Source organism: Haemorhous mexicanus, chromosome 16 (genome assembly GCF_027477595.1).
Source record: "Haemorhous mexicanus isolate bHaeMex1 chromosome 16, bHaeMex1.pri, whole genome shotgun sequence".
Lineage (NCBI taxonomy): Eukaryota > Metazoa > Chordata > Aves > Passeriformes > Fringillidae > Haemorhous > Haemorhous mexicanus.
The window spans coordinates 13,283,321-13,423,682 of NC_082356.1; the positions used below are offsets into that span (position 1 = coordinate 13,283,321).

The 140,362-nt window shown below is 51.3% G+C and overlaps 6 protein-coding genes, 1 long non-coding RNA gene and 1 pseudogene across 7 annotated transcripts; 5 read left to right on the plus strand and 3 right to left on the minus strand.

The window, feature by feature from the left end:
• Positions 1-11,010: 11,010 nt before the first annotated feature.
• Positions 11,011-11,325, plus strand: LOC132334848 (olfactory receptor 14I1-like; the record flags this gene model as incomplete). The annotated part of the gene is made up of 1 exon (XM_059861032.1): positions 11,011-11,325. A coding segment is annotated over one exon (315 nt), but the record flags the coding sequence as incomplete, so codon positions are not given.
• Positions 11,326-11,328: 3 nt separating this feature from the next.
• Positions 11,329-12,157, plus strand: LOC132334966 (olfactory receptor 14J1-like; the record flags this gene model as incomplete). The annotated part of the gene is made up of 2 exons (XM_059861086.1): positions 11,329-11,790; positions 12,056-12,157. Coding segments are annotated over 2 exons (564 nt in total), but the record flags the coding sequence as incomplete, so codon positions are not given.
• Positions 12,158-34,202: 22,045 nt separating this feature from the next.
• LOC132334967 (olfactory receptor 14A16-like) lies at positions 34,203-36,615 on the minus strand. Its single transcript, XM_059861087.1, has 2 exons — positions 35,698-36,615; positions 34,203-34,259 (listed from the first exon to the last, which is right to left on the minus strand). Exons 1-2 carry the CDS (start codon positions 36,613-36,615, stop codon positions 34,203-34,205), a joined length of 975 nt encoding a protein of 324 aa, XP_059717070.1.
• A 10,434-nt stretch (positions 36,616-47,049) lies between these two features.
• LOC132334968 (zinc finger protein 883-like) lies at positions 47,050-89,851 on the minus strand. The gene is given in 4 exon segments (XM_059861088.1): positions 47,050-47,596; positions 84,997-86,128; positions 86,285-86,350; positions 88,691-89,851. Coding segments are annotated over 4 exon segments (1,863 nt in total). The 5' UTR covers positions 88,809-89,851.
• LOC132334518 (serine/threonine-protein kinase pim-2-like) lies at positions 72,476-76,824 on the plus strand (annotated as a pseudogene).
• On the minus strand, positions 78,763-80,910 carry LOC132334903 (uncharacterized). Its single transcript, XR_009488550.1, has 2 exons — positions 80,301-80,910; positions 78,763-79,986 (listed from the first exon to the last, which is right to left on the minus strand). It is a non-coding gene; the product is annotated as an uncharacterized LOC132334903 (long non-coding RNA).
• A 2,268-nt stretch (positions 89,852-92,119) lies between the features above and the next one.
• Positions 92,120-99,034, plus strand: LOC132334739 (zinc finger protein 239-like). Its single transcript, XM_059860844.1, has 3 exons — positions 92,120-92,236; positions 96,307-96,372; positions 96,528-99,034. The coding sequence occupies exons 2-3, from the start codon at positions 96,351-96,353 to the stop codon at positions 97,616-97,618; spliced, it is 1,113 nt and encodes a 370-aa protein (XP_059716827.1). The 5' UTR covers positions 92,120-92,236; positions 96,307-96,350; the 3' UTR covers positions 97,619-99,034.
• A 34,988-nt stretch (positions 99,035-134,022) lies between these two features.
• Positions 134,023-140,014, plus strand: LOC132334969 (TOG array regulator of axonemal microtubules protein 2-like). Its single transcript, XM_059861090.1, has 6 exons — positions 134,023-134,133; positions 135,082-135,232; positions 136,307-136,468; positions 137,169-137,301; positions 138,940-139,045; positions 139,775-140,014. The coding sequence occupies exons 1-6, from the start codon at positions 134,071-134,073 to the stop codon at positions 140,012-140,014; spliced, it is 855 nt and encodes a 284-aa protein (XP_059717073.1). The 5' UTR covers positions 134,023-134,070.
• The last annotated feature ends 348 nt before the right edge of the window (positions 140,015-140,362 follow it).

Below are 140,362 nucleotides of genomic sequence, written 5' to 3' on the forward strand. Positions count from 1 at the left end.
GCTCTCTCCTTTGCTGCTTTTAAAACCATCTCCTTTTCTGTGGAATCCATCAATGTGTCCAACAACACCTGCAAATCATTCCAGTCTGGGTTCTGTGTTCTAATTATCATTTTTACCACTCGCGCCATCCTTTCTGGATCCTCCCGATAGCTTCCTGCAGACTGCTTCCAAATAACCAGATCTCCGGGGGAAAAGGGCACCTTTATCAGTACCCTATCCCCTTGGGGTCCCACTGCTTCCCTCAAGGGAGCTATTAACTTAGGTTCCCCAAGATTTCTCCGCCCTTGCCTTGTCCAATTCGCAAGAGGAGTTCTTTGCACATTTCCAGAAGGGCCGGGAGAGGGAGTATGAGGCTGTATTTTTATCATTCTGCGTTCTTTCTTACTTTCCCCCGGTTTTTCCTCCTCACTATCATCACTACTACTATCTTTAGGTAGCGGCGGGTATGAAGAAAGGGAAACCAGAGCAGGGGCTGAGGGAACACCCGGAGCCACGAACGGGGATAAATCCTCCTCTGGTCGGGAGGTTAAAGCCAAACACTGAGTACATTTAGATTTTTCTTTGCACCCTCCGCATTCCGCATTCTTTAAGTCCAAAACCATTATTCCACATTCCTTCTGCCACTCCTTTTTCTCCCTTAGGAGATAGAATAAATCCAAGTACAGCACCTCATCCCATTTCTCATTTTGCTTTAAAAACTGCATTAAAGGAGTGATCACCTCATAATCCACAGACCCATTCAACGGCCACTCCGGCCTTACCCTTTCATATTCCGGCCACCAATGATTACAATAATCAATCATCTTTTCCTTCTCCAAATCCTGATAAAATCCTTCACTCCTCCACCGCTTCAATAAGCAACCTAGCGGAGTATTTCCCGGTATGTTAATGTTAGACTGGACCATAGTTTTAAACGCTTTAAATGACATCTTACTTCAATAAACTTACAACAATCAGCCACAACCACCAATACACACCAGCACTAAGCACAACCAGCAAAATTATAAATATCAATAGCTCGATTATTCCAACCATAAACAGCAAAAGCAAACAGCATAAACAACACTAAGCACCACCAACAAAACTATAAATATCAATAGCTCAATTATTCCAAACATAAACAGCAAAAATAAACAGCAAAAATAAACAGCAAAAACAACAGCGTGATTATTATTAGATACCAAACCAACCAAAACCAATCTTGCCGCTTCTCGTCACCGCGAGTGGCAAGTGCCGGACCTGCGCAGCTTTCGCCGCGTCTGACAGCCGGCGCCTAGGCTTCCCAACCAGACGTCTTAGCCCAATCCTGCGAGGATTACAACCTCGTCTTATGGACAGGCACCCCAATACCAATATCAGAAATAAAGCACCTTCGGGCTTACCTCCTCACAGTCGTCCGACAGGCGCAGGGGTCGGGCACGAACCGATGACTCCCCGAGAATCCCTCGGTGCCGGCGTGGAGTGGATCAGGACGTGAACCGCCCCAGCCACCTTCGGAGTCCTGCCGCGGTCGCCAGAAAACTGTTGCCCGATCCGAGTAGAAAGACACAAAACAACAAAGTTGTTTTATGCGGTGCTTTATTGAGGGCCCTGGGGACCTGAGGACTACCGTCCAAAGTCAGAGCCCCAATTTGCCACAGAATTTACAGGGTTTATATATCTTTCTTAACATGATTGCTTCATTTACTCCATGTGCATTGCTAAGCATTTTTAATCAACGTCATGATACACCCAACATCTCCCTGCACACTTTTAGAGATAGCATACAGAGATTTATTAGGTACACCATGACATCCGTTCCTCAGCCAAAAGGTGCATTCCATAGATAAGGTTTAGTACATTTTCTAGATAATACATCCTCCGATCTACCTGGCACTAAAGCACTAAAGTTCACTTGAAGTTTACCGGGCCTATGAGGCCTTAGCATAACTACTGCTACTTATGCTAACTTTATATTGTTTCACTAATCTAGGCATCTGTTAACTAGAATATAATTTTCAATCATTTCTGCAACACACCCAGCTCTTTGGGTCTGCTCCACCAGTTTTCAAAGGGTTCAGATCCACTCTAAATGCTAAAGATACCATACAGTGGTTGGTGTTGTTGATAGGCCTGTTCTATTTAGCATTCAGAGATAAAGGAAGATTACCCTGGATAACCACACTGACACCTACCCCAGAGACAAGGGATGCTGCTGCCCCAGAGCCTGCCCCTGCCCCAGAGCCCATCTCAGAAATGAACCACCCAGGTTAAGTGGGGGTTTCTAGTGAAAGAGATGGGCCAGATGCTGAAGTACATTTCCCCAGCTGGTGAAAAACCCTGCCCCTGCCACAAAGGGGGGGGAGTCTGATGGTGCAGCAGTGGAACCCACAGATGTTATAACAGTCCAGGTTCCAGCTGAACTGCAAAGGCAATCACAGCCAGCAGCAGTTGCCCCGGTGGAAACAGGGAGATCTAAGATGAAGCCAGAGCAGCCAGATGAGCATAAGAAAGGAGGGCCCTCACAACCCGCAGGAGAGACAAGAGTTGAGATCATCACTGAGTCCATGACGTACGAAAGTCTCTGCAATCTGCACAAAGAGATTGTACAATGGGGATGTGAGGCTTGTCTAATCTGGCTACTTTGGGTCTGAGACCTTATTGGTACAGGTGTGCAACTGGATGGTGGTGAGGCAAGGAATTTGGAACCCTTGACCCAGGACTCAGCAAAAAACCAGATTTTTGTAAGGGGGCCAAGGTCCCCTTCCCTCTGGTAGCAGCTTTTAATGAGTGCCAGAGAGAAGTTTGTCCACAGGGAGATAATGCGGGAGTACCACCATAGAATGTGCTGGAAGACCCTCTGAGAGGGGAGGAAGGGATCCAACAGCTGAGAGAAGTGGCAGTATGGGAGGTACTCTTTGGGAGGGATGGACAGAATGATAATGACTCCGACAAGGTCAGGTGCACAGGGCAAATGCTGTGGAGTCTGGCAAATCTGGGGCCATCTCAATACATCACATTCATTGAAACAATTAATGCCAATACCAACCTAGAAACAGTGGGCTCTGTTGCCAACAAGCTTAGAAATTAGGAGAGTATGATCAATGGCCTGATGCAGGCTCATGTCTCTGCCATGGTTCAAGAACTCAGAGTGGAGATGAAGGAGGAGATGAGGAGGAACAGTTCCCACATTGCACCATGTGAGTCACAGGCCCCAGAGTCAGAGCCCAACGTTCCCCAGCCAGAGAGAGAGGGTACCCCGCACGGGCTGACCTGTGGTTCTTTCTGTGTGACCATGGGGAAGACATGGGAAGGTGGGATGGGAAACCTACTTCTGTCCTGGCAGCACGGGTGTGTGAACTCAAGGAGGGAAACACTAATCAAGGGAACTCCAGTAAAGTGAAGGTAGCTTCAGCCTCCCATGACCGAGCTGCTCAGTATGATCTGTCAGATCCCCTTGAAGGTACCTCTGCCATCTATGCCTTCATAAGCAGACACCTGTCTTTTCAAACCAAGAAAAGGGGAAAGGTTCAAAGCCTCAGTTATAATGCCAATAAAGTTTGAAGACACAAATATATTAGGAACTGGGGATATTCTGTTAGTTCCAGATGCACGGTGAAATTTATTAGGATGGGATTTACAGGTGCAGTTTGACATTGTAGAGCTCCCAGAGAAAGAAAAAATGGTAGTTAAGCTTCTCCACTTAAGGGAAGAAAATAAGGAGAAAATTCATGAGATTATGTGGCCAAAACTAAAAAACTGGGGTAAATTAAACATCAAACCTTTAGTAATAAAGATAGTTAATGAAAACCATCCAGTTTGGGTACGACAATATCCAGTCTCTCTGGAGGGGAGACAAGGACTACGGCCAGTGATCCAGGACCTACTTGAGGACAGGACCTTAGAACCATGTATGTCCCCCCATAATACACCCATATTACCAGGAAAGAAGTCAGATGGGACTTGCAGGCTTGTCCAAGAGTTGAGAGAAGTGAACAAAGAACAGTGAATCCATACCCAGTTGTGCCTAATCCCTATATGCTACTGAGAAACATCCCAGTGGTTCAGTGAGATAGACCTAAAAGATGCTTTTTGGATGTGCCCACTGGCAGAGAAAAGTGGGATATATTTGCCCTTGGATGGGAGAACCCTGATTCCAGGAGGAAGCAACAGCTTCGGTGGACTGGATTACCCCAAGGGTTTTCCGAATCCCCAAATTTCTTTGGTCAAGCCCTAGGAGAAGGACTACAACTCTTCTCCATGAAATCTGAGATAAAGCTCATCCAATATGTAAATAATTTGCTTCTCTCAGGACAGGAAGAAAAAGAAGTTTGGGAATCCACCATAGTGTTGCTAAATTTTCTGTGGGACCAAGGACTTTGGGCATCTAAAAAGAAACTCCAATTTGTAGAATGCGAAGTAAAATACCTAGGAGATGTGATTGGTCAAGGGAGCTGGTGGCTGAACCTGAACCCTGAGAGAATTATGGGCATAGTCTCACTCCCACGGCCAAAAACTAAGAGGGAAGTCAGAAGGCTTTAAGGCCTGTTGGGATATTGTAGGCTATGGATTGAAGGATACACACAGGACATCAAGCTCCTCTATGAAAAGTTAGTTGAAGAAGAGATTACATTGGAAAAAGGTGATGAACAAAAGTTTGAAGTTTTAAAGCAAAGATTAGTCAGTGCACCAGCACTGAGTCTTCCTGCCTTAGACAAAGCTTTTTATCTGTTTGTATATGTAGAAAGAGGGGTAGCATATGGAGTGCTAAGACTGAGGAGGATCCAGGAAACCAGTGGCCTATTTATCAAAATTCCTAGGCCCTGTCAGCCAGGGGTGGCCAACCTGCATTCAGACAGTGGCAGCAACTGCCGTACTTGTAGAGGAAAGCAAAAAATTAACCTTGGGGGAAAATTGAAAGTATACACCTCTCACTCAGTTAGAAATAGCCTAAGCCAAAAGGCTGAGAAATGGCTCAGTGATTCCCAAGTGCAAAACTATAAAGCCATCTTAATAAATAGTGATTTAGAGCTAATCGTGAGTAACCAACTCAACCCTGCCCAGTTCTTGTATGGAGAACCAGGTGAGGAACTAATATAAAATTGCCTAGAGGTTATAAACTATCAAACTGAAGTAAGAGAGGATCTAACAGATCAACCACTCCAAGGTGGGAAACAATTGTACATCAATAGATCTTCACAAGTAATAAAGGGGCACAGGGTATGGGGTATGCTCTAGTGCATGAAGGGTTGGTAGCCACAGAAAAGAGAAAGTTACCTTCCAACTGGTCAGCCATAGCGTGTGAGCTATATGCCCTAAAGTGAGTGCTGGAAATATTAGCACAGAAAAAGGGAACCATATATACAGACTGAAAATACACTTTTGGAGGAATGCATACCTTTGGAAAAATTTGGGAAGGGAGGGGGCTATTAAATTCAAAGGGAAAGGGACTGATTTACAAAAAACCTTTTAAGAGGTATTAAAAATGTTACAACTGCCAGAAATAGCAGTCGTGTATGTTAAAGGACATCAAAAAGGGGTGGCTCAAGAAGCACAAAGGGACAATTTAGGAGATTTAGATGCTAAGAATGCAACTGAATCAAAGGCAGAAAAATTAATGATAGCATTAAGCCTCATGAGAGAAATGCAAGAAGTCCCCGTATTCAGTGGGACAGAAGAGGAAGAACTGCTTAAAATAGGAGCCAGGAAAGGTAACGAAGGGAAGTGGAGATTGGCAGATGGGAGGCAAGTGTTGAATAAGAAAATGCTAGAAGGCGTACATGGAACAGCACATTGGGGTACACAAGTGCTAAGTGATCAATTTCTAAGGGATTGGGGCTGCATAGGAACTTTCGGAATAGCTAAACAAGTAACAGAATGGCATGTGATATGTCAACAGGTGATTAAGGAAATCATGAGGAAAACATTCAGAGGAGGGTAAGAACTAGCCTTAAGGTCCTTTCAAAACATCCAAGTCAACTTTACCAAGCTTCTCCAGGTACAATGGTGGAAGATTTTGCTAGTGATAGTAGATCATGTGACTCCTTGGGTAGAAAGCCAATGCCAATGTTGTGAGTAAAACACTTCTAGAATCAATCATTCCCTGATATGGGATAGCAAACAGGATTGATTCAGACCGGGGAACTCATTCACATCTAAGATATTGCAGAAAGTTGTTTAGGCCCTGGGAGTAAACACTCCATGGCATCCACAAAGTTCCAGTCATGTTGTAAGGATGATTCAATCTATTAAAAGAGCTCTCGTTCAGCTGATGATTGAAACTCCAATGTCATGGATAAAATGTCTCCCTTTGGCCTTATTAAGAAGTAGGAACCAACCCCAGTCAGATCTGGGGATGTCACCCTATGAAATGATGTTTGGGTTGCCCTTTCTGACCTCACCCCAGAGGGTTGCCACCTCTGAGGAAGGGGAAGCCAATGCCAAGAAATAAGTTATGTCTATAGCACAAACCTTAGAAGGGCTAAGACATAAAGGGGCAATTCCGCCGACAGCCACCCTGGATTTCAGAATCCATAATAATAATCCTGGGAGTGGGTGATGATTAAATCATGGAGAGATCAGCCTCTAACTCCTCAGTGGGAAGGTCCCTTTCAGGTACTGCTCACCACAGAATCGGCCGCACGAGCGGCAGAGCGGGGATGGACTCATGCCAACAGAGCCAAAGGCCCAGTAGAAGAACCCAAAGAGTGGACTATAACATCCAGGCCAGGTGAAACGAGATTGACTCTCAAGGAGAGACTGAAAGACAACCAGAGAAACAGCAGGAAGCCCAAAAAGTAGAGTCAAGCTTCCACCAACCAACTCGAGAACTGTCTTCTGTTTTAATGGGTGAGAATTACCAGCACTTGTTGAGGGGAAGTACACGTGGGACTGTAAAAGGCAATGGGACAGCTTCTTCAAGAAAATAGGACAAAGGAAGGTGGACAAGACCAGGTTGGCCCCTTTGTTTGCTACCAAGAAGGCTCCATAGCCCTGCTGTGGGTAGCAACCCCGTAGGCATGGTAAGGTAGGGACAAAAGGCCAGACCAGACCTCTGACATTCCTCAGCTGTCTTTTAATTCAACAGGGACTGGAGGGCAGGACCGAGTTGGGCTCTGTACTCACCCCTAAGATACACTGACTATGGGTAGCAGCCACATAGGCACGGTAGAGGGGAGTCAAAGCCATACTGGACCTCTGTGATGCCCTTTTGTCCATTCCAAATAAGTGTGTCTAAGGAAAGCCTGAGATTTTTTTCTCCTGTTCCCACTGTCCTTGCCCACATCAACAAATGCTGGTATGACTCATTCAAGAGAGAGAGACTAAGTTTTTACCTAATTTTTCAAGAAAAAAAATATTGAAAAAGAAAAGGGGGGTTTGTTTTAGGTGAGTAATCCTATGGTTGACTCTCACAATTAAGGGGTGAATATTAAATTTATGTTTAGAGAAGTTTTGTAGATGTAGAGTTATCCCTTCCCTCCCCCTTGCATTGTTCTCACGGGATGGCCTCAGTAGTCTGGGAATTTGGGAGGGTTGGCTTGTTACTAAGGCATCACCTGACCTCCAATCAAGGTGTAAGAAAGGGATCTCCACCAGTGGACACCGAAGAAGAAGTCGATTGACAAGCCTTTGGGAGGGGCTTGAGGTATAAAAGACAGAACATCCATTTTGTTTTCCATTCAGCACGGGGAGAATGAATGCTTTGGTCCCGGTGCTGTGTTCTTTTCTTTTTTCAGTCTTCTGTTGTATTTTGATAAGATCTTAATAAACCATTTAAATTTTTGAAAGTAAAAATTGTTTCTCACATGGGGCAAGGCTGTCTACACTGGGTCAGCTCTCAAGGTAAAACTTCTCTGACCTGGCCAGACCTCCTTCTGAGCAGCCCTGGATCAATATCAATCACAGAATACTGCATGCAATCACCTCTTGTATAATAAGAACAGCAATACAAGACACCCTTTAAGATAGGAATACGTTTCCTAGAAGCTCTTTGAACTATTTCTCCATAACTGTAAAAGGAAACCTTTCTGATGAACTGCACTAGAGCAGTGGGAAATCAAGGCAGAGCCATGGTTTGTCAGGACTTGCTTGATCCTTATGAGCCCTGTGGTGCATTTGGAGCTGAGACCTTGAACCTCAGGGCCTGAGAGAAGATTGCAAAAACCTTTCTAGGAATCAAAGTCAGAAGAAAACTGCAAGGTGTCTCAAAGCATGAATGGGTCCCACTGAGGTCCATCCCCAAAAAAGGCTCCTCATGGACTCCTTGGAGTACAAAATTGGAGGCCAGGATTCCACAAAAAACCTCTCAAAAATTCAGAATGGAAAAGAAACTCCAAAGTACTTTAAAACCCTTGAGTATCTCAAAGCATTAATGAGCCCCACTGAGTGTCAATACAAAGCTCTCAAGGGACTAATTAAAGCAGATAATTGGAGGCTATGACTGAACAATCTTTCATATAGAGTCTGTATCAAAAGGGAAACACCAAGTACCTTAAAAAACTGAAGTACCCTAAGTATTATTGAGCCCCACTGAGTGTTGTTACAGACAAAGCCTCTCCAGGGACTAATTACAGCAGATAATTGGAGGCCGTGATTGCACAAACCTCTCAGAGACTCCAAGGCAAAAGCCAAACCCAAAGTCCTTTGAAAACCCTGCAGTCCCTGGGAGCATTCAGGAGCCCCCAGGGCCATTGCTGAGCAAGGCTCCCCAGGGACTCCTTCCAGCAGATCCTTGAGGCCACTGGGATGTGGGCTAGGGGGGGATGCTGAGGGCAGGACAAGGGGTGACAGTGCCCAGCCTGGCTGTGCCAGGAGGCCCCAGTGCCTCAGGACAAGGTGTCTCCTCCCAGTCTTTGGTGGCACAGACCCTGCGGTGCACCAAGGGCACCAAGGCTTGGCTTCTCTTTGTCCCCACCTGTCATCAGTGCCTCCAGTTCTCTGCTCTGCCTGGGGCCTGGGGACACTTTCTCAGTGGTGTCCCTCAGTGGGACCCATTAAAAGTCCAAGAAACTTTGGAGTGTGATTCTGACTTGGAGTTGAGAGGTTTCTTCAGCTCCCTCTCAAGGGCTGATGTTAAGGGCCTGAGCACAAAGCCCCAGAGGGTCATTAAAGTCCTTGTGCTGTGTCTGTGCTGCTGAGCTGAGCTGGGCTGGGCTCCTGGCCCAGAGGCAGCTCCTGGTAACCAAGAAGAGCTTCAAAAGCACATTTCTCTTGATGAGCAGCTTTTCTGCCAGGCCAGCAGGGCTGGGGCTCTGCCTGCAGCCACCCCGGGCACAGCACAGAGGCACAGAGAGCTTCAATCAGTCAGGGCTGGGAAGGTGCTGAGAAGTGCCTGGGGCACAATCACTGCCAGCCCTTGGCACAGGAAGCTCTGGCTGCAGGACAATGCAGCTGCAGCTCCTGGAGCCATCTCCTAAAGCTGCAACATCCCAATGCCTACAGACTCTGTGAGTACAAGTCTGGGTATTTCTGGTGCAGGGGAGGTGAAATGCTCATGAAGCTCTGGCATGCTGAGGGGTTCTGGTCAGTCATAGAATATTACTAAGAGAAGGATTTTGGTAAAAAAGAGGAAATTTTGTAAGGCTTTATATTCAGTGGCATAATATTAAGGAATTGCAGGGAGAAGGGATAAATATTAAAGGTTCATTAGGAAGTAATAATGATGAATTTTGACAACAGCCTGAGAGATCTGAACTGTTACTTTTAGGGATCCATAGGTTCACAGGAGATCCCTAATGTGTTTTCAGACACTCTGCCCTTGGACAGCACCAGCATCACTTTTGCTGGAGCCATCGTCCTCAGTCTGAGCTGTCCTTTCTCCAAGCTGCAAACAGAACCTGCCCCCATCCAGTGCCCTGCAAACAGACAGGGTTCTGTAGGGCCAAGGAGAGTGCACAGAGATTTGGGGTCTGTGAGTGCTGGCACAGAGAGATCAGGCACAGGGAAACACCTGCAGGAGGTAAATCTTCAGGAAGCAGAGAGAAGATCAGGCAATGGGAGAAAACAAAAACCCAGAGATGCTATAGCAGGGAGAGTTTAGAGATCTCCACAGGAGCCCCTGCAGTGCAGCCCCTCCCTCTGAACAAGCCCCCTCCCTCTTGTGCCCCCAGCCAAGCCTCTGCCCTCAGGGCTGGGGCTCCAAGGTGTGCAGCCCCTCCTGTGCAGGCAGAGCTGCAGCAGAGCCGTGGGGCAGCTCTGCAGCCCCGGGCCCAGTTCCCTCTGCAGAGCACAGGGCTGGGAGCAGCTGCCCGGCCCTGGGGGCTCTGGCAGGGGGCACAGCTGGCTCAGGGTGACGCTGTCCCCAGTGCCCGGCTCTGGGCAATGCTGTCAGTGCAGCCAGGGAAGGAGCTGCATCTCCCTCAATCCAATGCCATCATAAGGGCACTTGGAAGTGTCCCTGAGATTTCAGTCCAAGCTTGAAGATTCAATCCACGGTGAAAACCTGTCCTAGAGCATCTCTGTGTTATAAGATACATGGGGAAAGGCAGAGGAGTTGTGACACTGAAAATGCTGCTGGTTTGGTGAAATGATCAAAGCGAGTCCTTGGCTACAAATGTGGAGCTGGGCTGTGGTGGATTCTTCTGCTCTCAGTCGTACCTGGTGACATTTTAGATGAAGCATGGGTAGGTCATTAACCTCCACCTGAGAAAGGATAAAACATAGAAAAACTCTTAAGAGGTCAGAATGACAGACCATCTCCTCCACTCCCCACTCATCACTTTGCCTCACTGAACTTGCTCTGTTCTCCCTGAATGCAGCAGAAATGCTGAGGGTTTCTAATATCCAAGAACACCAGCAAAGATATGCGGGACCTCTAAAAAATGCCAGAACACTTGAACAACAAAGCATGTCCATCTGTGTTACACAGGAGGGGGTAATGGAAATGGCTTTGATTTTGGTACAGCTATCTCCGCTAACACTTCACTGTACTTTTCTCCAAGAACAGGTCCCCATATGCAGCCCCAGCAAATGTCCAACAGCAGCTCCACCAGCCACTTCCTCCTGCTGGCATTGGCAGACACGCGGCAGCTGCAGCTCCTGCACTTCTGCCTCTTGCTGGCCATCTCCCTGGCTGCCCTCCTGGGCAACGGCCTCATCATCAGCGCCGTAGCCTGCGGCCACCACCTGCACACGCCCATGTTCTTCTTCCTGCTCAACCTGGCCCTCAGTGACCTGGGCTCCATCTGCACCACTGTCCCCAAAGCCATGCACAATTCCCTCTGGGACACCAGGACCATCTCCTACGCAGGATGTGCTGCACAGCTGGGTTTTTTTGCCTTTTTCATCTCAGCAGAGTTTTATTTGCTGACCATCATGTGCTACGACCGCTACGTGTCCATCTGCAAACCCCTGCACTACGGGACCCTCCTGGGCAGCAGAGCTTGTGTCCACATGGCAGCAGCTGCCTGGGCCAGTGCCTTTCTCATTGCTCTGCTGCACACAGCCAATACATTTTCCCTGCCACTGTGCCATGGCAATGCCCTGGGCCAATTCTTCTGTGAAATCCCTCAGATCCTCAAGCTCTCCTGCTTACATATCAACCTCAGGGAACTGGGGGTCATTGCAGTCAGTACCTGTTTGGTACTTGGCTGTTTTGTGTTCATTGTTTTCTCCTATGTGCAGATCTTCAGGGCTGTGCTGAGGATCCCCTCTGAGCAGGGACAGCACAAAGCCTTTTCCACCTGCCTCCCTCACTTGGCTGTTGTTTCCCTGTTTGTCAGCACTGCAGCCTTTGCTCATCTGAAGCCCCCCTCCATGTCCTCCCCATCCCTGGATCTGGCCCTGTCAGTTCTGTACTCAGTGGTGCCTCCAGCCCTGAACCCCCTCATCTACAGCCTGAGGAACCAGGAGCTCAAGGCTGCAGTGTGGAGACTGATGACTGGATGCTTTCAGAAACATTAAACTGCTGGCCAATTTCTGCCAATCACTTGTAATAAAACTCATCTTTGATACTTTCTTTTAGTTTGCTTGTGAGGTCTTTTTCTGTTTGTTTTAGTTTTTTAGAACTGTCCACAAAAAAATGTCATGGTTTCTGTCATTACTCATTTGTTTCTCTCCACCTTTCCTCTGGTCACAGACTGTGTCAATGAGGGGCTGCACCCTCAGTGGCTTTAATGGAACTAAAGGATCTTCCAGCAAAGTTTTCTGCAGAGATGCCTTTTTGTTGTCTTCTCTGTAGCTGCAGCAGCAATGTCTGTGTGCAGAGCTGGGGGCAGATCAGTGCTGGCACAGCAGCTGTGCCCAGCAGCTGCAGCACTTGGTGTTGCCAGTGCTGCTCCCGTGGCCTTGCCCCGCTGCCCTGGTGGCCCTGGTGTTGCTGTAGGGCCTGAGTGCTCTCAGGGCTGGGCACAGTCCTGGGGTGGCAGTACCAGGGCTGCAGCAGGGACAGGCCATGGGCACTGCTGGGGCAGCGCTGACGCCTCAGGCCAGGCCCTGGGGGCTCCAGGCTCCTTGCCCAGGCTCTCTCAAGAACACGGCCAGGCCAATGCTCAGCACAGAAAACCCCCGTGAGCAGCCCCAGGGTGGCCGTGGGCAGGCTGGGGGCAAACAGCATGGCTGGGGCTCTGCAAGGGCCCTGGGGGAGACGGGAAGGAGCAGCAGAGCAGGGGCTGATCCATCCCCAGTGCGCTGGACAGGCCAGGGCAGCGTCCCAGAGCGTCCTCATGGAGCTGCCAACAACATCCCCCCTCTGCAGCCCTGGCCTCTCCCCCAGCTCACACAGGTGCCCCATCCTTGCAGGCACAGACACGGCAGCACTGGCTCAGGAGCCCCTGTTTGCATTGCACAGAGCAGGGGGAGCACCCCCATGCTGTTGGTGTGGGGACATGAACCTGAGGGAGCACAAATGCCATCAGCCCCTGGGGCCAGGAAGGGCTGGGAATGGCAGGGAAATGACTCAGCTTTGTCCTGGCCTCTGCAGTCATCCAGAAAGTTTGTTCCCATCAGCTGGGAGTTTCCTGTCCCACTGCAGACGCTGTTGCTCAGAGCCAGGGCTGCCTGGCAGCCATCCCCAAACTGCCCTGAGCATTTCCTTCGCTTCACCTTTGCTTTCTTTACTATTCCCAGGCACAAATTTCTTCCTCTTGCCCACCTCTGTTCCCTCCCCTGCAAACAGCCCATCCCTGTTTGCCCTTTCCTCTCTGGTCCCACTCCCCATTGCAGTTCCTGCCTTGGCACCATGGGAACATCCCTTGGACAGCAGGATCATCCTACAAGTGCTGCAGGAATTGTCTGCAGGCTCCTGCAGTGGCTCCTGCTGCTCCCTTGCCAGAGGCACCACAGGCCAGGGGGGCACATCTGGGCTGCTGTGTCTGGCTCTGGGGCTCCCTGTTCTGGGCAATGAGGAGGAGCTGCAGAGGCTCTGCAGGACTGACAGGATGGGCTTTGGGGCTGGGAGGAGAAGCTGAGGGACCTGGGCTGCTGGAGCTTCTGGAGAGGAGGCGCAGGGCTCATCCTGCAATGCTCCAAGGGTGGTTTCAGAGAATCCCAGAATCAGCAAGGTTGGAAAAGACCTTGGAGATCATCAAGTCCAACCTGTGTCCTGCCACCACCTTGTCTCTCCTGAGCCTCCTCTTCTCCAGGATAAACAACAGCTGCTCCCTCAGTCACTCCTCACAGGACTTGTATTCCAGACCCCTCCCAAGCCTTGCTGCCTTTCTCTGGACACACTCCAGCCCCTCCATGTCCTTCCTAATCTGGGGGGCCCAGAACTGAATACAGCACTTGAGGTGCTGCCCAACAAGTGCTGAGCACAGGGGAAAACCTCTCCTTGTTGGATTTGGTTCCTGGACCCAGCCTGCCCAGGTCCCTGTGCATATCTCACCTACCCGCTAGCAGATCAACACTCCCAGCCAACCTGGTGCCACCACGGTTCCATGAGGCCCTAGAGTGTCACAATGGTCTCCAGAATTCCATGAGTTCTCCCAGTGTTAGAATGTCCCTTTTGGTTCCATGGGGCGCCTTGGGGTCATAAAGTCCTTGGGTCCTTGGGGCCTGCAGTGTCATAATGGTGCTGTGGTCCCCCAAGGCCCTGCAGTGTCACAGTGGATCCTTGGCTCCATGAGTTCTGGCGGTGCAGCAATGCTCTCCTTGGTTCCACAGTGTCACAATGGCCTCTTGGTCCCAAGGGCCACCACGGTGTCAAACATGTTCCCTTCCTTCCAGGAGTCCCTGAGGAGCAGCATTGGCACCTTTGTTCCATGGGGCCCTGCAGTGTCACAATGGCCCCATCATGACATCAGGTCCTGCTCTGTCACAATGCTCTGCATGGTTCCACAAGGCCCTGCAGGGTCACAGTGGCCTTTTGGCTCCATGAGCCCTCACAGTGCCACAATGAATTCCTTGCTGCTACCGGGTCACAATGGAGCTCTTGTGACACAAGATCCTGCAGTGTCCCCAGGGACCCTTGGTTCCATGGGGCACCACAGTGTCAAAATTGTTCCCTCAGTTCCCAGAGTCCTTGCAATGGAGCAATGGCCCCTTGATTCCATTGTCCCCAGGCTCTCCCAAGGGTCCCCTTCGTTCCACAGTGGCACAATGGTCCCTTGGTTCAACAGGGCCACACAGTGTCACAGTGGCCTCTGTGGTTGCACCAGGTCCCAGACTGTCACAATGGACTCCTTGCTTCCCTTCAGCCCCACAGTGTCACCATGGCCCCTTGGCTCTGTGCTGCCATGTCATACACAGTGTCACCATGGTCCTCTTAGTGCCACCAGGCCCCGCAGTGTCACCAATGCCCCTTGCTTCCCCAGGGCCCTGCAGTGTCACAATCATCAGAGAATCAACCAGGCTGGAAAAGACCTTGGAGAGCATCAAGTCCATCCTGGGACCCAACCCCACCTTGTCACCCAGACCACGGCACTGAGGGCCACATCCAGTCTTTCCTTAAACACTTCCAGAGATAGTGATTCACCCCCCTCCCTGGGCAGCCCATTCCAATGTCCAATCACTCTTTGTGTGAAGAATATTTCCTAATGTCCAGCCTAAATATCCTCTGGTTCTGAAGGCTTTGTCCTCTTGTCCTGTCACTGCTCCTTGGGAAGAGAGCCTGACGCCCACCTCGCTGCACCCTCCTGTCAGGAAAATGTAGGGAGTGATGAGGTCTACCCTGAGCTTCCTCTTCTCCAGGATAAACAACCCCAGCTCCCTCAGCTGCTCCTCACATGACTTGTGTTCCAGACCCCTTCCCAGCCTTGTTGCCCTTCTCTGGACATGCTCCAGACCCTCAATGTCCTTCCTAGATTGGGGGCCCAGAACTGGACACAGCACTCCAGGTGCTGCCCAACCAGTGCTGAGCACAGGGGAAGAATCACTGCCCTGCTCCTGCTGGCCACACCATTCCTGAGCCATAGGAGTGCCAGGGGTTGGAGGAAGGACATGGTCAGGAGGGGATAGGAACAAAGTGTTACTGATTGTCAGCCATGAAGTGTCTTGATTTTCATATCTGTTCAGGCTGCATTAGAAGGTCATGGTGGTTAAAATCAATTGGACATTGCTGATATCAATCTATAAACAGGAAAAGAAAACAGGACATAGCAGTTCTCTCTGTTTTTTTATTCAAAATAGCATATTCACTGTGAATACACCTCTGAAATCTGGTCAATTAACCACAGAAGAATTGAAAACTTTAATTATTTTTGGGGCTTTTCCTGTACGGGTGTATTGTAAATCAAAGTCAACTCTGAGGAAGGGGAGAGACAATGATGCATTTGACTCTGTGGATATCAGAAGGCTAATTAATTATTTCTTATATTCTACTAAATACATTTCATTTAAACTGAATCTGCTAAGCACTCACTCTGTACACACTTGCTTACTCTCACCTGAATTTTGTGACTGTCAGCTGACAATCTCAACACACACACACAGAGCTGTCCCTAAAAGGCCAAGGAAATAAAACATTTTCACTTTGGATAAAGAATCTCTATATTGCATTTGGCGAAACACAGGCCCAGAAAGTGAAAAGAATTAGATTTCCTTTTCCTCCAAGGTTCAGAGAATGAGAATCTCAGAAATCTTTGGGAAGAACTGTGCCTTGCTTTTCTCTGTGAAGAGAAATGTGGCAACAGCAGTTTTTTGAATGAATGTTTTTTAGCTTTTCTCACTAAATTCCTGATCTGCAGGGCTCAAAGAAGAGGCCTCTAGATTCATAAAATTCATCAGCAACATCTGAGTGGCTGAGGATTCAGACCCATCAGAGCAGCAAAGAACAGAAATGGGCACAGCTTTGGGGCTGCCCTAGCTCTGGGATGGGCCCTGGGCCTGGAGCAGGAGCAGCTCTGGAGGGCCCCAAGGCAGGGGCTCTTGTGCTGCCCTGGGCAGATGGGATGGCAGCAGGGGCTGCAGAGCTCTCAGCACCTCAGCCAGAGGGGAGCAGGGCACCCAGGGAGCCTCCTTGTGCCTTGGCCAAGCCCCTTCCCCCATGGCTGGGGCTGAGTCCTGGGGGAGCTGCAGCTGCTGCTGTGCCCTGGCCAGGGGCTGAGGCCGTGGGGCAGTGCCCAGAGCAGCCTGGCCTGAGCAGAGCTGTGGGGCCAGAGCCGGCTGGGCTGGGCTGGGGAGAGGCCCTTGGTGCTGCCCAGAGCTCAGGGCAGCTGGGAGAGCTTGCAGGGAGCTGGGCTGGACTCAGAGAGCCTGGTACAGACACCATCAGTGTCCATCTCAGCCTGGCTGAGCGTGCAGGGGCAGGACTCAGGCCAGGCCTTGTGGGGCAGGGCCAGCGCCTTTGCCAGGCATTGAAAACAGGCAAGTGGGCCAGAGAGGAGGCTGCTCTGTGCCCTTGGGGGCATGGACAGAGCAGGAGGGGGCCCAGGACATTTGTCAGAGCCAACCTCTGTCCCCAGCCCTTGGCAGCCCTGGCTGCTGAGCCCAGCTTTGCCCTGGGCTGAGTTTGGCTGTGGCCCAGCTCCATCCTCCTGCGGGGCTCAGGGCCTGTTCCCAGCCATGGCCAGCCCTGGCTGCCTCTGTGTTGGCCCAGAGTCCAGCAGAGCCCGGGGCAGGGCTGTCTGTGCAGGCCCACAGGTGCCACAGGCTCTGCAGGAGCTGGCAGGGGCTGCCCAGCAGGGAGGCCATGGGGCACAGAGCCCCAAGGCTGCTGTGGGCACCACGGCACAGGGGCCCTTCCCAGCCGCAATGCTCCTGGCCTGGGCTGGGCCTGCACAGGGGCTGGGCCACCATGGCTGGGACAGCACAGGGCCACAAAGGGGCCACGGAGCTGCTGCCAGGGCTGACAGCAAGGCCAGGCACACACAGGCAATTGCTGAGCATGGCCTGTGCTGGCCAGGGCTGACTGTGCCAAAGGCAGAGCTCAGCTGCCCTTGGGGGCTGCAGGAACAGTCCAGAGCCCAAAGAGCCTCCATGGCTGTGCTGGAGACCAAGGCTGCAGGAGGGAAATGCAGGGCTGCTGCGGGATGGGGAGGGCATTGAATTCCAGCACACACCTCAGCTCTCTGATGATCCCAGCACCATGCTGGGCCCTGTTTGAGACAGGAGCAGAGCAGATGTTGATGGGACAGGAGCCCTGTGGGGCTCTCAGGGACCCGCAGCTTGCAAGGTGCTCTGCTCTCCCTCAGGTGCTCTGGGAGAGATCCAATCCCAGCTGGGCACCTCAGGGCACAAGTGGCACTGCCTGTTCATGGGCACACAGCTGATGTCTGCCTGGAAAGGGACACAGGTTTTAATACATGTTAATTTCATAATATACCAGGAAATCTTTATTATCTGGGTCATTTGAGTACTTTTAAGAAATGGCAAAACTTTCCCACATGGAACAAGAATTTTCTTGGAGGTGTACTGATGGCAGGAGAAATACTGGTCATTCTTTCTACTGGTGTCACCTATGTTCAGTGTATTACTTCCTCTCCCTTTTCCTTCAGGTGTTTGAAGCTATCCTGTTTAAATGGCGATGGTAAAGTAGATCTTTTCATTTAGATCAGCCAGACTGGTGTACCTCTACTGATCTCTGATTTCCTTATCCAGGAGCTCTTTGGTCATTCAAGTGCCTCTCAACTGACTGGTTTCATACTTTGAGCTACAGGGAGTTACCCAATATTTCTGAAGTTCAAATAAATATAAAATAAACATCATCTTAATTGCGTTTATATCTATAACAGAATTACCTCATGTCTTTGTCTAAAACTGTTCCTGTATAAAATTCCCTTAGGGATGGGGGACATGTCAGATGCTCCAGGGACATCCCAGAGAGCTGAAGGAAGAGCTGTATGGTTATTAAACTGTTCAAATGTTCAACTTGTGTTTGTTTGCCAGAAATCTTTCTGTGCCTCTGAGTGTCACCAGTCCCTGAGCCCAAAGAACACAAACCTGATGAGCTGTGGTTCCCCCTGCAGGGGCCCTTGGACCTTGGCTCTGCACAGGAGAGCTCTTCATCCACTTTCCATCTTTTTCCTCACTCAGGGCATGGAGGTAGCTCAGATTTGCACAAGGCTGCTCTGAGTGCAAGGGCTTGGATGGGGGAAATGGTGGGGTGGGGGTAGGGACAGAGTCTGATTGATTGACAGCCATAAAGGGTCTTGATTTTCATAACTGTTCAAACTGCATGAGGAGGTACTTGGATTTAATGGCAGTTGGCAATTGCGCATAGCAATTTATTAACAGGGAAAGAAAAACATAAGCAGTACATTAAAAATGTTTTCTTACTGTCTTTTTAAATAGAACATATTCTGTTTGAATACACTTCTGAAATCTGTCTAACCACAGAGGATTTGAAAATTGAAATCAAATTAAAATCCCCAGAGGCTTTGCTTGTAAAGGTGTTCTGAATGTTAATGAGCCCTGGGACACTGAATTCCTGCACTGAAGAGCTGAAGGCTGAACAAGCCTCTGCAGCAGTGAAATTCAGCAGCAGCCTCCAAGTTGCTGAGGATGTCAGCAGCCCCCACTGAGGCCATCCCTGCCCAGAGCCCGTGGGGGAATGGGCAGCCAAGGAGAGCGTCCCTGGGGCTGGGGCAGCACAACTCAGAGGCACCAGGGGCTCCAGCTGGGAAATGGAGTGTGGAATGGGGCTGGGAAAGCCCTGCCTGGGCTGTGCCAAGCAGGACAGACAAGCCCTGACTGCCATCCCCCAAACAACTCTCTCAAGGAGACATTTAAAAGGAATTACAATTGTTTGTGTACTCTGAGTTGGATGCATTGGAGAAATACTGACAGGAGATTCTCAAGAAGTCAAAACAATAAAAGAAACTTTACTCACAACTTAGGAAAATCAGAAAAACTTTGTCAAAAGGTTTAATAAAACATTCAATCAACAAAAAGCACTTCTCAAATCATTGACTTGACTCATTCAACTTCACAAACTCTAAGCCTGTTCAATGTAATGTTAATCAAAATTTACAAGAAGAGGGAATAAGAAGAAGACACAGAAAGAAAGACAAAAAAGATATAGAGAGGCACACACACACAGCTACCAACTCCTGAATTCCAGAAGTGTTCAGACAGAAATTCCAAGAGGATGCCGGGTCAAGATGTGTGCTTGCCTTGTGGTCAGCCTTAAACACCCCTTGGTCTTCCTGGGCCCTTCCCCCAGGTGGGACTTGGGCTCATTTGGTCCCGCAGGAGCTGGGCTGGGGGCTCCAGAGGTGGCTGTGGAGCATTGCCTGTGCTGTGCCAGGGACTGGCAGACACTGCTGGGCTGGGATGGGGGCTCTGGAGGGGGAATTGGGGTTCCAGGGCAGGGCAGTGCTGGGCTTAAAGGGCAAGGAAAGGCTGGACCTTCCCCTTCGTCCCTGGCACACTTGAAATGTTTCAAGCCAAGAATCTCCTCCAGTCTGTCACAGTAGGCAATGTTGGTGGTGAAATCCCAATTCCAGCCATGGGCACCTAGACGAGAAGGACAATTCTTTTCCATATGAAGAAAAGCACAGAGCCGCAGTGTTTGGAAGGCAGGTGAGAGCCTCACTAGCTCAAGGCCAGCCAGACTTGTCAGTAATGGCAGATTTTGTCTGGGTGCTGTCTTTGGATTTAGGGAAATCTGAAGGTGGAACCTCAATCTCAGCCATGGGTAACTGGAGAAGGACAGTTCTTTTATATAGAAAGGAAAGCATGGAGCCTTCCCCAGGGTTTTAGGGACAGATGAGAGCTGACCCTTGTGAAACTTGTCCAGGCAATTTTCCTATGGGAACAATCCCTGGACATAAGGAAATTTGGCAATGAAATCCCAATTCTGTCCATGGATACCTGGAGGAGGAGGAGGAGGAGGAGAGATCTTTTCCTTAGGAAGGAAAGCCAAGAGCTCCATCGTTTGAATAGCAGATGAGAAGAGATCCTCCACATGCCAAGGCCAGCTGTCAGGCAGCCCCTGGGAGGCCAAACCAGCCAGACCTGTTCCATGATCCCTTGGTTCCATGGGGCTCTGAAGTGTCACAATGGCACCTTGGTTCCATGGGCCCCTGCTGTGTCATAATGGTGTCCATGGTTCCACAGGCCCCAAATGTAAAGTGACTCCTCTATTCCATGAGGCCTGGAATGTCACAATGGTCCTTTGGACCCTGGGGGTTTGCGGTGTCACAATGATCTCCTTTGGCTCCACAGTGTCACAATGGAGCAATGATGACATCAGGCCCTGCAATGTCACAATGGAGCTTTGGTTCCTTGCAGCCCTGCAGTGTCACAAAGGCCTCTTGGTTTCACGAGGCCCCACAGCATCACAATGGTCCTCTTGGTTCTGTGGGGACTTCCACGGTCACAATGGTGTCACTGGTGCCATGAGGCCTCACAGTGTCACAAGGCTTTGCTTTTTCCATGGAGTCTCACAGTGTCACAATAGTCCCCATGATTCCAAGAGTCCCCTCAGTGTCACAAAGGTCCCTTGGTTCCATGAAGCTGTGAAGTCTCTTAATGGTGTCTCCATGGTTCCGTGAGGCCTTGGAATGTCACAATGGCCTCTTGGTCCCATGACACCCCAAAATGTCATAATGGAGCCACAGTTCCATGAGGCCCCACAGTGTCACAATGGTCCCTTGGTCTCACAGGGCCCCACAGTGTCACAATGGTCCCTTGGTTCCATGGCCCTGTGCTGCTGCATTCCCCCCTCCCCTTCTCAGCCCGCCCTGCCAGCTGAGAAATGCTCCTTGGGCCTCGGCCTTGGCCAGCAGCCCCTGGGCTCAGCTCCTCTGCAGCTCATCACAAACACTGTCTGCTCCAGGCACTGCTGCTGCCCAACCAGCTCCTGCTTTCTGTAGGAGCAGCCCTGGGAACTGGTTTTGTTCCCTCCGTGGCACAACATCCCTGTTCTCACAGTGCCAAAGAAAGCTGCTGATGCCAAGTGTGGCCAGGATGAGCCATTGCTGGGACTGAAGCCCCTCTGGTGGGGCCCTGCAAACAGCGCTCCAAAAGGAGCCCTTGGAGCTCTCCTGGGCCAGCAACTCCCTCTGAGTGGGGCCTCTCCCAGCCGGGAACTCTCCCGTTTGCTGCACTCGGGGATCCTGAACAATGACAGAGCCTGGGCTGATCCCCCCACTCCTCCAGGCTCAACCCTTGGCCTGCTGGGGAGATGCCAAAGGATCCACAGGGAGCATTTCCTGCCCTCAGGGGAATTTCTCCCAGGTGCCTTGCACTGACTCTTTGTGTCTGTGTGCACACAGGAGTGCCTGTGCTGGGGAAATGTGGCAGAAATGCTGCTCTCTGAGGGGTTTGAGTGCCTTGCATAGCTGAGTCAGTCAAGCCTGTAAGAAATGTTCAGTCATGAGGTATGAGCTAACTTAAATGCTTCTGAGAATTGTTCTTTTGCTAAGTTGTTAAGCTTAATATAAGTAAAAAGCTAACTTGAATATTAATAACCATTATTCCTCTCTTAAATTGCTAAGTCATATGTTTTAAGTTAGGATAAATTCTGTTAAGTGCTGTTCTTTTGGTTAATTGTGAAGTGGAAGGTATCAGTTAGGGTTAAGGAATAAGTCCTGTTAAGTTTGAGGGCTGTTAAGCTTTTGGACCGTATCCTTTAATCCTTGCCCTCACTGTCCTTTTCTCACACACACACAGAGGGGCAGTTCTTGGTTTATGTCTGGTTAGATTGCCTGGATTTTGTGAGGTTTTGTTGTTGCTTTGTTTCCCTGCTGTGCCTGAAGTGTCCCATCAAGAGCAGAGTGACTCTTGCCAAGGAACTCTCTGGTGCTGTCGCTTAATGTTACATCTGGTTTTTGCTGATCCCTTGCTGGGGATTTTTGCTGGCCCTGGGGGACACGGGGACGCTGCTGGGGGGTCCCTGTCCCCCTGTCCCACCCCCCAGGGCCCCAGCCCCTCTTCCCCATGTCAGGTTTTGGGGTTGATCTCGTGGAACATCCTATGGGGGAGGCGCCAGGGGTGGGGGGACCCGGGGGGACATGGGACCCCGCTGTGCACAAGCAGGGTTGGACTGCTCTGGGGGAACTGTGAGGGGGGCCTGGGTAGAGTGACCTCACACAGCACCAGTGATGTCACACAGCCCCTGTGATGTCACACATTCTCCCTGTTATGTCCCAGAGCCCCTGTGATGTCATAGAATCAACTCTGAGATGTCACTCAATGATGTGGTACAGCTTCTCTGTGATGTCACAGAAGCCTCTGTGATGTCACAAAGTCACCGTGTGATGTCACTGTTGGTTCTGTGATGTCACAACCTGCTCTATGATGATACACAGCCACTTGGTGATATCACAACACACTTCTGATGTCACAGAGCTGCCCTCTATGATGACAGTGTCTGCTCTTGGGCATATACCTTACTCTATGACACCACAGCTAGCTCTGTGATGTCACAACCCCCTCAGTGATTTCACAAAACCCTCTCTATGATGTCATACTGCCACTCTGTAATGTCACGGCACACATTGTGATCTCACAGCCTTCTCTGTGATGTCATACAGCCATGCCATGATGTCACAGCCTGCTCTGGTATGTCACACAGTCCCCTCTATGATGCTGTAGCTGCTCCATGACCTCACACAACAAACTGTGATGTCATAGCCCAATCTGTGACCTCACACAGCCCACTCTGTGCTGGCCTTGGCCACCTGGGGACCACCTCTCATCTGCCTTCAAAACACTGGGGGCCCGTGCTTTTCTTCTCATGGAAAAAACTGTCTTTAAAGTCCAGGCATCCATGGCTGAAATGGAGAATCAGCCTCCATAATTCCTTATAACCAAGGATAGCTCCCAGACAAACACTTCCAAAACTGTCCAGGTACCCTTGGCTTCCTGAGGGCCAGCTCTCTCATCTGCCTTTGAAACTCTGGGGCTCTGTACTTTCCTTCCTATGGAAAAGAACTGTCCTTGTCCAGATGCCCAAAGACAAAAGTGGGGGGTTTGGCCTCCCAAATTCTGTCTAACCAAGGATTCCTCCCTGACAACAGGTCTGGCTGCCTTGGCCTCCTTGGGGCTGCCTCTAATCTGCCATTGAAACACTGGGGCTCCACCCTTTCCTTCCTATGGAGAACTGTCATTCCACTCCAGGAACCCATGGCTGAAATGAAATTCCACCCCCAAAACTCCCCATATATCCAAGGGATATCTTCAGACAAAAGCTGCAAGGACAGACAGGTCTGGCTTGCCTTGGCCTCTGGTGACTGCTTCTCATCTGCCTTCAAACCCCTGGGGTTCTGTGGATTCCTTCCTGTAGAAAAGAGCTGTCCCTCTTGTCCAGGTGCTCTTGGCCTCAGGCACTTGACCACTCCAAAGGGACACAGGAGCTCTGGGCTCAGTGGGGTGGAAACTGAGGACAGCAGAGGAGAGCCCTGGGAGGGATTGAAGGGTGGTTTCAGAGATGGTGGATCCTTTTGACATGGTAGAGAACAGCCAGAGAAAGAAAAAAATAATACCAAGGGCAGCTGGGGAAGCCCAGACTGGGAGCAAAGAGAAAGGAATTTCCCTGCCAGGGCAGGGCTGTGGTGCAACACGTCCCCTAGAAGGAGCCTGGTGCAGCCCAAGGCTTTGTGTGGGCAGGCAGAGGCAGGCAGGAGGCAGAGCTGTCAGCAAAGGAAGGGGCCAGCCAGGTGGGGCAGCCGGGGGATGAGCACAGCCTGCAGGGACAGAGGTGCAGGGCAGGGACACTGTAGGACAGCCTGGGCTGCACAGGGCACAGGGATGGGCAGCAGCTGCCAGGCCCTGACAGAGCCAACTTGGGCAGCACTTTGGCCATGGCTGCTGGCCCTGGGCCTGAGGCCACGAGGGGACAAGTGACCCTTGCAGGCCTGGGGCCTCATTGCCTCCTTGTGCCTGCTCAGCAGCCTGGCAGGTCTTGCCCTTGGCATTGCACATCCCCACATGCCAGTGCCCATCCTGGGAAGAGCTCTGGGCAATAAGGAAGGGACAGGATCTGCTTCTCCAGGGGCTGGGGCTCAGGCCTTGGCCCTTTGCATTCCTGAAACACATCCAGGTGTGCTCAGCACCAGAGGCACCTTTGCCTTGCTTGTCCCCACCTGTCATCGCTGCCTCCAGTGCTGTGCACTAGTTGGAACCTGGGGACACTTTCTCAGTCGTGTCCCTCAGAAGGGTCTATTTTATGTATGAGAACAGTGTTTCAACCTCACTTTAAATTCTTGAGAAGTCCTTTGAGCACACTCAGACGGACTGAGTGTGAGGCAAAGAGCACCAAAGCCCCAGAGGGTCATTTAAGTCCTTGTGCTGTGTCTGTGCTGCTGAGCTGGGCTGGGCTCCTGGCCCAGAGGCAGCTCCTGGCAAGGGCAGCGCTGCAGAGAGACAGCTCTGGGCAGGAGCAGCTCCTGTGCACAGCCCAGCAGGGCTGGGGCACTGCCAGGGCACCTCAGGGACACCAGCAGGGCACAGACAGAGCTCACAGGGGCTCAGCACTGGCAGGGGCTGTGGGATGTCCCAGAGGGGGCTGTGTCACAGCAGCACCTCTGTGGCTGTGTCATGGAGCCACAGAGCAGCTGTGATGTCAGCAAGGGGCTGTGTGACAGCCCAGAGTGGGCTGTGTGAGGTCACAGATTGGGCTATGACATCACAGAGTTTGTTGTGAGAGGTCATTGATCACCATCACAGAGGGGATTGTGTGACATCACAGAGCAGGCTGTGAAATCATGGCATGGCTGTATGATGTCAAAGAGCAGGCTGTGAGGTCAAAGTGTGTATGACAATACAGAGTGCCATACACAGTCACAGAAATATTTCATCCTTCTGCACTTGGCATCAGCAGCTTTCTTTGGCAGTGTGAGAACAGGGATGTTGTGCCACTGAGGGAACAAAACCAGTTCCCAGGGCTGCTCCTAGAGAAAGCAGGAGCTGGTTGGGCAGCAGCAGTGCCTGGAGCAGACAGTGTTTGTGATGAGCTGCAGAGGAGCTGAGCCCAGGGGCTGCTGGCCAAGGCCGAGGCCCAAGGAGCATTTCTCAGCTGGCAGGGCGGGCTGAGAAGGGGAGGGGGGAATGCAGCAGCACAGGGCCATGGAACCAAGGGAGCATTGTGACACTGTGGGGCCCTGTGAGACCAAGGGACCATTGTGACACTGTGGGGCCCTGTGAGACCAAGGGGCCATTGTGACACTGTGGGGCCTCATGGAATTATGGAAAGCACTTTGACACTGCAGGGCCTCATGGAACTAACACTGTGTGGCTCCATGGAGTGTAGGGATCATTGTGATACTGAAGGACGCCATCAAACAAGGGTTCATTGTGACACTGTGGGGCCTCATGGAACCGTGGAGACCATTGGGACACTTTGGGGTGTCCTGGAATCAAGGGACCTTTGTGACACTGCGAGACCCTATTGCCTCACTATGGTGCCAAAGGTCCATTGTGACATCACAAGGCCTCATGGAACCTAATGGGAGAGACCATTGTGACACTTCACAGCCTCATGGAACCAAGGGGCCATTGTGACACTGTGGGGCAACATGGCACCAAGGAGACCATTGTGACACTATGAGGTACCATGGAAAATGCAAAGCATTGTGACACTGTGAGGCCTCATAGCACCAGTGAGACCATTGTGACCATGGAAGTCCCCACAGAACCAAGAGGACCATTGTGGTGCTGTGGGGCCTCGTGAAACCAAGAGGCCTTTGTGACACTGCAGGGCCTTGTGTCATCATTGGTCCATTGTGATACTGTGGAGCCAAAGGAGACCATTGTGACACTGCAGGGCTGCCTGGAACCAAGGGGACCCTGGTGGCATTGTGGAACCCCATTGAACCATGGGTTCTTTGTGACACTGCAGGGCTGCATGGAACCAAAACTCCAGGATGAGACAGAGGTGCCTCCTGTCACCAATGGTCCATTGTGACACTATGGAGCCAAAGGAGACCACTGTGACACTACAAACCCCCAGGGTCCAAGGGTCCATTGGGACATTGCAGGGCTCATGGAACAGTGGAGTGTCATTGTGGGGCCTGGGGAACCTCAGAGACCATTGTGACACTGCAAGGCCTCATGGAATCGATGGGACCACTGTAACACTGCGGGGATTTATGAAACCTAGGGGCCACTGTGACATTATGGGACCCCATCAAACCTAGGGGCCACTGTGACACTGCAGTTCTTCTTGTAATCAAAAGTCCATTGTGACACTGTGGGGCCCCATAAAACCAAGGGAACACAGAACATGTCTGGCTTCACCTCTCATTGACTGCCTGACTGGTCCAGCTGACCTTGGCACATTGACAGTCTCTTTTCATCTGCTACTGAAACACTGGGTCTCCATGCTTTCCTTGTCATGGAAAAAAACTGTCTTCCTCCAGGCACCCATGGCCAAAATTAGGATTTCACCTCCAAATTTCCTTATACCCAGCAATGGTTCCTATTGGAATATTGCCAGGAGAAGTCTGTCTTACTGTGGTTTCACAAGGGTCACTTCCCATCTGTCCCCAAAATATTGGGGAAGGCTCTGGTATTTCCTTCCTATGTGAAAGAACAGTCCTCGTTCTCCAGGTGCCCATGGCTGAGATTGGGGTTCCACCTCTAAAATTCCCTAAATCCAAAGACTGCTCCCAGACAAAATCTGCCATTACTGACAAGTCTGGCTGGCCTTGGACCACTGAGGCTCTAACCTGCCTTCCAAACACTGGGGCTCTGTGCTTTCCTTCCTATGGAAAAGAACTGTCCTTCTCAGCCAGGTGCTCATGGCCAGAAATGGGATTTCACCTCCAACATTGCCTGTTGTGACAGACTGGAGGAGGTTGTTGGCTCAAAAGATTTTATGTGTGGGAGAGGAAAGGGCAGGTCCAGCCCTGCCCTGCCCTGGAACCCCAGCACTGCCCTTCCCTGGAACCCCAATCCGCCCAGAGCCTCCATCCCAGCCCAGCAGTGTCTGCCAGTCCCTGGCACAGCACAGGCAATGCTCCACAGCCACCTCTGGAGCCCCCAGCCCAGCTCCTGAGGGACCAAATGACCCCAAGTCCCACCTGGGGGAAGGGCCCAGGAAGCCCAAGGGGTATTGAAGGCTGACCACAAGGCAAGCACACATCTTGACCCTAGCTCCTCTTGGAATTTCTGTCTGAACACTGCTGGAATCCAGGAGTTGGTAGCTGTGTGTGTGTCCCGTATCTTTTTTGTCTTTCCTTCTGTTTCTTCTTGTTCTGTTTCTGTGCTCCTGCAAATTTTGATTAACATTACATTGAACAGGCTTAGAGTTTGTGAAGCTGAATGGGCCAATTCAATTCTTTGAAAAGTGTTTTTGTTGATTGAATATCTGTCGTCGTTTGACATGAGAAGAATTATAAAAAGTAATACAAAGCTTTTTGTGTAACTGACAATCTGTTAAACCTCTAAGATACTGAACACGCCTCTGTTAAACACAAATGTTAAAGACAAAAAACCCAGGAACCTCTTCTTTTATTTCCAGTCAACAAAGAAGTAGCAGGCCCTGGCCCCGGCCCCCATCTCAACCAAACCAAACCAAACCAAACCAAACCAAACCAAACCAAACCAAACCAAACCAAACCAAACCAAACCAAACCAAGCAGTCCTGCCGTGGGCTGAGCCCCTTCCCCCCTCCCCAGGCTGCCCACCCCCCCATCGGCCTCACTCTAACCAAACCAAATCCCAACAACTCCCAAACATGAAAACAAAAGAGGCTACAATACCCCAACCAGAACAAAGTTAGCCACAGCTATTAAAATCTTACCATCAAGTCCCCTCCCCCAACACAATTAAAACCAAAAACCCCTACAACCTACAACCCACACAAAATAACCCTACAACTAAAATTAAGCACAAAACCACCCGAAAATGAACCATAAAACTAATCCCAACACAATCCAGCCGCAACTTCCACCACAAGTTCCTGGCAGGTCAGCTGTTAATCCTTTCAATACTTCAATCCTCCCTCGAGTAAAAGTAAAACCAAATACAAACACTTAAAAAAACAACATAAAAGCATCAAAGTCAGTAAAGAAGAAATTAAATCCCAATTAAAAAAGAAGAAAAATATCTTAATCTTAAATTTGAAATCCTCTTATAAACTGTAAAGAAAAAACTATTTTCATTATAACACATAAAACTATAAAAAAATTTCATATTAATATAAAACAAAAACAGCCATGCAAAATAAACAAATCTTAAAATCCCTGCAATTTCATCAAAAGTTTTAACAGGGAAAAAAAAAGTAATCCAGTGTCCCCCAGAGATAAAAACAATTTTAAATGTAAATTATAAAAACTTTTACCTTTCAAGAACTCATCTTTAAAACAATACCCCATAAGTCGACATGGCCCATCAACAAGCTGTAAAAAAGCTTGTAGCAATAAAAACAACCTCACAATAATAGAGTTCCCCAGACAAGTGTTAACCATGGCAAAATTAAGAACCACCAAAAACCTATTTTTTCCTCTTGTAAAAAAAGCTCCATTACCTTAACAAGAAAAACTTCTCTCCCTAAGTAAAAAAGACTGTTCTGGAAATATTAAACTAAGTAGAAATTTAAAGCTGTGTTTCTTTACAGTGTCAGTGTAACGAAAAAGTTGTAAAAAAAAAAAAGGGTTCTAAAGAGTTTATTTTAATTCTTACTACCATTTTTGTTTTAGTTACTTTTAATAAATTTTTCTTTATACCCTTTTAAATTTTAAGCCTACTGTACCTTTTTCCTAATCCCATCTCAAAACAAAATAAATACATAGATAATTAACCAACACTAAAACCCACCACACATCAATACTGTCTTGGTTTAGGGCAAATTTGGGAGAGAATTTATAAAAAGGGCTTCTCTAGAAAGCAAACTCACAAGGCCTCTCCCTCCCAACCAGTATGGGAAGAATTCTTTGGAGAGAAGTGGAAAGAACCTGTTTATTTGACAAGCACAGCACCCCCCAGCACACAAAATGAACAATACCGGATGACACCACTCTTTCACTGCTCTGAAAAAGATGACAAATTCAGAAAGTCTCTCCTGGGGGTGGTCGCTGTTATCAGTCCCTCTGGCGCTGGGGCAGCTGCTGCAGCCACAAGATGCGAACTCTCTCTCGGTGTTTCCTGATCTCAGTCTGGAGCAGTCCAAACAGGAGAGGTGAAACAGTCCAGGATGGAATTTGGACTGTTTAGCTAAATTAACTAATGAGAAGAGGGAAAAGAGAAAGAGCAAGCAAAAGCAAAGCAGAAGCAAGAGCAAAAGCAAAAAGCTGGGTAAAAAGCAAAAAAAGCAGCACTATGTATTGGTGCTATTTGTATGTCTCACCAAGTGGCTGATAAGAGGCCCAAAAATAACTTTCACTCTGCCAGTCTTATAGGCACAGAACATAATATCCAGCATAAATTACACACACGAATGGGGATAACAGTCACCCTAGGACAAATACATTGATAAGAAACCTCAAGAATAGAAAAATCCTAAATTAGCAAACCAAAACCACTACAATGTCATAATAAACTTTTGCCAAAGTTTCTCTGATTTTCTAAAGTTCCCAGCAAAGGCTCTTTGGTTTTTCTGAGCTCCTGAGAATCTCTTGCTGGTATTTCTCCAGTGACTCCAACTCAGAGTACACAAACAATTGTAATTCCTTTTAAATGTCTCCTTGAGAGAGTTGTTTGGGGGATGGCAGTCAGGGCTTGTCTGTCCTGCTTGGCCCAGCCCAGGCAGGGCTTTCCCAGCCCCATTCCACACTCCATTTCCCAGCTGGAGCCCCTGGTGCCTCTGAGTTGTGCTGCCCCAGCCCCAGGGACGCTCTCCTTGGCTGCCCATTCCCCCACGGGCTCTGGGCAGGGATGGCCTCAGTGGGGGCTGCTGACATCCTCAGCAACTTGGAGGCTGCTGCTGCATTTCACTGCTCCAGAGGCTTGTTCAGCCTTCAGCTCTTCAGTGCAGGAATTCAGTGTCCCAGGGCTCATTAACATTCAGAGCACCTTAACAAGCCAGGCCTCTGGGAATATTTTGATTTAGGTTTCCAAATGGTTGTGGTTAATAAGAGAGATTTCAGTAGCGTATTCAAAGTGAATGTATTATATTTACAAAGACAGTGAGAACACACTTTTTAGGTCCTGTTTAGGATTTTTTCCTGCTATTTCATGAAATCTCCACTTCGACATTGAATCCAAGTACCTCCTCATGCAGTCTGAATAGATATAAAAATCAAGACCCTTCATGGCTGACAATCAATCAGACTCTGTCCCTACCCCCACCATTTCCCCCATCCAGCCCCTGGCACTCAGAGCAGCTGAGGAATGGAGTCACATCCAGGGGTGTCCCCAGGGCTCAGGACTGGGGCCAGGTCAGTTCAATCTCTTTATTGCTGATCTGTATGAGGCCATCGAGGGCACCCTCAGTCAGTTCCCAGGTGAGGCCAAGCTGGGTGGGAGTGTGGCTGTGCTGGAGGGCAGGAAGCTCTGCAGAGGGATCTGGACAGGCTGGAGCCATGGGCCCAGGACAATTGGATGAGGTTCACCAAGGCCAAGGGCTGGGTCCTGCCCTTTGCTCACAACCACCCCAAATCCCTGACTCTGCCCTGCCACTGATCCTCACAGCCTGTCCTGTTTCCTTCATCCCTGCATTGCCAAGGACTTTCTGGGACAAGGGAGCTCTGCTCTTGGGATGGAGGGAGGTGCAATTGCCACCACGGCAGTGGGAACCACAACTCCTCAGGTTTTTGGGGGTCAGGAGGTGGTGAGACTCAGAGGCACAGAAAGTTTCTCTGCATGGACAACAGACCATGGTTGAACAGGACACAATTTAATAACAATCACACTCTTCCCTGAGCTATGTGCTACTCCCCCAGCAGCATCTGATAGGTGCACAATCCACAAGTGATTTCCATACTAAAATTAATTTTAGACAAACATGGTTCTGTGATAGATATAAACACAATTAAGTTCTTGTATCAGGATGCTTGTCCTGGAGTGGGTGCAAAAGAGCTCAGAACAATTCCTGATTTGCAAAGCTGTCAGTGGTGGATGGGGAAGAGAGGTCAGGCTGCTCTTGGTGTTGAGGAAATGCTGAAACCAGCCTGACTCATTTCATCTCCTCCTGTCCTGGCTGATCTCCCCTATTTCCCCTCCCACCCATTGCCTTTTGTCTCCCACCAGGCCCCCAGTGAAGAGCCTGGCTCTGGGTTCTCCATCACCTCCTGGCTGGCACTGCCAGGCTGGGATGAGGAGCCCCTCAGCCTTCCCTGCTCTGGGCTGGACAAGCCCAGCTCCCTCCGCCTCTGCTCACAGCCCAAGGGCTCCAGCCCCACCTTGGAGGCCCTTCCCAGACCCTGCTCCAGCTGCCAGACATCTTTCCTGCCCTGGGGAACAAAAGCCAGGCCACAGTGACCTGGATAATCCACATCCTTGATGCCCTGGTCACACAGCCCTGGCCCCTTGTCCCCGTGTCAGTCCCTGGGGTGGATCCTGTGGAACATCCTTTGGTGGAGGCTGTGGCTCCAGGTGGGCCGGGGGGATACCCGGGGGACAGAGACCCTGCTGGGCATGAACAGCATTGGACTTGTTGGGAGAAACTGTGAGGGGGAGCTGGGGCATAGTGACCAACCCAGTGACCTCACACAGCCCTGCTGGGATGTCACAGCCGGCTCTGTGAGGTCACAGCCCATTCTCTGGTGTCACACAGCTGGTCTCTGATGTCAGAGCCTTCTCTGTGATGTCATAGTCTGCTCTGTGATGTCAGACCTCTGCCATGTGGTGTCACAGGTGGCTCTGTGATGTTGCATAGGCAGTCTGTGATGTTGTCACTGCCACTGACCTCACATAACCCACTCTGTGATGGCATATCCCACTCTGTGACCTCATGTTACCAGATGATAAATTGTCTACACCAGGTGAGCTCACACCTGGAGCTTGTTCTCCAAAACCCCAGGCCTATGGAAAGCACACAATGCCCATTGTGTGAGAAGGGGAACTGGAAGTTCACCAGCCTCAGTGTCCTGCCAGCTCAGCCAGGCCCACTGGGACATTGGGCTCCACGACCACCAGGGACCACCAGAGAGACCCCCAAAACAGAAGAACGCATGGGTAAAGGGGAGGGGGAATTTGTCAATGATTTTGGGGAAATGATTATCACATATGTGTTTAGTTCAGGACAACCAATGAATATGTGTTCAAAATAGAGAAAATAAACAGAAACTTTCCTGTACTCAGCATGCACAGCTTTGGCAGGAGCTGTCCCCTGTGCATCCTGCTGAATAAAGAATGCTGCTTCTTCATGCTACACTGGGATTGAGGAGTTTTCTGCTTTACTGAATTTTTGGTAACACTCCCACTGCCAAGGAAAGCTCTGTCTCCTGCTGTTCACAAACAGAGAAGGGCTGGTGGCAGATGTGGGGCTCAGAGGCTGCCTGGGGCACAGTGACCATAAACTAATCAAGTTTTCAATGTTCTGTGAAAGAAGGAGGGGCAGCAACCAAACTTCTGGAATTAGGAAGGGCAGACTTTGGTCTATTTAGGATGCTGATGTGGGGAGTACTGAATCAGGTACTGATTTTTTAAGGGAAACAACCCTTAAAAACAAAGGGGTCCAGGAAGAATGGACACACTTCAAGAAAGTAATGTTAAGGGGGAAGGAGCAGCCTGTTCCAGTGTGGCAAGAGATGAGCTGGTGAGGAAAATGTCCTGGCTGCCTATGGAGCTTTTGTGGGAACTCAGGGAGGAAAAGGACCAGAAACTCAGGAAGTGTTTAAGGATGTTGTTAAGTTATTCAGAAAGAAAAGTTGAGAGGTGAAAGCTAAACTAGAGCTTAACCTGGCAGCTTCTGGAAGAAAAAAATATAGGAAAAGCAGGGAGGAGGAGAGCTTCTACTCTTGATTGGATTCAGTGGGGAATATAGTAACTAAAGTCTTTTCCTTAATTCTAAGCTACCAAGCCTCGTTTGTCTCAATTTTCAATATTAGGACAGGCTGTCCTAAGGACAAGTGTTCTCCTGAGCTGGTAGATGGGCACAGGGAGCAGAACAGCCCCCTGGAATCCAGGAGGAAGCAGTTGCTGACCTGCTGAGCCACTCAGATGCTCACAGGTGTATGGGATTGGATGGGATCCATCCCAGGGGGATGAGGGAGCTGGTGGATGAGCTTCCCAAGCTGCTCTCCATCATTTACCATCAGTCTTGGCTCTGTGGGGAGGTCCCAGAGCACTGAAGATGCCAGTGTGACCCCATCCCCAAGGAGAGGATGGGGTCACACTGGCAGGAGGATCTGGGGAACTCCAGGCCTGTCAGCCTGACCTCGGTGTGCAGCAAGGAAATGAAACACATCGCCTTGAGTGCCATCACAGGGCACCCACAGGATGGCCGAGGGATCAGAGCCAGCCAGCGTGGATTTAGGGGTGGCAGATCCTGCCTGACCAACTTGGTTTCCCTTTATGACCAGGTGACCAACCTGTGGATGTGGGACAGGCTGTGGATGTTGTGTGCCTGGACTTCAGCAAAGCCTTTGACTCTGTCTCTGACAGCATTCCCTGGAAAAGCTGCAGCCCATGGCTTGGGCGGGTTTCTTCCTCGCTAGGAGAATTAAGAACAGGCTGAGGCTGGGCCCAGAGAGTGGTGGGGATGGTGCTGCACCCAGCTGGTGCCCAGGCACTGGTGCTGTCCCCCAGGGATCTGTGTTGGGCCCAGTCCTGTTTAACATCTTCACTGATGATCTGGCTGAGGGGATCCAGTCCACCATTCACAAATTTGCAGATGGCACCAAGCTGGATGTGAGTGTGGATGTGCTGGAGGGCAGGAAAAGAAGACACAGCCTTAAGCTGCACCAGGGGAGGTTTGGGCTGGACAACAGGAGGAAGTTCTTCACAGAAAGGGTGAGTGGGCATTGGAATGGGCTGGCCAGGAGGGAGGTGGCAGAGTCACTGTCCCTCTCCAGTGGCACTTAGTGGCAAGGTCTGGGTGACAAGGCAGTATTGGGGCATTGGTTGGACTTGATGATCTCAAACATCTTTTCCAGCCTATTTGATTCTGTCATTCTGTGATGACTGGGACACTCAGGGGAACTCAGGGACCATTGTGACACTGTGGGGCCTCATGGAACTAAAAGGACCATGGTGACACTGTGCAGCTCCATAGAACCAGGGGTCCATTGTGGTGCTGTGGGGCCAAATGGAACCAGGGAGTGCACCGTGACACTCTGGGTCCTTGTGCAACTACAGAGGCCACTGTGACACTGCAGGGCCTTGTGTAACCAAGGGGTTTCACTGTTTTGACACTGCAAACCCAAGGAGACCATTGGGAGACTCCAGGGCCCAGTGGAACCAAGGGGCCCTTTTGACACTGGGGGGTCTCAGGGAACCAAGGGGACATGGTGACACTGCAGGATCCTGTGTAACCAAGCGGCCACTGTGACACGATGGGGCCTCAAGGAATCTGGAAGAACGTTGTGACACTGTGTGGCCTCGTGGAAACAAGGAGACCATTGTGACACTGAGGGGACTTGTGGAACCAAAGAGACCATTGTGACAGTGTGGGACCTCATGTGACCATGGGGAAATTGTGACACCCTGGGGCCCCATGGAACCAAGGGGCCACTGTGAAACTGCAGCACCAATGAGAACATTGTGCCACTGTGAAGCCCATGGAACCAAGGAGACCATTGTTGCTCTGCATGGTTTCATGGAACCAAGGAGACCAGTGTGGCAGTGCAGGGCCTGGTGTGACCAAGAGGCCATTGTGACACTGAGGGGCCCCATGGAACCAAGGACATCTTTGCAGATGACACAAAGCTGGGTGTGAGTGTGGATCTGCTGGAGGGTAGGAGGCCTCTGCACAGGGACCTGGACAGGCTGGATCCAGGGGATTAATCCAAAAAGGTGAGGTTTAACAAGTCCAAAGGCCAGGCCCTGCAATTTGGCCCCAGTGCTACAGGCTTGGGACAGAGTGGCTGGACAGCAGCCAGGCAGAAAGGGACCTGCAGGGGCTGATGGACAGCAGGCCACACATGAGCCAGCAGTGTGCCCAGGTGGCCAAGAAGGCCAATGGCTCCTGGCTTGGATCAGGAATGGTGTGGCCAGCAAGACAAAAGCTGCTGTGCCAGCACTGACCTGCCCTCACCTCTGCACATAGACATTGCTGCTGCAGCACCAGAGAATGCAAAAAAAGGGCATCTCTGCAGAAAAGTTTGCTGGGAGATCCTTTAGTTCCTTTATAGCCACCAAGAGTGCAGCCCCTTATTGACACAGTCTGTGGCCACAGGGAAGGTGGAGAGAAACAAAAGGAGAAATGGCACAAACAATGACATTTCTTTGTGGACAAGATTAAAAAAGTAAAACAAAGAAAACAAACCTCCAAAATGGAACCAACAAGAAGTATCAAAGATTACTTTTATTACAAGTGACTTGCAGACACTGGCCAGTAGTTTAATGTCCCTGAAAGTGTCCAGTCATCAGTCTCCACACTGCAGCCTTGAGCTCCTGGTTCCTCAGGCTGTAGATGAGGGGGTTCAGGGCTGGAGGCACCACCGAGTACAGAACTGACAGGGCCAGATCCAGGGATGGGGAAGAGATAGAGGGAGGCTTCAGGTGAGCAAATATGCCAGTGCTGATGAACAGAGAGACCACGGCCAGGTGAGGGAGGCAGGTGGAAAAGGCTTTGTGCCATCCCTTCTCAGAGGGGATCCTCAGCACAGCCCTGAAAATCTGCACATAGGAGAAAACAATGAACACAAAACAGCCAAAACTGAAACAGCCACTAACAGCAATGAGCCCAAGTTCCCTGAGGTGGGATTTGGAGCAGGAGAGTTTGAGGATGTGTGGGATTTCACAGAAGAACTGGCCCAGCACATTGCCGTGGCACAGGGGCAGGGAAAATGTATTGGCTGTGTGCATGAGAGCATTGAGAAAGGCACTTGCCCAGGCAGCTGCTGCCATGTGGGCACAAGCTCTGCTGCCCAGGAGGGTCCCGTAGTGCAGGGGTTTGCAGATGGACACATAGCGGTCGTAGCACATGATGGTCAGGAGTGAAAACTCTGCTGAGATGAAGAACACAAAAAAAAAGAGCTGAGCAGCACATCCTGCATAGGAGATGGTCCTGGTGTCCCAGAGGGAATTGTGCATGGCTTTGGGGACAGTGGTGCAGATGGAGCCCAGGTCGCTGAGGGCCAGGTTGAGCAGGAAGAAGAACATGGGCGTGTGCAGGTGGTGGCCGCAGGCTACGGCGCTGATGATGAGGCCGTTGCCCAGGAGGGCAGCCAGGGAGATGGCCAGCAAGAGGCAGAAGTGCAGGAGCTGCAGCTGCCGCGTGTCTGCCAGTGCCAGCAGGAGGAAGTGGCTGATGGAGCTGCTGTTGGACATCTGCTGGGGCTGGTTATTGGGACCTGTTGATGGAGAAAAGGACAGTGAGGAATTGGGGGAGTTACCTGAAACCAAAATCAAAGCCAATTCCCATACACCCTGCTCTGTAACACACATGAACACGCTTCCGTGTTTAAGATTTCTGACGTGTTCTTTATAATATTGCCCCATGACGCTCATGCTGTTCTTGGGTTTCAGAAACCCTGAGCATTTCTGCTTCCCTCTGGTAAAACAGAGTGAGTTCCCTGATGCAAGATGGTGAGTGAAGACTGGGGGCAGATGGTCTGTCACTTGATTCAGTTTGGAGTTTCTCTGGGCTTTCACTTTTCCAAATGGAGGACATTCACTCTACCAAGATTCTCTTACAAACACCCAGGTACTGCTGAGAGCAAATGAATCTACCACAGCCCAGCTCCACATTTCTAGTTAAGGACTCACATTGCTCATTTCACCAAACCAGCAGCAATTTCAGTGTCACAACACTTCTGCCTTTCCCCATTCATCTTAGAACTCAGAGATGCTCTAGGACAGGTTTGCATCCTGGATTGAAGCTCCCAGCTTGGACTGAAATCTCAGGGAGACTTCCAAGTGTCCTTATGATGGCATTGGATTGAGGGAGATGCAGCTCCTTCCCTGGCTGCACTGACAGCACTGCCCAGAGCCAGGCACTGGGGACAGCGTCACCCTGAGCCAGCTGTGCCCCCTGCCAGAGCCCCCAGGGCCGAGCAGCTGCTCCCAGCCCTGTGCTCTGCAGAGGGAACTGGGCCTGGGGCTGCAGAGCTGCCCCATGGCTCTGCTGCAGCTCTGCCTGCACAGGAGGGGCTGCACACCTTGGAGCCCCGGCCCTGAGGGCAGAGGCTTGGCTGGGGCACAGGAGGGTGGGGGCTTGTTCAGAAGGAGGGGCTGCACTGCAGGAGATCCTGTGGATATCTTTAAACTCTCCCTTCCACAGCATTTCTGGGTTTTGTTTTCTCCCATTGCCTGATCTTCTCTCTGCTTCCTGGAGATTTACCTCCTGCAGGTGTTTCCCTGTGCCTGATCTCTCTGTGCCAGCACTCACAGACCCCAAATCTCTGTGCACTCTCCTTGGCCCTACAGAACCCTGTCTGTTTGCAGGGCACTGGCTGGGGGCAGGTTCTGTTTGCAGCTTGGAGAAAGGACAGCTCAGACTGAGCACGATGGGTCCAGCAAAGGTGATGCTGCTGCTGTCCAAGGGCAGAGTGGCTGCAAGCACATTAGGGATCTCCTGTGAACCTATGGATCACTAAAAGTAACAGCTCAGATATCTCAGGCACCTGTCAGCATTCATAATAATTTCAAATTAAACTTAAATATTTTTCCCCCAATCCCTGCTGATATCCAGTAGTAGAAAACTAAATACAAAGTCTCAGGATATTTCCTCATTTTTATCAAAATCCTTGTCTTGGAAAGATTGTACAACTGACCAGAACCCCTCAGCATGTTAGAGCTTCATGAGCATTTCACCTCCCCAGCACAAGAAAACCCACAGTTGTACTCACAGAGTCTGCAGGCATTGGGATGTTCCAGCTTTAGGAGATCACTGCAGGAGCTGCAGCTGCATTGTCCTGCAGCCAGAGGTTCCTGTGCCAAGGGCTGGCAGGGATTGTGCCCCAGGCACTTCTCAGCACCTTCCCAGCCCTGACTGATTGAAGCTCTCTGTGCCTCTGTGCTGTGCCCGGGGTTGCTGCAGGCAGTGCTCCAGCCCTTCTGGGCTGGCAGAAGAGCTGCTCATCAAGAGAAATGTGCTTTTGAGGCTCTTCTTGGTTACCAGAAGCTGCCTCTGGGCCAGGAGCCCAGCCCAGCTCAGCAGCACAGACACAGCACAAGGACTTTAATGACCCTCTGGGGCTTTGTGCTCAGGCCCCGAACATCAGTCCCTGAGAGGGAGATGAAGAAACCTCTCAACTCCAAGTCAGAATCCAACTCCAAAGTTTCTTTCAGTTTTAATGGGTCCCACTGAGGGACACAACTGAGAAAGTGTCCCCAGGCCCCAGGCAGAGCAGAGAACTGGAGGCACTGATGACAGGTGGGGACAAAGAGAAGCCAAGTCTTGGTGCCCTGGGGCACAGCAGGGTCTGTGCCACCAAGGGCTGGGAGGAGACACCTTGTCCTGAGGCACTGGGGCCTCCTGGCACAGCCCCAGCCAGGCTGGGCACTGTCAGCCCCTTGTCCTGCCCTCAGCATCCCCCCCTAGCCCACATCCCCGTGGCCTCAAGGATCTGCTGGAAGGAGTCCCTGGGGAGCCTTGCTCAGGAATGGCCCTGGGAGCTCCTTCATGCTCCCAGGAACTGCAGGGTTTTCAAAGGACTTTGGGTTTGGCTTTTGCCTTGGAGTCTCTGAGAGGTTTGTGCAATCATGGCCTCCAATTATCTGCTGTAATTAGTCCCTGGAGAGGCTTTGTCAGTAACAACACTCCATGGGGCTCATTAATGCTTCAAGGTACTTCAGTAATTTTAAGGTAGTTGGTGTTTCCATTTTGATACAGACTCTGTGAGAGGTTTGTGCAATCATGGACCCAATTATCTGATTTAACGAGTCTTTTGAGATCTGACATTGAGTGTCAGTCCCTTGTACTGACACTCAGTGGGGCTCATTAATGCTTTGAGATACTCAAGGTTTTTAAGGTACTTTGGATTTTCCTTTCTACATTGAGTCTCCGAGAGGTTTTTGTGCCATTCTGGCCTCCAAGGAGTCCATGAGGAGCCTGTGTTGGAGATGGAACTCAATGGGACCCATTCATGCCTTGCGACACTTCAGAAGTTTCCTCTGACTTTGACTCCTGGAAAGGTTTGTGCAATCTCCTCTCAGGCCCTGAGGCTCCAGGGCTCAGCTCCAAATGCACCACAGGGCTCATTAGGATCAAACAAGTCCTGACAAACCATGGCTGTGCCGTGATTTCTGTCTGTTCTTGTGCAGTTCATCAGGAACTGTAGTGGTTTTGCTTCGCCAGTTTGAGATTTCTTGGCCAACACATCAGTTATTGTGGTGGGTTCAGTGTTGGCTAATTACCAGTGCACTCACTAGAATATCCTTACTCATTTCCTTCGGTGAGACAGGATTAGGAGAAAGGCAACGTAGACTCAAAACTTTAAAAGGGTATAAAGGAAAGTTCATAATTAGTAATAAATAATAGGAGTAATAGTTATTACTATATAATAATTAGTAATAAATATTACTCTTAATATTATTTACTAATAATGAACAAAACTTTCAGAACACTTCTCTCCCCACAACCTTTTCTTTCTTACTGGCAATATAAAGAGAAAAAACCTAGAATTTTCAGTCAGTTTATCACCTGTAGAATAGCCTTTGTTCAGTTCACTTTGGGAGAGGAGTCTCTCTTTCATACTATGGAGACTTCTCCATAAGTAAACAGTTCTCTCGTTTCTCTCAATTTCCACGAATAGCAGCTACCCCAAAAACCTGCAATCTTGAAGTCCTTCCCATTTTTTCACAGCCTTTCCCACAGCTGTGGTTTTGGGCCATGCTAACTTATGGGGTATTACTTTAAAGATGAGCGGTTTAAGAGCAAAGGTTCTCTTCATCTAATTCTGAAATCATTTATCTCTGGGAAGAGAGATCTTCTTCTCTCCATGAGGGCACAAGGTCTCATCACCCTTTTATTTTCTCTGTTCAAACTTCTCATGGGATCACAGTTGCTTCAACATTTGCTTCCTTTAGCATGGAGGCCTTTGCTGAACAAGTCATCTCCCGCATACTTTTCAAGGCTTTATAGAGAAAAAGAGAGTCTGATGTATCAATTACATGCTTCTCCACAGCTTTACAGGAGGATTTCAGCCCCAATATCAAGGCATCTCCTCATCCCTCCCATCTGGGACTCAACTTCCCCTCACTGACCTCGGTGTCTTCATGTTACTCCTCTATGTGCCTGCATGTAGCATTTACATTTTCTGGAAAAATTCCTTTGCCCAGGATTTTTCTCCTGGGAGGCTGAGAAGCCTCAGAGAAAAAAGAAAACAATAATTATCTCATTTTCTTCTCCTGTGTTTTGCTCCTTTGCAATGTGTTTGGAGATTGTTTACCAACAGGTGGTTGTTTCATTGGTTTCTGCTGTGAGTTGTTTGGACTCAATGACACATTGGGGCCAAGCTCTGTCGGGACTCTGGAAACAGTCATGAGTTTTCATTAGTATCTTTTTAGCCTTCTGTAAGTATCCTTTTTATATTCTTTCGTTTAGTAATCTTTAATGTATTATAGTACCATAAAATAATAAGTTAGCCTTCTAAAAACATGGAGTCAGATTCATCATTCCTTCCTTCGCATGGGGGGAACACAAATACAATCCCTGCACTTTGTCCTTTTCTCTCACTCGAGGGAAGATGGAAGCACTGAAAGAGTTCATATCTCACCCAGGGCCTGCAGAGGTTTCTGTGACCCCGGCCGGGCTGGGTCCTTGTGGCCGGAGCTGTTTTACCATGGAGGTTTCTGCAGGGGCTGCGCTGGGGCTGTGTCAGGATGGGCCACGCTGGGGCAGGGCCAGGATCTCAGCAGCCAGGCCAGAACACAGCAGCAGCACGGCCGGGGGCTGATGGCTTCTCCTCCCCCTGCCCAGTGGCCGATGGGGCCTGGCGGGGTTCCTGGGAAGGGGCCTGGCCCCACCGAAGGAGCCACAAGGCCCGTGCTGTCTGAAGGTTGGGTCAGCCATGTTACCTCTTTGACAGCCAGAAGGGAAAGAGACCCTTGCAGGCTTTCTCATCTTTAACATGTGTCTTCACAGAGTCATTTACAGTTTCCTTAGTGGTTTAAAAGATTGTCAATTCCCAAAGCTAATTACTGATTTTATTTTGTCAGACATAGAGGAAACTGCTAGCAGCTTCTCTTAGGACATCACTTCTGTGATGCAAAATCACCACAACAGCACAGAGCACAAAGCTCCTTTGTCCATATGTAGTGGTCATGTGCCTGAGGCCTCAAAATCCCTCCTTAGGAGATCTCTGAGCCCTCTCCAAGGTGTTTTCCATTGAAAACATTCAGCTCAGAGTCTAAGAAAATCAACAGAGTACAGGGCCAGCCTGATTTGCCTGTCCTGGCTACTTTTGTCTAGGAGCAATCCAATATACGGGATTTGGATGGCCAAATTCTAATTTTGTCTGTGGTCCCTTGAAATCTGGTTCTTTTCCATAAGAATGAAGGAAGACAGCCCCAGTGTTTCAGGGGCAGATGAGAGGTGACCACCAGAGGCCAAGGGCATCCAGAGCTGGCAGGTTTTGTTCTGAGAGATACCCTTGCATACAGGTAATTTTTTAGGGAGAGTACCAATTTTGGCAATAGGCATCTGAAAAGACAGATGGCTCTTTTCCACAGCAAAGAAAGCACGGAGTCCCAGTGCTCCAGGAGCTGATGAGAGGCAGCCCTTGACATTCCAAGATCAGCCAGACCTGTCACGTGGCCCCTGGGAGGCCAAGCCAGCCAGAGCTGTTCCATGTTCCCTGGGTTCCATGGGGCCCCACAGTGTCCCAATGGTCCTTTGCTTCCATGAGGCCCTGAGGTGCCATAATGCCCCCTTGATGACATGAGGCCCTGAAGGGTCACAATGCTCTCCATGGTTCCATCAGGCCCCACAGAGCCAGAATGGTCTCTGGGTTCCATGAAGCCCTGCTGTGTCACCCTGGCCCCTTGGTTCCATGGGCTCCAGTGGTGCCGCAATGATCCCCGTGGTTCCATGGGCTCCAGTGGTGCCACAATGATCCCCTTGGTTCCATGGGCTCCAGTGGTGCCACAATGATCCCCCTGGTTCCATGGGCTCCAGTGGTGCCACAATGATCCCCTTGGTTCCATGGGCTCCAGTGGTGCCACAATGATCCCTTTGGTTCCATGGGCTCCAGTGGTGCCACAATGATCCCCTTGGTTCCATGAGGTCTCCACAGTGTCTCTGGGATGTCTATGGGAAGGAAAGAACCCAGCCCCAGTGTTGCAGGGGCAGTCACCAGAGGCCAAGGCCAGCCAATTTTGACAGCACTGGCGGATTTTGCCTGGAGCAACCCTTGGATCTACAGAATTTTAGAGGTGGAATCCCAGTTTCAGACATGGACACCCAGAGGTGAAGGATGTTTTTTTTCTGTAGGAAGGCAAGTATGGAACACTGGTATTTGAGGGGCAGATGAAAGGCAGTCATCAGAGGGCTAGGCCAGCCAGACCTCTCTGTCCTGGTCGCTTTTTTCTGAAAGCAGCCCTTGGATATAGGGAATTTGGGAAGAGGAATCCCATTTTCGGCCATTTCTGTATGGATAAGAAAACGGTTGTTTTCCATTGGAAGGAAAGCGCCAAGCCCCAGTGTTGGGAAAACAGTTGAGAGGCAGCCCCCAAGAGGCCAAGGGCAGCAAGACTTGTCTGTCCTGGTGGCTTTCACTCGGGAGCAATCCTTGGATGTACAGAGTTTTGCAGCAGGAATGTCAGTTCCGGCCATGGGCCCCTGGAGAAGGACAGTTCTCTCTCATAGGAAGGAAAGCCCAGAGCCCCAGTGCTTCTGGGCATCTAGGGGTCCCAGTTGCCAGGGTACCGGTTGTCAGTTTTTCTGGGTCTGGACTGAAGGCACTTGAGACAGTAGTTCATGTTCAGACTCAAGTGTTTATTAGTTATCAGTAAAACAGTCCTTACTGTGAGTTCAGCAGCTTTACATTAGAAGGCACAAAATGGCTAACAATCTCTTGTTGCAAGGTCTTTCTAGACTAAACTATCCAATTAAGAACTGACAGGGAGATTATTTTCCCTTTTAACCCAATAACTCATCCCAAAGAACCTGCAATGCAGACTTTTCTGCCCAATTACAAAATGCCACCCAAACCCATGAAGGAGAAGGAAGAAAAAGCATGCAGAAAAAACCCAGGACAACACCCTGTGCCCTCCATCTTGCTTCCTTCCACAACATACTAAAAATCCCAAAATGTAAATTTCTCACCAAGTGATACACCTACACTACTCTCTATAATCTATTTCACACTTTAGTGGATACTAGTCTGTCTTGAAGTCTAGGAAACTTTCTCCATGAATGAGGGTCAAAGCCAGTGCTCCCCTGGGGGTCAGGGCACCCCAGAGCAGACAAATATTCCTGGTGCCCTGGGTTTCTGCAAGGGCAGACAGGAAGCAGCCCTCAACATGCCAAGGTCAGCTGGACCTTTCAGGTTGTCCCCAGGAGATCCAGCCTGACCTGTTCCATGTTCCCTTGGTTTTGTGGGACCCCCACAGTGTCACAATGGTCTCCATGGTTCCATGAGGCCCTGGAGGGTCACAATGCTCCTCTTGCTTCTGCAGTGTCACAATGGCCCCGTGCTTCCAAGAGGCCTTGCAGTGTCACAATGGCTTTGTGGTTCCACAAAGCCCTGATGTGTCACCATGGCCCCTCGGCTCCATGCACCCTCGCTGTGTCACAATGGCTCCTCCGTGACACTCTGGATTCCACAAGGTCACCATGGACCCTTGGTTCCTTGGAACCCCTGAGTTTCACAATGGTCGCCTTGATTCCATGAGGCACCACAGTGTCACAATGGCCCTTTGGTTCCATGAGGTTCCACAGTGTCACCGTGGTCACTGTCAGAAGCTGGATGAGATCGATGTCCCGAGACACCTTGGGATGCTCGGAATGCCTGTGTGGGGCCGGGGCTGGGTCAGGCCTTGGTTTGTGGTGGGACAGAGGTCCGGCCCCAGCCCTGGACTGGTAGAGCTGTCAATCACACAGCAGGGGTGGTGCTAACCAGCCCTGATTGGCTGAGCTGTCAATCAATCACACACACTTGCAGCTGCTGCCTACCCTAACTCTGATTGGACAAGCAACTGGCAGTCCCACCCCAGGGGCGGGCCCATGAAGGCCCAGGAGGTTAAAAGCTGGAGCATGAGGCCAGCCCAGGGTTGGGATCCTGCCTTCTTCTGGGGTTCCTCTGTTAGTGGTGATGCTGAAACCTCAGCAGTTGGTTTGTATGTGTGTGTCTTCCTATAGATCTTCTCTTGTTCTCTTCTCTATTTCTTCTCCTTCTCATCCTACATACCTGGAACATTTTTGGGTAACTTCACATGTTAAGGGTTAAAGGATTTTGGGTTAAATGTGTGGGAATCCAGGGCACAGGGAATATTTCTCTGTCTGCTCTGAGGGGTCCTGACCCCCAGAGAAACACTGCCTTTCACCTTTGCCCATGGAAAGAACTTCCAAGATTTTGAGATAGATTAGAATTTACCAAAGTGTGAAATAGATAATAGAGAGTAGTATAGTATGTCACTTGGGTGAGAAATTGATGTTTTGGGATTATTAGTATGATGTAGATAGGAAGCAAGATGGAGGAATTTGGGTGTAGTCCCTTTCTTCTTCATCTACTCCATTTTCTGCAGTGTTGGTGGCACAGGGGGATTGGTCAAGGAAAGCACAGTGCAGAGGTAATGTGGAAAGTCAAAGGATGAGTTATTGGTCAATAAGTAGAAATAATGTTCGTTTTAAGAATTAATTAGATGAGACAACTTTAAAAGACCTTGAAACTGTACATTTTAGAGCCATTTTGCGGTGCTTTTCCAGTGTGCTGAACCTGGTGTGCACAGCTTGCAAAACTTGAGATAAGATAGCAAAAAACAAGAACCCGAAGACCAAAAAAGTCCTGTGAATCTCTTTTTACCTGGCACAGAACTGCTACAGGAGGGCTTCTCCCATCCCGGGAGCCCCGAAAGGGCCCAACGTAAAACAAACATCAATAACTGGTGCCCTCACAATGTTTGTAATAAGTTGTTTTTTTTCAATAAAGTTGTTTACTGTAGGGTGTTGTCTTAATTGGCCAATCATGTGAAATGTGTTGAGTAAATGACCAGTGAGGTCCACCTGTAGGAAACCAAGATATAAAAGAAGAGAATTGAAAAAATGGGTGGCTTTTAGCCCTTAGCCTTCTGATCGGAGTCTGTGTCATCTCTGATTGAGGGGTGACATTTAGGGGATCTGTGGGGGCTATTGGGGATCCTTTCTGCACCTCGTGACCCAACAGGGGCTTCTCTAATAAACTTTGCCTGAAGCTCCCACTGTGCCCACGACAGGAACTCCTCTGAGTGTCAGGGACATCCCAGCTCTTTGGCAGCCTGGGGGCTCCTGGGATGTCACCGTGAGGCCCCTGTGAGTGCCTGTGACAGATCAGTGCCTTTGCAGCCCAAGGTCCCCTGGGATGTCACCATGGAATGGCTGTGACTGCCTCTGACCACACGGCTCTTTACCATCCCCAGAAACCCCTAGGAGGTCTCCATGGAGCCCCTGACTCTGCCTGTGACATTCCAGCTCTTGAACAGCCTGGAGACTTTTGGGAAGTCCCCATGGAACCCCTTTGAGAGCCTGTGACAAATCTGATCCTTATCAGGCAAACACCACCAGGACCCTGCTGCTATGCTCAGTCCCTCAGCAGCTCCATGGAGACCCATGCCAGGGGTGGTTGCCATGGACACCAGCTCAGGCCTGCAGCCAGAGCCCATTGCCATGGCAACCATTTGCAGTCCCATCCCCAGGGTCATGGGATCCCACAGAATTGGCTGAGCTGGGAGGGACCCATCAGGATCCTCGAGTCCAACTGCTGGCCCTGCACAGGACACCCCAACAATGCCAGCCGGGGCCTGGCAGCACTGTCCAAACGCTGCTGGAGCTCAGAGAGCCCTGGAGCTGGGACCCTTCCCTGGGGAGCCTGGGCAGGGCCCCAGCAGCCTCTGGGGAAAAACCTTTTCCTGAGATCCAACCTAAGCCTGCCCTGACTCAGCTGCAACTGTTCCCTCCAGTCCTGTCCCTGGGCACCAGAGTGAAGAGGTTCCCACAGCCCCAGCCAGAGACCTGCTCCCAGGGCTGTTGCCATGGCCACCAGGGCTGGGACCAGCTGGGATTCTCGGTTTCCACAGGCCTGGGTTCAGGAATGGGATTCCCCAATTTTCTGGTCCTGCTAAAACCGTGCTGCCCTCGCTGCCCTCCTGCCTCGCATGGAAAGCACAAAAGGCAAAGATCCCAGGCTGGAATAAGAACAATTTATTGGCAACAGCAACAAGATGAAGAATAAACAGGAACAGAAACAATATTGGTAACAGAAGGAATAAGAAAAACTATTTACAGGGAAAACTATAACATCAAAGGCTGGCTCTTCCTGGCCATGTATTTCCCCCTGCCTGGAAAGGACACCCTTCTCCTCAGGGAGTGAGAGGGTCCCTTTCCTGCCCCTGGCAATGACATGAAGGGAGGGAATGAAATGACATGGCCATGGCCAGACCCTCATGTTCTTCAATCCCACATCATGTCACTGGCAGGGGCAGGAAAAGGGACAGGTGTCTTCCTAGCACGGATCATGGGGAACATGGATCACCAGGGCTCTTCCCAACGTGGGACCTCCAATGGGGATGAAGCTGGAGCAGTGCATGAAGAGCACTGCAGTGGGGGTGTTTGCAGGGCTTCCCTTACTCGTGCCTCCATTGGTGTTTGGTCAGGTGAGAGCTCTGGGTGAAGCTCTTCTCACACTGGGGACACTCGTAGGGCTTCTCCTCAGTGTGGATGCACCGGTGGGTGGCGAGTGTGAAATTGAGGTTCAAGCCCTTCCCACAGTCAGGGCAGAGGAAGGGCCTCTCATCCGTGTGGATCCGCTCATGCAGGAGGAGATTGGAGCTGGTCTGAAACCTCTTCCCACATTGGGGATGCTCGTAGGGCCTCTCCCCAGTGTGGATGCACCGGTGGGTGATGAGGTGGGAGTTTTGCTTGAAGCCCTTCCCGCACTCAGGGCAGCAGAAGGGCCTCTCATCCGTGTGAATGCGCTCATGCAATAGGAGGTTAGAGCTGCTCTGAAACCTTTTCTGACACTCAGGACACTCGTAGGGCCTCTCCCCAGTGTGGATGCGTTGGTGCCTGACGAGTTCTGAGCTGTACCTGAAGCCCTTCCCACATTCCCCACACTCGTAGGCCCATTCCCCAGTGTGGATCATCTGGTGCTGGATCAGGTGGGAGCTCTGCCTGAAGCTCTTCCCACACTCCAAACACTTGTAACGCTTCTCCCCATCATGAAGCTGCTCATGGACCACCAGCTCCGAGCTCTGGCTGCAGCTCTGTCCACCTTCCTGGCTCAGGGTGGGTCTTTCCTCCTCAGACAACCCTGGGCTGGCTTTGCAGTCCCTTCTCCTGTGAGATCTTCCAGGCTTTTCCTCTCCGTTTGAATTCTGCACTGCGACACTGCTCAAAACGGCCTCTGCCACGAGGCTGTGGGGATTTGTCCTCCCTGGTCTCCATCCTCAGCTCATTCACTGGGGGAGGAAAGGCAAGGAGAGGATGGGATTTGCCACAGGGAAGGGGAAGGAGATCCCCCCAGTGCATCCCCAGCAGGACAGCAATGGCACCAGGGTTGTCCTGCAGCCGGAGGCCATGCTGGGCTGGGAGCTGGAGCAGGAGAGAGGGGGACAGGGGCACTGACTTCCTCCTCACCTGCCTCAGTGTCCGGGGTCATCTTCCTCTTCCTCACAGCCTCCCCCTCCATCCAGTCAATGTTAGGGATTGGGAAATCCTGGTTTCTGGAAAAATACAGTGGATGAGCACATTGGGTTAGGGGGTTCCTCCTGCCCAAGTCCATCTCTAGTGTTGCGGTGCATCCACAACGAGCCTCTGTGAGCAACCTGCACTCCCAGAGCCCAGAGCACGCTTGCTTAACCTGCTGATGGACAAGGCCACAGATAGATCTTTGTGCAGAGCTCCAAACACAGTTTATGGCGAGGGTCCAGGGACAGAGACAAAATGGGGCTGAGGACACAGGGTTTGATAAGGGGGGAAGGGGCGGATCTGAGGGTCAAGGGCCAATGGGAACTGAGCACAAGAGGCACAGAGGAGGGGCAGGCAACTGGGGAACCAATGAGGTAACAGGGGCGGAGCATTGCAGTAAACTGGGACCAATAGGGGACAAGAGAGGGGAGAACATTCTAGGGGGAGTACATATAAGGAAAAAACATCATTGAACTGGATGATACCAGGGAAACCTGCTGCATTAACATGAGCCTGGAAATGCTGATGGCTGAGACCATTGTACTCAGAGGGGTGTCTCTCTTTGACCCTGGTCACCTTTGTCCTGAGGTATTGCAGTTCCAGTGTTGGGCACCTGGACCTCCACACTCTAGAACTCACTGGGAATCTGGTGCCCATTTAAACCTCCAAAATGCCAAGATTCAGTTCCCCAAAATACACAAATGTCCAAGATTCAGCAAAAAACCTCAACCCTGAGTTTTCCCTCTCTGGTCTCTCCACTTTGGGCTCCTGGAGCCCCCCTGTCTGGGTTGCTGTAGGTCAGGTTTGTATTGGTGTTCCCCTGTCTGGGCTGCTGGGGCTCCTGGCAATCCCACAGGTTCCCCTCCTCTGGGCTCACCCCTTTAGTATCACAGGTGTCCCAGGGGTCAGCACTGTCTGGGGTCCCTGTTTCAGAGTCCTGGGCTATCCATGGGTCCCCCCTGTCCATGCTGCCAACACGTCCAGGCTTCTGGAGCACCCCCAGCTCCCGTATTTGCCCCTTTCTGCTCCCCCCATTGCCGGTTTCCCTGCCAGCCCTGCCGGTGCCGGGCGATCCCCACGTGGCTCTGGGCTGACAGTGCAGCCCCTGGGCCGGGCAGAGGCAGCCCCAGCACGGGGGGACCCTGCATCCTCCGCTGTCTCGGCAGCCGCGCCCAGCCCCGGGCACGGAGCTCCGGCAGCCCCCGCCGCCCCCTGCCCAGGGAGCCCCGGGGACCCCCACCTGCGGCCCGTCCCTGGCACACCGATCCCGGCAGCTGCCCCGCTCTCGCAGCTGCGGCTCTGGAGCAGGGAGGCTCCGCGGGACCCCCGGGCTGGGCCCCCTCCCAGCCCGTGCCCGCCCTGCACCTTCAGCCCGGCCTCTCTCGCTGCTCCCGGCTCCTGCACAGTCCCCGCTCTCAATTCCTGGGCCCCCCGGGGTCTCCTCTGGGCCTCCTAGAACAGCCGGCAATGGAAAACAATCAATTTTGATTTTGGTGTTCCCTGGCGAGGCCACAACTGAAACTTTGTTCCTTTTGCCTGGCTGCAAAGACCCCCAGGGCGTTTTCCGCACACAGTTCCGGCCCCCAGCACTTGCTGAAGGCGCTCCCTGCAAATGTCCCACTGCTAGTGCCCTATCCTTGCTGTCACCTGCTGGGGCTGGCCATGGACAGAGCTGCTGGACTTGCATTTCCACCTGCTGTGCAGCCAAAGCTGAGGGATCTGCAGCTGCCTGAATGCAACAACTGGAATAGGAGCCTCTCTCCAGGGAGAAGTCTCCCCCTCGTGTGCCAGCCCGTGGCAATGCTGCCATTCTCTGCTGCTGCTGCTGCTGGGGCACTCGGGGCTCTGGCTGAGCAGCAAAGGTGACCCTGAGCCAGGAGCTTTCCTTGGCTGCAGCAAAGCCTCGGCACGCAAAGCCCTTCCCGGCGCTGTGCCCTGCGCCAGGAGGGATTGTGCCAGCGGAGCTGACCCGAAATTCCTTCTCCCAGGCAGCTTTAGGACATGCAACACACAGAAGCCAGAACCCAGTCTCAGCTTTGCGCAGCCCTCCAGAAGAATCCTGAGTGTGAAGCAGCCTGGGAACAGGGTTTGGTGTCAGGGGAGGGGAACTCAGAGCCCTTTTCTGCCCTGTGGGCTGAGGCTCTGCATTTCCAATGGCCCTGCAGCTGCCAAAGGGGCCTTTATGGCTCAGCTGAGAACAGTTCTGCTGAGAGCCTGTCCTAAGCCTGCTTCTCCTGCAAATGTGCCCAAGGAATCCTCATTTTTTGCAGACCCAGGCCTTGTTTGAGTGCAGGTGTGACAACTGACTAGCTGGACCAGCTCTGCTGGGGGGAGTTCTCCTTTTCTTCTTCTAGTTTTTCTTCTGTTTGGTTTGGGGTTTTTTTTTGTTTACGTTTGTTTGTTTGATTTGTTTTTTGATTTTTTTGTGGTTGGTGGGTTGTTGGGTTGGTTTTTTTTTTTGGGTGGTGGTGGGGTTTTTTTTGTTGGTATGGTTTTGTTAGGTTTTTTGTTGGGGTTTTTTTTGGCTTTTTGGTTTTTTTAATGAACTCTCCCTGTCATGTCTGGGCAGAGCTCTGTCACTGTGTCTGACACTTGTCTGTGGCACTGTGCAGGTGGCCAGGGGCACCTTCCCCGAGCTGTGTGCAGAGGAATCCACATCAGCCCAGGCTGGGGTGGGCAGTGGCGGCTCAGTTCCATGGGCTGGACACGGCTCTGGACGCTTCCCTTGGAGCCACTGCAGGGAGGGAACGCTGGGGCTGTCACCGCTGGGGTGTCACACCCAGGGGAACGCTGGGGCTGTCACCGCTGGGGTGTCACACCCAGGGGAATGCTGGGGCTGTCACCGCTGGGGTGTCACACCCAGGGGAACGCTGGGGCTGTCACCGCTGGGGTGTCACAGACAGGGGAACGCTGGGGCTGTCACCGCTGTGGTGTCACACACAGGGGAACCTTGGGGCTGTCACTGCTGGGGTGTCACACCCAGGGGAACGCTGGGGCTGTCACCTCTGGGGTGTCACACCCAGGGGAATGCTGGGGCTGTCACCGCTGGAGTGTCACACACAGGGGAATGTTGGGGCTGTCACTGCTGGGGTGTCACACACAGGGGAATGCTGGGGCTGTCACTGCTGGGGTGTCACACACAGGGGAACCTTGGGGCTGTCACTGCTGGGGTGTCACACACAGAGGAATGCTGGGGCTGTCACCGCTGGGTGTCACACCAAGGGGAAATCTGGGGCTGTCACCGCTGGGGTGTCACAGACAGGGGAACCCTGGGGCTGTCACCACTGGGGTGTCACACACAGGGGAACCCTGGGGCTGTCACCGCTGGGTGTCACACACAGGGGAACGCTGGGGCTGTCACCGCTGGGGTGTCACATACAGGGGAACGCTGGGGCTGTCACCGCTGGGGTGTCACAGACAGGGGAACCCTGGGGCTGTCACCACTGGGGTGTCACACACAGGGGAACCCTGGGGCTGTCACCGCTGGGTGTCACACACAGGGGAACGCTGGGGCTGTCACCGCTGGGGTGTCACATACAGGGGAACGCTGGGGCTGTCACCGCTGGGTGTCACACCCAGGGGAATGCTGGGGCTGTCACTGCTGGGGTGTCACACACAGGGGAACGCTGGGGCTGTCACCGCTGGGGTGTCACACACAGGGGATTGCTGGGGCTGTCTCCGCTGGGGTGTCACACACAGGGGAATGCTGGGGCTGCCCCACTCCTGCCCTGTCTCCAACAGCTCTGCCAGCGCCTCGAGTGGACACAAAAGCTGAGCCAAAGGGTGAGAATTGCCGAAGGGGCTGAGCTGGGAGGGACACATTGGACTCATCGAGTCACAGAATCACAGAATTACTGGGTTAGAAGAGACCTTCAAGAGCATGGAATCCAACCCAGCCCTAACACCACCTTAACTAAACCATGACACTTAGTGCCACATATAATCTGTTTTTAAACACATCCACCGGTGGTGACTATACCACCTCCCTGGGCAAACCAATCCAATACTTTATCACCCCTTCTGCAGAAAACTTTTTCCTGATATCCAACCTATATTTTCCTTGGCACTGCTTAAGACTGTGTCCTCTGGTTCTGTCAGTTGTTGCCTGGAGAAAGAGACCGATCCCCACCTGACTACAACCACCTTTCAGGAAGTGTTGGAGAGTTTTAATGTCACCTCTGAGTCTACTTTTCTCCAGGCTAAACAACCCCAGCTCCCTCAGCCACTCCTCACAGGACTTTCATTCCAAGCCCCTCACCAGCCTTGTTGCCCTTCTCTGGACACGCTCCAGACCCTCCATGTCTTTCCTAAACTGGGGGGCCCAGAACTGGACACAGCACTCAAGGGACAGTGCCATTAGAGGGGAAGAATGCCAAGTACAGGGGAAGAATGACCTCCCTGCTCCTGCTGGCCACACCATTCCTGATCCAGGCCAGGAGCCCTTGGCCTTCTTGGCCACCAGGGCACACTACTGGCTCATGTCCAGCTGGCTGTTGATCAGTACCCCCAGGTCCCTTTGTGCCTGGGCACTGTCCGGCCACACTGTCCCCAGGCCATAGCATTGCAGGAGGTTGTTGTGGCCAAAATGCAGGACTGGGCACTTGGACTGATTAAACTTTATCTTACTGGACTCTGGCCATCCCTTCAACCATTCCAGGTCTCCCTGCAGAGCCCCCCTACCTTCCAGCAGATGGACACACACTCCCAGCTTAGTGTCATCTGCAGATTTTCTAATGAACGCCTCAATCCCCTCATCCATGTTGTCAATAAAAATATTGAATAGAGCTGGCCCCAGCACAGAGCCCTGAGGGACACCCCTGGTGCCTGGCTGCCAGCTGGATGCAGCCCCGCTCACCAGCACTCTCTGGGCCAGCCATCCAGCCGGTTCTGAACCCAGCACAGAGTGCTCCTGTCCCAGCCCTGGGCTGCAGCTTTTCCAGGAGTGTGCTGTGGGAGACAGTGCCAAAGGCCTTGCTGGAGTCCAAAGAGACACATCCACAGCCTTTCCTGCATCCACCAGGAGCATCATCTGGTCATAAAAGGAGACCAGGTTGGTCAAACAGGACCTACCCCTCCTAAACCCCTCCTGGCTGGGTCTGAAACCCTGGCCATCCTGTAAGTGCTGTGTGATGACACTCAGCATAAACTGTTCCATCATCTCACCTGGTGAGACTTCATCTCATCTCCCTGGCCTGTAATCACCAGGATCCTCCCTCCCACTCTTGTTGTGCATGGGTGTCACATTGGGCAGCTTCCAGTCATCTGAAACCTCACCAGTGAGCCAGGACTGCTGGTAAATGGTGGAGAGCAGCTTGGCAAGCTCATCTGCCAGCTCCCTCATCACCCTGGGGTGGATCACCATCTGGTCCCATGGATTTATGAACATCCAAGCAGCTCAGCAGTTCCCTGACTGCCTCCTCCTGGATCACAGGGGCCCATTCTGCTCCCTGTCACCATCTACCAGCCCAGGAGGACAGCTGTCCTGAGGACAAGCCATCTTCCCAGTAAAGACTGAGGCAAAGAAGGCATTAAGCACCTCTGCCTTCTCCTCATCTGCAGTTAAGTTCCCTCCCTAATTAAATAGAGAAGAAAATTTGGTCTTAGCCTTCCTTTTGCTGTTAATATATTTATAAAAATATTTTTTATTATCCTTTACAGAAGTTGCCAAATTAAGTTTGAACTGAGCTTTGGCCTCCCTAATTTTTTTATTATGTGCCCTAGCGACCCCCTTAAATACTTCCTGGGAGACCTGACCCGCATTCCAAAAATTATATATCCTCTTTTTATTCTTAAGTTTCTTCAAAACCTCATAGCCCATCCAGGCTGGGTGTTTGACTCATTGACTCATCTTTTGGCACACAGGGACAGTCGGTTCCTGTGCTCTCAAGATCTCTGCTTTGAAGCACGCCCACCCTTCCTGAACTCCTTTGTTTTTAAGAGCTGCTTCCCAAGGAACTCTCTGAATAAGTCTCCTGAATCGACCAAAATCTGCCCTTATGGAAGTCCAATGTAAAAGTCTTATTGATGTTCCTCCTGACTTCAACAAATATTGAGAATTCTATAATCTCGTGATCACTCTGCCCCAAGCGGCCTCCAACTCCAACCACATCTCCCACCAGCCCATCTCTATTCCCAAAAAACAGGTCCAACGCAGTCCCTCCCCTGGGGGACTCACTCACCAGCTGTGACAAAAAGTTGTCCTCCACACACTCTAAAACTTTACTGAACTGCCTCTTTTCAGCTGTATTAAGTTCCCAGCAAATTTCCAGCAGGTTGAAAGCACCTACAAGAACAAGAGCTGATGAACCTGAAACATTCTCTAGCTGCTCATAGAATGAGTTGTCTACCTCTTCTTCCTGGATGGGTGGGTGATAACAGACTCCCAGGAGGATGTCAGCCTTGTTGGCCTTCCCCTTAAGTCTTACCCATAGACATTTACTTTCATCATCATTAGTTTTAACACCCATAGCATCAAATACCTCCCTAATATAAAGGGCCACCCCTCCACCTCTTCTCCCTTTCCTGTCTCTCCTGAAGAGCTTGTAGCCTGTTGAGGATTTGTTGCAGATTGAGGAGTTTTTGCAGAACAATGGCCATATTCATCCGATGCACAATCCAGCCTGCTTGGGATAATGGACAATGGACACCTTCACAAACAATAATGGACATATTCAGAAAATGTGGTCGGTATATCCTTGAAAAAGATACAAAAAGAAGAGTCAAATGGACTCAGCAAGTTTATCAGTGAGCTTGGGAAAGTGAGGAAAAAAGACAGTTCATCGGTGGGACAGAAAACCACAGCTAGACGTGTGAAAAGTTAGATGATCCAATCAGCATCCTATCTTAGACGCGTGAACAGCTAGGCCTGGCCAATCATGTATTAGCTAGAGACGCGTGGACAGTACAGAATTATTATAAATACAGTCTTTTGAGGGATAATAATTTTGGCTTCACTGGATCATATTGGTTGTCATGTGATATCCCTGAACCTCTGCATCCCGCACTGTTCCCCCCACATTTCTGGTGGAGAATTGCGGGGCAACCCTGAGAGGGACTCGAGGTTGGCAATTTGGCTGCTGTGCAAAGGGTCGGAGCCAGCCTTGGAGGAGAGGAGAAGCCGGTCGAAAGTATCCTCACTGCCCTGGTGAGAGGAAAAGGTTACTGGAGCTCCAATCGTAGATGTCCTGAGTCTCGCCCTGATCAAGGTGAGCGGCCGGGGAGGAGATGGGGTCTCAACATGAAAGGGAAGGTGTTCAGAAACTCCTCCAACATATCCTCTCTAAGAGAGAATATAAGTATTATGCTTCCAATTTGAAGGGACTATTACACGGGGCTTGGGAACATAATCTCATACCAGGAGCACAGGGTGCTTTTGAGATTTTGACATAGGAAGCTGTGGGGCGAAGGTTGTGGGACTGCATTGCATCTGGGGGGAATAAGCAAAAGAGGTGTCTAAGTATGCTACTTTGTGGAAAATCATCATAGAAGCTTTAAAAGGTTTAAAGGCAGAGAGAAAAGCTGCTGCTGCAGCTTGTGCTGCCCTTGCCTCTGAGCCAGAAAAGCCTCAGGCATTCCCGATAACTTCAGTTCAGCCACTGTTTTCTACAACCTTAGATATTCCCACAACCCCTCAGCTCAGCCTCGAGCACTACATCAACTGCTCCTCCAGCTCCTAGTGAGAAAGAGGAAGCTGCTGCCTCTTCAGAGGTGCTGGTCTGCAGACCAAAGGACACTTGTGATCGCAGTGAAAAAAGTTCTTCGGGTTTGTTAGTCTGCAGAACAAAGGACAGTTGTACTCAGAGTGAAAAAATTGCTGATAACAGTAACTTAGAGACTAGACATGCTGTAAAGGATAAGGAAAGAGATGTTGTTATGAATAATACTTCTATTGAAGAGGATTTAAGGTCTCTTGTGGACAATTTGCAAAAATTGGTAATTCAACAAAAGGATTCAATTGTCCCTAAAAGAGATTATTCTTTTGAAAAAATGGATCTACCTATGGTTGTGGGTTCGGACAGACAATCAGGAAAGCGGGTACCTCCCTCTCATGTTGTCTCTGAGCCAGCATCCCAGCTGGTTAAACGAAATCCTCCCTCTCATGCTGTAAAGAATGTGGAATTAGAACTGGAATGTGACCCTGAAATAGAAGCAGCACAGAAACGCAAGTGGCAGGGGGTTATTACAGAAGCGATTATAAAAGGGACTTTTGTCGCAAATTATTTACAGGCTTTTCCTGTAGTAACTAATGCTGCAGGTAGAATTTGGGAACCTTTCGATTGGAAGATTTTAGAGAGGGTAGGAAATGCAATCTCACAATTTGGTTTAAAATCCCAGCTTGCAGAGTCACTGCTGCAGTATGATTTTACCTCTAGCACATTTATTCCAGCTGATGTGTATACCCTAATCAGGCTTGTATTGCCACCCCACCAGCAGGTGATGTTCCATAAAAGCTGGGAGGAAAAGTGTGCCCAGGAAGCAGCAAAGCCTCGGGCACAGGGTGATCCTCTGTACGGTTTAACAGCACAACATTTACTTGGCAAAGGGCCCTGGGCTACTGCCACTGCCCAGGTTAGGAGCATTGACGAAGTTTTACAGATGAGTCAGCAATTAGCCTATAATGCTATTCTTGCACTTCCTGATAGATTACACACTAAGGCTTTTACACAAATTCGCCAAAGAGAGAATGAGGACTTTGATAAATTTGTGGACAGATTTAATGAGGCTATTTATGATCATCCTGATTTGGACCCAGACACAAAGGTGAATTGTTTAATATGCTGGCTTTTGACAATGCTAATGATAAAACTCAGCAGATTTTGGGTACATTAAAGAAGGGAGCTGATGTTACAGAAATGCTGGAACTGATGGCTAGGACTACAGAAAGGGAAAAGGCATCCTATGTAGCTTCTGCAGTACAGGATGCAGTAAAACCACTGATTTCTAAACTGGAAAAGAAAGCAGAAGGGAAAGAACATTAAGTGCTTTGGATGTGGTAAAATCAGACATGTTTGGAGTCAGTGTCGCTTTTCCGTGGTGGAAAGAAAAAAAAAAAAGTTGTTCTATATGCAAAAAAAAAAAAAAAAAAAAAAAAAAAGATAACCACAATACTAAAGAATGTCTTTTCCATGGAAACTGCCTTGCCAACACGTTCTCTCCTCACATGCAGAAACAAGTAAGGAGAGCCTGGATAGCTCAGCCTCCCACTGTGGACTTAACTCACTCAGATTGTCAGCAGCTGGAAGTGCCAGGCTGAATTTGGACACCGCAGTAGACGTCACCATCACGGACTCTGCTGTTCACCTGATAGACACCAATGTAAAAGGACCCTTGGGGGGTGGGCTTAGTGCTTTTCTGTTAGGGAGATCATCTGCCTGTAAAAAGGGATTGGATATAACCCCTGGGGTTATTGATGCGGACTATCAAGGGGTTGTTAAAATTATGGTTAGAACATTTTTCCCTCCTGTGTCTATTCCCAAAGGTTCACAAATTGCTCAACTTGTTCCTTTTAAGTCTTGTGTCCCCCGTGCAGGCGACAAGGAGCGGGGAACAGGAAGCTTTGGTTCCACAGGTAACCCAGAAGTATATTGGGCCATGGACATCACAAGAGGTAAACCCAACCAACAGGTAACACTGACACATCCTAATGGTGATTCTATCACTAAAAATCTCACAATTGACACTGGAGCAGATGTAACCATTGTTTCAAACACAATTTGGCCTAAAGATTGGGCATTAGTTAACCCTGTTTTAGGCATTGCAGGTATTGGGGGGACTCAGGCAACTCAAATGAGCAAAGATGTAATTACCCTTACCTTCCCAGATGGAGTAAATGCATCTACAAGGCCTTATGTCATGCAAACTCCTGGTACTTTGCTAGGTTTGGTTGGCAGGGATTTGTTAAGCCAATTAAAAGCCACCATTGTCACACAGTCTTTTTAGCAGCGGCCACTGGGGGGGCAGCCAATCCTCAAAATTAGCTGGACCACTGATAGACCTGTGTGGATTGATCAGTGGCCGCTGTCAAAGGAAAAGCTGCCCATAGTTCAACAATTAGTGCAAGAGCAGCTTGAGGAAGGGCACATACAGCCATCCACTAGCCCGTGGAACACTCCAATTTTTGCCATTCCAAAAAAGAGTGGGAAATGGAGATTGCTGCATGACTTACGTGCTGTAAACGCAGTAATGCGAAGTATGGGTGCCTTGCAACCTGGTCTTCCATCTCCTACTATGATACCTGAGTCATGGAATCTATTGATCATTGATCTCAAAGATTGTTTCTTTACCATCCCCTTACATCCGGAGAACAGAGATCATTTTGCTTTTTCTATTCCATCTATCAATAAGGGAGAACCCTACAAAAGGTATGAATGGGTTTGTTTGCCCCAGGGCACGAGAAACTCCCTTGTGATGTGCCAAATTTATGTCGCTTGGGCATTAGAACCTGTTCGGCAACAATTCCCTGAGTATATCATCTATCACTACATGGATGATATATTAGTAGCTGGAAAACAATGAGACTCTGTAACTGTTCTAAAAACCATGACAGTTTTGCTAGAAGGAAGGGGGTTAAAAATTGCTCCCGATAAGGTGCAGCATTCTGCTCCTTGGAAATATCTCAGGTGGCAGATTGATCAGTCTGTAGTGAAACCACAGAAACTCTCCATTACCACTGAAATTAAAACTGTGCATGATGTTCAGAAGCTAGTTGGAGATATTCAGGGGATCAGAACTATTTGTGGGATAACTAACGCAGAACTTGAGCCATTAATACAGATACTAGGTACTTCACCTCGGGCAGATGAACGCCGGACTCTGGATAAGAGACAACAGCGGGCCTTGGATCACATTGCCACAAAGGTTGCTACATCACATGCACATCATCTGATCGAGGATGTTCCAGTTCAATTGATGATCATCAATCAGAGCAAGGAGGATGACTACTTTGCAAAGCACCCTTTCGCCTTAATTTGTCAATGGGTTAAAACTCGGGCTAATCCTTTAATTATTTTGGAATGGGGGTTTTTACCTGTAAAACAGTCTAGAACTATACCACTCGATTGGAAATTTTTGCTCATTTGATAATGAAGGGTAGAGGGAGAATTTTGGAAATCTGGGGACATGAACCATATGCAATTGTAGTACCTCTGGCTAACTGGTATCTTGAATGGGAAATTAGACATTCTGTTTCTTTTCAGATAGCTTTGGCTGGGTATGACGGTAAAGTTCACAACACTTACCCACGGCACCGGGTGTTATCTTTATTGGAGCATCAGCATCTGGAGGACAGACCCTGGAGATCTGACTGTCCGGTATCTGGGCAGACAGTATTTACAGATGCAGGTAAAAGGTCAAAAAGGGCTGCCTGCATTTGGCAGCAGGACAAAGTGTGGAAAAAGCATGTCATTTTTGGAGAGTCCAAAGATACATTGCAGACATTAGAATTGAAAGCTGTGATTTGGGCTTTTGAAAATTGGTATAATGACGCCATTAACATTGTTTCTGATTCGCTTTATGGAGTTGGCTGTGTCCAACGCCTTGAAAGAGCAGTACTCAAGGAGGTGAGTAATAAACATTTGTATTCCCTTTTAAGCCAATTGCTTAAAAACCTAAACCAACGATGGCAGGAATACTTTATTACTCATGTTCGAAGTCATCAAGCTCTCCCTGGTCTGTCTGAAGGTAACGCTCGAGCTGATCAGTTGGTAGCCACTGTCTGGCCAATGCCAAACCCTGATAAATTCCAGCAGGCTAAAACTTCCCACGCTTTTCTTCATCAATCTGCTAAAACATTAGTTAAACAATTTGGTGTTCCCTTTACTGATGCTTCTGGTATTGTGCAATCCTGTCCTGATTGTCAACAAGATGGCATTGGTTTAGGCACTGGTGTTAACCCTAGGGGTCCTCAACCTTTGCAACTGGGGCAAATGGATGTAACTGATGTACCAGAATTTGGTCAGAAAAAGTTTGTACATGTTTGCATTGATACCTATTCTTGTGTTATATGGGCTACTCCCTTAACAGGTGAGGCAGCTCGTCGTGTTGAGAAATATTTGTACAATTGCTTTGCCATATTAGGTGTCCCCTTAGCAATTAAGACTGACACTGGTCCTGCTTACTGTTCCTTAAGATTCAAGCGTTTCTGTAATTTATGGGGTATTCAACATGACACTGGTATTCCTCACAACCCTACTGGTCAGGCAATTATTGAGCGTGCTCATCAGACATTCAAGGGCATGCTGCAAAAATAAAAGGAGGAACTACAGGGTTATCTCCTGAGGAAAAATCAGCTAAAGCCATCTTTGTGCTTAATTACCTTAGAACAACAGGAGATAGGGAAGATCCACCTATTTTTGTGCATCATGCCCTCACAGTAATCCAAGGGAGGAATTGCCTGACGGTATTCAGGTCATGTTCAAAAGCCCAGAAACAGGGGTGTGGGAAGGACCAGCTACAGTAAAACCAATAGGCAGAGGTCATATGTGCTTGCTTACAGATAAAGGCATTCGTTGGATCCCAGCCAAGTGGGTGAAGCCCTATCTGAAACCACCGTCATCAACCCATGCTGTGTCCAGAGGCAAAAGCACCCATTCCAGACAGTCCTGAATCCACTTCTCCAACACCTGACAGCTGAGCAACGATCGGAGTATCTACCAAGTGTGCTGGAGTATGCTGAGGAAGTACTAGCAACTCCACATAGGCTTAACATACACCTTCGGATCCATTTTGTACCTGCTTAATTGGAGTTCCCCTAGACACAATGGAAGAATTTGGAAAACGGACCAGAGCTCAAATTTATGGTGACTTAAGTAAGGTCTAGTCAAATTGGTGTACTAATCAAAATGGAATAATCCCAGAAAATTGGTGTGAAAAACAAAAAATCCCTAGAAATCTTTTAGGAGCTCAGGCATTTAAAATCACTGAAAATTTAAATACTGCAAGTCAGGAACCACAGGAGCTGGATATTCTGGGATCAGTGCCAGGAAATTATTGTTTGTTCTCTGAGTACTTCAAGGGCAGAGAGCTGATTAGGGAGAGGTCAGAAAAGCCCGGAGATGACAGCACTTGGATATCTCCTGTTTCTTTGTGCTATTACAATACCATGGCATACTGTGCCAACTGGACACGGTCTGTGCCCCCCAAAACAAAAATCAGCAAGCATGTTGCCTCCTGGAGTTTTTCTCATTTGTGGAGATAGAGCTTGAACTGCAATTCCTCAGAAAGCATTAGGAGGACCTTGCTATTTTGGGAAACTGACACTGTTTGCCCCTAGCATTCAACAGATGCTTAACATCAGGCACAAATACCAGCGTCAGAAACGTAGGGTGCATTCATTAGGCTCAGGCTGTAAGGATAATGTAGAACTGGGGAAGAGGCCTTCGGCTATACTGGCATCACTTTTTACACCAGGCGTAGCTTCTTCACAGGCCCTGACACAATTAACACGATTGGCTTGTTGGACAGGAAAACAAATTAACATTACATCTATGATACTGAATGAGCTTACCACTGATGTAGGTAGCACATGCCGCGCTATGCTACAAGACAGAGCTGCTATAGATTTTTTGTTGCTAGCACAAGGACATGGGTGTGAGGATTTTGAAGGGATGTGTTGCATGAATTTCTCTGACCACTCTGAATCTAGTCACAAAAAACGGACACTGCTTAAGGAGAATGTGCAAAAGCTCACAGCTGTTGACAATTCCTTTGATGTGTGGCTAAAATCCTGGGGAATAACAGGCTGGCTCAAGGACTTCGTGCTCTTTGGCATAATGATACTTTGTATTCATTTGTCACTTCTGCTTCTAGTGCCTTGCTTACTATGCTGGGTGCAGAAACTAAATGACTGTGCTTTTAAATCAGTCTGGCTTGTGCAAAAACAAAGCGGGGAAAATGTTGAGGATTTGTTGCAGATTGAGGAGTTTTTGAAAAACAATGGCCATATTCAGACGATGCACAATCCAGCCTGCTTGGGATAATGGACGTATTCAGAAAAAAGGGTTGGTATGTCCTTGATAAAAGAAGAAGAGTCAAATGGACTCAGCAAGTTTATCAGTGAGCTTGGGAAAGTGAGGAAAAAAGACAGTTCATGGGTGGGACAGAAAACCACAGCCAGACATGTGAAAAGTTAGATGATCCAATCAGCATCCTATCTTAGACGCGTGAACAGCTAGGCCTGGCCAATCATGTATTAGCTAGAGACACGTGGACAGTACAGAATTATTTTAAATACAGTCTTTTGAGGGATAATAAATTTGGCTTCACTGGATCATATTGGTTGTGGTGTGATATCCCTGAACCTCTGCATCCCGCACCGTTCCCCCCACAGGTTTCCAACAACACTGATGCTGTTAGTTCCAGAGCGCCCAGGATCTGTCTTGCAAGTCAGCTCCGGCAGGAGCAAGGCGGCTGCCAGAGGGCTGCTTATGGCCTCTGACACCCAATTGCTCAGGGCTTCCCAGTGCCCCAGCCCCTCAGGGTCTGCCCCAGCCCAGCCAAGCTGCCCCATAGCAGCTCCAGAGGACATCCCACCAGCCAGAGGGACCTCGGAGCCCTCAGCAACGCAGGCAGCAGCACACGGGCAGGAGGACACGGATGGTGCTTCCTGCCTGGCACAGGGCTTGTGGCCATCTCCAGGCACCGCTCTCGCAGGGATCCCCGCAGCTCCAGCCCCTGCACAGCCTCTCTGTCGGCAGCACAAAGGCTTCAGCGGAACCACCAAAGGCCAAGGGGCTTATGGGCATTTCCCCTGAGGCACTGCACGCCTGGGCAGCTGGCTGAGCACAAGCACCTTTTTCCCGCTCTTCCCCTATGCCCTGTGGACCCTGGGCAGCAAAAGAAAGATCCTGGCAGTCTGTGTATTATAACACAGTCTATATTTACATTGTAAAAGAAAACAAACAAAAAAAACCAAAACAAAAAAACAAAGAAAAAGGCTAGAAAAGAACATTTCTGAAGAAAAAAAAAATGCCTCCTGATTCAGGTGGCCTCACAAAAAAGAGCCTGTGGATCAGCTCTCCACAGAGCTCCGGCAGGGCAGGCAGCTGAGCCGTGACAGGCGATGCCGCATCTTCCATGCCCTGCGCAGGTGACTTCGAAGCCACTGGAACATGGAGATCGGAGCCGGATCTGATGACTTCAGGATGCAGAGTGTTTGAATTGCCAGGCTTCTGACAGCGAGGCTGACATCATTTGTTTGCTCTTCAAGGGCTGCAACAGAGAGCCACGGTCAGATCCCAGATCGTCAGGGACCCCAGGAGAGCCCCTGGCCAAGGCCATGCCAGCCGGCTCTTGCCATGGCCAGGAGGGAGCAGGGACCCAGGGGATCAGCCCGAAGCTGCCTGCGACGAATGGCACACGTGGCCCTGAAATCTCTGTGTGCTCTGCCCACGGGAGCAGAGCCCACTGCAGCCAGAGCAGGGCTCGCAGTTCTCCACCCGCTGTCAGCCCCCGCGCTCAGCCCACTGCCCTCACTCACCACTGCAGATCAGCTGGAGCTCTTGCTGCTGCCCACTCCAGCTCTGCCCGGCGATCCCTGTGAACACAGAGCCTGTCAGGGTCCCAGCGGCACAGCTCCCTGCCAGCGGCACTGCCGGCGCTGTGGCCACACGGCCTGCTGGCCCGGCAGGGCTCAGCCCGGGCCCTGGCCGCACGCTGCCGCCCCAGGGCACGGCTGCCAGAAGGCGGCAGCAGCGCCGAGGCCAGCCGGGGCTCCACGGCGCCGGGCCCGGCCGGCACTGCCGGGGCAGCAGGCGGGGCTGGGGCCGAGCTGCGGCGGGCCGGGGAGGGAGCCCGGGCTCGTGGCTCACCCATGAACCTGATGGCCGCCTCTCGCAGGGGCTCCTGTGGGCTCTTCAGGTAGTGCAGGGCCCGGCACAGGTGCTCGGCCGCGCTGCTCCTGTCCTCTGCCAGCTGGAGAGAGCGGCGGGAGGGAAGGAAAGGTTGGGGCGGGCTCAGCCCCTCGGCCGGGCGCTGCCTGCGCCCAGCCCCGGCCTCCCCTGCCCGCACAGCCCTGAGGCGCGGCCAGCAGCCGCCGGCGCCGGGCTCCCGAGGGGAGGGGCCCGAGGGCCGGCTGCTGCCCGGGGAGCGGCGGTGCCGGCCCGCCCTGCAGCTCCGCCGGGCCGGGGCTCCACGGGCACCCGGCTCTGGCCCACGGGAGCCTGGAGAAGAGCCCGCGCGGCCTCTGCGTGCAGCAGCGGGCAGGGGCACAGCTGCCCCCCCCGCACACTGAGCATCGCCCTCGGGGGCCTTCTCCAGGCTGAGGCTGGGCATTCTTGGTCGTCCTTACCAGGCACTTGCTGAACTTCCACAGTTTCTCCTCCTTCACCAGCTTTGTGAGATCCCTCCTCTTCATGAACTTGACCACAGAAAGCAGCGTTTCCCGGGAAGCCTGGAGAGCAGCAGAGACTTGGAGATGGCCCCAGAGCCCAGGGCACAGGACCGGCGTCCCTGTGCCACGGCCTGGAGGAGGCTGCGGTCCAGCAGGCGCAGGGCAGGATGCAGCCGAGCCCCCTCCCAGGGGGACAGCAGCAGCCCTCGAGTCCTCACCTCTGCCACGTGCTGATTCTCATCATGGCAGTGGAAGAGCAGTGGAAGCAGGCTCTGGTGCACAGGGCTTTCCAAAGGTTTTTCTCTCTCTTCCAAAAAGTCCATCATGTCTTGGAAGAGTTTTATGGACAGCAGCTGTACCTGGCTGTTATCCTATATAAAAAAAACCAGCAAAAATACGTCAGCATTGGCTCCTCCAGGCCTTCCTGGGCACAGGCCTGGAAGTGCACAGGGCACACAGTTTCCAGGCAGCACCCAGTGGCTGTGGCTGGGGACACAGGGCCTTACGTGGTCAAAGAGCGGCAGGAGCGCCTCAGCCAGCTGCAGGGCAATGGGGGTTGACATCAGAATGTATTTGTGCAGGAATATAAAGCTGAGTGTCATCATAGCTATCTCTGCATCATTGTCCCACAGTAGGTCCATGAGGCTTTCGGTCAAGCTCCACATTCTTTCGTCCTGTGTGGAACACAAGTCTGTGAAACCCCACCCTGCTGCCCCAGGGCCCAGAGGCCAAAGGCCTGTCCCGAAGCACTCGGGCAGCTGAAGTGGGAGGCAGGAGAGCTGGGAGCAGCTGCCCCAGCACCCAAAGCCCAGGCAAGGCCAAGCGATTGTGTTCCCAGCGCAGCTTCAGCCACTGCCCCCTTCTCACCATTGAGGGATCATCAATGAGCTCGAGAAGGGCCCTGAGCGCCAGGCGACGCCTCTCCCTGCACTCGCTCTGCAGGTACCTTGATGAGACCTTCACAACACTGTCAGCACATTCACTTGAATCCAGGCACTCGAGGACCTGAAAGGCACAGGGCAGTGATGGAGGGCCCAGCCAGCAGGACCCCGGAGCCACACAGGGTTGGGTACGGGCAGCAGCACAGGGTGCAGGCACCGTCCCAGGCGGCTGTGGTGACAAGAGGGCAGGGAGCTGGGAGGCAGCTCAGCGAGGCAGCGCTGGACACCCGGCTCACCTCCACAAGGAATGCCAGGGCGGGCAGATCCCAGTGTGGCTCCTGCGTGCTGAGGAGCCAGAGGAGGTGGAGTGCAATACTGGAACACAAGCGAGGATAAGCATGGCGCATCTCCCTAGGAGGGTGAAAAAGAGACCAGGAACCTGAGCAAATCTCTCCAAGGACAGGCTCACAGAGCCTGGTGGTCTTGCACCACCATCCTGCAAAGGCACCTGGGCAATTGAGGAGGTGTCTCCTCAAGTGCTCTCTCCCCTCCCAGCCTTTTCAAGTCTGCTTAGCTCTCCCTCAGTGACAAGGCCCTGTGTCCCAGGGCCACGGGGACTGTGTGGGACACCCCTGGCACAGAGCACAAATGCCCGGAGCAGTGGGCAGAAGGGGAGTCTCACCTGGCCAGCAGACCCACGGCATAGTGGCGGGTGTCAGCACAGAGCAGCGTGTCCCAGCAATGCTTGCGTTCCATTGACACCAACACATCCGTGTGCTCCTTTCGGCAGAGCAGGGACTTCAGGGTCCGCACTGCAAACCTGTGTGCAGAGCAAAGCCCAGGTCACACTGGCAGCACTGGCTCCTTCGCAGGCCATGTGCCAGAGACAGGAGGACTTGGATGGAGCACCTGTTTGGGCTGGTGGCAAGGCCGTGCTCTTCCTGGCATTGCTTCCAGAAGGTATCGACCTCCTTTGGCATCTCTTCTGTGCTGAAGAACACTTGGAAGAGCAGATGCACAAAAAGGCAGGGAAAGTATGCCGTCACTACATGTAAGATGCGGGGCTCCTGGAGGAACTTCCACATCACCACGGTTGCCTGCAAAGGACAAAGGCCCAAAAGACAGCGCTCAGTGCTGAGGTGTCCGTGTGGCAGGGCCCGAGCTTGGCAGGGAGAGGCCTGGAGAGACCGTGCCAGGGGAGCACGGGGCCTGGCGGGCCTGAAGCTGCCCCTGGGCCAGGTTTTAGGCCAGCACCTGAGGTGGGGAGATGCAGTGGGGGAAGGAGGAAGCAGAGCTGCTGGAGAGGTGGCCTTGGGGCCAGCAAAGGCCTGTGTCAGAAACTCACAGCCAGGGCAAAGACACCCGTTTTGTCCCCATCGGAGGTGCAAATGCTGCGCTCTGGCCAGCTCCCCAGCACATCCAGGAGGATCAGCAGCACTGGCTCCACAGTCCTGGCTGAGCCCATGATGGTCTTCCACATAGCCATGGCAGCTCTGTGGGGTTAGAGCTCTGTCTCAGGGCGGGTCTCAGACACAGCACCGTGGCCTGGGCATCCCTAGGGGCCAGGGTTGACCGCCGGCTCTGCCTCTGCCCACTGCCCCTTGCCAGCGGCACCCAGGCAGCCCAGCCCTGTGGGGACAGAGCCCTGAGGGGCGGCAAGGGAGCATGGCAGCAGGCTTGGCAGCTGACGTGCCAGGGCTGGGAAAGCAGGGCCCTGGAATTCTCTGTTGGTCAGACACCTGGGACAGGTTGTACAGGGTGATGGGCTGGGGAGCCCTGAGCCCTCTGGTCAGGTGGGCCCCATACCTGTCACAGGACGGGGCCACACGCAGGAGAGTCACGACTGTGTCACCTGGGTGTTCTTTGGTGACACTCAGCAGGGTCTTGTCCAGCCGGTGCTCAGCAGAAGCATTGGCCAGGAGCCATTGGTGAATGTACCTCACCGTGGCGGGCACCTGGAGAAGGCATGGGGAGGCTTGGAAATCTGCCAGAGGGAGCGAGGTCCCCAGCATCCCCAGAGAAGTGCTTCCCTTCCCAGCGCACTGCAATGGCCTCAAAGGCACCCAGGGACCAGCAGGCACAGCTTGGGAAGCCATGTGACTCATGGGGGAATTGAAGCCTGGCCAAAGGCTGCTTACTTGTTCTGGCCTGGAAACACCCCTCTCCATGAGCAAATCCAGCAGGGCGGCACTGGTCTCATGTCCCAGGAGCTCTGAGTGAGCTCTGAGCCCAGTGCCCGTGGTGCTGGTCTCTCCCTGCCGGACGCTGTGGAGGAACTTGCAAACGAGCTGTAGGAGAAGGGCAAGAAGCCGGGGATGTTGCATGGACTGCTCCACACACGGTGCTCGGCTGAGCAGGGACAGCAGGCCCAGCCCAGGTGGGGATGGCTGCAGGTACCTGAGCTGTGCTGCGGAAGCGGCCACGGCTGGATTCCTGCTCTCCCGTGCACTCCACGGCTGCATCTGGTAAAGAGTGAGCGCAGCCAGAGCTGAGGGGCTGCGGGAGAGGCCGGAGAACACAGCCCAGCCCTGCGCTTCCCAGGCAGGGAGAGCCCCGGGATGCCCCAGAAGGATGGAGCATGGCCACTGCGGGGTGTGTGCCTGGCCCCTCTTCCGTCCTCTCTGTGGGCATGTCCCCAGGGAATGGGATGGCATGGGATGGGGCCAAGTTGGCTGCAGGCTCCAGCTCTGCGGCCCAGATCTGCCACTCACCCTCCTGTGGTGGCTGGAAGGGCACCACCTCTTCAGTCTCCTGTGCTGGGGCAGCTCCAGGGCCTTCTTCCTCCTCCACCTCCCCCAGGCAGGCCAGCTTGGGAATGCTCGAGGGTCTCTGCTCCATGTCACTGACTGGAGATATTTGCAGGAGAGATGTCCTGGAAAAGCTCCAGGGCACCAAGTCCCACGCTCTGCCCTTGAGGGCAGCTGCAGAACAGAAGCCTCGGAAGGCCACTGGTCAGCGAGTCCTGTATTCAGGCCTCAAGCTCAGCCTCAGGAACAAGGCCAAGGAAAAGCTCCGGGTCAGACAGGATCGAGTGCGCTGTGCAGGGGCTCCTCACGGCACTGCTCTCTCCCGTTCTGAGCCGTTGGGTGTTCCGAGCACCCGGGCAAGCTTCTATTTCCCACACGTCACAAAGGGCCCTTGGACACCGGCTTCCGTCCCGTGCCACGGTGACCGTGCTGCAGCGTGCTACCCAGGGCCCTTGCACACGCTGCCACCTGCCCTGGGGCTGCACCCAGCCCGCCCAAAGGGGCCCAGGTTGGAAGGAATTCCTGGCCCCAGGGGTCTAAGACAGCCCGACAGGATCTTTAGGAAGGGCTCAGACCATCAGCAAATGCTGCCCTGCTCTACGGGCTCAGTCCTATTCCCATAGCTTTACCTGAGAGCATTTTAATTTCTAGATTAAAATCATTTGAAGGGAGGGGATTTACATTTTCCATTTCAGAGATGGCTTCTGCCTTCCTTAGCAGACACCTCTCTTTTCAAACCGAGACAATTGTTTCTCATTTTGCTGGGGAGCCCCGTTTTACACCGGGGACCTGGAGAACCATTCCCAGCAATTTGGAAAATCCTAGGTGCTCCATCCACCCATAGATGACATCTCCAAATTTGCCCCGAAAGTGGCTCCAGCTTTTATAGGCCAAAAGGAGCAAGTTCAAGTGACTTGATGCTATTTTTAGCCCAGAAAGCCCTGCAGCTGATGGCACACTTCACAATCCGCAGAAACACAGCTAGGCCAATGCCCAGACCTCTGCTGGGAGGCTTTCTCCTCAAACACCTTTCAAACAAACCTCTGTTCAAGTCAGTTGGGAAAGTTTCTTCAAATGATACATTTCTGGCACATAACTACACAGGGTTATGTGAAAGATTCTAAAGCAGCTGCTTTGGAGTCAAAGAGCCAGCATTACAAGTCCTTGCCATCTGTTTGTCACTAATTCACACTTTGGGAGATTTGAAGGAGTTAGGAAGGAGCCAGAGAGCGGACCTCTGAGTTTTTTAGATGATGCCATTTCTTTTCCTTATCTTCTGCATAGACAGGAAGAGTGAGTTTGGCTCCCATCTCCACTGCACGGCTCACAAGGCCGCAAGACTTCTAGTTACAAGAGCTTCTAAGGATTTGTTGGCCAATAAGACACTGCTAACAAGAATATCTATGTTTTTCTTTCAGAGGTGAGACATCAGAAGTAATGAAAATGTGTTGCATTTTAAACCAAAGAGGAAAAGAAACGAAAGCACTCACAGAGGATTTGGCAAAGCCAAGAGATGCCAGTGTGGCTAATCCTGTTGGCTGCTCAGTTATTGCAGACCTTTGCTACTTTGCCATTTGTCTTATTTGGAGGTTGTGCTCAGATAATTCAATGATGGGTACTAGAGAAATCTAAAAAACCATAGCTGATCAATGATGCAAAATATTACAACTTAGGAAAATGTAAATAGATTGTGAAGTATTTACATCAGGGTGATGACAGTTACCACACAGAGACCAAAAGAAGCCCTTTTAACAAAACTTCAATGATATCCATGATCCTCAAGCCCTACTATCCATTTGTTTGGCTGATGTAGTATAATGTAAAAATACTGTTCAATACCTTGTATTGCTTATACTTTCCAACACTTCTGATGTGTTTTCTAAAAGCTGTGAGTATTTTTTAGTTTGAAAAAAAATCTATTATTTTGGTAGGTACATTGCAGTTCTGTCTTTTCCTTTTGGTACTCAGCTGAAAAAATAAAGGGAAAAAAAAGAGCAGAAAAAGTTGCTGAGGTGGACAGTAGATCACAAGGAGCAAAGTTACAGGAGACAAGTGCATTAAAACTGCCACTGCTTAAGAGCATCTCTCACAAAAAGCAGACGGGCTGCACTGTCCCAACTCCATCATTTCAACTCTCCATGTTTTGTTTCTTACTTTGCAAAGCTGAGCTGAGGCATTTTTACCTAATATGAATAACAACTAGAAATACACACTTACAGTTCTCTTGTATTACTGCAACAGCACTAGGTGCCCTTAGAATTTTTTTGGGCAAATGCAATGCTGTCCCTAAATTTAAACCGGATCAAGATATTATTTGTAGCTTATTCTTGAAAGTAATTTGTAGCAAAAGTAAAAAATTATTGCAGATGGTCAGTGACTGGACTGTTATGTGTATGGGATGCACAGGATGATTTAAGTGCTGCTTCATTCTGTGTGACTCCAGGCTTTGAAAAGAGTAATCCCACTTGGCATTTGGATTCCATTTGGTCTCAGGAATTATAGAGCCAGAGTAACTTGTTAGAAGCTTGTGAAAAAATGTCTCTGAAGTTTACAGCAGAGCTGAAGTGTACCGAAGGATGAGGATTCAATGAATAATTCAATGAATACTAAGAATAAGTTTGAAAAGCATATCCAGTTATCCTACTGTCTATGTCCAGTGACTATCCACTGCTACAGTACAGTGCACAATGTCACCAGGAAAATTGTGAATGTCATCTTCAGACCGATCTATTAAGACATTTTATTTCTGATCAGAGTTACTTTGTACAAATTACCAAGCTGTTTTGCCTTTTTGAGGCTCTTGGTTTTTTGTGTGAAGTATTTCCATGTATAATACAGGTGGCTCCTGTGTCTTGGTTTGGAAAGACAGATGTTTGCTAAGGAAGGCAGGAGCCTTTCTTGAAATGGAAAAATGCAAACCCCTTCCTTCAGAATTGTATAAATTTAAATTAAGGGGGGCTCTCAGGTAAAACTATGGGAGCAGGAATAACAGTTCTTTATTAGGGAAGTGTCGGCGATGGAGAGAGATTGGGAGACTGACTTGGTGATCAGAATCCGATTTTATTGTGGGATACAAGCACTTATATACTATTTTAGGGAGACTAGTAATGTGTACTACAATGATTAGGTTACAATTACCTACACAAACTTATGCATAAAACAACATCCCTTGCTTGCAGAGTTTAATGGGATTTTCTTTTTCCAGTAAACCCATCTGACTCAATCTTCTTGCAATCTAGGTGTAATTTTCAAAGTTCTGTTTGCTTTTGCCAAGGCATCCTGGTATCAAATCTCTTATGTTAACCAGGTCCAAAGTCCATCATCTGTCTTCTGTCCTCCAACATTCCAACATCTTAACACCTGAATTATATTACTGACTGATGGGAATGGTTTAGATTGTAACCTCTGTCATCAATGTACAGCTCAGATTCTTAAGGAAGCACCCTGAAGGAGATGATGCCTATTTGGAAAACGTGGCGGTTCCCAGGATGGGGCACCCCTGATCCAGGGCATCGAGGCACTGCCTGCAATCGTCCATAACCACCCCTAAGGAGCCTCCAGGGCTTCACCCTCCATGAGCTGCAGCAGACGTATTGGGAAAGGTGACAAGAGCCTGTGGAATGGTCCTTGTTGCAGGCAGATTAGCCACTTGTAGCTCTTCAAGACTCCCTCCCGTGAAAAGTGAAAAAACTTAAACCATTCCTAAATGTGAAAAACACGTTCACTCTCCTGTGAAAATGTAAAAAGTTTAATAAAGGACAATGGGAGACCAGGACCATGGAGTAAAAGTTATTACAGCCGGTGCATGTCGGCACTCAGCCAGGAGCACCCTGTTACCTTCGGGGATCCCCCTGAAATACCTTTTCCATTACATCAGCCTGTTGAATATTCATGGACCCTCATGCATAGCAAACTTTTCCCCAAAGCAGTTTACATGTTTCAAGAACTGTTTCGCATGGCTCTTCCTTGGGTCTGCCTTTTTAGAGCATGCAGATTCCTTGGTTGTAGTTGTAATCCATTCTTATCACCTCCAGGTTTTGGGCCTTGGTCTACTCTGATTCTGAGAAATTTAGGTTTTGGGATTTTTAGTATGTTGTGGATGGAAGCAAGACGGATGGCACAGGTTGTCAACCTGGGTTTCTTCTTCATGCTTCTTCTTCCTTCTTCTTCATGGGTTTGGGTGGCTTTTTCTAATTGGGCAGAAATTCCACATTGCAAGCTCTTTGGGATCAGCTATTGGGTTAAAAGGGAAAATAATCTAGGTGTCAGTTCTTAATTGGATAGTTTAGTCTTAAAAGACCTTGGAACAAGAGATTGTTAGCCATTTTGTGCCTTCTAATGAAAAGCTGCTGAACTCACATTAATGACTGTTTTACTGATACGAAATAATAAACACTTGAGTCCAAAGATGAATTACTGCCTCAAGTCCCTTCAACCCAGAGCCAGTGAAACTGACGACTGGTACCCCCACACCTTGAGGTAGTGCCAAGGCAGAACTTGTTCATGCTCTTTTCTCCTGGTGATTTTCTAATCCCATCCAGACTCTGATGGCAAAGCTGTGCTGGTGACAAAATACTGACCTTGGAATCCTCGGGCCCTTTCTGGGTGGGTGTTTGAATCTGCTTTTCCAGGGCCTTGGGCTGAGCAGGGTGAGGCCAAGGCCTGGGGCCCTCCAGCTGGCACCGGGCAGTCCCCGGGGCAGCGGCGAGGGGCGGCACTGAGGGGCAGCACAGGGTGCATTTCCCCTGAGCGGGCGGGCGGGCGGCAGGGAAAGGTGCCCTGGGCACAAGGGCAGGCACAAGGGCCCCGGCTCTCTGCAGGGCAGGCAGCCCATCGCCAATCGCTGCTCCCAGAGCTGCTGCCAGGGCCGTGTCTCCTCCCCGCCGCTGACCCTGCACCTGCAGTGCTGCGTCCGGCTCTGCCGGGCTCCCCGGCACGGACGGCAAGGACGTGGACACGCTGCAGCAGGGCCCAGGAGGGACAGCGAGATGGTGTGAGGGCTGCAGCTCCTCTCCTGCAAGGAAAAGCTGACACAGCTCGGCTTCTTCACCCTGGGAAAGAGACTGGGCCTTGATCTAACTGTGCCCTTCCAGTACCTGAGGGCAACCTACAAGAAAGCTGGACAGGGACTTTGTATGAGGGCAGGCAAGGACAGGACAAGGGAGAATGGATCCAAATGTAGAGAGATTAGGTTTAGGTAAGGGATTCAGAAAAAATACTCTCCTGGAACAGGCTGCCCAGAGAAGGTGTGCATGTCCCATCCCTGGCAGTGTTCAAGGCAGGCTGCAGGGAGCTCTAGACAAGCTGGTCTGGTGCAAGGGGTCCCCAGCCACAGCAGGGGGGTTCCCAGCAGCCATGGGATCTTTTAGATCCCTTCCAAGCCAAAGCATGCCACAACTCCATGACTCTGGGATACTTCCCCTACTCATCCTCTGGCAGGAAAAGAAACTTGGCCCCAAGCTCCACACTGCAGACTATGTATTTTGGCAGCCTGCATCTGTGTCAACAGAGGATGAAAAGAGATGACATTAGCGACATGATTTCCCTTTTCTACTAGAAAATTTAATGCTCTGCTCCTCTCCACTTGCGCAAAATTGTCAGAAGAGGCAATTCTTCCCCATCAAATGCTTCGCCTCACACATAGAAGAAAGAAGCCACAAGCCAACACTCTTCTTCATTGCTACATTGTTTTCTTTGGTTACTTCTCTAATAGGAATGACTTTGGGGTGTGATGTGTTTGTTTCTCTCTTTCGTTCCTTGGGGCGCGCGGCAGCTCCTCCGTTGGGTTCGCGGTGGCAACGGAGGAACGGCCGCGAGCTCCGGCGGCTCCGCAGCAGCAGCAGCGGCAGCAGCAGCAGCAGCAGCAGCAGCAGCAGCAGCAGCAGCAGCAGCGGCGGCAGCAGCGCTTCTCTCGATCGGTTTTCCGCTCGACTTTCCACTTGCTCCCCATCCCGTCCCGTCCCGTGGCGTCCGTGTTCCGCCTCTCCCAGGCCGGCTCATGCCACGTCCCGCAAGGCGCCCCTCGGCGGGGCCGCCCCGTGCCCGCCCCTGCCCGGCCCGCCGTGGTTCCGCCTCCGCCGGGCTCTCTCCGTACTGGCTGTGGCGCCGCTGGAAGAGCTGCTCGCTCTGGTGCTGGCGGAGCAGCACGGTCTTTTTGCTCCGCCTGGCGCGGGCTCTGGCCCAGCCGCGGCCGAGGCCCCGGCCCCGAAAGAAGCCCCTGCCGCGGTTCCGCCCGCTGCCGCCCCGCTGCCGCTCGGCTCCCGCCCCGTGGCCGACAGCGTCGCCGGCAGCTTCCCCGCTCCGAGCTCCGCCTCTCGCCAGCTCGGCCGCCCGCCCCGAGCCGCCGCAGCCCGGGGCGGCTGGGCAAGCAGCAGCGCGCCGGGCGGGCGGGTGCCCCGAGCAGAAGAGCGGGAGCGCGGTGCTGCCCGCACGGGCGGAGAAGCCTCCCCTAGAGCAGCTCTACAGGGAGGGCTCGCTGCTGGGCTGCGGCGGCTTCGGCAGCGTTTACTCCGGGACCCGGCCCGCCGACGGCGCCCCGGTAAGAGACGGGGCCGGTCGGAGGGGGGCGGCGGGCGGCGGGCAGCGGCCGAGGAGCTCAGCCCGCCGCTCGCCTTGGCTCGCAGGTGGCCATCAAGCGAGTGTCCCGGGACCGCATCTCGGAGTGGGCGCGGCTGGTGAGTGAGCGGGGCCAGCGGGAGGAGCCGGCGGGGCGTGCCGGGCGGGGCGAAGGCGAGGCCCGGCAGGGCGGCAGCCGGAACACTGCGAGGGGAGCGAGCGTGGGGTGAGCGGGGTGGCGAGCAGTGGCAGGGTCGGGCAGGGGGTGCCCGAGGCGCGGCGCAGCATCGGCCCCGCTGACGGCATCGCGGTGCCCCCGCAGCAGAACGGCGCCCTTGTGCCCCTGGAGCTGGCGCTGCTGTGGATGGTGTCGTGGCCTGGCTTCCGCGGCGTCGTGCGGCTCCTGGACTGGTTCGAGGTGCCCGAGGGCTTCGCGCTGGTCATGGAGCGTCCGGAGCGCTGTCAGGACCTCTGGTACTTCCTGCACGAGCGGCGCTTCCTGACGGAGCCCGTGGCGCGGGGGCTGTTCCGCCAGGTGCTGGAGGCCGTGCGGCACTGCAGCAGCCGCGGCGTCCTGCACCGCGACATCAAGGCCGAGAACGTCCTCGTGGACCTGGCCACAGGCGAGACGAAGCTCATCGACTTCGGGTGCGGCACGATCCTCCAGGACACGTTCTACACCCAGATGTCAGGTGAGCCCAAAGCCAGGGCCCAGCCAGGCAGTGGAGGTTCCCCCCTTTGCTGGTAGAGGGGGAAGAGGGAGGGAAGGAAGGAGGGGGAATTCTTCTTCTGCCAGCTGCAGCCAAGTTGCTTTTTGGCAGGGCAGGGGCTGGCTGTTGTGGAACGGGAGCTGGCTGGGAGGGAGGGTAGGAGGGAGGGAGGGAGCAGGATATGCCTGATGAGCTGCGCCCGTGTCCCATAGGAACGCCGGAGTACAGCCCACCGGAGTGGATCCTCTTTGGCTGCTACCATGGCCAGCCAGCCACCATCTGGTCCCTGGGCATCCTGCTCTATGAGCTGGTCTGCGGGCACCTTCCTTTCCACACCAATGAGGACATCATCCGGGGCCAGCTTTGCTTCCCCGCCCGGGTGTCTCAAGGTGGGGATGCGCCCTCAAGGCACGAGGGGTAAGAACGGGGTTGGGAGGGGCAGCTGGCACAGAAGCGTCCTGCTCTTGCAGCTGGTGAGGAGGTGGATCTCCTGGGCTTAGCTGGAGGAGGTGGCACCTGTGCCTCTGTGCTGGTGTCCTCTGCAAGAGATGATAGATGGGAAGCTTTTGGCTGCAGCTCTGAGCACTCCTGGTGTGGCCTGAGCACTGTGGAATGTGGGAGAGCATGGACAGGAGCCTTTTCCCGCTGAGCGGCGGTTTCTGGTTTCTCTCCGCAGAGTGCCAGCACCTCATCAGGTGGTGTTTATGCATGGACCCCACCGACAGACCATCACTGGAGGACGTTTTTGAGCATTCTTGGCTGCAGGAGCCCTGTCTGGCCTAGGAGACAGCAGAGATGCATCCCTGTGCACAGTAGGATCCAGGAGCCCAGCAAGTATCAGCAGCACGTGTTCCGTGGCGCTGGAAGAAAAGCCCGGAGCGTTTCCCTGCAGCTGCGGCGCGGAGGAGAGAGCACAGCCGAGGAGATGCTTCCGCTGGTCCCCGGCGAGCTATGGAGGGAACAGCTCTGAGCTTCCCATCCTATTGGAGAAGTGGTGGCAGTGCAGTGAAGGTGCCATGGACTGGGACAGGGGAAACATTCCCCTGCATCTCAATGGCATTCTGGTGTCACCACAAGCCGAGGCACAGCCGGTGTGTTCTTCTGGAGGATGACGTGGAGCTGGGAACACCATCCTGGAGCAAGCTTCTGGCAGGGCAGAGCCAATGGGCTTTGGCTGCGGCCCCTACCTGGAGGACACGCGCTGCGCCCCGATGAAATCAAGATGAGTCCCCAGCCGGCACAGGGGTGGGGGGATGCTGGTGCTTCCAGGCAGGGCAGGGCTCGGCCTGGCCACGTGCCAGAGGTTCCCTGCTCGGCGGCGCTGGGGAATATTAATTTTTCTGCCAGCCCCTGAGCTGCTTTTTGGCAGGACAGCGGACGGATGTTGTGGAAGGGGAGCCGGCTGTTGGCCTTGCTGACAGCTTCTGCCAGCCAGCCTGGCAGGTGGTGAGGCGGGGGCAGCCAGCCTGACAAAAGCATCCATCCATGTGGATGGGGGTGGTGGGGGGTGGGGGGGGGGACAGGTTTTGAAGCCGTGCCCCAGCTGGTCTGCTTTGCAGGCCCTTGAGGAAGGGGTGCATTTACACGTGGGAAAGGTGGGGATTTTCCCCACCCTTGGGCAGGTTTAATTCTTGCATGGAGTGGTCAGACCCTCCTCAGGCCTGTGAAACGGTGACAGGCTTTGTGGTTTTTCTTGTTTCCAGGCCTTGTTTTGAATTGACTTCCATGCAATTGTTCTCTGTTTTTCCCAGGAGGATTACACCTGGTGCCCGGACCAGACGGGGAAGCGCCTGCAGCATCTGTAGAGCACATCCAGTGGCAGCACTACCCCAGGGGCCACGGTCTGCAGGGACAGCCCCTTCCAGAAGGATGAGGACCTGGTGCGTGATCGGCTCCTCTCCTGGCAGCAGCTCTCCAGAGGTGGGCACCCGGCTCCATAGCTCAGCTGGCAGAAGGGCTCCGGGCAGGCGGCAGCGGGCACACGGGCATCCCGCTCTTGCAGCTGCTGAGGAGTTGCTGTGCCGTGATTAAGCAGAGGAGGTGGAACGTGGCCTGCCACGCCTTCTCTAAAAACAGAGACTAGGACTGGAGGTTTGGGCTCTGAGCACAGCCAGCAGCCTGGCCCGGGCACAGGCCATGGCAGGACAGGGGGACAGGAGCCTGCTGCGACTGACCGTGGCTCTCTGGTTTCTCTCCGCAGGCTGCCAGCACCTCATGCCATGGGAACGGCACCGCTTGGCCTGCCAGGCTCGGGGGGCTGGAGGGCAGCCCATGTTCATTTGCTGTCAAAGATAAATTATTTTGGGGTTTTTTTTTTGTTATCATCGTCATCGGAGCATTTCTTTCATCCTTTTCCAAGCTTTTGGCCTGTCTTGATAAATGGATATGATTTGTGCTAACAAAATCTGGTGGTTTATACCAGCTGGACTCTATTGTGGTCTATACCATGTTTTATTTCCTGCATAGGTAAAATAACATGTATCAAATTTGATCAAAAAGAGAAATGAGGGAGTGTGAAAACCGGGATTTGTGGGATGTAGAAGATACCAAAATTCAGTCTTTAATAAAAAGCATGAATTAATATTATCCAAAGAGAAGATGGGGGAAATTGTGATAAATGGATGTGGTTTGTGCTAACAAAATTGTAAATATATCAATATTTTGGGAAGAAAATTGGAAAGGTATATGTGATTCATAGTATGAAGCAGATGGGTTTCTTTGTAGATGATACATGTGGGAAACAGGATACAGGAGATTGGAATTGGCCTTGATGAACAAAAGTTAGGAAGACTCCCAAGTCAGAATTGGCATCAAGACGAAGTTAAGACAACTCCCAGGACAGGATCGGCCCTGACATGAATAACGTTGGGACGATTCCAGACAGGGAGTCTAAAAGAGTGTTCTTGTCTATAAAATAATAAGGTTTAATTGGAGCATAGTGCTTACTTACATAACACAGGACTTGGGGCACATGCACAGCCTGCCAGGTTATTCAGAGGACAGTGAGGAAGACTGTCGGCCTTCCTCAAAGGAGAGTCCCAGAGAGCCAGAAGCCCCCTTAGCCACAGCGGGAGCATGCGCTGTGAGTGTGGTGATGTCGATTTCAAGAATCAGAAAAAGGAGGAGATTTACAGGAAAATATTGATGAATATGTATTAGCCCACTGTACATAAGTTGTGTTTGGATCCTTTTGCCTTTTGCACGTGAGGCAGGGTGGGAAGCCCTCCCCGTACCCTGATTGAGCAGTTTTGGTTATGTGTCACAGTGAGGGAGGCTCGGTGACACCTCAATGGTAGAATCGGCAAGCTTCGTTTATTGATTAGAACATCAGACATTTAAGCACAACATGTAATAAGCTCATGCATATTCTGTAAGCTAAGCAGTCTATTGGTTATTCTTACTTCTTCATTCTTTACAACTTACATCTCCCTTTTCTCATGCTCTGCTCTCGGCTACATCATCCTGTTATCAGACTACAGCTATACCCAAGGCCACTGCGGCCTTGCAGGTGTAAGGCCTCAGATTAGCTGGGCCAGTACTTTTCCAATTCTCAGCTATCCAGAGCATGTCTACGTGACCTTTGTCATGTAACCAATTCCCAACAATTCCCCTGTTTTCTTTTTGCACAAGCAATGTTTGATTAAATGCAATAAATATTATTTTTTATACTATTTTTTATCAGCACATGCAAAAACAAAGCAAAACTAATAATATTAACAAAGCTATAATACTTATTATAATATTAGCTTTAAGAATAAAACAAAGCTATAATCTTAGGCCTAAAGTTTTGAGCTATTTATCAACACTAAAGCTTAATTCTACTTGTAAGTTTCTAGTTAACCTCTGCAACTCAGAGAGCTGGGAGTAAATAGACTGTGAATGGTTAAAAAGGTCTATATAGCACATGCTTTTAGATTCTTTACAGTTACGCAGTTCCCTTTGGTGTACTCACAGGGTTAATTTACAGCTCTTTGGTACTACTCTCACCTCCCCCCCCCCCCACCCGGGCTGGGGAACAGAGGCAGAACTTTTAGGAGTTACTTTCTCTAGGCCGCTGGGGCAAGCAGGGGAATTTAAGCATTTTAAACTTTAATGGCAACTTCTAAACTAGACTCGAATCGGCTTGCAAAAAACGCTGAGTTTTTACACAGGCCCTTGCGGCACCGCAGGGGCAGGATGGCGTCCCCCCCTCCTCCTCGTCTTCCCCCCCGTCTCAGCTGCCCCCGCAGGGGCAGTCTCGGGACAGTTCGAAAAGTTCGGGAGGGAATCTTGGCTGATTGCAGGCGCTGGCAGCTACTGTTGGGGGCAGAGGGGTGGCTCTGAAGACGGTTCCGCTTGGTGGTCGCTATTGTCGACTCCAATCTTCTTCACCGGCGCGGCAGGCGAAGGCGGGGTCGCCGCGGGAGTCGGTGGGGGCTGCAAAGCTGAAGGAAATGCATCTCTTGCCGGGTTGGGGACGGCAGCCGCGTCCTTTCCGGGTGCCGAAAGCTGCAGTGCAGGCGCAGACAGCTGCTGGTGGAGCCGACACGGGAGATGGCAGGACAGCCGCGGCCGGAGCTCTCACGGGCTCTGCTGGGGAGGCGGCCACGGGAGGGGTCAGCACGGGTAATACAGGGTCGACTCCCGCCGGCACCGCTGTGAATGCAATTGCCGGCTGCGATGCAGAAAAAAAAAAAAAGCACAAAGTGGCCGCAGCAGTTTCTGCTCCCAGCGGGGGAGCTAGATGTTACTTTTACCGCGCCGCTGCTTACTAAGTTGTAAAGTTAGTCTCACGTCCAATTAATAAAGATCTTACTGTTTGTTGGCTTGCTGTAACAGGCTCTTCAACTCTTGTTTGGTTACGTTGCGGCTTGCAGTCTATATGCAAGCAATCTTGGGAGTTCTTTTCCCAGGTTAATACTTTATAGTCTTCACTTTTCTAAAAAGCATTAAAAAAAAAAAAATCATACACCGCTTGTCTTTTCATACCTTTCAATTTAAACGTCAGCGCTGTTGCAGCCCTTCCAAGACGTCGGCGGCGTTCATCGGCCGAGACTCTTCTCTAGGGTCGCTCGGGGCCGGAGTACCAGCTCTTTGCCTCCCGTGCTGCTTCGGGACCGACACGGATACTGCACTGGACCGTGGCCAACAGGTTCAAGCTGAGACTCCTCTGTAGGGTCACTCGGGGCACGGAGACCACCAGCTCTTTTGCCAACCCCCCTCTCTAGGGTCCTTGTTCAAGGCGCGGAGCACCAGCCCTTTCGCCTCCCCCCTCTTTTAGGGTCTCTGTTCGAGGCGCCATTTGTCACAGTGCAGGAAGCTCGGGTCATCTCAATGTGAGAATCGGCAAGCTTCGTTTATTGATTAGAGCATCAGACATTTAAGCACAACATGTAATAAGCTCATGCATATTCTGTAAGCTAAGCAGTCTATTGGTTATTCTTACTTCTTCATTCTTTACAACTTACATCTCCCTTTTCTCATGCTCTGCTCTCGGCTACATCATCCTGTTATCAGACTACAGCTATACCCAGGGCCACTGCGGCCTTGCAGGTGTAAGGCCTCAGATTAGCTGGGCCAGTACTTTTCCAATTCTCAGCTATCCAGAGCATGTCTACGTCACCTTTGTCATGTAACCAATTCCCAACAAAAATGCTCCCCTAAAATCCCTCCAAATACCCCCAAACCTTCTCAGGATGGATTTGGAAGTAATTTTGGGTTAATTTCAGGTAATTTTGGGTCGATTCTGGGTTGATTTGGGGTCGTTTTGGTACCTCCTGGAAACAAAATTTGGTGTAGGATTCAAACCCAGCCAAAATTCCCCCAAATCTCAAAATCCCAAAAATTTCCCCCCAGCTGCCTGGTTGTGGGATCGATTTTTGGTGGATTTTGGGTTAATTTGGAGGAAATTTTGGGTGGTTTTAGTACCTTGTGGATGCCCAAGCGAGTGAAGGATTCAAACCCAGCCAAAGTCTGCTCAAATCCCTCAAAACTCCCCTCAAATTTCACCCAGAGCCCCTCAGGATGGGTTCTGAGGTAATTTTGGGTGGATTTTGGTTAATTTTGGGTTCTTTTGTGAAGCAGTGAGGGTGCAGGGCTTTGAGCGGGGCTGAGCAGCGGGACAGGAAGGGAGGGAGGGAGGGAGGAAGGGAGGGATGGAGGTGTGAACCTCCTCCGGGGATCCCCTGAAGGGGACACCCCTAAAAAGTTCTGTGCCAGGATTGAGAAACAAACAGGACCTTTGGTTTTTTCAGTCTTCAGGCTGTTGTTTATTTTTCTCTTACCAAAAGTTCAGCACGCTGTCTGCACACCAGACTTAGTGTACAAAGAGAAGGCACCAAAAGTCACAGGACACACAGGTTCAAGGTCTTTTAAAACGATTTTGTCCAATTAACTCTTAGAACACATTTTATTTCTACCTTTCTACCAGTAACTAATTCTTTGTTTACCACTCAGCATCTGCATTGCAGCTCTTTCCAACCAATCACCCTGTGCTCCCAACACAGCAGAAAATGGAGGAGATGAAGAACAAGAAGGAGATCAGGCAATGCCCAAAATCCTCCCTTCTATCCACCCTCAGACTAAAAACCCAAAGCTCTCAGTTTTTCACCCTGTGATAAACTACACTAATCTCTATTTCACACACTCATAGATCCCAATTCTTCCCAAAGTCCTGGAAGCTTTCTCCATGGACAAAAGTTAAAAGCAGTGTTCTCTTGGGGAGAGAGAACACTGTCCTGTCCTTGGGGATCAGTCCTGTCCTTGGGGATCAGGACTTCACAGGACAGGCAGGGAGACATTCCCTTTGCCCTGGGTTCCAACAGCAGGGGGGAAGGGGAGGTTGGGGACAGGAAAAGAAGGACTTGGGCAGGAAAAAGGGGAACCTTAAACAGCGTGGTAAGCGCCATTTCTAGAGGGAGGGCCCGGGACGGCGCGGCCGTCACCTTCCTGGGTAGGTGTGGATACACAATCCAGGTCAGATTTCCCATGGATCCGTCTGGGAAACATTAGGGAGCTGGAGATGAAGAATTCTGAACAACCTCGCAGGTGGTGTTTGTGACAATTGTTTTCCTCATGGATTGTTTACCCCAGGGGTGTTTTCTTAATTAGCCAATCGTGTGAAATGTAAAATAACCAATCAGGTCCACCGAAATCAGGACTGAGTATAAAAAAATGGGTCTCCTAATAAAGATGATTATTGGCCTTCTGAAGATGCATGGAGTGTGTCACTCATTTATCCGTGTCATTTCTGACTCAACAGTGACAGGCAGGAAAGGGGAACATGGAAAGATGGGGGGGAAAGGAGGACACAGAACGGAGAGAAGACAGCAGCGCTCCCATGTCACCTCTGGATGGATTCTGTCCCTTGTTCTGCCCTCAGGAAAAGAGAGACAGGGTGGCACAGAGTGTTGGGAAGGATGAAAGTTCAACAAGAAACTTTAACAGATATGTGTGCTTGGCAGAAAGATTTTTGAATGTAGAATCTGAAGAAGGAATAGAAATGAAAGCAAGTTTGGATATAGAAGAAAAGAATTGCTGAGCCAGTCTCACTGGGTAACTAAGAAGGCAAAGGGTGTGCTACTTACATGAGGTTTTTATGGCTTAGAGCAAAGGATAAACCTACCTCAATCAGATATTTTTACCAACCAAAAAGATGCCACAGGTAAACAGTCAGCAAAGCTGCAAGTAGAAAAAAGGTCTCAGAATTTTCCACTGCAAGAAAACTGAAAAACAACTTCTAGCTTAAACTGTAAGGTACTAACTTTTAGTGACTGGAGAATAGTAATATGAATATGGTAATTACAGGAGTTATGATAGGCTATAGATAAAAGTAAAGGTGAAGATTGGTTCTACTGTATTAAGATGCTCAGCAAAGCAGAGTATATAATGCACTGTAACCAAAGCTAAAGGGTCTCCAGGCTTGTCTGCAGCTGGAGGCACAGGCTCTGTCACCAGACCCTGGACTGCTGTAACATCTTGGATACAATAAACTGCATTTTGGAGAGCTGCCTGGAGCCCCTCATCTCTCATTCAGGCTCGTATAGGAGAGAGACACGGGGTGACGGAGAGATGGCAGCAACCCCGTGCCATGCTGGCAGTTTTCACTCCTTGCTGCACTCTTGGGAACAAAAAGGGTAAGGAAAGATATGGGCAATGTTATGGATACATATTCTAATATTGGCTTTTAGCAAATATTAAAATGGATTTTATATCTGTGATGTTAAAGCAACTTTGTTGTAAAGATACAGCTTTTATTTCTGTTGTTAATTAAGCTTCATGAAATAGATGCTTGTGTTAAATGCCTGCTGGGATGGGATAACATCCAGTGCACACAGGATGAGGACACCTGCACAGATCTGCCAACTATCAGCACTCCCCATCTGAAGGCAGAGTGGACCAAGGCCCAAAAACTGGAGGTGATAAAGAGAAGGAGCCAAAACCACAGCCAAGAAACACACATGCTCTGAAAAGGCAGACCCAAGGAGGGGCCATGTAGAAGAGGTCCTGGAATATGTGAAGTAGTTTATGGATATGCATGAGGGTCTATGAATATGCAACAGGCTGGTGTAAGGGAAAAGGCATTTCAGGGGATCCCCGAAGGGAACAGGGTGCTCCTGGCTGAGTGCCAAGATGCACCCGGCCATAATAACCTTTGCTCCATGGTCCTGGTCTCCCATTGTCCTTTATTAAACTTTTTACATTTTCACAGGAGGGTGAACATGTTTTTCACATTTAGGAATGGTTTAAGTTTTTTCATTTTTCATGGGTGGGAGTTTTGAAGAGCTACAAGTGGCTAATCTGCCTGCAACAAGGACCATTCCACGGGCTCTTGCCAACTTTCCCAACACGTCTGCTGAAGCTCATGGAGGGTGAAGCCCTGGAGGCTCCTTAGGGGTGGTTATGGACGATTGCAGGCAGCGCCTCGATGCTCTGGATCAGCGGTGCCCCCTCCCGGGAACCCCCACGTTTTCCAGTTTCTGTGAAGCTGCCTGTGAAAAACACGTTCACTCTCCTGTAAATTAATGGCCCATTAACAGCAGATCTCTCCTGGATGGAGGATTGCTTGTGGAAGAGATAAACTGCCCAATGCACAGAAGATAACTGCCCCACCTCTGACAGATGGCAAACACAACACACACTTATCTTGCAATCCAGGACCTGTCCTCACTGGCCGCCCCCATTCTCCAGAGTTCATGGTGCCCAGGGAGGCTGCAGCTGCCGGTGCCGGGAACAAACGAGACAGGTCTTGGTTTCAGAGAGCTCCAGAATCCATTTCTGACCCCAAAAGACAGGGCAAAGGCAGGGCTGTGGGGTTTTTATAGGGTACGCCAGGGGTGGAGTTTGGGTTTGGGCCAGGGGAGGAGTTGTTAGCAACACAAGAAGGATGAGATCAAATTCCTGCCTTTTAGCAACAGGGACACTCCACACAGAATGTGTCCCCAAATCCTAAATTCCTCCTCAAACACCTGAGAAATGGTGGGACTTTAGATATCTTTGATCAATTTCATTTATTTAACCATGTTTATGGTGGTTTTAAGGGATGAAGATGAGGCACAAGAAAATTGAGGCCAGACCAAAAGGAGAAGCAGCCAGGTGTGTTCCCAACATGGATCACAGGGAATGTGGGTGACCAGGGCTCTGCCCAATGTGGCTCCTCCAGTGGGGGATGGAGCTGGAGCAGCGCACGAAGCTCTTCCCGCACTCGGGGCACTCGCAGGGCTTCCCTCACCGGTGCCTCCGTTGGTGTCGGGTCAAGTGAGAGCTGCTGGAGAAGCTCTTCCCACACTGGGGACACTCGTAGGGCCTCTCCCCAGTGTGGATGCACCGCTGGGTGATGAGGATGGAGTTGAACTTGAATCCCTTCCCGCAGTCAGGGCATTGGAAGAGCCTCTCCTCTCTGTGAATCTGATAGTGCTGGAGAAGAAGGGAGCTGGTCATAAACCTCTTCCTGCATTGATCACACTCGTAGGGCCTCTCCCCAGTGTGGATCTTTTGGTGGCTGATCAGGGTGGAACTCTGGCTGAAGGTCTTCCCACACTCCCCACACTCATAGGGCCTCTCCCCAGTGTGGGTCCTCTGGTGACTGATCAGGTTGGAGCTGTGCCTGAAGCTCTTCCCACATTTCCCACACTCGTGGGGCCTCTCCCCAGTGTGGATGCGTCGGTGCCTGACAAGATGGGAGTTCTGCCTGAAGCCCTGCCTGCAGTCGGGGCAGTGGAAGGGCCTCTCCTCTGTGTGAGTGCGCTGGTGCATGAGGAGATCAGAGCTCGTGTGAAACCTCTTCCTGCACTGATCACACTCGTAGGGCCTCTCCCCGGTGTGGATCTTTTGGTGGACAATCAGGTTGGAATGCAGGCTGAAGTTCTTCCCACACTCCCCACACTCATAGGGTTGTTCCCCAGTGTGGATCCTCTGGTGCAGGATCAGGCTGGAGCTCTGCCTGAAGCTCTTCCCACACTCCCCACACTTGTAGGGCCATTCCCCAGTGTGGATCCTCTGGTGCCTGATCAGGTCGGAGTTCCACCTGAAGCTCTTCCCACACTCCATGCACGTGTGGGGCTTCTCCCCATCATGGAGCTGCTCATGGAGCACCAGCTCCGAGCTCTGGCTCCATCTCTGGCCGCCTTCCCGGCCCAGGCTGGCTCTTTCCCCCTCAGATCCCTGCCATCTGCGTTTGCAGCCCCTCCTCGTGCGGGATCTCTGGGGCTTTTCCTCCCCATTGGGTTCCTTCGCAGTGGAGCTGCTCAAAACGGCCTCTTCCACCAGGTTCTGCCGTGGGGATTTGTCCTCCTTGCTCTCCATGCTCAGCTCCTGCTCTGGAGGAGGAAGGACAAGGACAGGATGGGATTTGCCTCCGTGCCACAGGCAAAGGGAAGGAGATCCCCCCAGGGCTGTCCTGCAGCCGGGGGCCGTGCTGGGCTGGGAGATGAAGCAGGACAGAAGGGGGAAAGGGGCACTGACTTCCTCCTCACCTGCCTCAGTGTCCTGGGGCATCTTCCTCTTCCTCACAGCCTCCCAGGGGTTGGGAATGGGAAATCCTGGTTTGGGGAAAACAAGGGAAGAGCATGTTGACTTTGACGGTCCCTCTACCCAAGCCCATCTCTACACAACACCAGCCACCTGGGCTCCAGAAAAACCTCCCAAACACCAAGATTCAGCCCTGGAAAAGCCTTCCAGGAGTTTCCTGTCCCTGGTCCCTCCCCTTTGCTGTCCAGGGTTCCCCCTTGTCCCAGCTGCTGGGGGTAATGCTTGGATTGGGGGTCCCCCTTCTCCTCGGTGCCTGCCCTCCCCAGGCTGCTGGCAGTCCCAGCAATCCCAAAAGCTCCCCCCTCTTTGCTCTCCCCATTTCGGGATGCCGGGGCTGTTTGGGCTCTCCCGAGTCCCTTCTCCCCTCATTCTCTGCTCTGGGCTGCAGGGGCTCCAAGGAGTCCCCCCTGCCCCTCTCCAGCTCTTGAGGGTCCCGCCAATGGCAGCGCTCCCCCCTCTCTGGGCTCCCCACTTTGGGCTCCTGGGGGACACTGGGCTCTGCTCCTCCAGGCTGCCTCTGCCGGCAGCCGCCACCGGCACCCCCGATGTCCCCCCGAGGGGCCTTTTCCACTCAGCCTTGGACTTCTTCATTCTCCAAACATCCTCCCCCAAAATCCAGCTGGGAGGAACTGGGCATGACTGGCTACATGCTGGGGGTGATTGGAAACAACTGGGCTTATACTTGGATACACTGGGATCATGCTGGAGGTGACTGGGATCATACTGGCATTGAGTGCGACCACACTGAGGCTGACTGGGAGTGGCTGGCAGCAAATGGGATCATACTGGAAGGAACTGGGAGTGACTGGGAACATACTAGAGGGAGCTGGGCTAAACTGGGAGATACTGGGAGGGACTGGAACAAAAGTGAGGGTGAAAGAGAGCAACTGGAACCATTTGTGGAGCACAACTGGTTCATACTGGCAGGGACTGGGAGCACACTGGGCTCATCTTTGGATCATACTGGGAGGGACTGGACTAATACTGGGAGTATCTGAGAGCGACTGGGAACACACCCTGCACATCATTCCCCATCCTGGGCCTGACTGGGAGCAACTGGGAGCACGCTGGGAGCAAATGGCATCATACTGGGACTGACTGGGTTGATCCAGGAAGCAACTGGAATCACGCTGGAGGCAGCTGGGACCATACTGGGAGAGATTGGAAGCAACTGGGATTATACTGGGACCACACTGGGAGGGCTCACATATGACTGGGATCATACTGGAGCTTACAGGGATCACACTGGGGTTGAAAGGCAGCAACTGGGATCACACTTTGGGTACTGGGAGCAGTTGAGAGAAACTGGGATCATGCTGCAAGCAAACTGGAGGAACTGGGAAGGACTGGATGCATGCCGGAGGCAACTGGGTTATTCTGGGCATGACTGGGGGATCATACTGGGATAGCTCACACCTTACTGGGGCCACTGGGTAGCCCTTCCCACAGTCATGCCCATGACTGTGGGAATGACTGATATAGGACATGTTTGGGGCAACTGGGATATACTGGGAGTGTCTGTAACCATACTGGTAGGACTGGAACCACACTGGGAACAACCAAGACCATGCTGGGGAGAACTGGGACCACACTGGGGGCAACTGGGAATGAGTGGGACCATGCTGGGAGGGACTGGGATCATTTGGGGAGTGACTGGGACCACACTGGCAACAGTTGGGATCATGCAGGGGACAACTCAGACCACACTTGGGGCAACTGGGCATGACTGGGACCCTGCTGGGAAAAACTGGGACTATTCGACGGGCAACTGGGATCATAATGGGAGGAACTGGGAACAACTGGAACTATGCTGGGGGCAACTGGGATCACACTTGAATCACACTGGAAGCAGCCAAGTCCATGCTGGTTTAGATCGGGATCACACTGACGGTGACTGGAATCATACTGGGATTGACTGGAAGTGGCTGTGAGCAACTGGAATCGTGCTGAAAGCAACTGGGACAAACTGAGAGTGACTGGAACCATGCTGGGGTGACTGGGATCAACTGGGAGAGACAGTCACTGGGATCATACTGGAGGCTACTGGAGTCATGCTGCCATTGAGAGGAAGCAACTGGGATCACACTGGGGGCACACTGGGGTCGCACTGGAAGCAACTGGGATTACACTGGGGGCACTGGAATGAGACTGGGACCAGCTGGGCTCATCCTGGGAGCAGCCACTGCAGACCCCAGGACCCCCCAAAAACACCTCCCGAGGACCCCCAATGTCCCCCCGAGGGCCATCTGCGGCTCGGCTTTGGGGCCCTGCCAGCTCCAAACATCCCCCCCAAAATCCCCAAACCCAGGCACTCCCGGCAGATTTGGGCCGAGCTCCCCCTCCCCGGGCACCTGCGGGATGGGGGCGATGCTCCTGGGGCTGCGGCCACTCCAGGGTTCCCTCTCCCCTGCTCCAGCTGCTTCCTGCTGCCACTCGGCCTCTTCCTCCCTCCCTCCTCCTCCTCCCCATTCCTGAAGGCCGAACCCTGAGGGGAAAGGGGGCGAGGAAAGGGCGGAACCGTGAGGGGAAAGGGGCCGGGCCAAGGAGACGCACGGTCCTAAAAGGGCCCGGTTTGGTTTAAAATCACACAAAAGGGCCTCAAATGCAGCCAAAATCCACCAGGTTTGGCCTAAAATCAGACAAATGGACCCAAAAGTGCCCAAATTATTTTACAACCCACACAAAACGACCTAAATCCACTCTTAAATTCTCTGAAATGGGCTCAAATCCACCCTGAATGTGCCTAGTTTGGACTAAAATCACCCAAATGAGCTTAAAATCCACCCTAAAACCCACCTGGTTTCACATAAAATCAGCCACAGAGACATAAAATCACCAAGATTGGTTTCAAACGCTCACAATGGAACTTAAGATCGCCCTCAGGAAGCTTGGCTTAAACTAAAATTAACCAAAGAGGCCTGAAATCAGCCAAAGGGATCTAAAATCCATTGTAAAACTGCCCAGTTTATTCTAAAATTATCAAAACTGGCCTAAACCCCACCAGATTTGGCCCAAAATCAGCCAAAGGGACCTGAACAGCTGGGAGTCCCTGCCAGGGATCTGAGCCCACCCTAACCCTGCCCAGGCTGGCCCAAAATGCCCCCAAGGGCCGAGCTGAGGCCCAGCCCGGGATGGGCTCCGGGCTCGCTCTGGGCAGTTTGGGTTTGGGGAGTTTTATTGGCACTTTAGGGGGGTGTTTTTTCTGATGTTGTTTGGGGTTTATTAAAATATTTGGGGTTTTTTTTTTTACCATTTTGGGGAGAATTACTAGGATTTTGTAGCGAGTTTTGGGATTCTCGTGAATTTCTGGGGGATTTTGCGTGGCTTTTTTGGAATTGTGAAGCATTTAGTGGGATTCTTTGAGGTCTAGGTTTTTTACGTAAGTTTTTGGGGTTTCTTGTGGATGTTTGTGCAATTTGGGGGGGGTTTTGTGGGGTTTTTTGGGTGTTGCCAGGATTTCTTTGGATCCCGGGGTGGATTTTGTGGGACTTTTTATGGTTTTGCATAAAATTTTGGGGGATTTGTGGGTCTTAATTGGGATTTTGGCGGGGGTTGTTGGGATTTCAAGACACTTTGTGGGCTTTTATTTGTATTCTAGGGTGTTCTAACAGGATTTTGTGAGATTTAATTGGGGGACTTTTGGGGGTTTAATGGAGATTTTGGTGCCTCTCAGCCCTTCCCCACACCCAGGGACAACCCACAGACCAACCAAGGCCCCCCAGAATTCCGCTAAAAATCCCCCAAATCTCCCCAAAAGTACAGTAAGATCCTCCAAAACCCCCAAGAATCCCACAAAATCCCAGTGGAACCCACCAAAATGAAAAAATACTTCCAAAAGATTCATTAAATTCCCCCCCCAACAAAAGCCCCTGCAAAACCCCAGTAAACTCCCTCAAAATCCAAAACCCCCTGAAATCCACAACCCCCCGAAACCCAATAATTTTCCCCAAAAACCCAATAATTCCCTCTAAACAACAAAATCCCTCAAAGCCCAAAAAAGCCAATACCAAATCCCCCAAAAAATCTCTCCAAAAAAGTCCCCAAAATCCCCCCAGACTCACTGGGGCCGTCCTGGATCAGGGGGCACCGGCCGGTGGAACAGGAGCCACTTCAGGGGGCCCTCGGAGCTTTTTGGGGAGGGGGCACTATGGGAGACCCCCCCCAAAAACCGGGGGGGAACCCCTGCTGCGCCGCCTCCCCCTGAAACCCCCAGACCCCGGTTCAGGGTGGGTCTGGGACCCCCGGGACCCCCAAATCTCCCCCAGGACCCCTCCAGGAACCCCAAACCCCCGAGAGCCCCCCAAGGTTGGCCCAGGGGCCCCTGAGAGCCCCCAGACCCCAATCAGGCCCAGCCCAGGATGTCCCCTGAGATCCTCCCAGACCCTTCCCATGACCCCACCCAGGACCCTGCCAGGACCCTCCAGACCCGCCCCCGAAACCAAACTCAGGCTCCCCCAGCCCCTCCCCAGATCCCCCCAGTATCTCTCCCCAAACCCCCCAAACCCCCCCCCACAGACCCCCTCCCCAAACCCTTCCTGACCCCCGAAAGCTCCTCCCCAAAACCTCCAAAACCCTCCATGGACACCCTCAGGACCCCCCAGAGCCCTCCCCAAACTCCTCCAGGACCATCCCAACACCCCTAGACCCTTCCAGGACCTTCCTACAACCCCTCCCCAAAACCTCCCCAGACCCTTCCACTTCCCCCCCCTCAAGACCTCTCTTAGGACCCTTCCGCACCCCCCAGGTCCCCCCACAATGCCCCAGGACCCTCCCCAGACCCCACCCAAACCCCCGAGCCCCTCCCCGACGCCCCCCCAGACCCCCCAGACCCCCCAGAAGCCTCCCCAGCCCCCCCGATCCCCCCCCAGGACCCTCCCGCACCTGTCCCCAGCCCGGCGGGTCCCGGCGGCAGCGGGGAATGGGGCACCACTTCCGGCTCGCCTCTGATTGGCCGGGGCGGGGAAGGCGGGCGTTGCTGAGGGGAGCCGCGCTGTGAATGGTTGGTTCGGGGACGTGCAGCGCGGTGATTGGTCGGTTCGGCGGTGCGCGCCGCTATTGACTGGGAACCGGCGCACGCGGCCGAGGTGGGAGATTGCAAGAGGCGATCGGTGGAGGAGGAGATCAGGTGGGGCCGGGGCGAAACTGTGGGGGGGGGTTGGGGCAGGTATGAGGCAGGTTTGAGGAGAAACGGGGGATTTTTGGCGGCATTGACGGGAAATGGGGGGGTGTGCAGTGGATTTGGGGGGAATGAGGGGGTGTGAGGGGGCTTTGGTGAGTCTGAGGGGGCTTTGGTGAGTCTGAGGGGGCTTGGGTGGGTGTAAGGGGGCTTTGGTGGGTGTGAGGGGGCTTTTGGGAGCTTTGGGGGAAGCTTGAGAGGGTCTGGAGCGTTCTCAGGTGGGTTTAGGGGGTCTGAGGGGAATTGGGAGGGTCTGAGGGGATTTTGGGGGGTTGTGAGAGGAACTGCGGGGTTGTGAGGGGATCTGGGGGTTCTGAGGTGGGTCTGGGGGGAATTTGGGGGAGTCTGAGGGGATTTCATAGGGTTTTGGGGGAATTGAGGGGTCCGAGGGGGATTTGGGGCAGTCTGATGGATTTGGGTGGGTTTCTGGTGGGTCCGGGGGAGGTTTTGGGGGGTCTTGGGGCGTGTTTTTGGGTCCGGAGTGGTCCTGGGCCAACCTTGGGGGACTGTGGGGGACCTGGAGGAGATTTGGGGGTCCCGGGGAGTCTCAGGCTCACCCTGAACCGGGGTCGGGGGGTTTCAGGGGGAGGGGGCACAGCAGGGATTCCCCCTTCTGGTTTTTGGGGGTCTTCCATGGTGCCCCCTCCCCAAAAAGCTCCGAGGGCCCCCTGAAGTGGCTCCTGTTCCACCGGCCGGTGCCCCCTAATCCAGGATGGCCCCAGTGAGTCTGGGGGGTTCTAGGGGGGATTTTGGGGACTTTTTTTTGGAATTTTGGGAGGGGTTTTGGGGGATTTGGTATTGGCTTTTTTGGGCTTTGGGGGATTTTGTTGTTCAGGGGAGTATTTTGGGGTTTTTTGGGGAAAATTATTGGGTTTTGTGGGTGGTTGTGCATTTGGGGGGTTTTGGATTTTGGGGGATTTTTTGGGGGTTGGGGGAGGTTTCTGGGGGGGTATTTATTGAATTTTTTGAGATGTTTTTTAAAATTTTGTTGGGTTCCACTGGGATTTTGTGGGATTTGTGGGTGTTCAGAGAGTGCTTTAGGGATTTCTGGAGGATTTTGAGGGTTTTTAATATAATTTGGGGGAGGCTTTGCAATTATCCCCGGGTGTGGGCAAGGGCTGAGAGGCACCAAAATCTCATTAAAATCCCTAAAAGTCCCAATAAAACCCACGACATCCCAATTAAATCTCACAAAATTTCATTAGAACATCCTTGAATCCCAATAAAAGCCCACAAAATCGCTTGCAATTGCCACAATCCCCCCAAAAATTCCAACTGAGTCCCACAAATCCCTCAAACATGTCTGTAAAGCCAAAAGAGGCCCCACAAAATCCCCCCCGAGACCCAGAGAAATCTTGGCAACACCCAAAAAACCCCACAAAACCCCCCCAAATTGCACAAAAAGCCCCAAAACCCCCCAAAAATTTCCTTAAAAAACCCAGACCTCCAAAGAATCAAAATAAATGCCTCCACAATTCCAATAAACCCACCTCACATCCCCCAGAAATTCCAATAAAACCCCCAAAAATTCAAGAGAATCCCCAAAACCCCAGTAATCCCCCCCCAATTATTTAAAAAACAAAAAAAAATTAATAAATCTCCAAAAAACAACCCCCCCTAAAGTGCCAATAAAACCCCCCAAAATCTACACAACCCCCCAAAATCCCCAACTCCCTCAACACCAATAATTCTCTCCAAAAACCCCAATAATTGCCCCAAACTCCCAGCAGACTCTCCCAGCCCAGAAGCCCCAGATGCCCCAGCCCTGCCCAGCCCTCCCTGGTCCCTCCCTGGTCCCTCCCAGGCCCGTCCGGGGCCGTGGCCAAAACTGCCCGGAGCGAGCGCGGAGGGCCCGGAGCGAGCCCGGAGCCCATCCCGGGCTGGGCCTCAGCTCGGCCCCTTGGGGGCATTTTGGGCCAGCCTGGGCAGGGTTAGGGTGGGCTCAGATCCCTGGCAGGGAGTCCCAGCTGTTCAGGGTGGATTTTAGACCCCTTTGGCTGATTTTGGGCTGGATCTGGTGGGTTTGAGGGGGAATTTGAGATCCCTTTGGCTGATTTTAGGCCCGTGTTGGTGGGATTGGTTCGCATTTGGGTGATTTTAGGATAAACTGGACAGTTTGAGGGTGGATTTTAGATCACTTTGGCTGATTTTAGGTCCATATGGGTGAACCTCATTCTTTCATAGGTGATTTCAGTCCCACTTTCTGGTGATTTTGGGCACATTTGGTTGGATTTTTTGTTTTTAAGTCAAATCAAGCCATTTTAGGCTGATTTTAGGTCCCCTTGTGTTGGTTCCAGGAAAGTTTGGGTGACCTTAGGCAAAACTGTGTGGATTTTTGGGTGGATTTTAGGTCCCTTTGGTAAATTCAGGAAAAAACAGGTTCTTTCAGGGTGGATTTTAGGTGCATTTGAGAGATGCAAGGGTGATTTTAGGCCATTGTGTATGGGTTTTAAAACATTTAGGGCAATTTTAGGCCCTTTTTGGTTGAATTTTTGATCCATTTGGATACTTTTAATGCCGTTTGGCTGATTTCAGGCCAAACTGTGTGGATTTAGGGCAGGTTATGGGGCCCCTTTGGCTGATTCTAGGCCAAACCTGGTGGATTTTGGCTGCATTTGAGGCCCTGTTGGGTGATTTTATACCAAACCAGGGCATTTTGGGACTGTGAGTGGGACCTTTTGGGACCATCCCGCAGGTGCTTGGGGAGGGGGAGCTCGGCCCAAATCTGCCGGGGGTGCCTGGTTTGGGGATTTTGGGGGGGATGTTTGGAGCTGGCAGGGCCCCAAAGCCGAGCCGCAGATGGCCCTCGGGGGGACATCGGGGGTCCTTGGGAGGTGTTTTTGGGGGGTCCTGGGGTCTGCAGTGGCTGCTCCCAGGATGAGCCCAGCTGGTCCCAGTCTCATTCCAGTGCCCCCAGTGTGATCCCAGTTGCTTCTAGTGTGACCCCAGTGTGGTCCCAGTTGCTTCCTCTCAATGGCAGCATGACTCCAGTAGCCTCCAGTATGATCCCAGTCACCCCCAGCATGCTCCCAGTTACTTCAACTTCCTTCTAGTTGCTTTCAGCACAATTCCAGTTGCTCACAGCCACTTCCAGTTGCTCCCAGTATGATTCCAGTCACCGTCAGTGTGATCCCGATCTAAACCAGCATGGACTTGGCTGCTTCCAGTGTGATTCAAGTGTGATCCCAGTTGCCCCCAGCATAGTTCCAGTTGTTCCCAGTTCCTCCCATTATGATCCCAGTTGCCCCTTGAATAGTCCCAGTTTTTCCCAGCAGGGTCCCAGTCATGCCCAGTTGCCCCAAGTGTGGTCTGAGTTGTCCCCTGCATGATCCCAACTGTTGCCAGTGTGGTCCCAGTCACTCCCCAAATGATCCCAGTCCCTCCCAGTATGGTCCCACTCACTCCCAGTTACCCCAGTGTGGTCCCAGTTCTCCCCAGCATGGTCTTGGTTGTTCCCACGGTCGTTCCAGTCCTACCAGTATGGTTACAGACACTCCCAGTATATCCCAGTTGCCCCAAACATGTCTGTAGTCATTTCCAGGAACTGCCAGTGGCCCCAGTAAGGTGTGAGTTATCCCAGTATGATCCCCCCGTCATGCCCAGAATATCCCAGTTGCCTCCAGCATGCATCCAGTCTTTCCCAGTTCCTCCAGTTTGCTTGCAGCATGATCCCAGTTTCTCTCAGTTGTTCCCAGTAGCCCCAAGTGTGATCCCAGTCGCTCCCTTTCAACCCCAATATAATCCCAGTAAGCTTCAGTTTGATCCCAGTCCCATGCCAGCACTCCCTGTGTGGTCCCAGTATAATCCCAGTTGCTTCCAATCTCTCCCAGTATGGTCCCAGATTCCTCCAGCGTGGTTCCAGTTGCTTCCTAGATCAACCCAGTCAGTCCCAGTATGATGCCATTTGCTCCCAGCATGCTCCCAATCAGGCCCAGTGGGGGATGATGTGAAGGGTGTATTCCCAGTCGCTCTCAGATACTCCCAGTATTAGTCCAGTCCCTCCCAGTATGATCCAAAGATGAGCCCAGTGTGCTCCCAGTCCCTGCCAGTATGAACCAGTTGTGCTCCACAAATGGTTCCAGTTGCTCTCTTTCACCCTCACTTTTGTTCCAGTCACTCCCAGTATCTCCCAGTGTAGCCCAGTTCCCTCTAGCATATGCCCAGTCATTCCCAGTCACTCCTACTTGGGTTTTTGGGGAGATGTTTGGAGAAGGAAGAAGTCCAAGGCTGAGCGGAAAAGGCCCCTTGGGGGGACATCGGGGGGTGCCGGTGGCGGCTGCCGGCAGAGGCAGCCTGGAGGAGCAGAGCCCTGTGTCCCCCGGGAGCCCAAAGTGGGGAGCCCAGAGTGGGGGGGCGCTGCCATTGGTGGGACCCTCAGGAGCCTGGAGAGGGGCAGGGGGGACTCCTTGGAGCCCCTGCAGCCCAGAGCAGAGAGTGAGGGGAGAAGGGAGCCTGGGAGCCCAAAAAGCAGCGGCATCCCGAAATAGTGAGAGCGAAGAGGGGGGAGCTTTTGGGATTGCTGGGACTGCCAGCAGCCTGGGGAGGGTGGGCAGTGAGGAGAAGGGGGACCGCCAATCCAAGCATGACCCCCAGCAGCTGGGACAAGGGGGAACCCTGGACAGCAAAGGGGAGGGACCAGGGACAGGGAACTCCTGGAAGGCTTTTCCAGGGCTGAATCTTGGTGTTTGGGAGGTTTTTCTGGAGCCCAGGTGGCTGGTGTTGTGTAGAGATGGGCTTGGGTAGAGGGACCTTCAAAGTCAACATGCTCTTCCCTTGTTTTCCCCAAACCAGGATTTCCCATTCCCAACCCCTGGGAGGCTGTGAGGAAGAGGAAGATGCCCCAGGACACTGAGGCAGGTGAGGAGGAAGTCAGTGCCCCTTTCCCCCTTCTGTCCTGCTCCATCTCCCAGCCCAGCACAGCCTTGGCTGCAGGACAGCCCTGGGGGGATCTCCTTCCCTTTGCCTGTGGCACGGAGGCAAATCCTATCCTGTCCTTGTCCTTCCTCCCCCAGAGCAGGAGCTGAGCATGGAGAGCAGGGAGGACAAATCCCCACGGCAGAACCTGGCAGCAGAGGCCGTTTTGAGCGGCTCCATGGCGCAGGAACCCAACGGGGAGGAAAAGCCCCGGAGATCCCGCACGAGGAGGGGCTGCAAACGCAGATGGCAGGGATCTGAGGGGGAAAGAGCCAGCCTGGGCCGGGAAGGCGGCCAGAGATGGAGCCAGAGCTCGGAGCTGGTGCTGCATGAGCAGCTCCATGTTGGGGAGAAGCCCCACAGGTGCATGGAGTGTGGGAAGAGCTTCAGCCGGAGCTCCAACCTGATCAAGCACCAGAGGATCCACACTGGGGAATGGCCCTACAAGTGTGGGGAGTGTGGGAAGTGCTTCAGGCAGAGCTCCAGCCTGATCCTGCACCAGAGGATCCACACTGGGGAATGGCCCCATGAGTGTGGGGAGTGTGGGAGGAGCTTCAGGTGGAGCTCTTACCTGATCAGTCACCAGAGGACCCACACTGGGGAACGGCCCTACGAGTGTGATCAATGCAGGAAGAGGTTTCACACCAGCTCTGATCTCCTCGTGCACCAGCGCACGCACACACAGGAGAGGCCCTTCCGCTGCCCCGACTGCGGGCAGGGCTTCAGGCAGAACTCCCATCTTGTCAGGCACCGACGCATCCACACTGGGGAGAGGCCCCACGAGTGTGGGGAATGTGGGAAGAGCTTCAGGAGGAGCTCCACCCTGATCAGCCACCAGCGCATCCACACTGGGGAGAAGCCCTATACGTGTTCCAAGTGTGGGAAGAGCTTCAGCCAGCATTCCAACCTGCTTGTCCACCAAAAGATCCACACTGGGGAGAGGCCCTACAAGTGTTCCAAGTGTGGGAAGAGGTTTCAGAGCAGATCCTGTCTCCTCCGGCACTATCAGGTTCACACAGAAGAGAGGCCCTTCCTCTGCCCTGACTGTGGGAAGGGATTCAGGGGCAACTCCACCCTCATCAACCACCAGCAAATCCACACTGGGGAGAGGCCCTACGAGTGTCCCCAGTGTGGGAAGAGCTTCTCCAGCAGCTCTGCGTTGACCAAACACCGACAGAGGCACCACTAAGGGAAGCCCTGAGAGTGCCCCGAGTGCGGGAAGAGCTTCGTGTGCTGCTCCAGCTCCATCCCCCACTGGAGGAGCCACTTTGGGCACAGCCCTGGTCACCCACATTCCCTGTGATCCATGCTGGGAACATACCTGGCTGCTTCTCCTTTTGGTCTGGCCTCAATTTTCTTGTGCCTCATCTTCATCCCTTAAAAACTCCCAAAACAGGGTTAAATGAAGGCAATTGATCAAATATATCTGAACTCCCACCATTTCTCAGGTGTTTGAGGAGGAATTAAGGATTTGGGGACACATTCTGTGTGGAGTGTCCCTGTTACTAAAAGGCAGGAATTTGATCTCATCCTTCTTGTGTTGCTAAGAACTCCTCCCCTGGCCCAAACCCAAACTCCACCCCTGGGATTCCCTATAAAAACCCCACAGCCCTGCCTTTGCCCTGTCTTTCGGGGGTCAGAAATGGATTCTGGAGCTCTCTGAAACCAAGACCTGTCTCGTTTGTTCCCAGCACCGGCAGCTGCAGCCTCCCTGGACACCATGAACTCAGCTGCAACAATTCTGGAGGATTTGTGGGTTCTGGGAGGATTTTGGGTACTGTTCTCCATCTCTTTGCACTCCGAAAGCCAAGAGGGATCGATCTGTCACCTCAAAACCACTCAAATCCCACTGAAAACAACTGAATTTTAACCCATAAAGGCACCATAGCAGCTCAAATTTCTTGTTCCCTTGTCAAAACCACTCAATCCCAGGCCAAACTCACTCCATTCCACAGCTGCCAGGGTGAGTTGGGGTTGGGAAGGGACTGGGAGAAGTGGGATCCCAATTTGGAGTGGTGGGATGGGGATTGTGTGGGGCTGGGTGGGTGGGATGTATTTGATAGCAAATAAAACTTTCAGAGTTGCTGATTTCTGTCCCGTTTATTTTCTGTCAGTTCTGTTTGCAGAGTGCCACCTTCTCAGCTAATTCAATTCCTATAAAAATCCCATTTTTTAAGTCATCTAACCCAAACAATCCAAAAACCAATATCCAAATGAAACAACCCACCCGCAATTAAATTTATTTAAAGTAATTTTAATTTTTTTTAGAGTACTTAAGTGCGTTATTAAAGTTTAATTGTTTGGTTAAAATGTGTGAGAAATTATAGTGGTGTTTGGTTTTGTGTTCAGTATTTTTGTAATATCAATTGTTTTACTAAGGTGTGTTAGACTGTATGTTAGTTTTTTTAGATATTTTTTATCTGAAGTATATCAGTCATCGAGTTAAAACTTTCAAAAGGTATTTCTTGGTATATAATTTGTTTGTATGTATTGGTAATGTTATAGTAATAGTTATTGTTGGTTTGGCTTGAATCGTTATTGGAGTATTGTAAGGAAGAGCTGAGATTTTTATATTTCATTTTTTAAACAATTTATTTCATTTTAATTCTAATTTCTTGATTTATAATTTTACTCTAATTTGTTGAGAGGATAGGAAGGAATTTCAAGGGCAGGAACATTTTTTCCTGGATGGGAACTGGAATTCCAAACCCTGGGAGTGTGCACAGGACCACACAGACTGGGATCAAATATGGACTGGGATCAAATATGGACTGGGATCCTGTGGGTTGGGACTGCACAGAGTGGGACCGTATGGATCAGGACCACCCAGACTGGGATAAACTAGACTGGGATCATATGGACTGGGATTGCACAGACTGGGATCACACGGACTGGGAAAAAGCTTTGGCTACCACTGGCTGCCTTTGGCTACCATCCACGTGTAATGATGGCCACATCAAGTTGGCTTGATCCTGTTTGGGGGTCCCATCCCCCTCTTTCCCCCCACTCTCCCGCCCCTTCCCCATCGTTCCCCCAATCCCCTCCCCCGTGCTTGGTTTTGGGGGTTCCAGGCCCCTCCTGCTCCCTTTGGGGGTCCCGACCCCCCTTTGGTTGAATTTGGGGTCCCCGCCCCCCTTCTCACCGCGCCCCCCGCTCCCCCCGCGGCCGGGGGCGCTCCCAGAACCACCAGTGCCACCAGTACGGTCCCAGCTGCCCCCGCACGCCCCATCCCCATCCCCGGGGTCACCTGCCCCCTCCCCAAATTCTGCTCCTGGACACTGATGAGTCATCAGCGTCCCGCGCTCTGATTGGCCAGGATCTGTTTTGGGGTGCGGACGGGAGGAACTGGGCACCCCCAGGAGCCCCTCGGGTTTGGGGCTTTTGATCCCCCCTCGGGGCGGCCCTGGGGCCACCCCAACACCCCCAAAATGGGGAGGGTCCCCAGGGCCCTTTGGAATGCCCAGGAATGGGCTGGAAGCGGCAGGAGCCGCCCCAAAAAGGGATTGAAGGGTCCGGGCCGGGAATGGGGGAGGCTCTGGGGATGGCTCCGGTCCAGATTGGGGCGGGCTGGGATTGAGGGAGGGTCCGTTCAGCGGCTGGGGAGGGGCTGGGACTGGGGAGGGGTCCGGGATTGGGGGGATGGGTCCATTCCGGGACTGGGGTGGGATCTCTCCCTGGGATTGGGGTCTGGAATTGGGTAAGGGTCCTTACCCGTTCCGGTTCCCGATCCCAATGCTGTTCCCAATCCCATTCCCGATCCCAATCCCATTCCTGATCCCAATCCCATTCACAATGCCATTCCTAATCCCAATCCCGGTCCCATTCCTATTCCTGCTCGCAATCCCATTCCCGATCCTATTCCTGTTCGCGTTCCTGTTCCCAATCCCTATCCTGCCGCTGTTTCCAGGGAATGGCTCCGATCTCTACCCCGACTCCAAACCCGGGGAGGGGGGACGCCAAACATTGGGGTCAAACACTCTAAATCCTGGGGTCAACTGACCCCCGATCCCAAATCCTGGGGTTTGAAACATTTAGGGTGTCCAACACCCCCCGTTCCCTCTGGGGTCAAAAATCCCCAAATCCGAAATTCTGACGTGTCAAACACCCCCAACCCCCAACGTTTGGGGTTAAAACCCCCAATCCCGACCTCCTGGGGTTTGAAATATCTGGGGTGTCAAACCCTCCTCATCCCCAAAGTCTGGGGTCAAATCCCCCAGTCCCCAAACTTTGGGTTCAAAGCCCCCCTGATCCCAAACTCTGGGGTGTCAATCCCCCAATCCAATCCCCCGATCCCCCCATTTGGGAGTTACACCCCATTTGGGGTTAAATCCCACCAAATCCTGGGGTCAATCCCCTTAATTCCTAAACTTTTGCGTCAAAATCCCCTGATCCCAAATCCTGGGGTGTGAAACATCTGGGGTGTCCAACTGCCCTGATCCCAAAGTTTAGGGTCAAATCCCCTGATCCCCAAATCCTGGGGACAAAAACCCCCAAATCCCAAACCCTGGGGTGTCAAACATTCCCAATTCCCAAAGTTTGGGGTCAAACCCCCCAGTCTCCAAATTCTGGGGTCAAAACCCTGGACCCCAAATCCTGGGGTGTCAAACACCCCCAAATCCCAGATTCTTGGGTCAAACCCTCCCCCAAACCCTAAGGTGTCAAACTCCCCTAAACCCTAAAGTTATGGATCCACGCCCCCAAACCCAAATTTTAGGATCAAACTCCCCAATTCCCAAATCTGCTATTTGAAATATTCCTGATAGTTTTATCAAAATTACTCCTAATTGCTTTAAGTTTCTTGTCCACTGCATGAATTATTTTACTATGATGTTGCTTCATACTCATAACAAAAGACATGCATCTCATTCTTAAAAAACAAAATAGAAGAGGAATGAACGCCTTAAGAACATTCAAATAATGCAAAATGTACATGAGAAATTTGGACAACTAATCATTCTGAATGATGCAGTATTTACATGAGAAATTTGGAAAAAAGATCATCACATCTAAATCCCAACTGAGTGCACCACAGTGAAGCCCAATTGATTCATTACCTTCAGGAGAAGATGTGCCTGTGTTTTATCATCAGCAGCTCAAAGCTGTCACCTGTTCATTCCATCAGACACTGATCAGCTCTGAAAAAATGAGGCCCAGGGCAAAGAGAAATAACCTCATCACCTTGCAGCCTCTGTGGCCAGAGCAGGAGCAGGAGGAGGACTGCCAAGACATGGCTGGGTCTGGAAACTGACAGAGGCACTTTGCCAACAAAAGCCTCATGGCACCCTCATGGTACAGTGCTCCTACTGACCTTCTCCAGTTATTCCCTGTTCCAGCTCCCATGAGGACATTCAGGGATGGCAAAGATCAACATTTCCAGCTAATGGACTTTCTCACACTCCTCAACTAATTGGAAACAATGGTCATTTCTTTCCATTTCCCCAAGAGACATTGGACAATATTCTTCTGTTTTCTCATGCTGCAAAACCCTGTGTCAATGACTTGATAGAATTTGGTGAGTTTTGTTGATTGTAATTGCTCTTTTATCTACCTTATCCCATATCTAGTAGATAACCAGTGATAACCTTGATGAGATAATACCTTCACAAGAGTGAGCAGTTTCAACATCAGAACAGAGGAGCCTTTTTTAAATGAACAAAAAGGGGGAGATGTCATAGACAGGTAGAATAATGATAAAAGAAAGGCCCTATGAAATCAGGCCTTGCTCTGCTCTATTAACAGCTGGCCTGTCATCTCCTCTGAGTGCAGCTAAGCAGTTACAAGTTCCCATGTGAAGCGATTTTGAGAATGAGATTTTGTGAACAATCTATTCTGAGGGTGAGAAACAAATGCACCTGCATCAACAAGGGATTTGTGCCATGAGAATCATTGAAGAGAACAGGTAAACAATGCAATAGAGAGATTTGATGCACAAGTAAAATCTATTTTATTACCTAATAATAAAAAAACTGCTTAGAAACCTATTCACTAACTAAACTTGCACATGAGGTCTTTCAAACTGTGTAAAATGAGTTGTGTGCATAAAGAATAAGGAGTTCTTCTCCAGCTCAGCTGGGTCCTTGGGGATTTCAGTTCACCCCCTTTTTTAGGGCTTTGGCTTCCCCCTTCTTTGGGGTTTTGGCTTCCTTCTTTTCTGGCGCTTTGGTTTCGTTCCCTGGGATTTTGGTTCTTTTCCTCTCTGATTCTTTGGTGACCTTCTTCTCTGGGGCATTGGTGTTCTTCTCTGCTGCTTTCTTTAGCTTCTTTTCTGGGGATTTTGTTTCCTTTTTTGGGATTTTGGTTTTATTCTTCTCGGGTGGTTTGCTTTTCCCCTTCTCAGCTTTTGGAGGCTGCTTCCCCACAGAGACTCCCTTCTTTCCCTTCTTCCACCTCTCCTCCTCCTTCTGCCTCTTTTCTTCCTCTAAGGCTTCTGCCTCCTCCTCCTCAGGCTTTAGAGCTGGCTGTTTCAGCTCCCTTCTGCAGACAAAACAGAAAACATGGCTGAGAGTCCCACCAGAAACTTGGGCTCACCAGTCCTGCCTGGCCCTGCACTTCATTCCTTGACCCTGAGGCCATTTCTGTGAATTCTCCTCAACCCACAGAGGTTGGGAACATGCCAAGTGAGGGCGTTGGTGGAAGGGGACCTCCAGGACCAGTCAAACCTGAGCTTTGCCATCATCAGCTCTGGACTGTGCAAGCTCCCTCTTAAGGCACAGCCAGAGCCCTCCAGCCCAGTGCCAAAGGCTGATCCACCAGCTCTCTGTGCTGGTGCTGAAAACGCCCTTTGTCTCTTGGCTTCCCAGGTTAGAGCAGAGCACAGATTGCTCACATCTGCTTCTCTCTCCTACCATTCTTACTCAGCTCATTCAGCCCCTTCTCCCTGGGCACAGCTGAAGCATGATTTTAAAGGGTTAAGATTTCAGCTGAGGGTTAGAAGCAATTCCCATGGATCAGGATGTAAGGTAGATAGGCAGACCATAGGTTAATGATTATGAGATGCTTAAGCTGGAGCTGATTGTTCTATTGCTTACCATTAGGAGCTTCTTTCTAGGAGGAAGTGGAGTAAGTGAACTGTTAGAAGAACAAATTGAAACCAGTAGAACAATGGTTTAGCACCTGGGCTTGAGGTCAGTCAATCACTGAGCAGGGGACCTTGGATCATGCCAGAGGGTCACAGAGACCTGATGAAGACATTCCTGACTTCATCCCTTAAGACCACAGACCCAACTCGAGACCACCAACCCAATTCAAGAGAAGAACTGCACAGGTGTGAAGGACCAATGACCTCATTTGAATACAGAGCAGGGATGGGAGGGGCTGGGGCTGTGCAGATGTATTGTATGTAAGATCTTGGGAAATAAAGAGAGGGCAGAGAACCTTGGGCAGCGCGGTCACGCCTTTTAGGGACGGCTCTGGTGCTGCCCGCCGGTGTTAATAAACACACCACTGTCTGACTTTAATTAGTTAGAGAGTCTCTGTCCCTGATCTTCTGTTTTAACGACTCCTAGCCTGCTCCTTAATGAGAACAATCCTGTCAGTCAAAGCAAAGGCTGCAGGAACTCCTCTCCTGCCAGACAGGCTCTTGTCAGCCAGATTTCCTGCTGGAACCCAGCTGTGACCAAGCAAACCAGGGCTGGCTGCCACGGAAACCATTGGAAGCAGCCTCATCCATCTCCTCCCCATGAAACCAACTTCAGCCTGGCCTGAAGAAGTCCTGAGGCACAGGCTTGCTTTGAGCAGCCTCCACTCCCAGCTCCACACTTGGCCTGTGTGTCCTGAGCTGGGCTGCCTTGCTGGAGCTGAGCTTCTCCTGTGCTTGCCTACTGCTGCAGCTGAAGGGGAGCCTCAAGGACATGAGCTTTTCTGGGTGCTGTCCCACCACATGGAGAACCTGGCAGATCAGCATTGCAAGGACTTCATCTGGGGCAGGAGCAGGACCCAAAGCAAGGTTTGGTCTGTGCCCCACGCCTGCCCATCCCACAATCCCACTGCTTTGATGGAGAAGGGAGATGAAGAAGATGCCACTCAACACCATGGACTTCAAGACACCTCCAGAGGCAGTGCCAAGGCAAGCCCAGAGCCCAGCTCCCTGCAGGCAGCAGCTAAGCCAGGAGGGCTCAGCACTCAGAGAAGAAGATGTTCTGTCTCAACAGAAGAAGGTCCTTCCTCTCTTGGGAGCCAGGGAGCTCAGAGTGGCCATCCCTGTGTTGCTTCTGGCCTTTGCTATGCAGCACCTCTGAGCTCAGAGTCCTTGGAGCAGGAAAGCCCTGCAGGGACAAGAACCCATGGCAGAGCAGTAACCCATGCAAGGCTCACTCACCTCTCCCTGAGAGGTGCCTGAGAGCCACAGCTGATCTCCCGGGGGCTCAGGGAGGAGCTGACACCTGAGGCCTCTCTGGTCACCAGCACCTCGCAGGTGGGGCCTCCCTCCACGTGGCACAGCTCAGTGACATTGGAGGTGCTGCTGAGGTGGCCAGAGAAGGTGGAGGAGACCTGCTGGCTCTGTCCTGGCTGCAGCACACCTGAGAGTGGCAGGACACTGAAGGCCTGGATGGAAGACAGGAGAGATTGAGGTGTTGAGCATGGAAATGGATGCAGAAGAGCATCTTGGAGCAAAGTGCAGCTGGACCTGGAGGGGCCTATTCCCCAAACACTGCCAGAATCACCCTCACCTCATCCTGCATCCATGCCACTGACAAGGGCAGGGACCATGGGGAAAATGTTCTCCCATGCTCATGGGTCAATGCATTAATTAGTGCATTACATGAAAGGGAACTGGGATGTCTCCTGGCAGCAGAAATTCTCTCTGATGCACAACTTGCCCTGAAAAAGTTTAAAAACTTCCTGCTTTTAGAAAAGGAGGAGACTCAGAGTGAGAGCTTTTGGAGCTAAGGGAAGGAGTCCAGCCCAGCTCATCTGACTCCTGAGGCTCTTCCCCTCTCTCTCTGATTTAAATGCTGCTTTCTCAAGGTGCTACAGCAAAAGCTCCTGGAAAATTTCCTATGGACCACCTGGGGAGTTCCAGGGGGAGCAGTGCCCTCCACAGGCGCTGCACAGCGTCCTTGGGCAGCCCCACAATGTGTCCTGCACAGCCTCTCCAACAAGCAGCTGCTTCAGCAGCACTTTGTGCTGGGCCTGGAGGGAGGGGAGGCCCCTCTGTGGCCAATGCTGAGGGCCCCCAGTGGCACTGGGAGCTCCAGCCCTGCTGGCCTCACTGACAATGGGCAAGTGAGACAGATTCCCTCTTGCCTTCCAGGGGAGTGTGCGCTACATCCAGGGAGCACCTGAATCCCTCCAAGCCCCGTGGGAGGGGAGGGTTTTCAGGAGTTTGTGCTGGCACCTGAAAAACAAGCCATTTTCTGTGCCGGGGGGAAGAGACAGCCACTCTGCAAAGTCTCCCTTTGTAAGAGAGCTTCAGGGCCAGCAGTGCAACAGCAGCTCTGGGGTAAAAGCAGAGCCCTGCACACAGGGAGTCTGGCTGGCTTGGGAAGAGGCTCCATGGAGATCAGGACTCATCCCAGCTAGCTCTGGGAAGGAAGCTGGAGCTCTGAGCATGATGATGCAGATAAAAGCCTCATCTTACATTGGGAAGGAAACAAGGCCAAAACACCTCACACTCAGCACAGGCCTGTAGGATCTGAGTCAGCTTCTCCAAGGAAAACTCTCCTATTTCTCCCTCCCACCCACCCCATGTCCAGCCACTGGCCCTGCTGCCCAGCCCACTGCCAGGGCACAGGACAGCAGGGCAGCAAAAAGGGAGGTCAGCACGAGCATGACTTGGTGCTGGCAGGCTGGGGAGGCAACACAAGCACTGGGTGGACAAGAAAATCTACCTCTGCTCCTGAAGAGTGGCTAAAATCCTCCACTTCTCTCAGGGCTCTGGCTGCCTCCTCGTTTCTGATCTTAAAGTGCCGCCAGCGAGATGCCGAGGAGTCCAAGCCAGTTCTCTGCTCCTTTGGGGGTTGGGGCTTGAATTTAGGTGGGTGAAGCTCATCTCTGGAAAATAAGAGAACTATGAACAGGGACCTGCAGTGGGAGGGAGCTGCCCCAGCAGCTCCTGGTCAGGATGCAGCCCCTGGCTGGGTGCTGGCACCTTGAACTGAGAAATGGTTTGATCCAGCCCTTCCCAATCCAGGCTGGAGCAGCTGTGCTCTAAAGGCAGCCCAGGGATGACACTGAGCTGCTGCAGCAGCTGCAACTGCTTGCACTGAGCAACTGCAGAGGACAGGCATGAACACCTTGTGGGGATGCCAAAAGCACAGTGGGAGAGGAAAGGACAGAGAAGGCAAGCAAAAAGGTGAGATCTGAGGCACCCAGGGGCAGACCCAGCCAGTGCCCAGCCAGCACAGCCCCCCCAGTGCCCAAGGCCAGAAACTCTGCAGCTCCACCAGGGATTTATCAGGAATGATCCCCTGACACTGCTGGGGGCATGGTTGACATTTTCCAACACTCCCAGGCGACTCAGGTCCCTTTCCCCATCCATCCATACACAGGCTGTGGTGCTGGGATCCTGCCAAGCTCTGTCACCCTTGGGCTTGGGGAGGTTTCTGCCAGCCGTCCTGAGCTCCGTAGTTGTGCTCTCTCTGCCGGGAAGCAAGCAAGAAAGATTTAAAAAAAAACCCAAACCAAACCACAACAGGGAAACCTAAAAAACCTTCAACAGCTCAACCCTGCTCATGTTATTTCTTTAGGGACACCTAGCACTCTCCAGCTGAAATGCTGGGCTTTTGGGGAAAAAGAAATATACATGTTCACCTCCAAATTGAAAAGGATTAAGGTAAGAGAACCTTTCAAAGTACAAATTATTGGCCCAAAGGTAAAAGATTTGCAAGAAATCTCTAGTTAAAACCAGGCTGACAGTTAAACAACTGGTTCTTCTGGTGGAGAGAAACCCTCCTCTTTAGGGGAAGCAGCCTGAGAGTTGAAAGCAACTGTTTTGTCAAACTTCAGGCTCCCTGGCACAGCCTGCATTGCCTGTCCTTCCTGTTCACTGATTTACAGGCAGTGCCACAATGGCCCAGGCTCAGATGTTTGCTGCCATCCAGGGAATTTGGCACCACCATTTCCATATGTCTTAATATACGTTTCAATCTTTGCAACCACTCTTCAAATGCCAGCTTTCCTTTCTTTTACAGAAAGCTCAAGGTTCCCAGAAGTCTTCTGGCCTCCACTTTTGTGCTCAGAGAGATGGCATTTAAAACAGATGTTTCCAAAGTGTCCTAGGGCGACTGTTATCCTGTTATCCCCATTTGTGTGTGTGTAATTTACGCTGGATATTATGTTCTGTGCCTTTAAGACTGGTGGAGTGAAGGTTTTGTTTTGGTCTCTTATCAGCCACTCGGCAGGACATCCAGATAGCACCAGTGCATGTTGCTGGTTTTTTGCTTCTTGCCCCTGCTTTTTGCTTTTGCTCTTGCTTCTGCTTCGCTTCTGCTTTGCTTGCTCTTGCTTTCCCCGCCCCCCCGCCATTAGTTAATTTAGCTAAACAGTCCAAATTCCTTTCTGGACTGTTTCCCCCACCCCGTTGGACCTGCCGACTGCTCCGGACTGGGATTTGGAACACGGAGAGAGAGAGTTTACACCTTGTGACTGCAGCAGCTGCCTCAGCGCTGGAGGGACTGATAACAGAGCAAACCCCCAGGAGAGACTTTTCTGAATTTGTTATCTTTGTCAGAGCAGTGGAAGAGTGGTGTCATCCGGTACTGTTCATTGTGTGTGCTGGGGGGTGCTGTGCTTATCAAATAAACAGGTTCTTTCCACTTCTCTCCAAGGAATTCTTCCCGAACCGGTTGGGGGAGGGGCCGTGGGGGTTTGTTTTTTGGAGAAGCCCTTTCTGGGGATTCTCTCCCAAATTTGCCCTAAACCAGGACAAATTTTGGTGCCCAGAACATTCGGCTCGAGAGAGAGTGGAAAAACCCTGTTTTGAGTGCATTTTGGTTACTATTATTCTGTGTTAGTATAAGCAGTTAATAGACATGCTTTTTGAATTTATAATGTCTATTGGGGTGAAGGCTTGCCTGCATTTCTGGTCCCTAGGGTTATTTGAGATCTTTATTCCTCTATGGTCCCTTGGTTTATTTTCTTATCCAGAAATAGCTCTTGTATTGTCCCTAATACGTAGCTTTTACAGCAGAGGGGCAGTGACCAGAATAGCTATCCTGCTGGGCTTGGTGGTAATAGCTTGTAAGAAGTTTATAAACATGTTGGGGTCTGCTCCAGGTGTGAATGGTTCATGGTTATGGTTCTGCATCCAGTTGGTTAGAGGAGGAACAGGGGGTGAGGCTTTTCAGCCTTTGCTTTCCTTCTTCTCTTCTGAATCTGTTACATCACTTTTGGAGAATGTTCAGTTTCCCCTGAATGTTAAAGAGACCATCTTTCTGGTACTCAATCTGGTAAGCTTCCTCTATATAGTCTGCTGCATCTCTAGAATGAGGGCTGAGATTTCTAGATGGGCTGATGAGATCCCTGACTCAGGAATAGACCCAGGTGTGGAAAATCCTAAGTGGTGTGGGAAATGGGAGAAAATGGGCCAAATCCTGAAGGAATTCTCTGACCCTATAGTCTGGGACTTTCCTCATGAACAAATTCAGAACCCAGCTGAGGTGGGGAAATATCTGAAAGAGAAGTACCAGGATGACCCTAAGGAGAAAAAGATCATTGCAGTGAGTTGGGCCTTGGCATATGCTTATCATGCATTGCTAAACACAGTTGGGTAGCAGACAGAGGCAGGGTGGCAGGGAGATAAATCAGCAGCTATCCCTGTCACTCAGGCTGCAGCCAACACCCCAGGTTCAAAGACAGCAGCTAAACCAATGGCTGTTGCTACCAGCACTAGAAGTGGAAAATGCACAGGCAAGACCAATCGACCAGTGGATGATGATGATGATGATGATGCAGGAGAAGGACCCTCAGCACCTCCTGATGTAAAATCAGAAGTCAAAGCAGCAGGTGCCAGATCAGAAGCCTATATGGAGTCCTTTTCACTGAAGGACCTCTGTGGCCTAAGGAAGGATTACACCCGGCGGCCTGATGAATCCATAATTAGTTGGTTAGTCCATCTCTGGGATGCTGCAGGTGAGGCCACAATTCTGGATGGCACTGAAGCAAGGCATTTGGGATCCCTGTCACATGATCCTGCCATCGACCAAGGAATGATAAGGGGGGTTAATCCTCACAGCCTCTGGGCACGGGTCTTGGACAGTGTTGCACAAAGATACCTGTGTGCAGATGATCTTTATATGCAGCAGACCCAGTGGAAGACCATAGAGCAAGGGATCCAACGCTTGAGGGAAATGGCAGTGGCAGAGATTGTCTTCTCAGATGACGTAACAACTAGGAACCCAGACTTGGTACCATGCACGTCTGTGATGTGGCGGAAACTTGTACAACTCAGGCCACGTGAATATGCTTCTGCCTTAGCCCTAATGAAGCGGGATGAGAGGGATGAGACCGTGCTGGATATGGCGAAGAAGCTCCGAGCATATGCAGATGCTGTGCATGGCCCAACACATGCCAGAATCGCAGCAGTGGAAACACGTCTGCAGAAGTTAGAGGATAAGATAGAGGAGAATCACAAGAAGCTCAGAGAGGAGATTAAGGAAGACCTTCTCCAAATCTCAGCAGTACAGATCAGAGGTCCTAGTGCCCAATACAGACGTTCCCCAAATGGAGAGAGAAGGTACACCCCACGAGCTGAGCTGTGGTTCTTCCTGCGTGATAGTGGAGAGAACATGAGGAGATGGGATGGGAAATCTACTGCTGCTCTGGCACAATGGGTACGTGAATTGAAGGAAGACAGGACTCAGAGAGGGAGTTCCACCAAAAGGAAAGCACCTCCAGTTGCCCGTAGCCAAACTGCTAGATATGACGATGATGATGACATGTCCGATCCCCTTGAAGGAACATCCAAGACATATGCCCAGAGAAAGAAGGATGACCAGGCTTAGAGGGGCCCTGCCTCTAGCCAGGTAGAGGCTAGGGAAAATCGTGTTTTCTGGTCTGTGTGGATTCGTTGGCCTGGCACATCGGAACCACAGGAATATAAAGCTTTGTTTGATACTGGTGCTCAATGTACATTAATCCCATCGAGACATGTGGGGACAGAGTCTGTTTCTATTGCCGGCGTGACAGGGGGATCCCAGGATTTCACTTTGGTGGAAGCGGATGTGAGCCTGATGGGAAATGAGTGGAAGAAACATCCTATCGTGACTGGCCCCGAGGCCCCATGTATTTTGGGCATAGATTACCTTTGAAGTGGGTATTTCAAGGACCCAAAAGGACTCAGGTGGGCATTTGGGATAGCAGCTGTAGTGACAGAGGGCATCCAGCAATTGAACACTTTGCCTGGACTGTCCAAGAATCCATCTGCAGTAGGACTTCTGAAGGGAGAAGAGCAACAGGTGCCAATTGCCACTTCCACAGTGCATCGACGGCAGTATAGAACCACTCGAGATGCTGTGATCCCCATCCATAAGATGATCCGAGAGCTGGAGAGCCAAGGGGTGGTCAGCAAGACCCACTCACCCTTCAACAGCCCCATTTGGCCTGTGCATAAATCTGAAGGAGAATGGAGATTGACTGTGGACTACTGTGCATTGAATGAAGTGACTCCACCACTGAGCGCTGCTGTGCCAGACATATTAGAGCTCCAGTACGAGCTGGAGTCCAAGGCATCAAAGTGGTACGCCACTTTAGACATTGCCAAGGCATTTTTCTCCATTCCTATGGCAGCAGAATGCAGGACTCAGTTTGCTTTCACCTGGAGGGGAGTGCAGTATACCTGGAACCGACTGCCCCAGGGGTGGAAGCACAGTCCCACCATCTGCCATGGACTGATCCAGACTGCACTGGAAAAGGGTGAGGTTCCAGAACACCTCCAGTATATTGATGACATCATTGTGTGGGGGAACACAGCCACAGAAGTGTTTGAGAAAGGAAAGAAAATCATCCAAATCCTCCTGGGAGCTGGTTTCGCCATTAAAAGGAGCAAGGTAAAGGGACCAGCTCATGAGATTCAGTTCCTAGGAGTGAAGTGGCAGGATGGATGGCGTCAGATTCCTACCAGTGTCATTAACAAGATCTCAGCTATGTCTCCACCGACCAATAAGAAGGAGACACAAGTTTTCCTAGGTGCCATAGGCTTTTGGAGAATGCACATTCCTGAATACAGTCAGATTGTGAGCCCTCTTTACCTGGTCACCCGCAAGAAGAACAATTTCCACTGGGGCCCTGAGCAACAAGATTTTTCCGAGATCAAGCAGGAAATCGCTCATGCAGTAGCCCTTGGCCTGGTCAGGACAGGACCAGATGTGAGGAACATGCTCTACTCTGCAGACAGGAACCATGGCTTGTCCTGGAGCCTTTGGCAGAAGGTGCCTGGGGAGACTCGGGGTCGACCACTGGGATTTTGGAGTCGAAGCTACAGAGGCTCTGAAGCCAACTACACCCCAACAGAGAAGGAAATCTTGGCTGCCTATGAAGGAGTCCAAGCCACCTCAGAGGTGATTGGCAGGGAAGCACAACTCCTCCTGGCACCCCGACTACCAGTGCTGGGGTGGATGTTCAAAGGCAAGGTTCCTTCCACTCACCATGCCACCAGTGCCACATGGAGCAAGTGGATTGCCCTTATCACTCAGCGCACCCGTATAGGTAAACTGAATTGCCTTGGGATTCTGGAGGTTATTACAAATTGGCCTGAAGGTGAGAATTTTGGTGTCACAGATGAAGAACAAGAACCAGTGACACGGGCTGAAGAGGCTCCTCCATATAACCAACTGCCACCAGAGGAAACACGCTATGCTCTTTTCACGGATGTCTCCTGTCTCATCATAGGGATGAACCGGAAGTGGAAAGCAGCTGTATGGAGCCCCCCATGACAGGTCACTCAGTCTACCAAAGGAGAAGGTGGATCGAGCCAACTCGCTGAACTCAAAGCTGTTCAGCAGGCCCTGAACATTGCTGAGAGAGAGAAATGGCCAAGGCTCTACCTTTACACTGATTCATGGATGGTAGCTAATGCTCTGTGGGGATGGCTGGAGAGGTGGAAAGAGGCCAATTGGCAGCATAGGGGAAAACCAATTTGGGCTGCTGATGAGTGGAAAGACATTGCTGCTAGGGTAGGGAAGCTACTTGTGAAGGTCCGCCATGTAGATGCCCATGTCCCCAAGAGCAGAGCTAATGAGGAGCACCAACACAATGAGCAGGTAGACCAGGCTGCAAAGATAGAGGTGTCAAAGATAGACCTAGATTGGGAACACAAGGGAGAGTTATTCCTAGCTTGGTGGGCCCATGATGCCTCAGGCCATCAGGGCAGGGATGCCACCTATAAGTGGGCACGAGACCGAGGGGTGGATCTAACCATGGACAGTATTTCTCAGGTTATCCATGACTGTGAGACGTGTGCTGCCATCAAGCAAGCCAAGCGAGTGAAGCCCTTGTGGTATGGTGGGCGGTGGTCCAAGTACAAGTATGGGGAGGCCTGGCAGATCGACTACATCACACTGCCCCAGACACGCCAAGGCAAGCACTATGTGCTCACAGTGGTAGAAGTCACCACTGAATGGCTGGAAACCTACCCTGTGTCTCATGCCACTGCCCAAAACACCATCCTAGGCCTTGAAAAGCAAGTCCTGTGGAGATGTGGGACCCCTGAGCGGATTGAGTCAGATAATGGGACTCATTTCAAGAACAGCCTTATCAACACCTGGGCTGGGGAACATGGCACTGAGTGGGTGTACCATATCCCCTACCATGCACCAGCTGCAGGCAAAGTAGAGAGGTACAACGGGCTACTAAAGACCCAGTTAAAAGCCTTGGGTGGGGGATCTTTCAGAAATTGGGAGCAGCACTTAGCAAAGGCCACCTGGTTAGTTAACACCCGAGGTTCCACCAACCAAGCAGGTCCCGCCCAGTCTGAGTCCCTGAATATAATAGATGGAGATAAAGTTCCAGAGGTACATGTCAGAGGTCTGTTAGGGAGGACCGTGTGGATCAATTCTGCCTCGAGTACAGACAAACCCATCTGTGGGGTTCTCTTTGCTCAGGGACCAGGTTGCACATGGTGGATAATGCAAAGAGATGGAACGACACGATGTGTACCTCAGGGAGATCTGATTCTGGGGTGAGAATGATATGCAAATATCACTGTTTGCTATGTTATTGCCATTGTCTGTACACTAAACCATATAGACATGAGATAGGAGGAAAGTGTTCGATGATATGGGGATAAGGGGTGGAATGTCCTAGGGTGACGTTAGGATGCGGGTATCCCCATTCGTGTGTGTGTAATTTATGCTGGATATTATGTTCTGTGCCTTTAAGACTGGCTCTGCAGAGTGAAAGTTTTGTTTTGGGCCTCTTATCAGCCACTCGGCGGAACATACTGATAGTACAGAACATGTCGCAATAGAGCACGACACAATACAGAAATACACGACCCCATCAGAAAGGGTGCAAGAGAGAGATTTATTATTTGCAACATTGCTTTTATACTTTTCAAGACACTTACACCCATCCAGCATACACTTTCAATGTCCCTTGGTCATATAAGAGAAACAAAGTTCCCAGTAGGTTATTGGGGAGCCACGACACTCTGTGAGCTAGCCAGAGTCCGTATCTCCTAACTTTCTCTCCTTCATCCTGTCTCCATGGTGACAACCTTGGTGTCTTCCTTCAGGAGAGATAGAGGGCTTCCTTATCTTTTGGAGGCCTTTGCTAGCTCACAAAAACAGCACAGAATGTCTTTCCTACAGTACATAGTGCTGTTTTTTTGCTTTTTGCCCTGCTCTTGCTTCTGCTGTGCTTCTGCTTTGCTTCTGCTTTGCTTCTGCTTGCTCTTGCTTCTTTCCTCTGTTCATTAGTTAATTTAGCTAAACAGCCCCAATTCCTTCCTGGACTGTTTCCCCTTTCCTGTTTGGACCTACCCAAAGCTGCTCCGGACTGGGACCTGGGAAACACCGAGAGAGAGATTTTGCATCTTGTGGCTGCAGCAGCTGCCCGGCACCGGAGGGACTGATAACAGAGCGACCACCCCCAGTAGAGACTTTCTGAATTTGTCATCTTTTTTCAGAGTGGTGAAAGAGTGGTGTTATCCGGTATTGTTCATTTTGTGTGTTGCGGGGTGCTGTGCTTGTCAAATAAACAGGTTCTTTCCACTTCTCTCCGAGGAATTCTTCCCGAACCAGTTGGGGGGAGGGGCCATGTGGGTTTGCTTTCTGGAGGGGCCCCATTTTGTGGATTCTCTCCCAAATTTGCCCTAAACCAGGACACTGGGTGTTCTAGGAGCCCCAGAATGGAGACCGGGGACTGTGCAGGAGCCGGGAGCAGCGAGAGAGGCCGGGCTGAAGGTGCGGGGCAGGCACAGGCTGGGAGGAGGCCCAGCCCGGGGATCCCGCAGAGCCTCCCTGCTCCAGAGGCGCAGCTGCGAGAGCGGGGCAGTTGCCGGGATCGGTGTGCCAGGGACGGGCCGCAGGTGGGGGTTCCAAGGGGCTCGGCTGGAGCAGCTTTTTGTCCCGGGGCATTGCCGCGGGGCTAGGGTCCCGGGGAAGGAGCAGCAGGACAGGGTGGCAGTGGTTGGTTTGTGGTTTTGTTGTTGGGATGTTTTGTTGGCAGCCCCGGGTGGGCTGTGGGAGCTGGAGCGGCCGGGCAGGCCCGCAGCCGCCCCTCGGGCTGGGAGCCCCCGGGCAGAGCTCTGTGCTCGGGGCCGAGGCCCGGGAGGCCTGGGAACCGCTCGGCGGCCCGTGAGCCCCCGGTGCAGGCGGGTCCGTGTGGCCGGGCCGGCCCGGCCGTGTCCGCAGCAGGCTCCGAGGGGAGCGGCTTGGCCCGGCCGTGGCCGTGTGGAGCCTGGCGGGGCTCAGGGGGCCGGGCCGGGCAAAGGCTGAGGGAGAGCGGGGGAAGCTTTGGCACAGAGGCCCCGGGCTCGCCGTGCCCCCATGGCCATGCAGCCAGGCTCAGGGGCCGCCTCGCTCAGAGCCAGCCCTGGCTGCGGGGGTCCTCGGGCTCCCTGGGCAGGGGGCGGCGGGGGCTGCCGGAGCTCCGTGCCCGCGGCTGGGCGCGGCTGCCGAGGCAGCGGAGGATGCAGGGTCCCCCCGTGCTGGGGCTGCCTCTGCCCGGGCCAGGGGCTGCACTGTCAGCCCAGAGCCACGTGGGGATCACCCGGGACCGGCAGGGCTGGCAGGACAACCGGCAATGGGGGAGCAGAAACGGGCAATATGATAGCTGGAGGTGCTCCAGAGCCCTGGACATGTTGGAAGCATGGACAGGGGGACCCTTGGATACCCCAGGGCCCTGAAACAGGGACCACGAACAGTGCTGAGCCCTGGGATGCCTGGGATGCCAAAGTGGTGGGCCCAGAGAAGGGGAACCTGTGGGATTGTCAGGAGCCCCAGCAGCCCAGAGAGGAGGAACACCAATACAAACTTGATCCGTACCAACCCAGACAGGGGGGCCTCCATGAGCCCAGAGTGGAGAGACCAGAGAGGGGAAACTCAGGGTTGGGTGGTGGTTTTGCTGCATCTTGGACATTTGTGTATTTTGGGGACTGAATCTTGGTGTTTTGGAGGTTTATACGGGCACCAGATTCCTGGTGACTTCTAGGGATGGACTTTGCCAGTAGGAACCCCTATTATGAGTAAAAAAGAGTTACCCATTTTTTTAAAAAAAGGGTTGCAAAGTTTAAAGTTAAGCTGGGAACTGATTGCTGGCCAGGAGAATTCTTTTGTTAGCTGAATGTTGTAAGAACCTGTTAAGGATCACGTCCTTAAGCCTCTATTATGGAGAATTCTTCTTTCAGTACCACCCTCACCTGCTGCCAAGAGGATGACTTCCCCCACTCCGCACCCCAGATGGTGGGAAGGGAGGAGATCTCAGGAGACATGCAAATATAGTCTCAAAAACCCAGAATGCAACGGGACGGGACCCCCACCAAATCCCAGAAAATACCCTAAAAGCAACGAGCCAAGACAGAGTTAAGAGATCAAAGTAGTGTTTAGACATCGGGGGTGAGGTCTGAAGCCGGCAGAGACGCTGAAAACCTTGGTTGTCCCTCGCCCCGGTTACAAAGACGTCAGTTGGGGCCGGGACTCCTGGACCAGCAAACCAATCTGAACGCAGGGTATACCCCCATTGCCCTTGCGAGGATGGGACTCCCAGCTCTGCCCCCCAGGGGATAGCGCTGCACATTCCTGCTCCTCTGAGTCACTCCTGCGAGCAGCTGCAGGCAACCATGGACCTGTCAACACCCTCATCCTGAGCTGATCACTTTTAATGAAGGCATTAAAATGGAGAAATATCTCCTGCCCTGTTTATTTCACCCCCGAACCCAATGTGCTCATACAGTGTATTTTTCCCCAAACCAAGATTTCTCTTTCCCAAACCTTGGCTGGATGGAGAAGGAGGCTGTGAGAAAGAGGAAGATGTCCTGGGACACCCGGGAAGGTGAGGAGGAAGTCACTGCCCCTTTCCTTCTCTCTTCTGCTCCATCTCCCAGCCCAGCATGGCCCCTGGCTGCAGGACAATCCTGCTGCCGATGCTGTCCTGCCAGGGACACAGTGGGAGGATCTCCTTCCCTGTGGCATGGAGGCAAATGCCATCCTCTCCTTGTCCTTTCTCCCCCAGAAAAGGAGCTGAGGATGGAGACCAGGGAGGACAAATCCCCACGGTATAATCTCATGGAAGAGGCTATTTTGAGCAACTCCACAGCAGAGGAATTAAAAAGGGAGGAAAATCCCCAGAGATCCCACACGAGGAGGTTCTGCAAACCCAGCTTAGGGTGCCCTGAGGAGGAAAGAGCCGCCCTGTGCCAGGAGGGTGGACAGAGCTTCAGCCAGAGCTCAGAGCTGTTGATCTCTGGAGCAGCTTCAAGATGGGGAGAAGCACTGCAAGTGCTTGGAGTATGGGAAGAGCTTCAGGCAGAGCAACACCCTGATCTGCCACCAGATGATCCACACTGGCAAATGGCCCTACATATGTGGGGAGTGTGGGAAAGGCTTCAGCTATAGCTCCAACCCTGATCTGCCACCAAATGATCCACACTGGGGACAGGCCCTACCAGTGTCATGAGTGTCAGAAGAGACAGCTCCACTCTTCTCCTGCACCAGTGGATTCACAGGGAGAGGAGTGAAGCCATTTCTGCCCCAGCTGCAGGAATGGCTTCAAGCACAACTCCACCTTTGTCATCCACCAATGCATCCACACTGGGGAGAGGCCCTGTGAGTGTGCCCAGTGTGGGAAAAGCTTCTCAGACAGCTCTAACTTCAGTAATCACCAACGGAGGCACAGGTAAGGGAAGCCCTGTGAATGACCCAGGTGCAGAAAGAGCTTCGTGCATTGCTCCAACTCCATCCCCCATTGGAGGACCCACGTTGGTCAGAGCCCTTCAGACCCACGTTCCCAGTGATCTGAGTTGGGAAGACACTTGGCTAGTTATCCTTTTGTTTCAGCCCTAATTTTCTTTTGATTGATCTTCATCCCTTACAACAGGCAAAGTTGGGGGAAAAAACAAATTAATTGAAGGCATCTAAGCCCTTACTTTTATTAATGTTTCAGGGGAATTTGGGATTCAGGGAGATACTTGGGGGGATTTGGGGGTATTTGATGTAGTTGTCTCCATTTCTTGGCACTCAAAGAGATGAGAGGGTTCAATCTTTCACCTCAAAACTGCTGAATGCCACTGGAAACTACTCAATCCCACCCCAAAATTCCTTGATTCCACAGCCCCTCAGGGTGGAATGGGGTTGGAAGGGGATTGGGTGCAGTGTCTGCAAATCAGGAGGGGTGAGATAGGCATGGGGTGGGGCTGGATGGGTGGGATGGGGTTTGGGTGGTGTGAAATGGGGGAAATAGGTCTTGGGAAGGGGTCTTGATGTCCAGCAGGGGTGGGATGGGTTGGGGTTTGGACTGGGGAGGTGGAGTGGTGTCTGGAATGAGACAGCTGAAGTCTGGGGATGATGAAGGGAGGGGGAGCCTGTTACTGAATGAGCTTTTGGATATGAAAACGATGACACATCCCAGGGCCCCAGAGCTCAGAGCAGCTGACATGGAGCTGGATCCAAGGCTGACTGTGGATCTCTCTCTCCGTCTCACTCTTCCCCTGATTTCCTCTTCTCGAAATCCACACCTTCTCTGGGCAAACTGTTCCAGGAGGGTCTTTTTTCTGAATCCCTACCTAAACCTACTCTCTTTCCATTTGGATCCATTCTCCCGTGTCCTGTCCCTGCCTGCCCTCGTACAAAGTCCCTGTCCAGCTTTCTTGTAGGTTGCCCTTAGGTACTGGAAGGCCACAGCTTGGCCAAGTCTAAGTCTCTTTCCCAGGCTGAAGAAGCTGAGCTGTGTCAGCCATTCCTTGCAGGAGAGGAGCTGCAGCCCTCACATCACCTTGGTGTCCCTCCTGGGCCCCTGCTGCAGCGTGTCCACGTCCTTGCCGTCCGTGCCGGGGAGCCCGGCAGAGGCGGACGCAGCACTGCAGGTGCAGGGTCAGCGGTGGGGAGGAGACACGGCCCTGACAGTGGCAGCAGTTTCCACTCTGAGAGCTCCTCTGAGTTGAGCGAGCTAGTGAAGGCTGTGGAGCAAATGAGACCCAGGAGTGAGGGAAAGGCTGGCTGGGAAGGTGTCAGATAAAGCCCATGTGGGCATTTCTCTTTCCAAGGGGCTCCTGGGGAGACAAAGGAGACATGAAGGTTGTCCCATCCCATGACATTTCCCAGGATATGCTTTGGTGGTGGCCTTGGCAGTGTCAGTGGTCTCAGGTTATTGGGAGGACTCTATGATCTTAAAGGTTTTTTCCAATGGAAACAGTTCTGCAATTCTAAACCTCCATTCCTGCTTTTGAAGGATGCAGTCCCAAATAGACCCACATTTGTGTTTTTAAGGAATTTAGCATCTACCTTTCCTTGAATCAGACTTTAAATGCTCTCAGAGCACTTGAATTCCTTGCTGTTAAGCTATGTGTTTGAATTGAGGTGCTTTTGTACAGAAAGCTTTGACCATGGGATAAATGCAGGCAATTCAGCCACAATGGCACTTTTTTCATCTGCTTTTCTTCTTCCTTTCCTTATGGGCGGCCGATTTGGGAGTATTTGTCTTGTACTTTGAGTTCTGGCTCAGACTTGCTCATGAATGTGCTGTAAAATCTTATCTACACCCCTTTCTACTGAAAAATGCTTGCAGATTGGTGGGAATTGCTAGAGACAAGGCTTACAAACCAGTCTGCAGTAGGATTAGCCCAGTGTCCCTGCTTAAATCCAGGTAGGCTTGTATTAACAAGGAGCCAACTATTTTAACTCACTTGCCCCCTCCCACACCCCCTTTTTTATTTTTGTAGCTCTTGGGGCAGTCCTGTGTGCTATTCCAACTCTTTGTTGTCAAATGTGTGAAGGCATGATGCTGCTGCAGCAGCAGCCTGAGTTCACGGGGTACATGTCCAAAGCACTGGGTCCCACAGCAGTGGGCATGGTGAGAGACTTGCCTCTGCTGCCATGGCCATCCAGCCATGGGGAGAGCAGCTGCTGGGGCTTTCCCCATTCTGCCAACAGAATGTAGACTGTAGGGCTATGATTTTGACAGAATGTGGAAAATGCATTGTTTGAATGTATTTTGATGGTTTCTGACATCACCTGACTGGAGCCGTTTGGTGGGCAGGATGCCCTGTGGGCAGGGCCATGGCAGGGTTGGGTGGCTGGCACTGGCACTGGCAGTGTTATTTTTCCAGCCAGGCTCCTGGTACAGCTGTGGGGATGGCACCAGCAGCTGTATCAGCCCAGTGAGCAGCAGCACATGGAGGAGACTCTCATCTGCAAAGAGCCCGTCACCCCCTTTGCTCCCCCCAAGGCAGCGCAAGATGATTCCGCAGCAGGTGAAGGACTGCTGCAGCCTGGAGACTCCTTCAGCCAGGACTTGTTGCAATCTCCTTCCTGCAGCTGTGCCTGGAGGATGTTGGCCTGCAGCAGCACTGCCGATGCCCAGGAATGCTGCTGGACTCAGAGAGGCAGAGTGTGTACAAAAGCTGCATTCAAAGTGCTGATCACGACACCCCGAAGCCGCTGGCACGGGCAGCAGCTCTTCTTCATTCTGTGCAGGTAAGAGTCCAGCCTTGGAGCCTGTCCCTGGGGACAGGGAAATGCTCTGAGGATAGTTTTGAATTCTCAGGGACAGTCCAAATGGGAATTGTTTTGAGGCATGTGATGCAATCTTGGGTTTGGATGTCTCTGCAGGAAAGAAAGTGGGAATAAACCCCTTGAACAGCAAAGGAGAACTCTGCATGGCAAATTTACACCCTACAGATATACTGATCATATTGGCCCACTGAATACTGGGGGCGTCTAATGCAGAGTGCAAAGCCTCTTTGAATAGATAGAAGAGATGAGACTTGAAGAAATGAATTTGCAGATGCAGAAAAAAGGATCAGACCCATGGGACCCATAGGTCAGGCTTAGTTCTGCCAAATCAAGCATGATTAGTTTTAAGTCTCTGTTGGAGAGTATTTTAGAATAACTTGCCTATTGTGTGATTTCTATTAATAAATTGATAAATTGTCAGGAACTTCCAAGATCAGAAATGTTTTGAGGCAGATCATGTTTATGGGTTTAGGTGTCGGTGCAATAAAGAAAGCAGGGAATAAAGCCCTGGAAAAATGAAGCACAGCAAAAGTAGAATGTTTGGATGATCAATTTGTTTTCTACAGCTATTGGCCAACTGAATTCTGGGCTCATCTACTGGGGAGTGCAAAGCTTCTTTTACTTCCACCACCTGGTTTCATTGTTGGTATCCCACCACTTTATTTGATGTGAAGAGAAATAAACAAAATCCCACACCAACAAGCTGCAACCCAGAACTGAGTGGGAATCACAGAAATAAAGGCCTTGAAAAGTAGCTTTGGAAAGGGTCTCCTTCCTAGACAGTGTGAAACGCTCAGGCCTGGCCTGGCTGGGTTTAGGGCTAGCTACCCTTGGGAAGGGCATGGAAAGGGATGGAGTTGGGGTGGGGTTTTGCAGCCATGGAAACAAGAGAACCATGGGTGAGCGTGTCACAAAGGGGCAGCCCCACACTGGGGTGGTGAAGGTTGTGGTTGACACGGCCACAGCGGCAGCAGACGCGTCTGGCTCTGCCTGTCTGCGCCGACCGCTGGCGATTGGAGTCACCCGACCTTGTTCAAAGGCTGGGACCGAGCTCCCGTCGCTGTCTACACTGAGAGCATTCCCAAACTCAACCCAGACACTTCTGCCAGGCAGAAGCACGGGTTCAAACACGGATTTTACCAGAAAAGAAAAGATGACTGAAGGAAAAGGTGAGGATAGAAAGGAGGCCAGAGCAAAATGGGAAAAAATCACTCCAGATTTCAGGGAAAACTGGTCCATGGTGGTCAGTGCTGGCTCTGTGTCAGAGTAGGTGGCTGACAGCTACAGATGATCCTGCAAGGACATCCATGGCATCAAAACATTGTCCCATTAGTTTATACTGCTTTCTCCTTTTTGACAGTGGCCAAATCACTCAATCTGTCAGCCAGGACAGGGACTGTGGCCACAGATGACCCCAAATTGGACATGGGCATGAGATGCAAGTCCTCTTGCTTCCTATGCCATCAATGTCTGGTCTCACTACAGATAAATTTCCCATTCTTCCTCTGATTGCGGACTGGGTCCAACATTGAGGATGGTATTACGGTGCTATAGAAGCACCAATAGGGCCTAGCTGGTGGCTGAGAGGTCTTTGTTGTTTTCAGAACTAACAGCAACAGCTGTGTTGGTCTTTCCTGTGGATTCACAGAAGGCCAGCCTCAAGAAGGAGTCTCTTTTCTCCCTCTTATCATTGGAGCCTTCCATCCTTCCCTTCAGACTTGCTAACTTAATACTGTTCAAAAGAATTGAACACAGGCTAGTTTCAGGAAAAAAAAACAAAACAAAGAAATTGTGTCAAAAATTAAAAAAAACCTTGCATGCCACACATATTAGATGTGTTGATGATAAATGTGGGAGTTCACCAAACCCACTTCTTCCCTTGTGAGCACAGCTCAGCCTCACACAGAGGTGAGGGTGGAGCTGGGCCAATCTCTGGTGGGAGGAAGGGTCTTGTGGCAGCCCAGAGAGGCTGTGCTCATTGCCAGGGAACAGCTGTGCCCTGCATGTGGCCCCTGCAATGAGCTGTGCTGCTGCCAGTGCCCCGTGGAGCTGTAGGGCTGCATGGCTGTGGGGCAGGGAGAGGAGCAGGAGGGTGCATGTGCAGCTGAGCCATTCCTGGAGAGCTCAGGGCTCTGGGCTCCCTGCTGTCCCAGGGCAGCCCAGAGGCCAGGCTGTTCCTGTGGTAGCTCTGTGGAAGTGGATCAGGGTTTTCTCCTGGCCTGCTTCAAGTGTCTGCCAGCAGGAGCATGTTTCCCTGTGCAGCTGTTTAGAAGTTTCCATGGAATCTGTCCCATGAAATACAGAGCTTCAGATGCCTTTGGTTTGCATTGCAGGCTCTGATACATTTTCTGTGTCAACTTTGCAGGCCTGACTGGCTACACTCTTGCCAAGAGGTTTTCCCTGGCAGGTCGCTCTATGCTCCTTCCCTCCAAGCCGTTGCCTCCCATCCCAAAGAGCTCTCCTTCTTCAAAGCCTAGTACGTTGTGCAGTGGAGAGCTGGAGACTGGGAAAAATGGCACTGGCTGGGATGAGGAGAGTAGAAAACAACAGGAGCTGAGTTCAGAGGGAAAAGGATGCAAGGTAAGGAGACCAAGCTAAGTTCAGTGTGGAAAATGTTCAGTTTCTGTGCTGTTGGCAGAGCTCTGAGACCTTTTCCCAGACAGGAACTGACCCTCTCACTGAAGTTTGCACAGATCCTGATTTAGCTCTTTAGCTGGGCCAGAAATGATGGGATATGAAGAAAGGGCATGCATCTGCCCCTGCTGCCTCCAGCCCCATTCCTGGCCATGGCATGGGGGCCCTGGAGGAACTTGGGCAGGCAGAGAGCTTGCAGAGAGCAGCAGGGCAAGGAGCTCTGCTGAACTTCCTAAATGCCAGGGAGCCTGAGATGATGGAAGTGTGGGAGCTGGAGAGCAGCCAGCATCCTGAGAGCTCAGCAGCCTCTGGGCTCAAAGGCTGCTGGGGAAGTGTAGGAGGGAAGGGCAGCAGCAGAAGAAATGAGGGGCCTGAGAAAAGCAGGTTTTGTCATCCTGCAGAATGGCTGTGTGGGGACATGGCTGGAGATCAGCACTGGCTGTTAGGTACCTTATGGGCAGGGAGAGAACAGTGATCTAAAGCCACTCCCATGCCATCCAAAAGGCCAGTGGAGGCAGTGGCACACCAGAGCATCTTGATGTCAAACATGGGGATACCCGCTTGGAATGCAGGCACACTTGCAGAGGCGTGAGCATGAGGGGAGAGGTGTCAAATGTGAGACAAGGTCTCTCCCTCACCAGTTCCCTTTGCATTCCTCATCCTGGGCCAAGCAGCACCATCAGCTTGCCTTGTCTTTTCCTGCCAGGTCCCATTTGAGGGCGTAGCTAAAAGTCTCAAGGTAGGAATGGGGGCAAAGCTCGATGCTTTTTCTTCTCTTTCCAGGCATCCTTGCCATATACCACTGGTGGGGAAATGAAGAAGGGGTCATTTGGACTGCCTTTGATCCCCCCAATACCCAAGGTGGGAAGTCTCCCTGTTGGCAGTGCTGCGGGGCCTGTCCAAAGCTCTCCCCAGGTGGATTTCCAGGAGTCCTGGGAGATGAGGTAAGCTAAGTTGTCTGCTGCTGCAGTGTGCTGTTCACCTCACTTTTCCCATCCTGTGTGTTGGTTTTCCACAGTTCTCCCATATATTCAGGCACACCTCTGTGTATTCACCATTTGGCCCATCCAATGTCAAACCCAACAGCAATGCCCCAAGAGCAGAGGTGGTGGTGGGGAAGAGGAGGCAGGGCTTCAAAGCACCCCCAGAAGGGTCCTCTGCTGGACTTGGCTATTGAATCCCTCTGTAATTGTTGTAGGGTCATTTGGGAACTGTGCTGCATGGGTCTGGATCCTGCAGAACTTTGAAAGCTGTGGTCTTTGCCTGTTAAATTCTGCAGCCAGGAGAATATGCATGGGCAAATATTGGCTACTGAAGAGGTGTCTGAAAATTCAGGTCCTGCTTCTGTAAACATCAGGTGTAATTTTGCTGTGCCTGGGCCTCCACTGTGAAATGAGATCCCTGATAAGTTTTGGGATATCAATGTAAAATCGAGTCGATGTATGTTGTTTAGATCTGGGCTTAAGATCAAAGAGGACAAGGTGGTAGAAAAGAGGCATTGGACTGTATCTGATGGAAAAATATTGGCTTGGATATGCAAGAGAAAATGTAGCTGTGGAGCTTATCCGAGTGATAACCATAAAGAGGGAGTCACAGAAATATCATTCCAATTGAAAAACTTGTAGGGCTTTGAAAGTGCAATCTGAGTATCCTTCCCTAGCAGCTGAGTTGGAAAAAGCCTTTGTTTTCTGAAAAGAGCCAGGAGGTGTAATGTCATTCTCAGGAGACAGCAGTGCTCTTACCACATGTAGCATGAGGCTACATGTGTAAGGCACAAGCAGGCAAAGTCAAGGTTTGTCAGCAGTACAAAAGTAGCTGCCCTCCATACAGACTCGTTCCTCAGCTCAGCAGCTCTTGCTGCTACAGAGAGGCTGTAGGAGCCACTTGGCTCCAAAAGGAGAGGCAGCAGAACTGGGGAGTTCTGATGCAAGTTGAAGAATGACTGCTGTGTTTAAGCCAGAGCTTGGCCAGCTCTGTGTGACTCCAGCAACTGAAAGCTTAGGGACAATCAATCAGCTTTGCATCCCGTTGGGTTTGTGTGTTGCATTTCCTCCTTCGTCAGAGTGACCATGCTAAGAAGGTTTGCCTCCTTTCATGGTGCACCCATACCCTCCTTTCTCTTTCTACCTCTTCACATGTTCTTTTGTCCTCCATTTTCTCCAGGTCAGGATCCAGCAGCAGAAGGCAAGAGAAGACTTCGGAACACACAGGTAGGTACAGGGCATATCATTCCTAAAAATGACCATTGGAATGTTGACTTAGAGGTGACATTTGGAAAGCTTAAGCTTGGTTAAAACACATTTCTTTAAAAATTTCTTTGAATTGATTTCACTTCCTTAACGGGCTCAGTAGACTCTCCAAGGGCCAAGTCCTTGGGAATGTGCTCTGGTGGTGCAGTGAAAATTCCTCCAGTGTGAAGTGTTGGGTGGCAGGAGCTGGACTGGTACTTAGGGGTCCTGGAAATGCTGTGCAGGGCAAGGAAACATTCCTCTCAATTGTGAACATGACTTTTATCTCCCTGTAGGCTTTAAGTGTCAAAATGAGAATAGAAAAAGCAGGCATTTAGCAGGAAATGAGAGATGTTCCCACTCCTTCCTCCTGCTTTTGAAGGAGAAAACCTTTCTTTTGGGCTGTTTGTGAGCTGAACCCTTTGAGATCTGAAGGAAATTCATGGACCATGCCTGGTTTTGCACAGGCAGAAATATGGAAACCTCCTATGATAGAAAGTACTTTTGAATTTTCCAGTGAAGGAGAAGGAGACTTCCAAATGGATGGAGCCTAGGCAGGGTGCGAGTTTGTCATCCTGTGACAGCCCAAGCCCAAAGCCACCCATGGCAGGTTCACCATGACAAATCTCTTCCCTGGCTCTCTGTGGCTGTGTCCGTGTTGCAGGCTGAGGCTGGGGGAGGAGATGCCTTCTGCCTTGTCCCTGTCCCTGCCTTGCCTGATCCCTGACAAGTGGAATTGTGCCAGACAAAGCGCTGTGTCTGGTGCATCTGGGTCAGCCAATGCTTTCCAGTTGAAAGCCTCAATGCCACTGATGTTGTCCTCTGGCATCTCTGGGTGTGTAATGATAGGAGAGATGAGACTTGTAGAAATAATTCTGCTGATGCAGAGAAAAAGGGATCAGATCCCCTGGTCCCTTGGCTTAGGGTTAGTTCTGCCAAATCCTGGGTAGGTCCCCTTTGGAATGACTCCTTCATTGCTAAACTGCAGCTGCAATGCTTCATGCAGTTTAGGAGAAGTATTGCTCATTGAAGAAGTAAAACCTTTTTCCGGATTAATTCTGGACTAGGAATGATCTATCTCATCAATCTTCACCTGCTTCTCTTTTATTACTGATTGGAACATTTTACAGAGGGAAAGAAATCCATTTTTAAGACAGGTGTTCCACTCTTTCTGCTTGGATGCCCCATGGTTTTATCTTCTGTTAAACCATGTAAAAAATCACTTCTCTTACTTCTAACAACTCTCTTAGAGATTATTTCAGAATGACCTGCCCTCCACTCTTTCCATTAAGAAAAATTTGAATTGAAAGTATTAACCAAGATCAGAAATGTTTTGAGGCAGATCATGTTTATGTTGGGTTAGGGTGTCTGTATAATAAAGAAAGCAGGAAAGAACCCCCTGCAACAATGAAGTAGAGCAAAAGAGGAACGTTTGGATGGCTAATTTGTTCCCTACAGCTATTGGCCAACTGAATTCTGGGCTCATCTACTGGGGAGTGCAAAGCTGCTTTTACTTCCACCACCTGGTGCCATTGTTTGTATCCCAGTACTTGGTTTGATGTGAAGAGAAATAAACAAAATCCCACACCAACAAGCTGCAATCCAGAACTGAGAGGGAATCACAGAAATAAAGGCCTTGAAAGTAGCTTTGGAAAGGGTCTCCTTCCTAGACAGTGTGAAACGCTCAGGCCTGGCCTGGCAGGGTTTAGGGCTAGCTACCCTTGGGAAGGGCATGGAAAGGGATGGAGTTGGGGTGGGGTTTTGCAGCCATGGAAACAAGAGAACCATGGGTGAGCGTGTCACAAAGGGGCAGCCCCACACTGGGGTGGTGAAGGTTGAGGCTGACACGGCCACAGCGGCAGCAGACGCGTCTGGCTCTGCCTGTCTGCGCCGACCGCTGGCGATTGGAGTCACCCGACCTTGTTCAAAGGCTGGGACCGAGCTCCCGTCGCTGTCTACACTGAGAGCATTCCCAGACTCAACCCAGACACTTCTGCCAGGCAGAAGCACGGGTTCAAACATGGATTTTACCAGAAAAGAAAAGATGACTGAAGGAAAAGGTGAGGATAGAAAAGAGCTAAAAGCCCAACTACAAATGGGAAAAAATCACTCCAGATTTCAGGGAAAACTGGTCCGTGGTGGTCAGTGCTGGCTCTGTGTCAGAGTAGGTGGCTGACAGCTACAGATGAACTAGCAAGGACACCCATGGCATCACAGCATTGTCCCATTAGTTTATCCTGCTTCCTCCTTTTTGACAGTGGCCAAATCACTCAATCTGTCAGCCAGGACAGGGACTGTGGCCACAGATGACCCCAAATTGGACATGGGCATGAGATGCAAGTCCTCTTGCTTCCTTTGCCATCAATGTCTGGTCTCACTAGAGATAAATTTCCCATTGTTCCTCTGATTGCGGACTGGGTCCAACATTGAGGATGGTATTAGGGTGCTATAGAAGCACCAATGAGGCCTAGCTGGTGGCTGAGAGGTCTTTGTTGTTTTCAGAACTAACAGTCACAGCTGTGTGGGTCTTTCCTGTGGATTTGCAGAAGGCCAGCCTCAAGAAGGAATCTTTTTTCTCCCTCTTATCATTGGAGCCTTCCACCTATCCATTCAGACATGCTAACTCAATATTGTTCTGAGGAATTAAATGCAGGCTAGTTTCATGAAAAAGAAAAAAAAGAAATTTTCCAAATAATTAATAACTATTCTTCTCAAGTGCCGCACCTATTAGATGTGTTGATGGTAAATGTGGGAGTTTACATAACTCAATTCTTCCCTTGTGAGCATGGATCAGCCTCACACAGTGGTGAGGTGGGAGCTGGGCCAATCTCTGGTGGGAGGGAGGGTCTTGTGGCAGCCCAGAGAGGTTGTGCTCATTGCCAGGGAACAGCTGTGGCCTGCATGTGGCCCCTGCAATGAGCTGTGCTGCTGCCAGTGCCCCGTGGAGCTGTAGGGCTGCATGGCTGTGGGGCAGGGAGAGGAGCAGGAGGGTGCATGTGCAGCTGAGCCATTCCTGGAGAGCTCAGGGCTCTGGGCTCCCTGCTGTCCCAGGGCAGCCCAGAAGCCAGGCTGTTCCTGTGGTAGCTCTTTGGAAGTGGATCAGGGTTTTCTCCTGGCCTGCTTCAAGTGTCTGCCAGCAGGAGCATGTTTCCCTGTGCAGCTGTTTAGAAGGTCGCAGGAAACGTGTCCCAAGAAATATGTAGCTTCAGATGCTTTAGGTTTGCAATGTGGCCTATGTTACACTTTGTGTCTCCACTTTGCAGACCTGACTGGCTACCCTCTTGCCAAGAGGTTTTCCCTGGCGGGTCCCTCTATGCTCCTTCCCTCCAAGCCGTTGCCTCCCATCCCAAAGAGCTCTCCTCCTACCAAGCCAAGCCTGACATGCAGCGGAGAGAAGGAGAATGGGAAAAATGGCACTGGCTGGGATGAGGAGAGTAGAAAACAACAGGAGCTGAGTTCAGAGGGAAAAGGATGCAAGGTAAGAAGACCAAGCTAAGTTCAGTGTGAAAAATGTTCAGTTTATGTGCTGTTGGCAGAGCTCTGAGACCTTTTCCCAGACAAGAACTGACCCTCTCACTGAAGTTTGCACAGATCCTGATTTAGCTCTTTAGCTGGGCCAGAAATGATGGGATATGAAGAAAGGGCATGCATCTGCCCCTGCTGCCTCCAGCCCCATTCCTGGCCATGGCATGGGGGTCCTGGAGGAACTTGGGCAGGCAGAGAGCTTGCAGAGAGCAGCAGGGCAGGGAGCTCTGCTGAACTTCCTAAATGCCAGGGAGCCTGAGATGATGGAAGTGTGGGAGCTGGAGAGCAGCCAGCATCCTGAGAGCTCAGCAGCCTCTGGGCTCAAAGGCTGCTGGGGAAGTGTAGGAGGGAAGGGCAGCAGCAGAAGAAATGAGGGGCCTGAGAAAAGCAGGTTTTGTCATCCTGCAGAATGGCTGTGTGGGGACATGGCTGGAGATCAGCACTGGCTGTTAGGTACCTTATGGGCAGGGAGAGAACAGTGATCTAAAGCCATTCCCATGCCATCCAAAACCCAGTGGAGGCAGTGGCACACCAGAGCATCTTGATGTCCAACAGGTGGATGCAAGCAGGGAATGCAGCCACACTTAGAGAAAAGTGAGCATGAGGGGAGAGGTGTCAAATGTGGGACAAGGTCTCTCCCTCACCTCCCACACTTTCATTCACCATCCTGGGCCAAGCTGCACCATCAGTTTGGCTTTTCCTGCCAAGTCCCATTTGAGGGCATATCTAAATGTCTTTAGGCGTGATTGGAGGCAAGGCTGCATGCTTGATCTGATTACTGTGTTTTACTCTTTCCAGGCTTCCTTACTGCATTCTACTGGTGGGGATAAGAAGAAGGGGTCATTGGGACTGCCTTTGATCCCCCCAATACGCAACACAGGCAGTTCCCCTGTGGGCAGTGCTGCAGGGTCCCTGACAAGCTCTCCCCAGGTGGATTTCCAGGAGTCCTGGGAGATGAGGTAAGCCAAAGTGTCTGTTACTCCAGTGTACTGTTCACCTCACTCCTCCAATCTCGTGTGGTTATTTTGCACAGTCAGCTGTCCACTGTATTTAGGAAAACCCCTGTGTATTCACCATTTTACCCATCTAATGATGCAGGACTATGTCATACCCAAGGGCTTTTTATTAAATCTGTCTTCTTGTAAAAACAAGGAGGTGTAATATTCTAAGGAGACAGCAGTGCTCTGACCACATGTAGCATGAGGCTGTCACCAGTGTAAGGCACAAGCAGGCAAAGTCAAGGTTTGTCAGCAGTACAAAAGTAGCTGCCCTCCATACAGACTCATTCCTCAGCTCAGCAGCTCTTGCTGCTACAGAGAGGCTGTAGGAGCCACTTGGCTCCAAAAGGAGAGGCAGCAGAACTGGGGAGTTCTGATGCAAGTTGAAGAATGACTGCTGTGTTTAAGCCAGAGTTTGGCCAGCTCTGTGTGACTCCAGCAACTGAAAGCTTAGGGACAATCAATCAGCTTTGCCTCCTGTTGGGTCTGTGTGTTGCATTTCCTCCTTCATCAGAGTAACCATGTTTAAAAGTTTTGCCTCCTTTCATGGTACACCCATTCCCTCCCTTCTCTTTCTACCTCCTCACATGTTCTTTTGTCCTCCATTTTCTCAAGGCCAACATCCAGCAGCAGAAGCAAAGAGAATTATGAAGATGCAGGTAGGCAGAGGGCACGTCTGTCCTAGAATGACCATTGCGTTCTTGACTCAGAGGTGACATTTGGAAAGCTTGGTTAAAACCCATTATTTTTAGGATTTCTTTAAATTCATTTCTATTTCTTGATTGGCTCTGTGGACTTTCCCAGAGCCCAGTCACTGGGAGTGTTCTCCGGTGGTGCACTGAAAATTCCTCCAGTGTGAAGTGTTGAGTGGTACCTGGGGCCCTTAAAATGCAGAGCTGGAAGAGGATACCTTTCTCTCCATCCTGCTCATTCTTTTTATCTCCCTGCAGCTTTTTAAGTGACAAAATGAGAATAGAAAAAGCAGGCATTTAGCAATAAATGAGAGATGTTCCCACTCCTTCCTCCTGCTTTTGAAGGAGAAAACCTTTCCTTTGGGCTGTTTGTGAGCTGAACCCTTTGAGATCTGAAGGAAATTCATGGACCATGCCTGGTTTTGCACAGGCAGAAATATGGAAACCTCCTATGATAGAAAGTACTTTTGAATTTTCCAGTGAAGGAGAAGGAGACTTCCAAATGGATGCAGCCTAGGCAGGGTGCGAGTTTGTCATCCTGTGACAGCCCAAGCCCAAAGCCACCCATGGCAGGTTCACCATGACAAATCTCTTCCCTGGCTCTCTCTGCCTGTGTCCGTGTTGCAGGCTGAGGCATGGGGAGGAGATGCCTTCTGCCTTGTCCCTGTCCCTGCCTTGCCTGATCCCTGACAAGTGGAATTGTGCCAGACAAAGCGCTGTGTCTGGTGCATCTGGGTCAGCCAATGCTTTCCAGTTGAAAGCCTCAATGCCACTGATGTTGTCCTCTGGCATCTCTGGGTGTGTAATGATAGGAGAGATGAGACTTGAAGAAATAATTCTGCTGATACAGAACAAGGGATCAGATCCCCTAGTCCCTTTGGGGATCAGGGTTAGTTCTGCCAAATCCTGGATATGGCCCCTTTGGAATGACTCCTTACTTGCTGATATGCATCTGGAAGGCTTCATGCAGCTAGGAAGTAGTACTGCTCAGTAAGTGTGGTGACATTTTTGCTGGATCAGTTCTGGACTAGAAATTACCTATCTCATTAAACCTTCCCTGTCTCACCTTTGTTACTGACTCCAGCATTCTACAGGGTGAAGGAATCCAGGTTTAAGACACTCATCCTGCTTGGCCACCATATGATTTTTTTCTCTGTGCAGCCATGTAAAGAGCTAGTTCTTTTAATTCTAGCTACCATGTTGGAGAGTATTTCAAAATTACTTACCCTCTGCTCTTTCCATTAGGGATATTTTGAATTGTCAGTATTAGCAAAGATCAGAAATGTTTTGAGAGAGGTTGTATTTTTTCGGGTTTGGGTGTCTCTGCTGAAAAGAAAGCAGGGAATAAACCCCTGGAAGAGGTAAGTAGAGCAAAAGTGGAACTTTGGGATGAGCACTTTGTTCCCTACAAATACAGGCTCGCAGTATACTGGGCACATCTAGTGGAGAAAGCAAAGCTTCTTTTGCATCTAAAACGTGGTGCCATTGTTTGTGTCCCAGCACTTCTTTTGTTGTAAAGAGTAATATAAAAATCCCAAAAATGCAAAACCCGACCTAGATTTGAGTGGGAACTACAGGAACAAAGGCCTTGAAAACTACTTTTGAAAACAATTATTTCCTTGACAGTGTCAGATTCTAGAGAGTACTGTGAATTCCCAACTGTTTGGAAGGAAAGGGATCCTGTAGTAGTGGGAAGGCAACGGGCACCACAAGAAGTAGAAGAACCCTTCTCTCTTGGCTTGCCAGCTCCATATTATTCAGAGAAATTAAACGAATGCTCATTTCATGAAAAATAAAAAACCAAGCAATCTTTTCAGTAACTAAAATACACTTTGAATTCCTCACCCATTAGATGGGTTGATAGTAAAGGCGTGAGTTCCATTAACTCACTTCTTCTCTTGTGCCTGAATGTCAGCTTCTTCTGAGCCTACAGCAAAAACCCAGAGGAAGAAGGGAAAGAGCTCTTGGTGCAAGATAGGACCTGGGATGCCTCTGTTCCCAAGGAAACTGGCTGACCTGTTTGGTTTGGAGACTCATGTGCCAGACTCCGGCCTTGGGAATGGAGGTCTGGGCTCCTGGCCAGCTCAGGGGGCCTTGGCCCAGGAGCCTCAGGAGCATGGATCAGCCTCACACAGAGGTGAGGTGGGAGCTGGGCCAATCTCTGGTGGGAGGAAGGGTCTTGTGCCAGCCCAGAGAGGCTGTGCTCATTGCCAGGGAACAGCTGTGCCCTGCATGTGCCCCCTGCACTGAGCTGTGCTGCTGCCAGTGCCCTGTGGAGCTGTAGGGCTGCATGGCTGTGGGGCAGGGAGAGGGGCAGGAGGGTGCATGTGCAGCTGAGCCATTCCTGGAGAGCTCAGGGCTCTGGACTCCCTGCTGTCCCAGAGCAGCCCAGAGGCCAGGCTGTTCCTGTGGTAGCTCTTTGGAAGCAGGTCAGGGTTTTCTCCTGGCCTGCTTCAAGGGGCTGGCAGCAGGAGAATGTTTCCCTGTGCAGGTATTTAGACATTTCCAGGAAATGTGTCCCAAGAAATATGGAGCTTCAGATGCTTTAGATTGCATCACCGTCACTGTTACATTTTGTGTGTCCATTTTGCAGGCCTGACTGACAGCAATGGTCCCAAGGAGGTTACCTTGGGATCTGTAGTTTCCCTGCCAACATCCCAAATGCTTTTACCTTCCAAGGCCGTCTTTTCACAGAGCCACTATCTAAGTTTCCTTTTTTATTATTATGCTGACCATTCTGCAGGGGCAAAAAAATCCTGATTGAAGACATTGCTTTTTTTCTACTGCATTGCCACTTAATTTATCCTCTGTGAAGCCATTCTATAAAATTGCAACTAGAAAATCAGCCTTTAGTCAGGCTGCCCCAAATGTGGCCCAATCTCATAAAGTTTGGAATGAAAATCCTTGGGGAAAATGAAATATCTAATGTCAAGAACACACTTCACATTTGGTAACACTCTTGCAGTCCTGCAATGCTAAGCTTTTCTTTGAATGTCCTCTAAAATATTCCAACAAAGAGAAGAAAATGTTGATCTCAATGCATACAGGTATTAGAACCTGGGACTTCTAGGAACCAAAAGAAGATGTTTACTACAATCAGCATGAATAAGGGCAGATAAGAATCTCTGTCGAGTGCAATCTCCATCTCTGCCCTTCTCTATCAGACACAGAGGCTCTCCAGCATGCAGGGGCTGAGGCCTTCATCATGCAGCAGGTTTCAGTCTGCTGGCCAACAGAGTCATGTCCTGTCTGCTGCCAGTAGCCCATCCCTTGGGAGAGGGTCTAGGCATTGTACCTTGCTGCTCTCAATCACAATCTCTGTGTCTTAGGAGAGCTCTGCAATCTGAAATCTGTCTTGCCTTGTCAGCATTGTGTTTTTGGGGGCTTGAAGTCTGCCAGAGATTTACACAAACCTTTGCTTCCATTCCCAGGCCTCCCACTGCGCCAGGCCAAGGAGATGGATCATCCCACCAGTCCTGGTCTTACAAGGGACAAAGACCTGAGGGATGGCTTTGGAAAGGTAAGGGATAAGGATAGGGATGAGCAGACTTCCTTTCCAGTGGCTATTTAGTGCTTGGCCAAAAATGTCACTGAAAATCATCATCTTCCACTCTTGGGGGATGGGGATTCCCTTGGGAATATATTGGACAGCTACAGAGCAATTGCTTGGCTATTTCCAGTGGTGGCAAGGTCTGTGGTTTGGAGATGGTGCTAAGGTCATTCCAGAAGCATTCTTTATGTGCAAAGGCTGTTTTAGAGAAGTTCTGAATGACAGAGCAAGCTACACATCAGTGCACGTGGGCGAAGTGCACCCTCAGAGGCAGAGAAGCAAAGATTCTAATGTTGGGTGTAAGCAAGGCTGCAAAAGAAAATGGGAGAGTTGGACTTTTCCTGGTGACCTTTGTGGCTGTATTTCACAGCCCTCTCATTCTCAAGTTTTCTGCTCATTAACATCACTGTTTCTGCAACTTGTTTTCACAAGTCTTCTCCTTTTGGTCTCCTGGTCTCAGAGACCAAGTCCTTCAGAGTCCATCAGAATCCAGGAAGTGAGAAACAGCTGCAATTTCGTGCCATGAGTGTTAGGCAACTGCTCATTAGCCCTCCTTGCTGGGTATTGCACATGGTTTTTATACTCCTGCCATGGCCTGTAGGAACTGAACTGCCTGCTCACTGGCATGTCAGCTCTTCCTCTGTCTTGGAGCACTCCTATGACTTTCATGCTTCAAGCAGGGCTTCCTGACATAGCTTGCAGTTGCAGCAGTGGAAGGTTGTGGCACTGAAGTGTTCCACCTCCCTGTGTGTAATTGCCAAGGTGAGGATGGGAGACATTCCTCTGAAACTATTGGAATGTGGATGGAGCTGCTTTGAAGCCTCTGATGGCACTCTGTGGACTCTGCTCCTGATGAGATGTTGTGTCTGGTTTGTGTGTCTCTGCTTACAGTCTGTGATGTGTTTCCATTGCACCTAGATCCATGCTGCATTGTGTATGTTGGCTCAAAAGAACTTAGGGCAGAAGGATGCAGAGTTTTTGGAGAGAGAGATGAAGAAAAGGAGAGAAAGGAAAACATCCTTGCAGCTTATTCCTGAGGCAGTCGAGCCTGGGGATGCAGCTGAAGCAAGTAAGTGGTGGCTACACTTGTGGTGGTCCTGTTTGGCCACTTGCTTGCTTTTTGCACAGTGTTGCAATCAGACTGGGGAGCTGTTCCACTTGCATCTGAGTGGAAGCTTGCTTGGGATTTAATTCTGTTTCCCAAAGAAAAATACAGAGGCATGAAGTGTCTTGCCCATGGCCTCCCTGAGTCAGCAACAGAATATCAGCTTCCCCCCTTCAGCTCTAAAGTTTTTCAGAGTAGAAAATTCTGTCTTGCAAAGTACACAGACTCTCTCCTGGAGAGCAGCCTCCAGGGAAGGGGAGTCCAAAAGAATGCTTTTCAACCAGGGTGCAACCTGGAAAAAACAAAATTCAGCTCCTTCTCCTGCCACTCCCTGCTGAGGAGCTGGCACTGTAGAGCTGTGCTGAAGCCCCAGCCAGGGCTTCTGTTGTAGCCCCAGGAGCAAGCAGCGTTCCCAGCTGAATCCTGGCTGAGGGGCTCTGCCTGCAGGGCTGTGAGCGCTGCCTGAGGGAGGCAGCAGGGCCCTTAGGAGGGAGCCCTCAGCCCAAGGGCATCACACAAGGTTATCTGCACTTTCCTTTGGGAAATGCCCCTGCCAGTCTCCGGAACAGGAAAACAGAAGCAAAGCAATACTGGCTTTCCTTGTTTCTTCAGAGAAGCATCACTGCAGTTTGGTTTGAATCTAGAATAGGGTAAATTTAGATTAGATATACATGGGGGTTTTTTTTATAATGAAGGGGATGAAAAGTTGGTAGGATTTGCCCAGAGAAACTGTTGTTGGTTTATCCTCAAAGGTGTTCAAGGCCAGTTTACATGGGGCTCTGAGGAATCTGATCAGGATGAAGATGTCCCTGCTCACAGGGGTTGGACTAGATGGTGCTTAAAGGTGCCTTCCAACCCAAACTCTTCTAGGATTCTGTGATTCTGTGATCACTGTCTCATGTTAGTGTGCCATTATTGTACTTGAAGTTCTTTGGGATAACAAAGAGATGTTACCCGGCTCTGGCAAGTTTTCTAGCCCTTTCCATCATCACCCTGTCCAGCACTCTCCACTTACAAGCTCCGCTTTGGTCCCTGCAGACTTTAGCCTACCACCTGTCGATGGCACAGCTTCTAGAGTGCAGAGAAAACACCCTGGTAATGCCTTGAAGAAGAAGGTTGTGAGGAAGCAGGACAAGGTGCCCTTACTGCCCAGTACACCCATCATGCATGGGGATGGCAGCTTCCCATGCAGCTCCTCAGGTAAGCCTGCTCTGGGTTTTTCCTTGCACAACGAGCACAAACTGCCTCCTGCCTCAGCCAGCACAGTGGGATCTTGGCTCTGTAGTCTGTCCTGAGAATGAACAGCACATCTACTTTTGAGTTACTCCAGCTTGGTAGTACTGGAGCAGTTGGTTCTTAGAGATCCATTGGAAAGTTGAACTGAATAAAGTAGTGGGAAAGGCCTAAGCTCTGGCTTTTGCCCATCCTGAGAGTCCAAACTACAGCACTGGTGCCAGGAGGCAGCTGGGACTGCAGGGATGAGCTGCAGGGCAGTCTGCCAGGGTGTGCTCACTGTGCACCTACAGGAACCACCACGATCAGTTGTTCACTCACCATCTGGGCCCTCTGCCTGTGCTGCTGTCCAGTTCTGCAGCCAGCTCTTCTGCTATCCAGCAAGAGTTGTCTCTGCAGGGCAGTCAGTGGCTTGGTGCAGTCGTGCTGCTGCTCCCAGAAGTGCCCGATGGCTCCTCGCAATTGTCAGGTTTAGCCTGGAGCTGGGCCCAGCTGGGGCAGGCTGGGAGCAAGCAAGGAGCCCCAGGAGCCAGACAGCAGGGAAGCCTCTGAGCCAGTGCCAGTTTGTCCCAGACGGAGCCCTGGCTGGGAGATGGGGCTGCAGGCCGCGCCATGGCGGGTGCCTTGCCCGGGGCTGCAGTGCCCATGGCTGACCCTCTCCTTACAGTGACCTCGCTGATGGCCACTGCTGCCAAGCGCCGAGAGGAGCCGCTCCGTGGGCACGGGCAGAAGGACAGAGCCTCCTCAGACCCACAGCAGTCCTTGCAGGAGGCACTCTCCTTGCTGGGCAGCGATGACTGGTAAGAAAGGCCCTGTTCACTCTGTGTCCCTCTTTGCATTAAGGTAGGTCAGAGGCGTGTCTTGCTTGTGCCTCTGAGCCCTGAGAGCCCAGAGGGCCAAAGGGCACTGGAGAAACCACTGCAGAGCAGGGAGAGGATGGAGACTGGAGAGCAGCCTTTTCTTGGCCTTGCTCTGCAGCAGTGCTCCAGCTGCAGCAGGTCCGTGCTGTTTCCTGGCTTTGCCTGCTGCTCCATGGAGCTGCACAGGAAATGTTGAGGGAAGAGACAAAGGTCTGGAAGGAGATGATTTGCTGGGTGAAGGCAGAAGCAGGATGGCAGCAGTTTTGAGTGTAGAGATTTGGGTGCCTTGGGCCCTGGCCCAGTTGGGACTGAGTAAGATTCCTCTCTGCTCCCACTGCTGACAGCAATGGCAGGTGACAGGGTCTCCCTGTGACCTCCTGCATGGGAGTCCCAGAGGCAGCTCCAGGGAGCTCCTGTTTTTGAGAAATGGACTGAGTTGTGCTTTCAAGTCCCTCAGCCTGTCATTACTCCTGAAGGGCTCATGGCAGAAGAGAAGGAAAAAGAAAGAAAATCCTCTAAAAATCTTGCACTTTTGGAATTCAACTTTTTCCTTCTCACTGCTTCATATGGGCCTGAGATGTTTTGTCAACATTCACCATGTGTCCCAAAATTCTACACAGGCAGAAGGAGGCCACGAGCAGATAACCCTACAAATGTTAGGTGACATTGGTTTTCTTTTTGATGTCTGGGTTAGCATCCACTCACTGGTGGATGCTTCATTCTCACAGGGATAAGCATGAAAAATCGGCCACGATGCATCTCCTTTGCTTTGCCCTTTCTCTTCTGCTTTCTCTTCCCCATTTCTCTTTGGTGCCCTGTGAGGTGCAGAGAGCTTCTGCAGGTGTGGGGGGTCTGGATGACACTCAGGGGTGCCCCTGGGATCGGTCACCAGCCCTGTGCTGCAGCCCTGATGCCTCACACACCTTCCTGTAGCTGAGGGCCTGCTCCAAGCAAGAGCTCAGAGACAGAGTTGTTTGCACCTTTTAAATAACATGTTGCTGTTGTGGGGGTTGTTTTAGGTAGGGGGTTTTGGGAAAAGCCAGAGTTTCAACAGTTCTTGCCAGGGATGCAATCTCCTGGGACATCCTGCTGCTTTTTTGGGGAATGTGTGAGGTGGAGTGGAGTGGCTGACAGAGAGGCCTCGATCATAGAGTGGAAACTCAGCTCCAGAGTGCCAGTGCAGACTCTCCCTGCTGAACTGCCTGCTGGGGCTGACAGAGAAGGAAAATGTCCCAGTAACAGCCCAGTGGCACTGTGTCTCAGGGACGGGTACAGGGAGGTGACAAGAAACAGCAGCATGGCCTGGCCTCACAGCTTCTAGGAAGCAGTGACAGAGGGGCCTCCTGTGCCACAGATTTCAGAAAGGCTGTCTTCCTAAATGGCCACTCCGAAACCCTTCTCTTTGCCTCTTGCATTTGTGAATGCTTTTGACAGCCACAGCATCCTGGGGCAACGCCTTCCTTGGTTTCATTAAGTACTCCTTGAAAAGCACCTCCCATTGCTCGACTGAGCTGCCAGCCTGGTCATTTCAGAGGGTGCTGCCTCGGTGGAGAGAAATATCAATCTTCTGCCTTTCAGGGAGCTGAAGGAGAAGGGACTCTTCAGCATCAAACACCTGGCTGGGTCCCATTCAGAGGTCCTGCTTTGTAGACTTCATGAGGTTTGCTTGGCAGTTACCAGCGAGGTGAGAACACTGTTCTGAATTGTCCCCCATACTTCATACACGGTGTGTAGAGTAGGTATGTGCTTGTTCATCTCCATGTGTGCTCAGGGACTGCCTTCATTTCTGTTTTAGACCTGATATTTCTAATATCTGTCAGCTACCTGTGGGATCTGTGGGTACATGTAGCTGTATTTACTGGTAGGTTGGGTATCTGGCACTCGTCTGTGAGTGTGGTGCCTTTATAAAGTAAAGTACAAGTGCAGAATCTGAGACACTAATGACATTATTTGCCAGAGTCCCAATCTCTGCCCAAGCTGTAACTCAACACTGCAAATTAGTCTGTAGACCTTAGACAACCTGTGTTGTCTGTTTCCTGGCTGAGTGCTTTAACTGCTGGTATTGCTTTTTTGAACAGGAGACCCTGACTCTTTTATATTTATGATTTGAAAGCAGCCCTTGCTTTAGTTTTCTAGTGAAAGGGCCTAAAATCAAAGCTCTGGACATTTTAGAAGGAGTAAGTAGAACACTTTAGAAAATTTTTTTTTTTTTTAGTCCTGCAGTAAGCAGGTCTGAGGCCAGAAATTGGTGCCAGAGTAAGTGCCTTTCTATGCTTGTGCTCTCCTGCTCCTCATGTACTTGTATGATCCTCTGGAAACAGTGGGACATGTTGTCATTTCCTGGGACTTCTGTTGAAGGCAACTGGTTTTCTTTTCAAGGTGATTCTTATGTTTCCCCTCACGACTTCCCCAGGTGACCAACCTCCGTTCCAAGGTGTCCTACTCTGCAATTGTCACTCTGGGAGAGCTCTTTGTGACCTTGAAGAAGGACATGGACTCTGAGGTGGATGAGGTTGCTCGGGTCCTTCTCCAGATGGTGTCCAACTCCCCAGACTTTGTTCAGAAAGCAGCCAGTCAGACCCTGGGGATCATGGTGGAGAATGTGACTCCTGCACGAGCAATGACTGCCCTCATGGACATGGGAGTCAAGTAGGTTCTTCTTCTTCTTTAAGTGATATTCTTCACCTTCTAGTGTGTGGGAGGGAGAAGGGATGAGACAGAGAATGGGAATGGTGGGAGGGAAGGGTCCTGTATCCTGCATCTTCTGTGAACTCAGGGACTTGATTCTCTGATCAACCTCATTTCTTTCCTCTTGTCGCCTATTTCTGCCCTCCTGCAGCCCATTAGTGCTCAGAATCACAGACCTGTAGAATATAGGGAGTTGGAAGGGGCCCATCAGGGTCATTGAGTCCAGCTCCTGGCCTTGCACAGAACAGCCCAAGGGTCACACCAAGTGCCTGAGATTGTTGACCAAATGCTTCTTCAACCCTGTCAGGCTTCG

Coding starts and splice junctions, on each gene's coding strand:
- LOC132334969 (XM_059861090.1), top strand. CDS start 134,071: ATGGATCATCCCACCAGTCCTGGTCTTACAAGGGACAAAGACCTGAGG. Junction 134,134..135,081: donor TGAGGGATGGCTTTGGAAAG/GTAAGGGATAAG, acceptor CATTGCACCTAG/ATCCATGCTGCATTGTGTAT. Junction 137,302..138,939: donor TTGCTGGGCAGCGATGACTG/GTAAGAAAGGCC, acceptor TCTGCCTTTCAG/GGAGCTGAAGGAGAAGGGAC.
- LOC132334739 (XM_059860844.1), top strand. CDS start 96,351: ATGCCCCAGGACACTGAGGCAG. Junction 96,373..96,527: donor GCCCCAGGACACTGAGGCAG/GTGAGGAGGAAG, acceptor TTCCTCCCCCAG/AGCAGGAGCTGAGCATGGAG.
- LOC132334967 (XM_059861087.1), bottom strand. CDS start 36,615: ATGTCCAACAGCAGCTCCATCAGCCACTTCCTCCTGCTGGCACTGGCA. Junction 34,260..35,697: donor GGAGACTGATGACTGGACAC/TTTCAGGGACAT, acceptor AAGATGTTTGAG/ATCATCAAGTCCAACCAATG.